Below are 144179 nucleotides of genomic sequence, written 5' to 3'. Positions count from 1 at the left end.
ACAAGCATAGCAAGCATCATCAAAAAGGGATATTTCAAAAGAATCAAAGGGATCATAACAGTCATCATAGCAATCATCCTTCGGTAAGCACGAAGGGGAATTAAACAATGTATGAGTTGAAGAGTTACTCTCATTAGAAGGTGGGCACGGGTGATCAATCCGCTCTTCCTCCTTTTGTTCTTCGCTCTCCTCCTCATCTTTTTCATCCAATGAGCTCACAGTTTCATCAACTTCTTCTTCCATAGATTCCTGCAAAATATTAGTCTCTTCTTGGACAACGGAGACTTTCTCAATAAGTGCATTAATATCAGAATTGTATTCATAATTCTCATAGCAATATTTGAGGATAGCTAAATTTTCAGGTCTATAAACAGCATCATCAAAATCTTCAAACTCTTTAAACATAGATTCAATTTCATAAGCACCCATAAAAGCAACAAATTCTTCTATTTGTTCCACATCATAGTAATCATATATACCCTTAGCATAAGAAGCTAAGTTTTATTATCATTAAATTTGCATGAAAAGGGAAGGTGTCGAGCCTTCATCCTAGAGCAACAAGTATAATCATATCTCAAGCATAGTTGCCTAGCATACCACTTCAATATATGAATTTGATCACATAATAGTTTCCCTTTTTGAGTCAAGCGATAATCCCTAAAGTATTGACGTTGATCCAACGTTACTCCCATTACATAGTTGAATGGGGTTTTCTCAGGATTATCAAAGTAGTACAAAATATCTTTCACATAACCAGCATCGAGGGTTTTAGGAGGTTCCCCATCTCCATGAGTAGCAAGTACACCAAATTTTTTTGGTATTTCGTGTTCCATATCCATAACTAAAGATAAAGAACAACTAAGAACAACAAATAAAAATTACTTAGTGATAAAGCAAACAAGCACACACGAGAATATTCACCCCACGCTATTGCTCCCCGGCAACGGCGCCAGAAAAAGGTCTTGATAACCCACAAGTATAGGGGATCAATTGTAGCCTCTTTCGATAAGTAAGAGTGTCGAACCCAACGAGGAGCTAAAGGTAGAACAAATATTCCCTCAAATTCTATCGACCACCGATACAACTCTACACACGCTTAACGTTCACTTTACCTAGAACAAGTATGAAACTAGAAGTACTTTGTAGGTGTTTTTGGATAGGTTTGCAAGAATATAAAGAGCACATAAATAAAAGCTAGGGGCTGTTAGATAAAGACACAACTAAATTAGTTTTAGTAAAGAGCTTTTTGTCACGAGAAAGTTATTTGTCCCTAGGCAATCGATAACTAGACCGGTAATCATTATTGCAATTTTATTTGAGGGAGAGGCATAAGCTAACATACTTTCTCTACTTGGATCATATGCACTTATGATTGGAACTCTAGCAAGCATCTGCAACTACTAAAGATCATTAAGGTAAAACCCAACCATAGCATTAAAGCATCAAGTCCCCTTTATCCCATACGCAAACAACCTACTTACTCGGGTCTGTGCTTCTGTTACTCACGCCGCCCACCATAAGCAAATCATGAACATATTGCAAACCCTACAGTGGGAATCCCTCATGCTTGCGCGACACGGAGAGCACCATAGGACAGCACCAATAATAAAACATGCAACTCAAACCAATCTTGATCATCAAATAACCCATAGGACAAAACGGATCTACTCAAACATCATAGGATAGCCATACATCATTGGGAAATAATATATAGCGTTGAGAACCATGTTTAAGTAGAGATTACAGCGGGTAAGAGAGAGGTTACACCGCTTCATAGAGGGGGGAAGAGTTGGTTATGATGGCGGTGAAGTTGTTGGTGAAGATTGTGGTGATGATGATGGCCCCAGCGGCGTTCCGGCGCCACCGGAAGCGAGGGGGAGAGAGGCCCCCCTTCTTCTTCTTCTTCGTTGACCTCCTCCCTAGATGGGAGAAGGGTTTCCCCTCTGGTCCATGGTCTCCATGGCGTGGGAGGGGCGAGAGCCCCTCCGAGATTGGATCTGTCTCTCTGTCTCTCTCTGTTTCTGCGTTCTTGTCTGCTGCCCTTTCACCGTTTCTTTTATATCCGGAGATCCGTAACTCCGATTGGGTTGAATCTTTCGCCCAGATCTTTCTCATAAAATTAGCTTTCTTGCGGCAAAAGAAGAGCGTCAACCGCCTTACGGGGTGCCCACGAGGGTCCAGGGCGCGCCTGCCCCCTGGGGCGCGCCCCCTGCCTCGTGGCCCCCTCGGGCACCGTCTCGCGTTGATTTTACTTCCCAAAAATCATAAATATTCCAAAATAATTCTTCGTCCGTTTTTATCCCGTTTGGATTCCGTTTGATATTGGGTTTCTGCGAAACATAAAACATGCAACAATCAGGAACTGGCACTGGGCACTGGATCAATATGTTAGTCCCAAAAATAATATAAAAAGTTGCCAAAAGTATATGAAAGTTGTATAATATTGGCATGGAACAATCAAAAATTATAGATACGACGGAGACGTATCAGGTATTAAGTTTACAACTCGATCCAATAAAGTCTTCAAAAGAACGAGAGTTGTAACTTATCAAAAAAATGCCCATATAGGTAGACCCGCTTGAAGACTATCTCAAATTTCTCCCCCTTTGTCATTGAATGACCAAAAGGATCCAAAATTGAGGACTAACGCCCCTGAAGAATATCATGATGATGAAGGAGCGCCAGCGTTGTTGGGTTCGGTTGTTGTAGTAGGGCCTGCCGTAGTGTCGTCCAAATCTTCATGCTCGTCCGTGTCGCGTGATGAAGAATATGAGCTGGCCACCAAGGAGGGAACTTTGACCTTCTTGAATTTCTTCACTGGTGGCTGAGACCAGTCAAAGTCCTGCTTGAGACCCATTTGTTTAGATCTTCTTCACCATACAGATGTGACAGAACAGCCCAGGTGCGACCGAAGACTTCATGGAGGTAGTAATGGTGTTTCTTCACGGCATTGTGTGTAGCAGTCATGTTGTGAAGAATAGAACCAAACTGACACTTAACCCATTTGTGGTTGTGATCGACCTTCTAGTGAAGACCGAGGAGAAGCTCACGATCAGTCATCACCCTTGGAGCTGTGCCTTGAGGATTTTGCTTTGAGGCATTGGCGGCAGAGTCATGAGTGGCAGAGTCATCATTGGTGGAGTAGGATGCAGCTTTGCGGAATTGACCATCCAATGGACGAATGCCTTCATCAATAACAGCAGTGGCCTTGCCCTTTTCATCAGCTGAGGAAAATGTCCGTTTGAGGACTTCAACGGGGGGCAAGTAGCTGAGATGATTCTGAAAGTCTGCCTTGTAGTTGAGTGAAGACCTTGTTTTGAGGAATCTCATAATCCAAGGAGCGTAAGGCTTCAACTCAAACGGAGAGAGTGCAACATTTGCCAGAGTCCTCATGAAGAAATCATGGTAGTTGAGAGGAATGCCATGCATGATATTGAAAAGCAGATTCTTCATGATGCCAACGACTTCTTCATCATTCGAGTCATGGCCTTTGATTGGACTCAATGTCTTCGTCAGAATGCGATAGACAGTCCGAGGCACATACAGCTATTCCTTCACGAGGAATTTGGTCCTTGGGGCTTGACGGGGCTTCAGCGGCTTCATCAACACTTGCATGTAGTGAGCGGTATGTTCAGGTTCATGGTATATGCAACGAGCACCTTGAAGGGGAGGACTGACAGGCAGCGCATGAAGCAATTCAGAGGCCGGTGCTTTGAAGTGAGTATTCTCTGTCATCCAGTCCAATACCCAAGAGTTCACATCAGAAGCATCTCATGTGATGCGCAGTGTTGCATAGAACTGAAGAATTAGCTCTTCATTCCAATCAACTATATTAGTGCAAAAGTTGAGCAGTCCTGCGTCATGAAGAACACTGAGGACTGGCGTGAAGCAAGGCAGTGATTCCATGTCCACGTGAGGAATATGCTCATGGTCGAAGACTTTGTCTTTGTTGAAAAGCAGTGAGGAATAGAAGTTGTCTTGGCTGGCAGTCCAGAAACGCTTCCTTCTAAGACGAGCAGAGTCATAGGGGTTGTAGTCCGTGAAGAATACGTGCTCGTGGAAGAAGTCATCAGCCTTGAATTTTTGCTTCTTTGAGAAAGGATCCTTTGGCTTGGGCTGAGGAGTGTCAGTAAATTGCATCACAACCTCAGGAATCGCAATCTCAGGATCCACATGTTGAGGAATTTCAGTTTCTTCTTCATTTGCAGCATGGGTCTTCAATTCTTCAGCAGCAATTTCATCAGCACTAGTGGCTGGAATCTCGTCATGAATAGACGGAGTGGGGTGAGGTTCTTCAGAGCCCATTTGAACTTCAGTATTCACGGGGGACTAAGGAATTTGTTGCAGAGGAGTGAACAAGGGAGAATTGGGGTGCTGACTTTCCCAAAAGTCATCATTCATTACTGGTGTTGTGCTCCCAATGTCCACATCCTCATCTTCTTCATTCAATTCTTCAATTCTGGCCTCTTCAGCAATGAACTGAGGCATGGGCGATGAGACAACCGGGGTTGAAGGGATTGCATCCACTTCAATTTCTTTATCCAACTGCTCTGAAGAAGCTGAGCAAAAGGAATATCTTCATCGGATCCGCTTGGGATCACATAGTCTTCATCAAAAGGAACGAGTTCCTTTGATGGCATGTTTGAGACTGGAACAACATCAATCGGATTCTCAAAAGAGCTTGTCAGTTTCTTCATCTTCTTCGGAGCTGAAGTTTCTGATGAAGTTGATGCTTTCCTTTTCTTCACTATTGCACGCTCTGCAGCCTTGGTCTTCTTTGCATCTGATGCAGAAGGAAGAATTGTACTGGATGTAGGTGCAGAGGAAATTGGTTCATTTTCTTCAGGCGCAACTGATGCAGTTGCCCTGGCATGGTCAGTCTCTTCAGGCACAGCGGTTGAAGCTTCAGTTGTCCTGACAGTTTCTTCAGGAGCAACACCAGTGGTTGCCCTGGCAGAGTCATCAGCGGCTGGAATGTAGTCATCAGCCCTGGTGCTAGAAGTTTAATCAGCGGCCTGATTTTCATCAGCGGTGCTGGCATATTCTTCTGTAGGCTGAGCAGATGCCTCAGCCTGAGGAATTTCTTCTTGCGTTGGGGCTGCAACATTGGTAGTGAATTTCTCAGATAACTTCACAAATCTGACTTTGGCTCCAAGCCAGTCAGCATAGTAGCGATCAAATTCATCACTCAGACTCTTGATCTCTGATTGCAGAGCTACAAGTTCTTCAGGTGAAAGCTTCAAGACGTTTTGCTTCAGAAAGCGCTCTTTCTTGTACTGTGCTTTCTTCACCTTCCTCCTCTGTTCATATTTCCATTTCTCTTCATCAATGAAGGCAGTCAATACATGACTTTGACCAGGAGTGAGGTTCATCTCAGGCAGAGTGTGTTGGGATCCTTGTGCCACAAGTCGATGAAGTCTAGGATCAACTTTGGATCCAGCATCGATGGCACATTACTGTCTTTGGCTCTAGCGGCCCTGTGTTGCCTGTCTCTGATGATTTCAGCAAGTTCTTCATCATCAGCTTCGTCGTCATCGGACGGCACTTGGAAGGCGACCTGCTTCTTGTGAGGACTTGGTCGAGAACCTCGTCCAGTAGTGGCCTTTGTCTTCAGCAGAGTGGGGCCAGTTGAGGAATGCGGAGGAACTGAAGAACTAGCACAGGATCCTGAGGCAATAGAGATACCAGTTGTCATTTGGCACAAGGCGATATGCGCAGGTGCTGAGGATTTTGACGGAGGAGCTGGTGCAGCTTGAGGAATTTTCCATGAGGGCTTTGCAGAACTTGGCCGTGAGGGCATTGCTGAGGAGCTTGGCCGTGAGGGCATTGCTGAGGAGCTTGGCCGTGAGGGCATAGAAGTTGACGCACTTGGCTTGTGAGCAGGCTTCTTGGGTATAGCCTTTTTAGGCTTGCTAGCAGAGGCCTCAGCAGTGGCAACAGCAGAATCTTAGTTAAATTTCTTCACTGCTTCTTTTGCCATTTTGGCCAGTTTAGCTTGACGCTTGGCCCATTCCTTGGGAAATTCTTCACCTCTTCTGATGCTAGAGGGATCAGCTTCTTGGCCAGGTGCCAATGGAGGTCTTGGGCATGGAGCGTGTACAGCGAATTTCTTCATGTACTTGGGTGTAACATATCGATATTCTCTCCATTCTCGTGCCCATCTCCTCTCTATCTTTTTTATGCGCACCTTGCGCTCATTCTTTGTTTCCTCAGGGGGTGTGCAGTACCCTGCATAAATATCATCAGGAATTTCAAACGCAGTGTTGACTTCAGGTTTCTTTCCTCCCTTCTGAGGTTTCTTGCCGTCAGCCATTTTCTTCAGCTGAGGATTTTGAACGATTGAGTTCTCTGAAGAGGTATGCAACTTTTCTTCGAGGAACGCTGCAAATGAGTTAAGTTGATGAGAACCTAGAGATTCAACAGTGGACATGTGTACCTGTGAACAGAATATAGTTGTGAAGAATTTGGAGAGGTCATATGCGTTCTCAGAAGTTTTTTGCAAAAAGAACAAGTTTGAGGAATTTGACCAGATGATTCTTGAGGAATTTCACTAAGCGTTCTTTGTCTTAGGTTCCAGAGTTGTACAGATTGAAAATCCACACAATTGAGGAATCTTGAAGAAAAATATTGCTTAGGGAAACAGATCAAGAACAGATGTTATGTGAGGTGTTTAGTGTGTGAATATTTGAAGAATAAACACCTTTTGAAGATTTTGTTGAAAACATCAGAATCAACAAGGGCAGTAAAAGTAACTTTTATTTACCCTTGACGAAGAACACGACAAACTGTGAGGTGTAGATTTAGAAGCTCGTCAGTTCAGATCTTCCACGCCCTAACTTGGTAGAGGAAGACAGTTACGGCGGCGGCGGAGTGAAGAAATCCACAGCCGACGCGAATACGACGGGGACGAGGTCGAGGCAGTGAAGCTCTTCCTCACCGGCGATGATGGAAGTAGCGGCGGCGCTAGGGTTTGAGAGATCGAGCGAGGGAGTGAGGTCGAGCAGAGTAAAAATGAAGTGAGGAAGGGAGGGGGTATTTATAGCCAAAGTGAAAAACTGCTCGCCCGAGGAAATTGGACGAACGTGCCCCTGACCCTTCTCATTCGCGTGACATGTGTCACCCACGTACTGAGAGGTGGCGATCATGCGAGATCGTGGGTGAATAGGATAATATATCGTGGAAAGTGGAAACGGTTTGAGCGGCAATAGCCGAAAATTCATATAAGATAAGTTTTAAAGTTTCGTTCGCAACTTCTTCAGCTAACAAGGACACAGTGAAGATTTTGAACGAGTTTCAAATAGAACGCACATGAAGAATTTGCGAATAGACTAGGTTGAATTTAGCATAGAGGGGAAAGGGTCCGATCACATTCACTTAGCAGGAAAAAAAAACAACTTGAAGAAATAGCAATAAGTGAATGATGTAGAGGACATAAACTCATATATATATATATATATATATATATATATATCTGTGTGTGTGTGTGTGTGTGTGTGTGTGTGGCCAATGAAGAACAATAGTGGAAAGAGTGAAGACTTCAAAAAGATGAAGAAAATGAACAACTGAGGAATTTCAAAGATGAGGAAAAACTCAAATTGAAGATTTTTCAACTTTTGTTGGCGGCGTGACCCACCGTATAAGAATGATGATTTCAGACACCGCGTATGATATGTCTCCAACATATCTATAATTTATGAAGTATTCATGCTATTATATTATCCATCTTAGATGTTTTATATGCATTTATATGCTATTTTATATAATTTTTGGGACTAACCTATTAACCTAGAGCCAAGTGCCAGTTTCTGTTTTTTCCTTGTTTTTGAGTTTTACAGAAAAGGAATACCAAACGGAGTCCAATTGACGTGCCAATTTTTGATATTTTTTATGGACCAAAAGAAGCCCCTGGAGTAAAAGAGTTGGGCCAGAAGAGTCCCGGGCTGTCCACGAGGGTGGGGGGGGCGCCCACCCCCCCGGGCGTGGGCCCCTGCCTCGTGGACGACTCGGAGACCCCCTGACGTGAAACCAACGCCAAAAATTCCTATAAATACAGAAACCTCCAGAAAATAACCTAGATCGGAAGTTCCGCCGCCGCAAGCCTCTGTAGCCACGAGAAATCAATCTAGGCCCTCTCTGGCACCCTGCCGGAGGGGGCCATCATCACCCGAGGCCATGGAGGAGGATCTCGGAGGGGCCATCATCGCCATGAAGGCCAAGGACTAGAGGGAGAACCTCTCCCCATCTAGGGGGGAGGCCATGGAGGAGGAAGCACAAGGGGGAGAACCTCTCCTCCTCTCTCCCGGTGGCACCGGAGTGCCATCGGGCGGGGAATCATCGCCGCGGTGATCTTCTTCATCAACATCACCATCATCATCACCATCCTCATCTCTTTTACGCGGTTCACTCTCACACACCCCGCTGTAATCCCTACTTGAACATGGTGCTTTATGCCACATATTATGATCCAATGATGTGTTGCCATACTATGATGTTTTGAGTAGATATCCTTTGTCTTTGGGTTGATTGATGATCTAGATTGGTATGAGTTGTGTGTTTTATTATTGGTGCTCTCCGTGTCGCGCAAGCGTGAGGGATTCCCGCTGTAGGGTGTTGGAATACGTTCATGATTCGCTTATAGTGGGTTGGTGAGTGACTGAAACACAAACCCGAGTAAGGGGGTTGTTGCGTATGGGAATAAAGAGGACTTGATGCTTTAATGCTATGGTTGGGTTTTACCTTAATGATCTTTAGTAGTTGCAGATGCTTGCTAGAGTTCCAATCATAAGTGCATATGATCCAAGAAGAGAAAGTATGTTAGCTTATGTCTCTCCCTCATATGAAATTGCAATAGTGATTACCGGTCTTGTTAACAATTGCTTATGACAATTCCGCACGCCGACCCATCATTATTCCACACTCGCTATTTATAATATTTAGTAATATATTCTAACTTTATGATAACAGCACCTACTTTTATATTTTAGCTCTCCGATATCATACAAAGTTATCCTCTTCATACCCACAACGTAGTTTTATTTCTCGTTTTTAGTTGGAAGCAAACGTTCGGTGTACGTAGAGTCGTATCAGTGGCAGATAGGGCTTGAGAGAATATTGATCTTACCTTTAGCTCCTTGTGGGTCGACACTCCATACTTATAACTTCCACCTTTGTAAATTGCTACGATGATTCCCAGCACTTGGGGATTATCAAGCTCTTTTCTGACGCCGTTGCCGGGGAGCAATAGCGTGGGGTTGATATTCTCGTGTGTGCTTGTTTGCTTTCTTCACTAAGTAGATTTTTTTTTTCCTTTTTGTTTCTGTTTAGTTGTGGGTGAAACATATAAAAAATTAAAGAATGAAAATACAAAAAAATTTACTTGCCTCTCATGCCTAAAAAGTTTTTCAATAAGAGAAGTGATTGGAAGATTATGCATTGAAGAAGTGAGGGTCGACCTTGAACACTTGTGTTCATGGTCATGGAAACAATGTAAAAAACTTTCATGGAAGATTCTCTGAAAATAATTATCCCCTTGTGTATATCCATTGTATTATAAAAATAATGTGCCAAGCTTTGGTTTTAGGATGATTAGATTGCTTGTTTACTATGTGCAGAACAAAAACAGAAACTTTGGCTGTAGTGCGTGAATTTACATTTTTTACTGGAAAGTCAAATGGGTCTGAAACTATTTGCACATTACTTCTGTACAAATTGTTCAAATTTTCAAATTTATTTCATAATTTTTGGAGTTACAGAAGTTTACTAAACCTCCAGATTACTACACACTGTCCTGTTTTTGACAGATTCTGTTTTTCGCGTGTTGTTTGCTTATTTTGATGAATCTATGGCTAGTATCGGGGGGTATGAACCATAGAGAAGTTGGAATACAGTAGGTTTAACAGCAATATAAATAAATAATGAGTTCATTACAGTACCTTAAAGTGGTAGTTTGCTTTATTACACTAACAGATCTCACAAAGTTTTTGTTAAAGTCTTGTATGGATGAAGTGTTCGAAGATCGAGGAGCTATCAATATGAGAAAAATAAAGAGAGGAAAGAGTTCAAGCTTGGGGATGCCCAAGGCACCCCAAGTAAATATTTCAAGGATACTCAAGCATCTAATCTTGGGGATTCCCCGGTTGGCATCCCAGCTTTCTTCTTCAACAATTATCGGTATACCTCGGTTTTTGTTTTGTTCACATGATTTGTGTCCTTTGTGTTTTTTTATTTTCTTTAAGAACCATGATAGTATGAGATGTCCCTTCATCAATTTATAGAATGATTCATGTGCTTCACTTATATCTTTTGAGTATGACCTTATAGAATGCTCTTTGTGCTTCACTTAAATCTTTTGAGTATGGTTTTATAGAATGCTTCGTGTGCTTCACTTATATATTTTGAGCTTGGATATTGGTTAGTCAATATTAATTGTAGAATGCTCCATGAAATTAACTTATATCTTTTGGAGTAGGAATAATACTATCATCTAAAGCGGGTTTGGAAGAGTGTCAACATTAGGAATTGTGATCCCACTATTCCGAATGAGAAGAATTTTCCTTATGTGGAGAGTAGAAAAATTTCTATGCTTGTAGATCATGAAAATAATGCTTTATGTGATGGTTATATTTTTGAATTCACTCATGATGCTACTGAAAATTATTATGAGGAGGAATATATGCTTGTAGGAGTAGCAATAATACCAAGTTTCCTCTCTATGTGCTTAAAGTTTTGAAGTTATACTTGTTTTGCCTTCCTATGCTAGTTGATTCTTGTTCCTATAAATTATGTGCTCACAAAATCCCTAGGCATAGGAAGTGGGTTAAATTTAAATATGCTAGTCATATTCTTCATGATGTTCTCTTTATGTTTTAATTCTTATATTTTATGTGAGCATCATTGAAATCATCATGCCTAGCTAAAAGGCATTAAAGAAAAGCGCTTGTTGGGAGACAACCCAAAATTTACCCTTACTGTTTTTGTGTGTTTGCATGATTAAGCTACTGTAGTAATCATCTTTCCTAGATTTGTTTCAATAAAGTGCCAAGTAAGACCTTTGGGAAGACTTGGATGAGAGTTATTGTGATCTTGCTGTAAAAAAACAGAAACTTTGCGCTCACGGGTTTAGCTACCATTTTTTACAGAAGAGTGATTTTGAGTTGATTCTTTTTGCAGAAGATTAATAGACAAATTCCTCACGTCCACCAATTTATCTCCTGATTTTTGGAGTAGCATAAGTATGGTTGCTGTTCAGATCATTACAGACTGTTCTGTTTCTGACAGATTCTGTTTTCATTGCATAGTTTGCTTGTTTTCTAGTTTCTATGGCTTATATTTTTCAATATAAATTTTACAAATGATATGGTACAGTAGGAATTGTGTGAGAATTTTGAACCTTGTCTTTGACAGTACCAAAGTGAATGGTTTACTCTTTATCATACTAACCTATCTCACGAAGTTCCGTTAAGTTATGTGTTTGAAGTTTTCAAGCTTTGGGTGAGATATCGATATGAGGAGAATAAGGAGTGGAAAGACTCTAAGCTTGGGGATTCCCAAGGCACCCGAAGTTAATATTCAAGGAAGACTCAAGCGCCTAAGCTTGGGGATGCCCCGGAAGGCATCCCCTCTTTCTTCTTCAAAACTATCGGTATACCTTACTCGGAGCTATATTTTTATTCATCACATGATATGTGTTTTGCTTGGAGAGTATTTTAAATTTTACTTGTTGTTTGAATAAAATCATTGGATCTGAAATCTTGAGAAAAAGAATCCTGTAACACCCCAAAAATTTAACCATGATTTATCAATTAAAATTTTGCCAGGAAATTAAATTTTTATTTTTCTGGATTTATCTTTTGATTTCAGAACCTCTCTTTTCTTTGATATTGTGGAGTTTTTACCCCAAGTGAAAACTTTCCAAAAATATTATTAGACTTGTATACCCTCTCAAGAAAACATTTCTTTTATCAGTGGATTTATTTGCATAATTGTTTTTCCTGAGCTTTATTCTTTTAAAAATGATTTTTATAAGCTTTAGAGCCTCTTTTGCACTACAACCATTTGATAAATGCATTTAAAATTTTCACCAAAATTTGGGGATGTCATGTGATGTTCCTAGATCACTTTTGTGCAAAAATACCCTTTAGTCATTTGGAGATTTTGAGCTTTTCCCCAAGTTTTCAAAACTGGTCTAGTTTGCACTTTTGCACTACAACCTATTTAAATATTTCTTTAAAACTTCCACAAAAAATAGGGGATGTTAGTAGGACTATATTATTCATCCTTGTGCAAAAACCCACTAATGTTCTTTGAAAAATTTGAGCAAAACATCCTCTTTTGCTCTCTGGTCCAGTTTGGCTTTTTCTACAGCAACTCTAATTTTTGTTGCTCTAATGCCCATAATCTTTCTCCTGCTTATCAACCACCCTGCAAAACCCTTGAGTCCAGGAGAATGGACCTATTGGAGTATTTTTGGTCCATGAAACTATGCCTTTTACTTTCTGTCCAGAAATGGTTTTCCCAAAAACTTGCACTATCAAGTATCTAGTCCTGACCAACTGACCTTGCCACGATCACCTACACCTAAAGAGACACTGGTCTAGAGCTTTTGGCCACCCCAAGAGCTTCCTAGATGCACCTGGCATTCTGTCAAACACTTTGAGTGCATGCACGGATTTGGCATGATCTTTTGTTTGCATTGTAAACTTGATCTTCTGACCCAACAAGCTTGTCCACTAAGCTCGTAGCTAACCCTAACCCAGGCCTGCTAATCCCCAGCCTCATCCTAATCCTCTAGCATGCCCTGGCATTGCGTCGAGCACGTAGCGTGCGTGCGCTCGGCGTGCCCAGAGCACGCGTTTTGCACGTGCGTGCGCACGAGTCGCCGCGTCCCACTGCCGCCCCTCCGCGCCCGTCCTGGCCCCTCCCCACTCACCGCCAGCACGCCCCGACCCCTCCCTTGCCGCAGGGCCGCTCCTGGCACCCTACAGCGCCGCCATCAGGTCGGCCATGGCAGCCAGCAGCCGGCCACAGCAGCTCCTGCCATGGACGGCGCCGCCCGAGCCACAGCCGCTCGCCAGCTCGCATCTGGAGCAGTCCAAGCTTATCCGCAAGCTCGTCCACTAGAGCCCGTCACCGCCATGTCGCCCTGCTGCAACAGAACGGTGGTTCGCCGGCGTTCTTATCCTCGGCCGCAGAACCGACCTAGCTACACTATAAATGGAGGCCCCCCGAGCTCGTCCGGCCCTTAAGCAACCTCGTGCCATCCCCCTAGGGCCCCCACAGCCAGCAATCGACGGCGGGAGGCCATCTCCCCCATCTCCGGCCAGTACAGCCGCCGCTGCCCTCCGGTCCATTCAGTCGCAACCAGAACCCCTCCCGTCCATCCAGTGCTCCCATTCTCTTCCCCTCGGTCTCGCGGAGCCACCCAGCACCTCAAACTCGACGGGGAGCCATCGTAGCCCAAAGCCCCAAATCTCCGAAGCCACCGTCCGCCGCGAAGCTCGCCGCCGGCGACTCCCTCCATCCCCGCCACCTCCTCGACCACCGGGAGGACCGCCCTAGACTAGCGAATCCATCCGCGCCATCAAAACCCCGCGAGGAGCCTCCGTTCGCCGATGACGATCGCCGGAGCCCCGCCTCTATTCGGCCAGAGGAGGAAGGAGGCGGGGGCGACCGGTCAAACCTGTCCTGTGGGCCCTCTGGACCCACTGTCAGTGACCACGGTCCGGTCCACGCTGGCATAAGTGGAGGCGTAAACGCAAAGATTTTTGAAGAAGGAAGCAACTTTCAAAAAGTGCACCCCCTTGCATACTCTTGAAGGCAAGCATTCTGAACCCTGGCATAATATTATGTGTGTTGTTTGATACGGTTACAACACCACCTTAACACAAAGTATTCATTATTTTATGTGATGATATGATCATACTCATGAGTGCATAAGGAATGTTCCTTACTATTGGAATTTGATATGCTTGTGATAGTAATCACCCTTGTATGCCTTTCATGCCTACCGGAAGGAATCCGGGAAAGTCTCTGTCTTGGGTAGACACGAGCTTGTCTCCAGTCTTCGTCGAGATGGTTGTGTCTGGTACGGCATAGTGAGGTATGATGAGTGGTGATTTTGTCTGTTGGTTGAAACATATTTGTTATGCTAACCATGCAGGGAATACTTAAACCTCCTGAGTCGACCGTAGATCGAGTCTTGTTCCAATAACCCCCATACTTGTTTCGTACTACCACTTGTCCCTGCCACAGGTAGGGTACGGTTCAGTAAGTTGTCAACCCCTTCCTAGCACACACCGTACAGAGAGGCCATGGTGGAAGATACCGGAGGCCTCCGGTAGGCATGCCACCTGGTCCGGGGGCATGGGTGTTTTCGGTTGGAGCCGAAGGGGTAGCTCCCCTAGTTTGCGCGCGGTATAAATTTTGTGATCCCATGCTAATCGAGGTTGTAGCCTCCCCACTTGGAGTTTCACTTAACGGGTGTCGTGGGTGATTACAGACACCGGTAAGTTAGGCGGGTGTGTGCGGTTGGGTGTGTTTTCAATTAAAAGACCGTAGACGGAATTAGTCCCGATGGACTAAAGAAATCCGTTACTCGTGGGTAAAGAGTACACCCTCTGCAGAGGTTAAATCTATTCGAATAGTCGTGTCCATGGGTAAGGACTGCAGTCTGAGATGGGTCATGTGTCGGTCTTAGAGTCGGTCTTCGGGGGAGAACTACTAAACTGAAACATGGATCATGACTTGTGACTTATGATGATTATGATTATTATTATATTGGACTAACCCTTTTTATTACTTGAATTATTGAGTATCCCTGGGACGGTTCTACCTCCTGGATATTCATTGTGATTATTTTCTTATAAGCCCTTTATGTGGTGTCGCCCAGACGCCCGACTGTGGCATGCTTCTTATTTTGTTTACTTTATAAGCCCTTTATGTGGTGTCGCTCAGACGCCCGACTGTGGCATGCTTGTTATTTGTTTACTTTATAAGCCCTTTATGTGGTGTCGCTCAGACGCCCGACTGTGGCATGCTTGTTATTTGTTTACTTTATAAGCCCTTTATGTGGTGTCGCTCGGACGCCCGACTGTGGCATGCTTGTTATTTGTTTACTTTATAAGCCCTTTATGTGGTGTCGCTCAGACGCCCGACTGTGGCATGCTTGTTATTTGGTTACTTTATAAGCCCTTTATGTGGTGTCGCTCAGACGCCCGACTATGGCATGCTTGTTATTTGTTTACCTTATAAGCCCTTTATGTGGTGTCGCACAGACGCCCGACTATGGCATGCTTGTTACCTATTTTACTTTATAAGCCCTTTATGTGGTGTCACTCAGACGCCCGACTGAGGCACGCTTTCTGTTGTCGTCCTTTCGAGGCGTCGCTTCAGACACCCGATCGGTGCATTTTTATTTCTATTCTCGGATTGCATATTCATGTTTTATATGAACAACCTGCTTGCGTGCAACATGGGTTTTGATTTCATGACTGACGTTGTGATCATAGAATATTTCAGAGCATGATTATCGTTTGTTATATTATACCCGTGTTCATAATGTTTGCGAGTACATTCAAAGTACTCACTGGCTTGTCCCTGGCTATTGTCTTGGCCAGATTTCTTGCTTGGAGAGGAGCGTTGCGATGTCAGCCCCGGAACCCACGCAATGGTGACAACAGCCTCGCGAAGATAGGAGTTAACCTGGTCAGCTGTTCCTGTGGGAAATGGAGTCCCATGGCCACTGATGAACCACAAACCGCTTCCGCCATCAACCACTAGAAACCATTTGTTGTACTCATAGGCCACAATGGTCTTGTACTACATATTTTGTACTTTGCTTGGAATTTCTGTATCAAGTTGGTGCCTCATCAGCTAACAGTAATCCTGGGGCTGGTGAGCACAAGGGCCATTTTCTGGGAAATTAATATCCCGAAAACTGGTCCTGACAAACCTGGTATCAGAGCCAGGCTGACCATTGGCTAAACCTATCTTAGCCAGGTCGAAAAACCTAGGTTAACCAACCCACCAGACCTTAACCTAACCCCGGCCAAGCTTCTCGTGTAAGATAGCCACACAGTGACCCCGACACCTTTTGGCAGTCGGTGGCCAACCTATCAGCCTAGCCTATCGATCACGCGCCAGTGACCGACGCCTAAATTATCTCATTCGCAAGCGTGTGAAGGAAGACTCCATCCCCCTTTTTCTATAAAAAGGGCACGCTAACCTCAACACAGCACAGCACACCCTCTTTCCCAAACCGAGCTATAATGCCTTGCCCCGTCGTGCACAATGAAACCACGGCAAACAACCTTGGAGGTTTTGTGACCGTGCTAGCAAACCTCACCCGCCGTGCCTTTGCATTAGAAGAGCCCCCGGAGTATGTTGTGTATCAAGGACCCATGAGCGGTGAGAGCTGTCAATTCTGGGCCACAGTGCACATCTATGGTAGGGGTCTATCTCCAGAACGCCCCTACAGGTTCACCGGAAGGACAACTTCCTTTGAGCCACAAGCCATCCAACTAGCTGCCCGAGAGGCTATAGTTCAACTCCGGCACTTGTCGCCCAGAGTTAACTGTCGCTCGTTCTACTACTACCCCAGCCGTGACAGGTAAAAAATGGTAGGCCACCCCAGGTTGCCAACGGAGATCACGAGACGGATCCTGCACTATTGCATCTGGTGCGCTATGTAAGTGCACTAGAGGAACTGTTCGATCAAATCACCCTTGATCTGATCGCAGCTCGTGGAGAACTGGTTCGCCGAGCCCCGGCAAGAGGAGAAGATGAGCCCAACGCCGACAACCCAGTCGTTTTGTTCGGACAGCCGATCGAGTCCTTGAGGTCTGCCCCAGCCATCGACCAAAATGCTTTGGTGTCCCCAGAAGTGCTTCGTCGCCTTTTGGGAACACGCTCCAACGGGATTGTGGCCAACAACCCCCGTGATGGTCATCATCGCTACCCCGACTCTGCAGCCCCTCAAACCCCTCCAGCTAATCCCGACGGTGAAACCCGTGGGGAAGTCTCGACGTCCACAAGGCAGGCCCGCCTAGATATGAACGAAGTAGACTAAGTCGCTCGAGTAGTACCGAGTCTTAGTATGTCCACGCCCTGTAACTGTGTGATCCTGTATCGCCGTAATTTAATGCTATTTGCTTGTGCGCCCCTATTTTAAATAGTAGCCATGCATAAGTATGTTGGTGTATGATTGCATTTTTAATTCCGGGTGTAGCTACCAAAAACCAACCCCGGCGACACCCACAGTAATATTTTCAAACCGGCCCTTAGCAAATCTCGAGGACGAGATTTTTCTTAAGGGGGGTAGTGTTGTAACACCCCAAAAATTTAACCATGATTTATCAATTAAAATTTTGCCAGGAAATTAAATTTTTATTTTTCTGGATTTATCTTTTGATTTCAGAACCTCTCTTTTCTTTGATATTGTGGAGTTTTTACCCCAAGTGAAAACTTTCCAAAAATATTATTGGACTTGTATACCCTCTCAAGAAAACATTTCTTTTATCAGTGGATTTATTTGCATAATTGTTTTTCCTCAGCTTTATTCTTTTAAAAATGATTTTTATAAGCTTTAGAGCCTCTTTTGCACTACAACCATTTGATAAATGCATTTAAAATTTTCACCAAAATTTGGGGATGTCATGTGATGTTCCTAGATCACTTTTGTGCAAAAATACCCTTTAGTCATTTGGAGATTTTGAGCTTTTCCCCAAGTTTTCAAATCTGGTCCAGTTTGCACTTTTGCACTACAACCTATTTAAATATTTCTTTAAAACTTCCACCAAAATTAGGGGATGTTAGTAGGACTATATTATTTATCCTTGTGCAAAAACCCACTAATGTTCTTTGAAAAATTTGAGCAAAACATCCTCTTTTGCTCTCTGGTCCAGTTTGGCTTTTTCTACAACAACTCTAATTTTTGTTGCTCTAATGCCCATAATCTTTCTCCTGCTCATCAACCACCCTGCAAAACCCTTGAGTCCAGGAGAATGGACCTATTGGAGTATTTTTGGTCCATGAAACTATTCCTTTTACTTTCTGTCCAGAAATGGTTTTCCCAAAAACTTGCACTATCAAGTTTCTAGTCCTGACCAACTGACCTTGCCACCATCACCTACACCTAAAGAGACACTGGTCTGGAGCTTTTGGCCACCCCAAGAGCTACCTAGATGCACTAGGCATTCTGTCAAACACCTTGAGTGCATGCACAGATTTGGCATGATCTTTTGTTTGCATTGTAAACTTGATCTTCTGACCCAACAAGCTTGTCCACTAAGCTCATAGCTAACCCTAACCCAGGCCTGCTAATCCCCAGCCTTATCCTAATCCTCTAGCACGCCCTAGCATTGCGTCGAGCACGTAGCGTGCGTGCGCTGGGCGTGCCCAGAGCACGCGTTTTGCACGTGCGTGCGCACGAGTCGCCGCGTCCCACTGTCGCCCCTCTGCGCCCGTCCTGGCCCCTCCCCACTCACCGCCAGCACGCCCCGACCCCTCCCTTGCCGCAGGGCCGCTCCTGGCACCCTACAGCGCCGCCGTCAGGTCGGCCATGGCAGCCAGCGGCCGGCCACAGCAGCCCCTGCCATGGACGGCGCCGCCCGAGCCACAGCCGCTCGCCAGCTCGCCTCTGGAGCAGTCCTAGTTTATCCGCAAGCTCGTCCACTAGCGCCCGTCGCCGCCACGTCGCCCTGCTGCAACAGAACGGCGGTTCGCCGGCGTTCTTATCCTCGGCCGCGGAACCGACCTAGCTACACTATAAATGGAGGCCCCCCGAGCTCGTCCGGCCCTCAAGCAACCTCGTGCCATCCCCCTAGGGCCCCCACAGCCAGCAATCGACGGCGGGAGGCGATCTCCCCCCATCTCCGGCCAGTACAGCCGCCGCCGCCCTCCGGTCCATTCAGTCGCAACCAAAACCCCTCCCGTCCATCCAGTGCTCCCATTCTCTTCCCCTGGGTCTCACGGAGCCACCCAGCACCTCAAACTCGACAGGGAGCCACCGTAGCCCAAAGCCCCAAATCTCCCGAAGCCACCGTCCACCGCGAAGCTCGCCGCCGGCAACTCTCTCCATCCCCGCCACCTCCTCGACCACCGGGAGGACCGCCCTAGACTAGCGAATCCATCCCCGCCATTAGAACCCCGCGAGGAGCCTCCGTTCGCCGACGACGATCGCCGGAGCCCCGCCTCTGTTCGGCCAGAGGAGGAAGGAGGCGGGGGCGACCGGTCAAACCTGACCAGTGGGCCCCCTGGACCCACTGTCAGTGACCACGGTCCGGTCCACGCTGGCGTAAGTGGAGGCGTAAACGCAAAGATTTTTGAAGAAGGAAGCAACTTTCAAAAAGTGCACCCCCTTGCATACTCTTGAAGGCAAGCATTCTGAACCCTGGCATAATATTATGTGGGTTGTTTGATACGGTTACAACACCACCTTAACACAAAGTATTCATTATTTTATGTGATGATATGATCATACTCATGAGTGCATAAGGAATGTTCCTTGCTGTTGGAATTTGATATGCTTGTGATAGTAATCACCCTTGTATGCCTTTCATGCCTACCGAAATGAATCCGGGAAAGTCTCTGTCTTGGGTAGACACGAGCTTGTCTCCAGTCTTCGTCGAGACGGTTGTGTCTGGTATGGCATAGTGAGGTATGATGAGTGGTGATTTTGTCTGTTGGTTGAAACATATTTGTTATGCTAACCATGCAGGGAATACTTAAACCTCCTGAGTCGACCGTAGATCGAGTCTTGTTCCAGTAACCCCCATACTTGTTTCGTACTACCACTTGTCCCTGCCACAGGTAGGGTACGGTTCAGTAAGTTGTCAACCCCTTCCTAGGACACACCGTACAGAGAGGCCATGGTGGAAGATACCGGAGGCCTCCGGTAGGCATGCCACCTGGTCCGGGGCATGGGTGTTTTCGGTTGGAGCCGAAGGGGTAGCTCCCCTAGTTTGCGCGCGGTATAAATTTTGTGATCCCATGCTAATCGAGGTTGTAGCCTCCCCACTTAGAGTTTCGCCTAACGGGTGTCGTGGGTGATTCCAGACACCGGTAAGTTAGGCTGGTGTGTGCGGTTGGGTGTGTTTTCAATTAAAAGACCGTAGACGAAATTAGTCCCGATGGACTAAAGAAATCCGTTACTCGTGGGTAAAGAGTACACCCTCTGCAGAGGTTAAATCTATTCGAATAGCCGTGTCCATGGGTAAGGACTGCAGTCTGAGATGGGTCAAGTGTCGGTCTTCGGGGGAGAAACTACTAAACCGGAACATGGATCATGACTTGTGACTTATGATGATTATGATTATTATTATATTGGACTAACCCTTTTTATTACTTGAATTATTGAGTATCCCTGGGACGGTTCTACCTCCTGGATATTCATTGTGATTATTTTCTTATAAGCCCTTTATGTGGTGTCGCCCAGACGCCCGACTGTGGCATGCTTGTTATTTTGTTTACTTTATAAGCCCTTTATGTGGTGTCGCTCAGACGCCCGACTGTGGCATGCCTGTTATTTGTTTACTTTATAAGCCCTTTATGTGGTGTCGCTCAGACGCCCGACTGTGGCATGCTTGTTATTTGTTTACTTTATAAGCCCTTCATGTGGTGTCACTCAGACGCCCGACTGTGGCATGCTTGTTATTTGTTTACTTTATAAGCCCTTTATGTGGTGTCTCTCAGACGCCCGACTGTGGCATGCTTGTTATTTGTTTACCTTATAAGCCCTTTATGTGGTGTCGCACAGACGCCCGACTGTGGCATGCTTGTTACCTATTTTATTTTATAAGCCCTTTATGTGGTGTCACTCAGACGCCCGACTGAGGCACGCTTTCTGTTGTCGTCCTTTCGAGGCGTCGCTTCAGACACCCGATCGGTGCATTTTTATTTCTATTCTCGGATTGCATATTCATGTTTTATATGAACAACCTGCTTGCGTGCAACATGGGTTTTGATTTCACGACTGACGTTGTGATCATAGAATATCTCAGAGCATGATTATTGTTTGTTATATTATACCCGTGTTCATAATGTTTGCGAGTACATTCAAAGTACTCACTGGCTTGTCCCTGGCTATTGTCTTGGCCAGATTTCTTGCTTGGAGAGGAGCGTTGCGATGTCAGCCCTGGAACCCACGCAATGGTGACAACAGCCTCGCGAAGATAGGAGTTAACCTGGTCAGCTGTTCCTGTGGGAAATGGAGTCCCATGGCCACTGATGAACCACAAACCGCTTCGGCCATCAACCACTAGAAACCATTTGTTGTACTCATAGGCCACAATGGTCTTGTACTACATATTTTGTACTTTGCTTGGAATTTCAATATCAAGTTGGTGCCTCATCAGCTAACAGTAATCCTGGGGCTGGTGAGCACAAGGGCCATTTTCTGGGAAATTAATATCCCGAAAACCGGTCCTAACAAATCCTCCCATGGCTAGTTAATTATTTGACTACTCAGTGTTCTTCACTTATATCTTTTTGGAGTAGTTTGTCATTTACTCATGTGCTTCACATATATCCTGTGAGTAAATGGTTGAATGAATTGAATATCATAAACCTGAATTTATATATGTTTCTTATGCTTATACAATGGGGAGTAATAACTTCACACAGAATAAGCAGGGCCGGTCCTGAGATTTTAGGGGCCCGGGGCGAAACTACAGTCCGGGGCCCTTCGGGGCCCTTAGTATAATTGTCTAACTAGTAATCATTATACGTAGATATAATTATATCAAAGAAAACAGTTAAGTAAATTCAAAATCAGTTTGCATATCACATAATGTATTACATATTACCTTCAAAAATTTCTTCCAACATTCTGAGACGCAAAATCGGTAATGATTGTATCAATATCAATTTCCTCAAGCAATTTTTTCTCAATGCATCAAGTTGCCAAGCCATTTAACATCTCTTGCGACATTGTAGATCTCAGGTAGTTCTTCAATAATTTCAACTTTCTGAAACTGAAAGGAATAATTACCTTGCTGAAATTGAAAGAAACAATTAGCTTTTACAATTAGCACAAAGCTAATTAAAACATTAGATTAATTATAGAAGATTTTCATCTAATATTATCATGACAAAGATGATTCCTGAATCAACTGGTCAATAGGGAATTGTTGGCTGGGCGATCACTTCATTGAGGATTTAGCAGACATAGCCAGATTAGATTACAGAGATAAGGTACTATATTATGCCCTAGCAAATTTCGGGAATCAGCAATTCAGCGTAGGGTGCAAGGGAGAGGGCAGATGACAGAGCCGCATAGGGCGCAAGGACAGACGTACCTGTTGTCTGCTGCTGTCAGCGGCATTCGTCGTCTCGTTCGTGAGAGGCCGCAGAGACGCGGAGTTGAAGACGACGATTAGACGAACAGCGGCCAGCGGAAGAACGACCGAACGATCCGAAGGAAAAGGAAACCGTGAATCTAGCGATTGCTTTCCTATGCACGTCATGTGCCTGTAAGAAGTGGAAACATGGGCCAGGCCCACATCTCTCATTTTCTTTCATGTACGCTGAGGGCCTGAGGCGTCGTCGCTGAGTTTGCCTTCTCTTTTTTTCCCTCGAAGTATACCTACGTTACTACGTACAGGTACCTGGGAGGGGCCCCTGACATTTGGGGGGCCCAGGGCGGCCGCCCCGTTCGCCCCCCCCCCCCCCCCCCCCCCCAGGGCCGGCCCTGAGAATAAGTATAGGTAGTAAACTTATTGAAGGTTAGCAAACGCAGAATTGGTCACTTGAACAATTCATGAAAGAATATTGAAGGAAGAGATATTTCACATATAAATATACTATCTTGGACATCTTTTGTAATTGTGAGCACTCGTTAAAATATGACATGTTAAAAGGTTGATGTTGGACAAGGAAGGCAATGTAATGGGTTATGTTTTCTTATATCCGAAAAAAAGTATATTATCAGGGATCATCCAACATGCTGAGCTTGCCTTTCCCTCTCATGCTAGCCAAATTCTTTGCACCAAGTAGAAATACTACTTGTGCTTCCAAACATCCCTTAAACCAGTTCTGCCATGAGAGTCCGCCATACCTGCCTATGGATTGAGTAAGATCCTTCAAGTAAGTTGTCATCGGTGCATGCAATAAAAATTGCTCTCTACACTCCTTCGTAGACGTCAGGAGTCCATTGATGAAAAGGGGCACGGTCTGGTTCGGTATGGAATGAACTTATAATCTGATGATCGAGTCGATTCCATGATTATAAGTTCATAACCCTAGATCTATTAGTGCGAAGAAAATAAGCTTTATACGAACTTGTGATAGGGAATAAATAAAAGCGACGGACTGCATAATAAAGGTCTTTATCACAAGAGGCAATATAAATTGATGTTCTTTTGCATTAAGATTTTGTGCATCCAACCATAAAAGCGCATGACAACCTCTGCTTCCCTCTGCGAAGGGCCTATCTTTTACTTTTATCTTCTACCCTTATACAAGAGTCATGGTGATCATCACCTTTCCTTTTTACACTTTTTCCTTTGGCAAGCTCTTTGTGTTGGAGCAATCCGGATATATATATCCACTTGGATGTAGGTTTTCATAAATTATTATTGTTGACATTACCCTTGAGGTAAAAGGTTGGGAGGCGAAACTACAAGCCCCTATCTTTCTCTGTGTCCGATTAAAACTTTGAACCCATAAATATCACATGAGTGTTAGCAATTGTGAAAGATTAAATGACAGTTGAGTATGTGTAGTTTGCTGAATCAAAGCTCTTACATAGACCCTTCCCGAAAATAAGATGAATTGTAATTGTTTGATGACGAGCACTGTTTGTTAGTTTTCAAGAAAGTTTATGATCTATACTTTAACGTGTGAATAGCTTGTTACTTGATCATGAAAAGTTTTATGAGATGAGCTACTGTTATGACATATAATGATGCTAGAAAAGGTGATTGAAATTACCATTGATCAAACTTGTGCACCTGCTAGCATTCACACTTCATAAATTATTTCTTTTATCATTTACCTACTCGAGGACGAGCAGGAATTAAGCTTGGGGATGCTGATACGTCTCCAACGTATCTATAATTTATGAAGTATTCATGATATTATATTATCCATCTTAGATGTTTTATATGCATTTACATGCTAATTTATATGATATTTGGGACTAACCTATTAACCTAGAGCCCAGCGCCAGTTTCTGTTTTTTCCTTGTTTTTGAGTTTTACAGAAAAGGAATACCAAACGGAGTCCAATTGACGTGCCAATTTTTGATGATTTTTTATGGACCAAAAGAAGCCCCTGGAGTAAAAGAGTTGGGCCAGAAGAGTCCCGAGCTGTCCACGAGGGTAGGGGGCGTGCCCACCCCCCTGGGCGTGGGCCCCTGCCTCGTGGACGACTCGGAGACCCCCCTGACGTGAAACCAACGCCAAAAATTCCTATAAATACAGAAACCTCCAGAAAATAACCTAGATCGGAAGTTCCGCCGCCGCAAGCCTCTGTAGCCACGAGAAATCAATCTAGGACCTCTCTGGCACCCTGCCGGAGGGGGCCATCATCACCGGAGGCCATGGAGGAGGATCCCGGAGGGGCCATCATCGCCATGAAGGCCAAGGACCAGAGAGAGAACCTCTCCCCATCTAGGGGGGAGGCCATGGAGGAGGAAGCACAAGGGGGAGAACCTCTCCTCCTCTCTCCCGGTGGCACCGGAGTGCCATCGGGAGGGGAATCATCGTCGCGGTGATCGTCTTCATCAACATCACCATCATCATCACCATCCTCATCTCTTTTACGCGGTTCACTCTCCCGCACCCCGCTGTAATCCCTACTTGAACATGGTGCTTTATGCCACATATTATGATCCAATGATGTGTTGCCATCCTATGATGTTTTGAGTAGATATCCTTTGTCTTTGGGTTAATTGATGATCTGGATTGGTATGAGTTGTGTGTTTTATTATTGGTGATGTCCTATGGTGCTCTCCGTGTCGCGCAAGCGTGAGGGATTCCCGCTGTAGGGTGTTGCAATACGTTCATGATTCGCTTATAGTGGGTTGGTGAGTGACTGAAACACAAACCCGAGTAAGGGGGTTGTTGCGTATGGGAATAAAGAGGACTTGATACTTTAATGCTATGGTTGGGTTTTACCTTAATGATCTTTAGTAGTTGCGGATGCTTGCTAGAGTTCCAATCATAAGTGCATATGATCCAAGAAGAGAAAGTATGTTAGCTTATGCCTCTCCCTCATATGAAATTGCAATAGTGATTAGCGGTCTTGTTAACAATTGCTTAGGACAATTCCGCACACCGACCCATCATTATTCCACACTCTCTATTTATAATATTTAGTAATATATTCTAACTTTATGATAACATCACCTACTTTTATATTTTAGCTCTCCGATATCATACAAAGTTATCCTCTTCATACCCACAACGTAGTTTTATTTCTCGTTTTTAGTTGGAAGCAAACGTTCGGTGTACGTAGAGTCGTATCAGTGGCAGATAGGGCTTGAGAGAATATTGATCTTACCTTTAGCTCCTTTTGGGTTCGACACTCCATACTTATCACTTCCACCTTTGGAAATTGCTATGGTGATTCCCAGCACTTGGGGATTATCAGCGTACAATTGTCGTATGGGCTCTGAGAATCAAATTCTTCGTTAATTTCTTCACACTTAGACTGTTAGTCTTGATTGATTGAAGAAAAACGTTTCTTCGTGTGTTGCACATCTAAGTCATCAATTTTGCATAAGTGTTAGGATGTGTGTCCTTTTCAAAGGACATTCGAAGATTCTAGGATATTTAGCTCACACCTCAACTTGCTAAATCTCTTATCATCCAAGAGCTTTGTGAAGATATCGGCTAGCTGTTCTTCAGTCTTCACATGCTCAATAGAGATGTCGCCCTTCGACACATGATCATGAAGAAAATGATGACGAATCTGAATGTGCTTTGTCTTCGAGTGCTGAACTGGGTTATGAGCAATCTTGATGGCACTCTCATTGTCACAGTAGAGAGGCACATTCTTCATGTTGACGCCGTCGTCCTTGAGGGTTTGCTTCATCCACAGCAATTGAGCACAGCAAGTAGAACCAGCAGCAATGTACTCAGCTTTAGCAGTAGACAGTGATACACAGTTCTGTTTCTTCGAGGACCACCAGACCAAGGATCGTCCGAGGAAATGGCATGTGCCTAACGTTGACTTGCGGTCCACATGATCACCAGCATAGTCAGAGTCTGAATATCCAATGAGATCAAAAGCCGAGCCCTTGGGATACCATCATACAAGTGTTGGTGTGTGAGCTAGATATCGAAGAATATGCTTCACATCCTTATGGTGTGATTCCTTTGGTGTAGCTTGAAATTGGGCACACATGCAAACATTAAGCATAATATCTGGCCTAGATGCACATAAATACAATAAAGAACCAATCATGGAGCAGTATACCTTTTGATCAAAGTCAATACCATTTTCGTCAGTGCAGATGGCCATTTGTGGGCATAGGGATTTTGACGCCTTTGCAATCTTGCGTGCCGAATTTCCTCAATACATCCTTGAGGTATTTCTCCTGAGATATGAATATGCCATTGCGCTGTTGATGAATTTGAAGACCTAATTCCCATCATAGACATTTCATATTCCTCCCTCATCATATAACCAAATTCGTCAGTGTAACATTGGTCAGTACAGCCAAAAATGATATCATTAACATATATTTGGCACACAAATAATTCACCATCATAAGATTTAGTGAAAAGAGTTGGGTCAAGTGAACCGGGTATGAAGCCTTTCTTCATGAGGAATTCCTTCAAAGTAACATACCACGCCTGAGGGGCCTGCTTGAGGCCATAGAGAGCCTTATTGAGTCTAAAGACTTTGTCTGGATGCTTTGGATCTTCAAAACCTGGGGGTTGAGCAACATATACTTCTTCCTCAAGCTTACCATTGAGGAATGCACTTTTCACATCCATTTGATATAAGGTGATATTATGATGGTTAGCATAAGCAAGTAATATGCGAATAGCCTCAAGATCTAGCAACATGTGCAAAAGTTTCATCGAAATCAATTCCTTCAAGTCGTGCCTTATTCCTCACCACAAGGCCATATTATGATTTGGCTGTGTGTAGCCTTGAGCTACAAGTCGTGCCTTATTCCTCACCACAAGGCCATTTTCATCTTGCTTGTTGCGGTAGATCCACTTTGTGCCAATGATATTCTGCTTGCGAGGATCTGGACGTTTGACCAGTTCCCAGACGTTGTTGAGCTCGAATTGATGTAATTCCTCTTGCATAGCTTGAATCCACTCAGGCTCTAGAAATGCTTCATTTACCTTAGTGGGCTCTGTGATAGAGACGAAAGCAAAATGCCCACAAAATTTAGACAAATGTGAAGCTCTTGAGCGTGTGAGAGGACCTGGAATGTTGATGTCGCTGATGATTTCTCAATCTGCACTTCATTTGCGACGCGAGGATGAGCAGGTTGTCGTCGAGGAATTGGATCAGCATTTTCTTCAGCACCGTTTTCCTCGGGTGCATCAGCATGACGTTCTTCACGTTCTGGAATGACTTCTTCGGCAGATTCTTCGGTAGGAATGACATCCTCAGTAGCCTTGAACTTGATGGATTCCTCAGGTGATTTTTCATCTAGCACAGGAGGTAGGTGCTCTCTTTGCGAGCCATTAGTTTCATCGAACCGCACATCTATAGTTTCAACAACCTTTTGATGAACGTTGTTGAAGACTCTGTAGGTGGGGAGTCCTTTCCGTAACCAAGCATAAAACCTTCATGTGCTTTCGGTGCAAATTTAGAATTGTGAAGAGGATCTCTATCCAACATTTAGCACCGAAGACTTTGAAATAACTCACATTGGGTTTCTTGCCAGTGAGGAGTTCGTATGCAGTCTTCTTGAAGAATTTGTGAAGATATACTCTGTTGATGATGTGGCACGTAGTATCAATTGCCTCAATCCAGAAATGACGAGGCATCTTGTATTCGTCAAGCATAGTGCGAGCCATCTCAACAAGAGTCCTGTTCTTGCGCTCCACGATGCCATTTTGCTGAGGAGTATAAGGAGCAGATAACTCATGAGTAATACCAAGTTCATCAAGATAGTCATCAAGACCAGTATTCTTGAACTCAGTTCCATTGTCACTTCTGATGTGCTTGATCTTCACACCAAAGTTGGTTGAAGCCCTCGAGGAAAATCGTTTGAAGACTTCCTGCACTTCACTTTTGCAAGTGACAATATGCACCCGTGTGTAACGAGAATAATCATCAACAATAACAAAGCCATATAGAGATGCTTCATTAGTGAATGCAGAGTAATGGTTAGGACCAAAGAGATCCATGTGATGCAATTCAAATGGTCGAGTGGTAGTCACGATAGTCTTCGCTGGATGCTTGGCCTTGGTCATCTTTCTGGCTTCACAGGCTTCGCATAAGTGATCCTTGAGGAATTTGACATTTTCAATGCCAATGACATGCTTCTTCTTCGCGAGCGTGTGCAAGTTCCTCATGCCAGCATGACCTAGTCGTCGATGCCATAGCCAGCCTTCTGAAGCTTTTGCAAGTAGACATATAGCTGGTTGTGGTCCTATAGAGACAATATACATATCTCCTCTCCTAAAGCCTTCGAAGACTTTGGAATTGTCAGCTTCCATGATCACAACACAACGATACTTGCCAAAGATAACAACCATATTAAGATCACAAAGCATTGTGACTGACATGAGGTTGTATCCTAAGGACTCGACAAGCATGACTTTGTCCATATGTCGATCCTTTGAGATCGCAACCTTACCTAGACCCAATACCTTGCTTTTGCCTTTGTCAGCGAAGATGATATGCTTCAGATGCGATGGAGATAAGGGAACGTCCATCAATAGATTCTTGTCGCCATTCATGTGATTAGTACATCCACTATCGAGGACCCACCCAGTGGCTTTGGGTAGATCATCCTGCAGATGAATTAGTGCAACTTACGAACTCATATACTTCATCAGTGAAGAATATGACATCAATTCATCAGATCAATTTCATCAAGCAATAAAACAGATAAAGCAGTATGAGGACGTGAGAAATGAGGATTCATTTCTTCATGATTAGCCTGCGTCCTTTCAGGCGTTTTTCAGGTCTCCAGCAAATTCTTCAGACGTTTAAGTACGTCTGGAGACCTGACCCTGCATAAGAGATTAGTTCCTTTTCTTCACCACCCACATCTGAATGGGTGGCAAAGAGTTCATCATTCTGTGAGCTCCATAAGAGAACGGTGGCATTGAAGCCAGTCCACTTCGTTTCACATAAGAGGAGTTAGGGTAAGCATATGAATAAGCAGAGAAATTCTTCGAGGATTTATGAACATAATGGTTAGAAGAATAGTGCTCATATTCATAGCCCTTAAATCTTCCCTGCGAAATAGAAGTGTTAGCACCATGATGTTCATATGAGGACTTTGATCTTTTGAGGAATTTGATCCTCGTGAGGAATTTGGTCCGTATGAGGACTTGGATCCATATGAAGAATTTGATCTGGGGTTCCTATTCTTCACAGGTGGTTTCATGATGACATTCACCTGAAGATTTTCAAGGCACCTTTTGGGAACCCAGATTTTCTTCATAGGGGAACCGTTCCTGCAGTTAGTGCCAACATATCTAGAAAATACTTCACCATTCTGATTTTTGAACATTTTATAGTTAGAGTCAAATGACTCATCAGAAGAATGAGGAAATTCACATATAAAGCCAGATAGAGTAGATGGATCTACTGGAGGTCCCTTTGCAGCAACCCATGAGGTTTTGGGATACTGCTCAGGCTTCCAGTATGTCCCATCAGCATTGAGTTTCCTCTCAAAGGCAATACCCTCTTTCCAAGGGTTCCTGTTGAGGATCTGCTTTTTAAGCACATCACAAAGAGCCTGATGCCCTTTGAGGCTTTTGTACATGCCTGTCATTTACAATTCCTTCAGCCATGCATCATCAGTGATACTAGCAATGTCCTCAGATGAGGAATTAGTGATAGCAGAGACAGGTGAAGAATTTGTAACATTAGAAGCATTTGAACATTCAGGTGAAGAATTAGCAGACTCACGTTCAATGCACTTCAAACATGAAGGAACAAATTCTTCCTGGGCAGCGCTGATTTGTTGAGCAAGTAATGAATCGCGCTCCTTTTGAAGATCTTCATAACTCACCCTTAACTTTTCAAGATCTTGCTTTCTTTGAAGAAATTCATAAGAAAGCTTCTCATGATCAGATAAGAGAGTGTTATGATGACTTTAAAGGTTGTCAAACTTAGACTGAAGTCTCTGAAGATTTCCAGTCAAGGTTTTAGTGCGATCCATTTCTTCACCCAACATATCATCACTTTTGTCTAGCATGTTTTGAACCTTTTCAAAAGCCTTTTGTTGTTTCACAGCAATCTTAGCAAGTTTAGAGTAGCTAGGCTTGAGGTTTTCATCATATTCATCCTCACTTGATTCAGAGGAGGGATATTTGAGTACCTTGGGACCCTTTGCCATGAAGCAATAGGTGGGAGCGTACTCATCATCATCGTCATCAGCCTTGCTGTAGAAGCCATTTTATTCAGTGTTGAAGATGGACTTGCTGACGAACGCAGTAGCGAGGGCTAGGCTCACCACACCAGATTCTGACTCCTCGGATGCCTCCTCTTCTTCATGTTTCTCAGATTCAGCTTCAAGTCCATTTCCTTGCCAATGAATGCCCGAGCCTTCTTGGAGCTGCTCTTCTTGTGAGATGAAGACTTCGAGGATTTTGATGATGAAGACTTTGAAGATTTCTTCTTCTTCTTTGAGTCATCAGAACTGTAATCCTTGTATTTCTTCTTCTTTGATTCCTTTTCCCACTAAGGACAATCTTGAATGTAGTGACTGGGTTTCTTGCATTTGTGGCATAGCCTCTTCTTGTAGTCACTGGATGAGGAATCATTACTCCTTGAGGATTTTTCAAAACGACCACGTCTCGAGAACTTCTGAAATTTCTTCACGAGCAATGCTAGCTCCGGCTCAGTTCTTCGGGATCACCAAGGCTACTGCCAGAATCTTCACCTTCAGATTTAGAGACAGCCTTGGCCTTCAGGGCACGTGATCTTCCATAGCTTGAACCATAGAGATTTCTCTTCTCAGCAAGCTGGAACTCATGAGTGTTTAGCCTCTCGAGGATATCAGCGGGATCAAGTGACTTGTAGTCTCCACGTTCTTGTATCATCAGTGCCAGAGTGTCAAATGAGGAATCAAGCAATCTCAGCAATTTCTTCACCACCTCATGGTCGGTGATGTTAGTGGCACCAAGTGCTTGAAGCTCATTTGAGATGTCGGTGAGACGATCGAAGGTTTGTTGGACATCCTCATTGTCGAGTCTTTTGAAGCGGTTGAAGAGATTGCGAAGAACATCAACACGAGAGTCACGTTGTGTTGAGACTCCTTCATTTACTTTGGACAACCTATCCCAGATAAGCTTAGCAGTTTCCAAAGCACTCACTCTGCCATACTGCCCTTTACTCAGATGGCCACATATGATGTTCTTCGCTTGAGAATCGAGTTGCTTGAATCTCTTCACATCAGCAGCATTCACAGAAGGTGTGACTGAGGGAACACCATTTTCCACAACATACGAGAGATAGTTGTCAATTGCCTCAAGATGCATTCGCATCTTATTTTTCCAGTAGGGGTAGTCCGTCCCATCGAAGGTAGGACACCCAGCAGAGACCTTGATCATACCTGCGGTCGACATAACTAAAACTCCAGGCGGTTAAACCAAAATCACACAGAACAAGGGAGTACCTTGCTCTGATACCAATTGAAAGTGCGTTAAGTCGACTAGAAGGGGGTGAATAGGCGATTTTTATGAATTCTTCACTGATGAAATTCAGGGTGAGGAAATTCCTAAGCGAAGAACTACTTGCAGCGGAATAAGTACTCAGATGCATACATGACATAACATAAACATGGACATCATGATGAAATGAAAACAGATACAGAGTACAGGAAGCATAAGCATAGGATAAAACAAGATGAAGACAAAACAGACTGAAGAAATTGAACTGAGGAATTTTAGAAAGTCTTCAGTCAAAGTCTTCAAACAGATATGAACAAGCACACAACACATTAATGAGGAAATGAAAGAGTTGAGGAAATAGAACAAGTAGGCTTGGTGAAGACAATGATTTGGTAGACCAGTTCCAACTGCTGTGACAGTCATACGTCTGGTTGGAGCGGCTAGGTATTTAAACTTGAGGACACACAGTCCCGGACACACAGTCCTCACCGTATTCTCCTTGAGCTAAGGTCACACAGACCTCGCCCAATCACTCGTGGTAAGTCTTCAGGTGACTTCCAAACCTTCACAAACTCGGTCACTCGGCGATCCACAATTTCCTCTTGGATGCTCTAGACCAGGACGCCTAACCGTCTGGAAGATGCACAGTCTTCAAAGGTAACAAGCGTTGGATCCACGCAAGATCAATCTCTTCAGTGATGCTCAATCACTTTGGGCTTGTAGGTGTTTGGGTTTGGGTTTTCCTCACTTGATGATTTTCGCTCAAAGTCCTCGGAGGATGGGATGCTCTCAAATGACAAGTGTCAGTTTCTCTCGGCGCAGCCAACCAGCTAGTGGTTGTAGGGGGCGGCTATTTATAGCCTAGGGAGCAGCCTGACATGATAAGACATAAATGCCCTTCAATGATATGACCGTTAGGTGGGTAGATATTTTGGACAGCTGGCGCGTAGCACAGCAACGGTCGGAAATTTGACTATCAAATTCCTCAGGGCTATCATGTTCCTCACTTGTAGGCAATCCGCACTGGCGAATTCCTTACTCCTCAGTCAGAACAAATTCCTCGGAGACCAGAAGAACTTCGTCTCTGTCACTGAAGAAGTTGACTGAACTGTACGAGATTTCCAATGGCTTCACTCGAAGGGATTGGTAGGTGTAGGATTTTGAGATGAGCATCACTTGGAAATTTTTCCTTAGTATTTCCTCGACCCTCTTTAACAGTATGGTGTTTCCTATGACACAAGAAAGAGAAAATGAAACTACGAAAACAAGAGTCTTCACGCTTCATGTTCCTCGAATGAATACCAAGTCTTCAAGGTCACACCAATTTCTTCACTTTTAAAGTCTTCAGAAATACAAAGTATTCAATTGAAGAACTTCATTTTTAGGGGTTGACTTTCTCTGTAAATATCAAACTCTTCATAGACTTATAGACCTGTGTACACTTACAAACTCATCAATCCCTTAACCTATAAGTCTTCAATACGCCAAAATCACTAAGGGGCACTAGATGCACTTACACCTCTCATGAAAGCAAAAAAAAGATTTGTTTTCTCCCTTTTTGAGAGGCACATCACAAGAAGCAAATATGTGTCTCTCGTGAAAGAAAGAAAAAAGTTTTTTCCCTTTCCGACAGGCACATGTATGCCTCTCACGGAAGCAAATCTGTGTCTCTCATGGAACCAACATATTTTTTACACGCAAAAAAATCAAATATTTTTCTCCAGAATCTAGGGAAAGCTGGGCGAAAACCGAAATGCCAAAAAAAGCCCAAAAAACATCTATACCCAAAAACGCGTCTAAAAATAAAAATAAAAATCCTGATGGAGTGCCCAGCACGCGACTCATGTTGGCGGCTAAGAGTGGCGTGCTCTCACTAGTAGAAAAAGGGCCTTTAGTCCCGGTTCATAAGGGCCTTTAGTCCCGGTTCTGAAACCGGGACTAAAGGGTCGTTACTAAAGCCTCCCCCTTTAGTCCCGGTTCTTACACGAACTGGGACTAAAGGCCGTCCACGTGGCCGCAGCCTGGAGCTCCACCTTTAGTCCCGGTTGGTAACACCTTTAGTCCCGGTTGGTAACACCAACCGGGACTAAAGGAAATTTTATGATTATTTTTTCAAAAAAAAATTGAAATTTTTTTGATTTTCAAATTTCTGAATTATTTTAACCTCTAATCTCTAATCACCCCTCATCACTGCTCAATTTAACCTCTAATCTCTAATCACCCCTCATCATTCCAAATCATCTAACTTCCCGGACGGTCACCCATCCTCTCACTACTCCAGTCTAAGCACGCTTAACTTCCGGGTTCTATTCTCCCTCGTTTTCAAGTTTGCACTTGTTGTTTTCCTGACAATAGTAAGATGTCAATTCTATTAACCCTCAGGAATTTAGCTTGAGCATGAAGTCACACATTTCACTGTTTGAGTTTGAAACTATTGTTCTAAAAAACAATAATTATTTAGTAACACTAATATTTCTTGAATAAGTAGTTTGACCATAGTTTGACCACAGTTTGACCAGATTTGAACAAAATTCGAAAAACTGAAATAATTATTTACTAACACTAATATTTCTTGAATAATTAGTTTGACCATTGTTTGACCACAGTTTGACCAGATTTGACCAAAATTCAAAAAAACTGAAATAATTATTTAGTAACACTAATATTCTTGAATAATTATTTAGTAACACTGATACTTCTTGAATAAGTAGTTTGACCATAGTTTGACCAGATTTAACAAAAATTCAAAAAAAATAGAAATTTGAGCATAACTTTTTTTCCTTTTAGAATTTGAGGGTTCTAAAAATTTGCAAACAGGTCATAGGCTGTCAAAATTGGATGCGGGTTTTCGTGCTGAACATTTTGATATATTATACGTTTTTTTCTGACATCGTATGCAAAAGTTATAGCCGTTTTACATTTTCCCTACACTTTTTGCAAAACATGTCTAAATTTAAGTTTTTAAATTTTCCTAACTAGTAGATGTAGTAACATAACTACATCTCGAAGGATTTTAATTTTTGAAGTTTTTATCATTTTCTTTTGCTTTTTACAAAACCGAAAAGGCGATCCACCGGGGGGCGGGGGTAGAGTTTGAAAATGAGCCCTTTAGTCCCGGTTTGAGACACGAACCGGGACTAAAGGGTGCGCCCTTTAGTCCCGGTTCGTGTCTCAAACCGGGACTAAAGGTCTAATCTTTAGTCCCGGTTTGAGACATGAACCGGGACTAAAGAGCATCGCACCCTTTAGTCCCGGTTCGTGTCTCAAACCGGGACTAAAGGGCTCAGGTGAACCGGGACTAATGCCTTAGCCGCACGAACCGGGACCAATGCTCACATTAGTCCCGGTTCGTGACTGAACCAGGATTAATGTTAATATTGCCCTGTGACCAAAGCCCTGTTTTCTACTAGTGTCTCACCCGCCAAAAATAACCTGCATGGGGCTCCCGCAAGGGGTACCCCAAGAAAAGCTCCAGCAGTGTGGCATTAGCATTGGCTGGTCTTGCGTACACTTCTATTTACTCGAGAAGTCGGGAGGAACGAACGAGCTTGGTTCGTACGCCTCCCTGTCTCATGGCCAACTGTAGGCAGCCCGTCAACAACGTACCGAGCCACAAGTCAGAGAGAAACTTTCCAAGCCCTCTCCCTTTTATATAGGTAGAGTGTGAGATCATCGATGATTAACTTGAGCATACAGTTTTATTTTACTTTTTAGAAAAGAGGTTGAAGCCCTCGGCCTCGGGAGCTCCTATACAGCGCTGCAGGCACCCGTTAACAATCCGGCGCCTGCAGCACTGCTAGCATGGGCCGGCCCACTAGCATGCTGCCCCAAGTTTTTTTAAATTTTTTTACGAAAATAAAAATAAGAAATGAAGAAAGGTTTACAGATTTCAAGAAAAAAGTTCATCCATTTGAAAAAATACATTCACATCTTTAAAAAAGGTTCATAAATTTTGAAAAAGTTCATTTAAATTGAAAAAAATCATCCAATTTATCAAAAGTTCATTAAATTTGAAAAAAGTTCATAGAAATTGAAAAAAAGTTCATGTATTTTTAGAAAAAGTTCATGGAACTGAAAAAAGTTCATAAATAAAAAAAAGTTCATCCATTTTCAAGACAAATGTTCATTAAATTTAGAAAAAAGTTCATCAATTTCAAAAAAGTTCACATAATTTAAAAAAAAAATCATCAACTGGCGCCTGGATGGGCCGGCCGATTTACGGACGCCACAGGCACCAGTTAACAAAATGCACGTTAACTGGCGCCTGTGGCGCCAAACAGGAAATGCCCTCGGCCTCTGCATTTGAGCGTACATGTGATGCGGTGGTGGTCCATCCTACGGATAGCCATTTCCCAAACCTTCCAAAAGTCGAGTCTGGTGGGCCAAAATCATGGTATATTCTAGCCAGGGGCAATCGGTCGCAAATAATATTTAGCGAATATATCATAGCGCTGGCTGCTATGTACCATAAGTGGGCAGCCCATCCAAAAGCGTTCCTTGAAACCGTGAAGCGTCCGTTTTGTGTTGGAACGGTGTTGGGACCTTCCACGTTAGTTTTGGAAAGCTTCCATCTGTTTTTCTACACTGGTTATTTAGTTTTCCTCAGTTTTTGTTTTCCCTTTGTATTCTCACTGGTTTTTCTTTCTATTTTTGTGTTTCTTTGTGTTTTATACTAGTTTACCGTGTTTTTTTCTGTTTTTTTCTTTCTGTTTCACTTGTATTCGGCTCTTCTTCCTTTTTTTGTTTTCTGTTGTGTTTCCCACTAGCTTTTTATTCGTTTTTCTTCTATTTTCCAAATCTTTTATTTTGACAAAAAAATTTTAATTCGTCAAGAATATTTGAATTTCGCAAACAATTATTGGAAGTGGTGAACAACTTTTCATATTCTTGAACAATTTTTGTATCGCGAACATTTTTATCAATCACGGTTTTTTAGATTTGTTAACAAATTTATAAATACGTGAACATTTTAAATTTTGTCAGTGTTTGCAAACTTATGAACTTTTTTGAATTCATGAACAGTTTTAAGTTCGCAAATAGTTTAACCAAAATTGTGAACAGTTTTTAAATTCGTAAAAAATTGAATTCAAGGCATTTTATTGATTTGCATGAATGTTTGTGAATTCACAAACAATTTTAAACTCTTGAACATTTTACAACTTCGCGAAATAAAAATTATCCATGAACCTTTTTTATTTATGGGATTTTTTTAATTCGTGAACATATTTTTATTCAAGAACTTTTTATTGATTTCCCTGAACTTTTTCAATTCACAAACATTTTTCCAATTTCGAATATATTTGAATTAACAAAAAAATTGAATTCTATTTGATTTAAAAATATTTATAGTGTAGAAAACTACTCCCTCCGTTCCAAAATATTTGTCTTTTTAGAGAATTCAAATGGACTACCACATGCGGATGTATATAGACATATTTTAGTGTGTAGCTTACTTATTTTGCTCCGTACGTAGTCACTTGTTGAAATCTCTAGAAAGACAAATATTTAGGAACGTAGGGAGTATAAAGAAAGAAAAGGTGTAAAAAATAAAAGAGAACTAAAATAAAATCCATACCTGGAAGAGAAAAAAGAAAATAAAACAGAAGAAAAAAAAACCCATATGTGAATGGGGGGAGCACCTATTTAAACGTGTTTTGTGTCCAATAGGCGGGGTGGGATGCCGTCACATGGAATTGAGAAGGAGACCGACTACTGGCGAAGGTGTCAAACTTGCACAATTTTTTGTGAATTCACAAACATTTTTTAAACTTGTGACCAGTTTACAAATTTGCGAAAAAAAATTATCCATGGACCTTTTTTTACTTATGCGAACTTTTTTTTAAAATTCATGATCGATTTTTGAATTCATGACTTTTTATTTATTTCCTCAAACTTTTTCAATTCACAAAAAATTTCAAATTTGTAAATATTTTTTGAATTCACGAATTTTTCTTGAATTCATGAATTATATTTGATTTACAAAATTATAGTGTATGAAACTATAAAGAAGGAAAAAGTAAAAAAAAACAGAAGAGAACCCAAAGAAATTCCATACCTAGAAGAGAAAAAAGGAGAAGAAAAAGAAGACAGGGAAAACCCATATGTGAATGAGGGGAGCACCTATTTGACGTGTTTTGCGTCCAATGGGCTGGGTGGGGTGCTGTCGCATGGAATTGAAACCGAGACCAACTGTTGACGAAGGTGTGTTTCCAACTAGTAGAGCTAACGATTATAAGTGACCAATGACCAAGTCGAAGTTTAAGAACTAATAGTAGCGGCAGATCTGAACATTTTTTAAAATTTTCGGACATTTCTTGGAAATTGTGAACAATTTTTAAAAGGAAAGTAATGTTTGAGAATCTGAATATTTTTCAAAAAGCTCGAACAAATGTAGATATTTGAATATTTTAAAAACAAGAACAAAATAAAATACGAACAGTTTTTTAAATAGTGAAATAACAATTCCAAAAAATTGCAGTTGTGAAGAAATTAACAATTTCCAACCATTTTTTAAACAACGCAAACAAATGTTTAAATTTCACAGTTTCCAAGTAAATAAGTGATAAAATTTCCGAAAGCTTGCCATTGGGGCATTACAGAAAAGACCTAAAAATTGCCATGTGTTGGAAGACAAAAAATGTCATGGTTTAAAAATTGCCATGTCTTGGAAGGCAAAAAATAGGGATTTTTGTTTTTTCAAAAATGAGAAAAAAGGGGTTTTTGTTTTTAAATGAATAACAAATTTAAAAGAATTTAGCTTCAAATACATAAAGCCATTTAACCATATATGTTCACAAAACTGCTTCAGTCCAAGTGGCAAGGGTGTCACCACTCCTGTGGGAGGTTGTGAGTTTGAGACCCCCACGTTGCTCTTTTTTTGTGAAGAGAAAAAAAAAAGATAGGGCGTTCGATAGGATGTTGTCTATAGTGGACGAGTCTGGAAAGCTGACGTGGTACAAGTCTTGTGCAATGATTCGCGCTACATAATTGAACGACAACTAGCCTGTTCGCTGGGAAAACATCTTGAACAAAACGTTCGTCAGATATTATTTTCATTAATTAATTGCATTAATGAGTCGATTTTTAAATTTATTTTGCGTAAAAAAATCCCTATTTAAATAGACATAATTAATTGTATTAATGGCTTGATTTTTCAAATTAATGTTCATTTTCTAAAAAAAATCTTATTAATGTCTGTGCGCGAACAACAATGTACGTATTCTTGTTTAATACTCACTCCGTTCCTAAATATAAATCTTTGTAGAGGTTTCACTATGAACTACATACAGAGCAAAATGAGTGAATCTACTTCTAAAATGCATCTATATACATCCGTATGTGGTTTATAGTGAAATCTCTACAAAGACTTATGTATTTAGGAACAGAGGAAGTAATAAAGATACAACCTCCACTCAGAAAAATAAAATGAAATAAAGATACAACCCTATACTCCCTCAATTCCAAAAATGTAGTGGGCATAGGACTTTCTGAAAGTCAAACCTACGTCCCACCACCACAGTATATATCCAGCATCACACGGCCTCCTGCGTGCGTCCTGTGGTCCACAACGAGACGACTCCTTGACCTTGTCACACCACAGCTCACGGCGACAGCCACAACCACAATGGCGGCGGCGAAGGTGCTCCTGCCGTCCTCCGCCGCTCTCGTCATCCTCTTCCTCGTCCTGCCCTCCAGCGCCGCCTCCGGCACCGCCGATGGGTCGGAGGAGTGGGGATATGTGGAAGTCCGACCGAGTAAGAAAATTCTTTCCCAATCGATCAGCACTACTGGCCATGGTTACTCATGGTGGCGTGGTTAACAATTGGACTGCAGAGGCGCACATGTTCTGGTGCCTGTACCGCAGCCCCCAACGCGTGGAAAACGGCACGGCGCCATGGCCGACCGTGCTGTGGCTGCAGGGCGGCCCGGTGAGTAACTAGCTAGCATGCACCAATTAACCAAGCAATCCATGGAGTATCCTCCATACTAATTCAATCTGGCATGCATGCATTGCAGGGCGCATCGGGGACGGGCTACGGCAACTTCATGGAGATCGGGCCGCTGGACGCGGACCTCAAGCCCCGCGCCACCACCTGGCTCAGCAAGGCCGACCTCCTCTTCGTCGTAAGTACTCTCTTCTTCTTCCTCCTCCTCCTCGCGTGCGTCCGGGCAGGCGGGCAATGGCGATGGCCGGCCGGTTGATTTCTGATCCTGAGATGGGCCGTGCAGGACAACCCCGTGGGCACGGGGTTCAGCTTCGTGGAGGGCCGCAACAGAAGCCTGATGGCGCGCACGGACGCCCAGGCGGGCGGCGACCTGACGGCGCTACTCATCGAGCTCTACCGCCACAAGACGTGGCTGCAGGGGAGCCCGCTCTACATCGTGCACTACCAGAATAACTGGCGATGCCGACGGCCCCGTCGGCATAGATCGGCCTATCCCGACGGCCCAGCCCAAGCCGTCAACATAGAAAAGCCGTCGGCGTATATCCATCTATGCCGACGGCCCCCGTCGGCAAAACTCAGCCATCGGCGTCGCGAGAAATATGCCTACGGCGGCCGTCGGCATAGAGGAGCCCGTCGGCATAGAACGTGGGCCCGGCTACCCGGGCGGAAACGGCCTTTTGACGGCGTCAGTCTACGCCGACGGGCTAACGGCGGCCGTCGGCATAGCCCCCACGTCATCGATCCGCGTCGCCCGCCACGTCATCGATCCGCGTCGCTCGCCGGTCCGTGGGGTGGCAAATCTATGCCGACGGCCTGGCTGTCGGCATACGCCTGGCCCATGGATGTTGCCACATCATCGATCCCCGCCCTTTGCCACGTCATCGATCCGTGGCCGTGTGCGCAGGTATGCCGACGGCCTTGCCGTCGGCATACCTCTATTTTTCTTTTTTTTCTTTTTTTTCTTTTTTTATTTATATTATTTACTTTTTCCTGTTTTTTGCACAATATAAATGTGCCTTATCTAACAAAAAAACATACCCCGATGGTATATCGATTGCCCCCCTCACGGACGTTGCTACCGCCGTGCCCCACAGCGACGCCGGTGAGGGGGGCACACCCCGGAGCTGCGTGCCGGGTGCCTGCGCCAGCCACCACGCTTCCACAACCGTAGGAGGGCCCAAAGCAACACCTAGCGGCATTGCTACCCCCAGGTACACCGTCCCGTCTAACCGGGCCCTCATACATGCGGGGCGGTGTGGTGCCATGTCTGAAGAGGCGGGACGGGGCCCTGGGGGATAGCAATACCACCGGAGCGTCGCACCGGGCCCTCATACATGCGGGGTGGTGTGGTGCCATGTCCAAAGAGGCGGCACGCATCTCCGGGGTGTGCCCCCCACTACTAGAAAAAGGCTTACTAGTGGCGCACCAGTTTTGCCTACTAATGGCGCACTACTGGTGCGCCACTAGCATCACGCCACTAGTAATTTTTACTAATGGCGCACCGCCGGTGCGCCATTAGTATCTGGTACTCTAATGGCGCACCTGGAAGTGCGCCATTAGTATAGGCCAGGGTGCGCCATTAGTATGCCTCCCAGGGGGCCATATATACCCATGTGCTTTGCCATACTAATGGCGCACTGCGGTGTGATGCGCCATTAGTATCCTTCGGCATACTAATGGCACACTGCTTGGTGATGCGCCATTAGTACCCTCTGGCATACTAATGGCGCACTGCTCTGAGATGCGCCATTTGTATCCTTTGGCATACTAATGGCGCACGTTTGCGGGATGCGCCATTAGTATGTATATTAGGGATTTTTTTTTCTTTTCTGATTTTTGCACAGATTACAAAATATATTATTGGACAGAAAATAAGCAGCAGGACACAGCAACAGCAGATTCATCGAATAAAATAGAAGATTAGTCTCCGAATACAATTCATCATATTAGTCTCCGAATTCAAATGACCGAACGAAGATAGAACATTACAAGTCTCGAGACCGCGAGTAGCGAGTTTGTCTTCACATTACAAGTCGATATCGATCATCTAAACTACCATCACATAGAAGAGAGCTGCGGTCATCACGATGAGCATCATCGCGATGAAACTGGTCTTCATCCGGTTCCTCCAACGCTCCCTCCTATCTCCCGCTAGATAGCACGCGTATCTAGATTCCGCCTCCGCCCTAGTGGTGTACCCTTTGTAACTGTTACCGCTGAAACGATGAACCTGTCTCCGACACTCCTCCCAGTCGTCGTAGACTCCGGGAACCTTACCCTTGTACACGACATACGACGGCATCTCTGTGCACTAGCCAAACAACAGACAATACATAAGCAATATATAAGTATGCAACAAAAGGATCGGAAGAGAAAAGCAAGACATTAATAGCACGATTCATGGTCCTACTAACAAATAGCATCGATTACATCTAAGTTGAACGGCTGTCCAAACCAAAGAGACATACAAGTTCACTAAAGTTTAATTACAACATGAGCTAATGAATGTTTCAGAACTACACATAGCATCACAACTTTTGACTCGACTCATGGGACCGGAGCGTGGATGAAGCCGCCGTCTGTCGTGATGGTCATGAAGTCGCGGGCGTTGTCAGCCTGCATTTGTAGCGTTGTGTCTATCTCGCTGTTGGACGGTTGAAATTTGAGGTAGAACTGCCCCGAGGTACGAAGGACATCTTGATGGATGATTTCTGCAAACTCCGACTGGATGCAAAAGAATTCTTGTCGGATGTCCGCGTCCTGGATTGACGCCAAGCTTGCAGCCCAATCTTTGAGATTATTTGGTAGCAGAAGGTGATTATGGTCCCGCACGATCGCCCGCATGTGATGGAGGGCGTAGTAGGCATCCTTCTGACTGCCAGGCGGCTGCTTGACGCAGGGGAACGTCGTATTGTGGGTGAACACGTGCCTGCCGTACCTACGAACTGGCCTCTTAAAGGTGCCTCCAGATGCGGCGTAGCCGGGGAGAGCATCATCAAGAACTTTCTTGATATTTGTGTAGTCTATCTTGGAGTCACGGTCCGGGTCGAGATACGTGGCCATGGAATATTTCGGGCTTAAGAGGATGAGTGTGCAATGTGTGTCACTGCACAGAACGCGGAATGTTAGAAAAAAAAAGAACGATCGAAATCTAAGAAATCATATGTTACGGGGCGGTTAGGAGATGACTTACTCGGGAAAGTAAGGCACGAGGAAGTTATCCTTATCTGGGTTTGCCAGAATGACGCCTTCGAGGTGTGAACTCGCGACTTGCCGGTCCCCAGCGCTGCCCAAGATCTTGGCACGCATGTAGAAGGGGTCGACTATCACAATGTCCGGGGTCTTGTCTCTAATGATCCGCATCTCCATACTCAGCGAAAACAGCCGAACGAAGGTGTAGTGCAGCGGATGAAGGTTAAGCATAGCAAAGATGTCATCAAATCGCAGGACGATCGTACCCCCGACGGCGCTATCCACAAAGCCCTTGCCCTCTGGCACCTTGGCCACGAAAACCGGGTATGCCACATCATTCTCTCTGAGACGCCGCTTCTCCAAAGAAAGAACACTGTCATGCAGACTCCGCATAGCACCGGTTGCAGCATTGAGCATATTTGCCGGTAGCATCGGCCTACCCACCACATGCACCCTCCTCGAGATATCCTTAGGTGAAGGTGGCCCGTCCTGAGCACGGATCGTACTCGGTGCCGGCTGGCTCGCACTGGCGCCCTTGTTAGTCTTTCGTTTCCGTCCCTTCTTCTTGATCTGCTGTAATGGGATTGAGTTCTGCTCACGGACCGCCTTCTTGAGCGTGTTGGGGCTGATAATATTTGGCACCTCAGCTATCTGAGACTCGGTGAAGGCGGCAGCTGGAGGCGTCTCCTGAGAACTGAACGCCAGACGACGCCTGTTGCAATTGGGTTTCTCCGCCGTACCAGCTAGATCGCGATCGTCTTTTTGAGGGTTGGGTTCTTGAGAAGGAGGCCCGCAGAACTCATCACCGTACCCATGTTCGGCAAAGTACTTATCGACGTTGGTAAATGTACCGTCGTCGTTGTCGTCGTCGTCCGGATCCTGTGCCATATGCATGTTCGGATCCTGTGCCATAGGGATGTCCGGCATGTCCGGTAGCGTTGCGGCGTTCTTGCCATGGCTTGGCGCTGGCACGACTGGCGGTCTTGTCTGTGGGGTGGTGTCCCTCGCCCCCAAACGAATCTGGCTCTTCGGCCAAAACAGGGGCCAGCTTACACAGGCGCTGAGGGTCATCACATCATCTTCGTCGGCCCTAGCGGGTCGAATCGGAGGTAACAACTCGTCGCAGCCTGGCAGCACCCGAACCAGTTCAACCCTATACAAGGTGGGTGGCATCGGATTACCGTGGAACACGCGGTTGCCCGGTTGAACGATTCTGCCCTTGGCGACATCGACCAACTCGCCGCCCACGAAGTGCAGGAGAGTGCAAGGAACATCGGTGGCGCCCTGCGAAAACATGTAGGGCGTCAGGGATGCCCAGTCAAAGGCAAGGAGATGAAGTCATCGGCCGAGAGGCTTAGTTACCGTGATGCCGTCGAGCTCGGCTAATGTCGAGGCACCGCCAACGGCGGGCGTGCGCGTGCAACTGACGGAGGGGCCGCTTGCTGGCGAGGTGCCGGCCGGCGTACATCCAGGTGCATTAAGCTCCAATGCCCGTGCCGGCGCCGGAGACACGAATACCGCCTCCGCCGGAGACACCAATGGCGCCGCCTGCGCATTGTGCGAGTTGCTGGCCATGAAGCTGGGAACCGAGGGAGACCCCTGTTGGCCGCCCGCAATCCACGTCGTCAGCCCCTGAATCAAGGTAGGCGCAATGGCGGTGAGCGTCGTTCCCAGTTGTTGTTGCACTTGCTCTTGGACAATCTCCGGAATCCACGCCACTTGTGCCTTGAGTTCTTGAACCTCGCGCGACTGGCTTTCCGAGCTGGTCTTTTTCTCCTTTCGCCCACCAGCGGTATAGTATGACGACCATTTTGTGGACAAGCCTTTGCCGGCCACACGACCAGCTGACAACGGCTTACTGAGCTTATCCTTGTTTTTCATTACGTTCAACGCCCTATTTAAAGGGGTGTCAAAAGGGGAGCTCTGAGATGACCCCGCGCTACTGCTTTCAGCCTCCTGCGGAAGGAATGTGAACCATTTAGAAATTTGGCTTCATTAATTAGAATGCAACCATATGGAGCTAATTATGCGGGGGTGTATTCCTAACCAGAACAAGCTCAGCGCCCTGGTCTTCGGATCCGTGGTAAGCTCCTTTGTTACCGGGTCCTCCTTGTACCGGGCCCTGACAAAGTTACTGGTCTGCTTGTCAGGGAATTTCTCGAAGCGGGGCGGTAGGCCTTGCTCGGCGCGCTCCGCGTCCTCCTTGTCCCATATAGGCTCCGCCACTCTGTAACCGCCGGGACCGAGTTGGTGGACCCCTAAGTTCAACTGCCGCATTTCTTTCCCCCACTGACTTGATTCGGAGGTTGCGCTGCTCTCGCACTTGATCTTGAACTCCTTGTAGTCATCTTCGCTCATCAAAGGATATTTCGCCTTGATCTTCTCATAACTATCACCTTTTTCAAGCATTGCCTTCACCGTGCTTCTCCATGTAGACAGGGCCGTGCTCATCCTCGTGAGGGCGGCACTGTTCACTTTATTCCCTGAGAGGCGTGTGTTTGCAAACTCATCGGGGAACTTGTATCGTTCATGCAACTTCGTGAAGAGGAGGCAGCGCAAATTCCCTCGGTCCTTATGCCTTAGGTTCTCGGTGTTGATCGAGACGGTGCTCCGGAGAATGCACCCGAGCTGAACTGAGTACCCCTTGACTACATGTTTGGGCGCCGTTGGATGCCCGTCGGAGTTCACTTCAGTAAATTCCTCCTTGACGGTGCCGAGCACGTTCGGGCGCCGGTCCTTCCGTTGCCTCTTCGGTTGGCTGCCATCTGTGCGTGCGCCGCCATCATCAGTGGTGGCATCCTCGGCGGCACCATCAGTGGTGTCATCCCCGACGCCACTAGGGGTTGTGTAGTCAGGATCGGTGTCTTCCGTGGCGTCCTCATAGCGGTGAGGTTCTTCCTCCATCTCCTGGGACAGCTCCCAGAATTGCTTGCCGCCCGAACCGCCGGCCTCATCGTTGTGGGCCATGTTTCGCTCTAAATAGGAAAAAAGTTTGGTCAAAAAGTTGGTTATTGTCAAGGAATAAGATCATGGTCTCATCATTTAGGGTTTGTCGACACCGAGGCATCCTAAAAGCTAAGCTTTTATCATTTAGGGTTTGTCGACGCCGAGGCACCCTAAAAGCCTAAGCGTACATCATTTAGGTTCTCATCGACACCGAGGCACCCTATAGAAGCCAAGGTTTCATCATTTAGGGTTTGTCGACGCCGAGGCACCCTAAATGCTAAGTTAAGTTTTCATCATTTAGGGTTTATCGATGCCGAGGCACCCTAGGTTGGGGCTAATCACTTGGCACTAATCACTTGGCTCTATTGCCACCTATGTTGGGTTTATCATCTAGGGTTTATCGATGCTAAGGAGAATTCTAAGTTGGGCGTAATCACTTGGCTCTATTGCCACCTATGGTTTAATGCAGCAAGAATGGCGGGGCAGTTGAACCTACTTAACTAAGTACTAAGATACCCCGGCCCATGCATTAGTCGCAAGTACCCCATATGTCCTTTTTTTAGCAAAGTCATGCTAAATTTCACGGAAAATTTCAGCATGACCATTGCTGAAAATAGGACATATGGAGTACCCGAATTTGCCGGAACGGAAGTTAATCGACATTCCAGCAAACTCAAGGGCCTCTCGGGGTACCTGCAAATTCATCACGACACAATGGTCGGAGACAAAACATGATGGGCAGGCCAAATACTCATGTCACAAGTAATTCAGAGGCATCACAATAAAGCAACACCCTGCACTAGCCTAAAAACAAGTGAAGTTTCACCCATATAAGAACAACTTTATAAAATCAGAGAAGTTGCTAAATTTTTTGTATCCTTCATACACACTGGAGTACAATGCTTTATAATGTTCCATCATCATTATAGAAATCCAAGAACACATGGTCCTGAGGATATTCTTTATGACTGATTATTTCAGTTTTACATGCAGATTCTGACCAAAAAACACATGGTCTTTTTAACAGTTTTCAGTTTGGACAGAATACTGAAAACTACAGTTTGGACAGAATTCCTAACACTTTGGTCTTCTAGTTACAAAACAAAACTGACATAATTCTAGATGCCATAACTGAATTTTCCTTTGGCATCTAAAAACTGACATAATTTGGATAATTCTAGACCAACTGGCCTCTATGAATGTCTAGTTCGTTTTCCAACATATGAGATGAAGATCTAAGTGCTCAGCTACTTGATAGTGTTATAGGATATAATATAAATGAAAATTAATTTTAAGACAGAAAAATAATAATTTCGGTGACCCCTGCCAATACAACTAAAGAATATGACAAGAAAATAACTAGAGTATAAGTTGGCAGTAATTTTGCTAAAAAAATTGCATACAAATTTAGTAATCAATGTTTGGTGTAGTATTATCCATTTTAGTCGTTTAAGAGATAAGATAATTTTTCCTTACCATAAATTATGAAAATGAATAAAACAATATACACTTTTTGCTAAATTTGGAGTTACTTCCTATAACAGTGATGACAGAGTAGTGTAAAGTATATTCTCCTAGCAGTATGTTCCATCTTGTAAAAGAAAAGGAAAGAAAAATTGTTTTCTAGGCATAAAAAAAGAGACCTTTTACAGTACAACAAGTTATTTTGGACCGTTTATTTTTTTGATCTAGTGACCCAGATTTGCTAATACTACACCAACAATTGTTTTCTAGGCTAATACTACAGGCTCCCAAACTGACATAATTCTAGATGCCAAAGGACAAGAGAGGTTCGGCATGTATCGTACCTCCTCCTCTGCTTTGTTCAGGTTGGTCTTGAGTATCTCCTTGTCCCTCTGCAGCGCTTGCACTTGTTCAGTAAGCTGCGCGTGAGTAAGTAAGATGAATGTTGGAGGATCAGTCAGGTTGGTTAAACAGCAGCACTGCACTAGTAATTACAAAGCAGCCACCGCAGTAGCACATAGGAGTATCATGCAAGCAAGCAGAGTGTTGAATGATGGTGACAGAGCTCTGGAGTTCACATGACACTTCCAACAGAGCAAGCAAGCAAGCAGAGCAGTAGCACAGAGGAAGGAGGAAGGAGGAGAGGTACCTGGTCGCCGAAGGGGTCGGGGTCGGCGAAGGGGTCGCGGTCGGGGTCCGAGCTCGTCCGGGTCCTCGCTCGCCGCGGTCGAAGGAGAGCAGGGACCGGTGGCGGAGGACGGCAGGGGCAGGCGGGATGGGCGCGTCGGGGCCGCGCTCGCCGGCTGCTGCAGGGGCCGGAGGAGGCCCTCGCTCGTCGGAGGGAGGAGGAGAGGAGAGGAGCGGGCGGTGCGCGCTCGGCCGATCCCGTTCGGGGGGCGCGAGGGCGGCGGGGGTGGAGTCCCGCGAGGGTCGGGGCGGCGGCGTCGAGGCAGCGCAAGACCACAGCGGCGGACGGCGTGCAGGCGCGGCGGACGGAGGGGGCGGAGCAAGGGGGCGGCGGCGTACGGTTGGGGTCGAGTGGGGGATCTGGCTTGGGAGGGAGGGAGGCCACAGTGCGAGGGGAACAAGTACGTCGATTCTAATGGCGCACCTCCCCTTGGTGCGCCATAAGTACGTCAACTCTAATGGCGCACCTCCCCCTGGTGCGCCATTAGAATTTGGTTTTACTTACTAGCCCGACTGGTCAGGTTATATCCCACCTAACCCTATCTCCATCAGAACACGCCCACTAGCCCGACTGGTCAGCACGCAGCACACACACTAGGAGGTCTTGGGTTCGATTCCCAGGCTCCCCAATTTTTATTTTTATGCATTTAAAATGCTGTTTGATATTTATTTGTGTTTAAATATGTTCAAACTTGTTTAAATCATAACAGTAATTTTTTTTTATAAAAACAGTAATGATTTTTAAAAAAATATCATCAAATTTGTTATTTGAAAATATAATCAAATTTGTTTTTTTTGCAAATTTAGTTGCATTCATTTGTGACGGTGGAGCGGGCCGGGGAGGGTGCGGGGGGTCGTCGGCGACGGCCAGTGGAGCGGGGGAGGGTGCGGTGGGTCGTCGGCGATGGTGGAGTGGGGGAGGGTGCGGGCTGGGGGTCGGCGGCGGCGGCCGGTGGAGCGGGGGAGGGTGCGGTGGGTCGTCGGCGGCGGTGGAGTGGGGGAGGGTGCGGTGGGTCGGCTGCGGCGGCCGGTGGAGCAGGGGAGATGGTGCGAGATCGAGTGTCCATGAAATTTAAAAACATTCATGAGTTCAAAAAGTGCCCATGAAATACAATCGAGAAATGAAGGCTACAATTTAAATACAATCGATCTTAGCTAGCTATCTGTTCACAATCTTCTTGCCCTTATTTTTCGTAAATGGAGTTCTTCTCTTGAACGGACGTCCTTTAGGTAGGGTGGTCCTGCTTCTTCTTGTGGTGTATGCTGATACTTCATCGTCGTCGTCATGTTCCATCTTCGGGTCGCCGTACTTGTCGAAGTCTTGCTCATTGGCGACTCCATCCATTCCGATGATCTTCCTTTTGCCTCTCCTCACGACAACACGACTGGGCTTTGATGGGTCGGTAATGAAGAAGCATTGGTCCACTTGGGAAGCCAGTACCCATGGCTCATTTTTCGCGGTGACGTTCGCGCCTGCGGTCTTGGATTTGGCTTCGGGTATAACCATGGTGGTGAAATACCGGTCTTCTTTTATGACGCTCTTGGCCCATCTGACACGGAACATCGGGACCTTCTCTCTAGCGTAGCTCAGCTCCCAGATCTCCTCGATCCTTCCGTAGTATCTGTCCTTGTCGTTACCGGTGTAGGATTCCATCGTTACCCTGGAGTTCTGATAACCATCGCTCTTCATGTCCTTGTCCTCGGTGTAGAATGTGTAGCCGTTGATATCGTACGCCTCATACGTCATCAGGTTGTGCTCGGCGCCCTGTGACAAGGCGAATATGAGTTGTTCTTCCGCGGAAGAATCCTCATGTAAAGGGTACGACAGAAGATTCTGCTTGAACCAACGCGTGAAACATGAGTTGTGCTCTTTCATTATATCTCCGTCCGTCCTCTGTTGGCCTCGGTCATTGTACGTCTTCTCAATAAACGTTTTGTGCTCTACCACCCAAGGATCGACCACGTCTATGTGTTGTAGTGCGACTAGGTTTGCTCTTTCAAAGTCGGCGAGTCGACCATCGAAGTCGACATGCATTTCGCGGCGACCCTCACGGTGACCCCATCCAGCGAGCCTGCCGAGGTGCCTGTTGACGGGCAGACCAACGGGGTTCTCGATGCCTAGATAATTCGTGCAGTAGGAGATGCACTCTTCGGTCAGAAAGCCCCTGGCTATGCTTCCCTCTGGACGTGACATGTTGCGAACGTATCCTTTGATGACACCATTCATCCTTTCGAACGGCATCATGCTGTGCAGGAACGTCGGCCCGAGTTGGATGATATCCTCCACGATATGGACCAGCAGATGCACCATAACGTCGAAGAATGCGGGAGGGAAGTACATCTCAAGCTCGCATAGTATCACCACGATCTCTTCCTGTAGCCTTCTGAGTTGCCTCACGCCAACCGACTTCCGAGAGATGACGTCGAAAAAGTTGCATAGGCCAAATAGCGTTTCCCGGACGTGCGCGTCCATGATCCCACGGATTGCAACTGGAAGTATCTGCGTCATCAGCACGTGACAGTCGTGAGACTTCATCCCGCTGAACTTCTGCTTCACTGAGTCTAGGTATCTGCTTATCTTCCCCGCGTAACCGTAAGGAAGTTTTACTCCTACAAGGCAGGTGAAAAACTGATCGATCTCCTCCTGACTTAGAGTGAAGCACGCGGGAGGGAAGTCATTTCCGGTCTTCTTGGCCTTTTTGCCTTTGCGACGACTTTCCGTGTCCTGCTTCGTCTCATCATCATCATCATCATTAGCGTGAAGCTCCTCCCTGATGGCCATTGATTTCAAGTCTGCCCTTGCTTTCGGCCCATCTTTGGTCTTCTCTGGCATGTTGAGCAGGGTACCAAGCAGACTCTCGCACACGTTCTTCGTGATATGCATGACATCAAGGCTGTGAGGCACACGGTGGATCTTCCAGTACGGCAAGTCCCAGAAAACAGACCTCGTTTTCCATACCTTCAGCAGTGGCTCTGGCGCCTTTCGCTTCTTTCCCGGCTCTGGCGCCTTTTGCTTCTTTCCCGGCAGTGGGCAATCTTTCCATTTTTTCAACAGCTCGTCTATTTCCTCGCCGCTCCTCGTACGCAGACGTCTTCGGGGTTCGGTTTCACCATCGAACAATTCCTTGTGTTTCCTCCACGGGTCATCGTCGCGAAGCCACCTTCGATGTCCCATGAACACGGTTTTCGAAGACTCGGGATCTCTATCTAGCTGGTGATACGTTGTGTCATCCATGCACCTGACGCATCCAGAAAATCCATGGACCACCTGCCCCGCGATATATCCGAAACCGAGATAGTCGTGCACCGTCGTGAGCAGTGCGGCTCTCATAGGGAAATATTCTTTCTCTGCGGCGTCCCACGTATTGGCTGGCGTTTTCCACAGCGTGTCTAGCTCCTCTTCCAGCAGCCCCAGATATAGATTGATGTCGTTCCCTGGTTGTTTCAGCCCTTCAATTAGCATACTCATGTGAATGTACTTCCTCTTCATGCACAACCAGGGGGAAGGTTGTACATCCACACAAACACAGGCCAGGTGCTATGTGTGCTTCTCTGGCTGCCAAACGGATTGACTCCATCGGTGCTCGCGCCCAGCACGATGTTCCTTGGATCGTTCCCAAATTCTGGGTGTTCGAAGTTCAACGCTTGCCACTGGCTCCCATCCTTAGGGTGACTCAGCATCTTGTCTTTTTTATTTATCTCTGGATCATTTGCATCATCTTCTCGCTTCTTCTCCTCCCTATCCGCGTGCCAACGCAGAAGCTTTGCTACCTTAGGGTCCGCGAAATACCGCTGCAGACGAGGAGTGATCGGAAAGTACCACACCACTTTTCGAGGAGCTTTCTTCCTCTTCTTGTATCGAGTGACGCCGCACACCGGACATATGGTAGACTCCGTGTGCTCGTCCCGATAAATGATGCAATTGTTCATGCACACATGGTATTTCACGTGCGGTAAATCCAGAGGACACACGATTTTCTTCGCCTCCTCGAAACTGGTCGGGCACTTGTTCCCCTTGGGAAGACGTTCGTGCCAGAATGACATGTTCTCGTCGAAGCATGCGTCGGTCATTTTGTGCTTTACCTTCATCTCCAGAGTCATGAGCGTTACTTTCAGGCGGGTATCCTCGGGCCTGCATCCTTCATACAATGGAGTAACCGCGTCTATCTCCAGTTGATCCAGCTTGGCTTTCTCTCGGGCGGCAGCTCTTGCGTTATCCGTCTGCTTGAGAAGCAGCTCTTGAATATGAGGGTCCTGCACCCAGCCCATCGATGGTCCATCGTCGTCTGCTCCGCCGGCATCTTCATCTTCATGATCACGCCCTTCGTCTGCACCCGCATCTTCCTCATCATCATGTCCGGCATCTTCTACATGATGACTGTGTACAGCATCACCGTCGTGATCATGTCCTGGAGATTCTTCGTCTTCTCGCCCGCCCGAGCCGCGGTGGTTGTCTTGCTGCCCATCCTCATTTCTTGCCCGACCCCCATGGACGACTTCGTAGTCATCTTCATCACCTTGCCACCGATAGCCATCCATGAAACCACGGAAGAGCAGGTGGTCCCGCACCTGCCCGGAATCCGGGTCCGCAATAAGGCTCTTCAGCTTGCATCTTCGACACGGACATCTTATCTCCGTCTCGTTCTTTTCAAGCATCTCGGCCTTCGCGGAGCTCAAAAACCTATTCACGATGCCTTCGGTCATCGTGCGGACCATGGTCGCCTGCGGGGTAGAGCAAAACGATATTTTAGAACCAAGAAAAAATTTGGCATGACTTTCCCTAAAAATAGGACCAAAAAGAATGCATAGTGCCAAAATTCTCGCCGAAACGGAAATGAATCAACATTCCGGCAAAATATTGGCAACTATCGCATTTCAAATACCGGTACCTGCAAACACAAACATATATGCAACACCACAAACATATGCAACACCACAAACATACATAGATCTAGCTAGGACATAAAAAGTGCATGTGCACGTTGTTGGAGGGAGAACAACATAAAGATAGCTTCCCCCTTACTTACCTATCAAAAAAAGGGGGTTTAACCACGTAATTTGGATGAATTTATGATGCAAATGAGGTGAGGAGGAGGAGGCAGCCGAGACAAGCTTGGAGGAGGGAGGAGAGAATGAAGTGGGGAAAGTGAGTGGGTAGGTGTGGCTGTCCAAAATATCTAGCTCGTCCCAGGTTACTAATGGCGCACCACCACAAAATGCGCACCTGGGAGCAGTGCGCCATTACTAGCTTAAACTAGTAATGGCGCACTGCACCAGGTGCGCCATTAGTAGTTTTGCAAAAAAGTAAAAAGTAAAAAAAATATTGTACTGGTGCACTGTGTTGCTAGTGCGCCATTACTAGTTACAACTAGTAATGGCGCACTGTGTCATGGTGCGCCATTAGTATGTCTGGCAAAATAAAAAAAATTGTTACTAATGGCGCACCGTGTGTCCGGTGCGCCATTAGTGTATTTCACACTAATGGCGCACCAGCACATGGTGCGCCATTAGTGGCCATTCCATCTATAGCCCTTTTCCTAGTAGTGCCCCTCACGGACGGCGGCGCCGCCGGCACCTGGAGGGGGGAAACGGACGCGTCGGGTCTACACGGAGGGGATCTTGCTGTGGGTCTAGCCCGGATGTTGCTCCAAAGTGTTCCTATGGGCTGACCTAACACAACCGGGTGGAGAGTTCCACTGGTCAAAGCCCGTCCGTGTAAAGTCAAAGGGCTAGATCTCCTGGTCTAACGCTACAGGGTTAGGCGGGACGGGGCCCCTAGGGGGTAGCAATGCCACCGGAGCATCGCACCGGGCCCTCATACATGCAGGGTGGTGTCGTGGCATGTCCGAAGAGGCGGCACGCGTCTCCGGGGTGTGGCCCCCCTCACGGACGGCGCCGCCGCCGGCACCTGGAGGGGTGAAACTGACGCGTAGGGTCTCCACGGAGGGGATCTTGCTGTGGGTATGGCCCAGATGTTGCTCCAAAGTGTTCCTATGGGCTGACCTAACACAACCGGGGGGAGAGTTCCACTGGTCAAAGCCCGTCCGTGTAAAGTCAAAGGGCTAGATCTCGTGGTCTAACGCTACAGGGTTATGCGGGACGGGGGCCCTGGGGGTAGCAATGCTACCGGAGCGTCGCACCGGGCCCTCATACATGCGGGGTGGTGTGGTGTCATGTCCGAAGAGGCGACACGCGTCTCCGGGGTGTGGCCCCCCTCACGGACGGCGCCGCCGCCGGCACCTGGAGGGGTGAAACGGACGCGTAGGGTCTCCACGGAGGGGATCTTGCTGTGGGTATGGCCCGGATGTTGCTCCAAAGTGTTCCTATGGGCTGACCTAACACAACCTGGGGGAGAGTTCAACTGGTCAAAGCCCGTCCGTGTAAAGTCAAAGGGCTAGATCTCGTGGTCTAACGCTACAGGGTTAGGCGGGACGGGGGCCCTGGGGGTAGCAATGCTACCGGAGCGTCGCACCGGGCCCTCATACATGCGGGGTGGTGTGGTGGCATGTCCGAAGAGGCGGCACGCGTCTCCGGGGTGTGGCCACCCTCACGGACGGCGCCGCCGCCGGCACCTGGAGGGGTGAAACGGACGCGTCGGGTCTACACGGAGGGGATCTTGCTATGGGTTTGGCCCGGATGTTGCTCCAAAGTGTTCCTATGGGCTAACCTAACACAACCGGGGGGAGAGTTCCACTGGTCAAAGCCCGTCCGTGTAAAGTCAAAGGGCTAGATCTCGTGGTCTAATGCTACAGGGTTAGGCGGGACGAGGACCCTGGGGGTAGCAATGCCACAACCCATAGGAACACTTTGGAGCAACATACGGGCCAGTCCCACAGCAAGTTCCCCTTCATGTAGACCCGACGCGTCCGTTTCCCCCCTCCAGGTGCCGGCGGCGGCGCCGTCCATGAGGGGGGCACACCCCGGAGACGCGTGCCGCCTCTTCGGACATGCCACCACAACACCCCGCATGTATGAGGTCCCGGTGCGACGCTCCGGTGGCATTGCTACACCCCCAGGGCCCCCGTCCCGCCTAACCCTGTAGTGTTTGACCATGTGATCTAGCCCTTTGACTTTGCACGGACGGGCTTTGACCAGTGGAACTCTCCACCCGGTCGTGTTAGGTCAGCCCATAGGAACACTTTGGAGCAACATCCGGGCAAAAGCCACAGTAAGATCCCCTCTGTGTAGACCCGACGCGTCCGTTTCCCCCCTCCAGGTGCCGGCGGCGGTGCCGTCCGTGAGAGGGGGCACACCCCGGAGACGCGTGCCGCCTCTTCGGACATGCCAGCACACTGTACGGCATGTATGAGGTCCCGGTGCGACGCTCCAGTGGCATTGCTACCCCCCATGGCCTAACCCCCCAGGGTCCTGGTGTCACGGGCGTCGCACCGGGTACCGGGTCCCATACAGACGGTAAACTAATCATTGAATTGATTAAAAACTCCGGTATTCATCATTGAAAACGTACTATCACTGTGAAACCTTTAGTGCCCGGGCACCGGGCCGGCTGCCCGGGCACTGAAAGTTTCACAGTAATTGTCCACTTTCTTCATATAAGTCTAATGAATACCGGAGCTTATAACGAATGGATTAGTGAACAATTTAAACAGGTCAAATTGCTTTTCCCTCTGCGAGGTGGGACTATTTCTTAAAAAAATTATGGTTTGCATATATGCCGACGGCCTAGCCGTCGGCATAGGCCTCCCATCTATGCCGATGGCCGGGCCGTCGGCATATGTCCACGTTATCCACTCCCCCCGGGCTGCTGACATGTGGGCCGAGCCTATGCCGACGGCCATGCCGTCGGCATAGGGCCAACCTTATCCCCTCGGCTACCCTCCTCCTCCACTCATTTCTCTCCCTCACCGCACCCGACCCCGACCCCTACAGCCACCGCCCACCTCCTCCGCCGCCCGCCCTCCCCGCCCCGACCCCGGGCCGGCAGCCCCGCCCCGACTCCGGGCCGGCCGCCGCCTCCCCGCCCCGACTCCGAGCCCGCCGCCGCCCGCGCCTCCCCGCCCCGACCCCCCTCCGGCCTCCCTGCCCCGACCCCCTCCGGCCGCCCCGCCCCGACCCCCCTCCGGCCTCCCCGCTCCGACCACACGCCGGCCGCCCCGCCCCGACCCCCCGCCGGCCTCCTATAACACCCCAAAATTTTTTGACCTTGTTTTATTAATTAAAATTTTGCCAGGAAATTAAATTTTTCTGGATTTCTCTTTTGATTTCAGAACCTCTCTTTTCTTTAATATTGTGGAGTTTGACCTCAAGTGGAACTTTCCAAAAGTATTATTGGACCTGTATACTCTCTCAATAAAACAATTCTTTATCAGTGGATTTATTTGCATAATTGTTTTTCCTGAGTTTTATTCTTTTAAAATGATCTTTCAAAAATTTGGAGCCTCTTTTGCACTGCAACCATTTGATTAATGCATTTAAAATTTTCACCAAAATTTGGGGATGTCATGTGATGTTCCCACATCACTTTTATGCAAAAACATCTTTTGGTTATTGGAGATTTTGAGCTCTACATCAACTTTTCAAATCTGGTCCAGTAGGTATTTTTGCACTACAACCTATTTAAATATTTCCCTGAAAATTCTTCCAAGTGTTTGGAGATGTCAGTAGATGCTTATAACTCAGCTTCATGCAAAAACCCAGGGATGTTCTTTGAAAAATTTGAGTGAATCAACCTCATTTTCATTCTGCTCCAGTTTGGTGATATGTACTGCAACCCTAATTTATTTTGCTCTGGTGCCCATGAGCTTTTTCCTACTTATAGTCCTCCCTACCAAACCTTAAGTCCAGGAGATTGGACCCATTGGAGTATTTTTAGTGCATGCAATGATAGCTTTTAGTTTCTGCCCAAAACTGGTTTTCTCAGAAACTTGCACTAACAAATTTCTGTTTTTGCCAAACTAACCTTACCACCTTGTTTGGCTACTAAAGAGACTAGGATCTGGAGCTTTTGGCCACCCCAAGAGTTGCCTAGATGCCCATGGCATTCTGTCAAACACCCTGTGTGCAGGAGCAGTTTTGGCATGTTTTCTAGTTTGCACTGTGTACTTAATCCACTGACCCAGCAACCTTGTCCACTAAGATCCTAGCTACTCCTAACCTAGGTCTGCTAATTGCCAGCCTCACCCAAGCCCTATGGCACGCTTTGGCATTTGGCCGAACAGTTGGCGTGCGCGCTCTGGGTGCGCCTAGAGCGCACGTTTTGCACGCGCGCGCACCGAGCTGCCGCGTCGCACTGCCGCCCTCGCCGCGTCCCACCCCTGGCCCTTGCTCACCTGCAGAGCCACGCCCTGCCCTCGCCCTCTCGCCAGAACCCTCCAAGCCACCCCTGGCGCCCTACAGCGCCGCCGTCAGGGCTCTGCCATGGACGGCGCCGCCCAAGCCACCCGCGCGCGCCAGCTGCCCCTGGGAACAGCCCGAGCTCATCCACATACTCGTCGGCACGCGCTCCTCGCCGCCACGTCGCCCTGCAGCTACAGAGCGACGGTCGCCGGCGTTCTTATCCACGGCCGCCGCGGGATCAACCTCGAACGCCTATATAAGGGGACCCCGAGCTCGACCAAGCCCTCGGGCAACCTCGTTCTATCCCCCTAGTGCCCCCAACACCCAGCAATCGACGTCGGGAAGCTTTCTTCCCCGTCTCCGGCCAGTTCGGTCGCCGCCACAATCCAGTGCAATGCGTCGCAACCAGACCCTCCCCCATCCATCCAACACCACCACCCGTCTCCCCATGGTCTTGCGGAGCTGCCCAGCGCCTCAGCCTCGACCAAGGACCACTATAGCCCGAAGCCCCTTTTACTCCTGAACCACCGTCCGCCGCGGAGCTCGCCGCCGGTGACTTCCTCTGTCCCCACCTGCCTAGCGCCCACCGGGAGGACCGCCCTAGACTGGCGGATCCATCCCTGCCCTCGGGGCCCCATGGGGAGCTGCCGTTCGCCGACGGCGATCGCCGGAGTCCCGCCTCCGCTCGGGCAGAGAGAGAGGAGGGAGAGGGGGACTAGTCAAACCTGACCAGTGGGCCCCCTGGACCCAATGTCAGTGACCCACGCGCCACCCACGCTGGCTTTAGTGGAAGCGCAAAGTCCCGAGTACGTCTCCTCTGCTTCGAAAGCTTATTCTGTATCGAAACGTTTTCTTTTTCTGGTTTTATTAAAAACAGAACTTTGACTGGCTATATCTTTTAAAATAAAACTCCAAATGAGTTGATTATTTTTCCTACCTCTCTCAAATTTCATCTAGTTTATTTTAAGATTTATTTCAAAAATATTTGGGACAACTTTTTGTACTGTTTTTGAAATATATTTTATTTGCATATTTTTCAAAATAGGAAATGGAGAGAGAAGAAAACTTTCAAAAAGTTTTGGTATGCACACTTCCTCTCCACAACCTAAAGGCAAGCATTCTGAACTCTGGCATAATATTTTTGTGTGGTGTTTTGGTACGGTTACGACACCCCTTGACTTGGAGCATACGTTATTTTTTAAGTGACGATAAAGTCATACGCATGAGTGCATATTGGAGATGCTTTGCTGTTAGTAATGGATATGCTGGTGATGGTAATCATCCTCGTAAGCTTCTCATGCATACAGGAAGGAAGTCGGGAAAGTCGCGGTCTTGGGTAGACACGAGCTTCTCCCTAGTTCCTCGTTAAGACGAGTATGTCCGGTATGGTATGGTGAGGCTTGATGAGTGGTGAGTTTATCTGTTAATGGAAACATATTTGTCATGCTAAGAATACTTGGACCTCCTGAGTCGGCCGTAGGTCGAGTCTTGTTCAGTAACTCCCCCTACTTGTGTCGTATTACCACTTGTCCCTGCCGCAGGTAGGGTACGGTTCAGTAAGTTGTCAACCCCGTCCTAGCACACACCGTACAGAGAGGCCATGGTGGAAGATACCGGAGGCCTCCGGTAGGCATGCCACCTGGTCCGGGGGCATGGGTGTTTCCGGTTGGGACCGAGAGGGGGGCACCCCTTAGAGCGCGCGATATAAATTTGATCCCATGCTACGTCGAGGTTGTAGCCTCCCCACTTAGAGTTTTGCTTGACAGGTGTCGTGGGTGATTCCAGACACCGGTAAGTTAAGCTGGTGTGTGCAGGGCAGGCGTGTTTTCAATTAAAAGGCCGTAGGAGGAATTAGTCCCGATGGACTAAATAAATCCGTTACTCGTGGGTAAAGAGTACACCCTCTGCAGAGGTTAAATCTATTCGGATAGTCATGTCCATGGGTAAGGGCTACAGTTTGAGATGGGTCTAGTAACGGTCTTCGGATGGAGAAACGGCTAAACTAGAACATAGTAACGGTCTTCGGATGGAGAAACGGCTAAACTAGAACATAGTAACGGTCTTCGGATGGAGAAACGGCTATACTAGAACATTGGTTATGACCTATGACATATGAGGACTATGTTTATTATTATTATGGACTAACCATTTACATTATTTGAATTATTAAGTATCCCTGGGACGGTTCTACCTCCTGGATACTCACTGCGATTATTATTTATAAGCCCTTTATGTGGCGTCGCTCAGACGCCCGACTGCGGCATGCTTGTTATTTATTTATTCTTTATAAGCCCTTTTTGTGGTGTCGCTCAGACGCCCGACTGTGGCATGCTTGTTATTTATTTATTCTCTATAAGCCCTTTATGTGGTGTCGCTCAGATGCCCGACTGAGGCATGATTTACCTTATTATCCTTTCGAGGCGTCGCTTCAGACACTCGATCGGTGCATTCTAATTTTACTCCCGTATTGCATATTCATATTTTACCCGCATGCATACATCATGGACTTCGTTCTTTTCGTGACAGACGTTATGATCATAGAATATTTCGGAGCATGATTACCCCTTGTTATATTATACCCGTGTTCATAATGTTTGCGAGTACATTCAAAAGTACTTACTGGCTTGTCCCTGGCTATTGTCTTGGCCAGATTTCTCGCATGGTGATAAGCATTGCGATGACAGCCCCGGAACCTGTGCAATGATGATAGCAGCCTCGCGAAGATAGGAGTTATCCTGGTCAGCTGTTCCTGTGGGGAAATGGAGTCCCATAGACGCAGTTGAACCACAAACCGCTTCCGCCATCAACCACTAGAAACCAAGTGTTGTACTCATAGGCCACAATGGTCTTGTACTACATATTTTGTACTTTGCTTGGAATTCTTGTATCAAGTTGGTGCCTCATCAACTAATAGTAATCCTGGGGCTGGTGAGCACAAAGGCCATTTTCTGGGAATTTAATATCCCGAAAAACCCGGTCCTGACAAACTTGGTATCAGAGCCAGGCTGACCATTGGCTAATCCTATCTTAGCCAGGTCAATAAACCTAGGTTAACCAGCCCACCAGACCTTAACCTAACCCCGGCCAAGCTTCTCGCGTAAGATAGCCACACAGTGACCCCGACGCTTTTGGCAGTCGGTGCCCAACCTATCAGCCTAGCCTGTCGATCACGCGCCAGTGACCGACACCTAGCATGTCTCATTCGCAAGCGTGCGAAGGAAGACTCCATCTCCTTTTTCTATAAAAAGGGCATGCTAGCCTCAACCCACCACAGCACAGCCTCTTTCCCAAACCAAGCCACGATGCCTGGCCCCATTGTTCACAATGAGACCACAGCCACCAACCTTGGAGGTTTTGTGACCGTGCTCGCAAACCTCACCCACCGTGCCTATGCATTAGAAGAGCCCCCAGAATATGTTGTGTACCAAGGACTCATGAGCGGTGAGAGCCGTCAGTTCTGGGCCACTGTACACATCTATGGTAGGGGTCTATCACCAGAACGCCCCTACAGGTTCACTGGAAGGACAACTTCCTTTGAGCCACAAGCCATCCAACTGGCAGCTCGAGAAGCTATAGTTCAACTCCGGCACTTGTCGCCCAGAGTTAACTGTCGCTCGTTTTACTACTACCCTAACCGTAACGGGTATGGTAGGCCGCCCCAGGTTGCCAACGGAGATCACGAGACGGATCCTGCACTATTGCATCTGGTGCGCTATGTAAGTGCACTAGAGGAACTGTTCGATCAAATCACCCTTGATCTGATCGCAGCTCGTGGAGAACTGGTTCGCCGAGCCCCGGCGAGAGGAGAAGAGGAGCCCGACGCCGACAATCCAGTCGTGCTGTTCGGACACCCAATCGAGTCCTTGCGGTCTGCCCCAGACATCGGCCAAAATACCTTGGTGTCCCCAGAAGTGCTTCGTCGCCTTTTGGGAACACACTCCAACGGGGTTGTGGCCAACAATCCCCGCGATGGTCATCATCGCAACCCCGACCCTGCAGCCCCTCAACCTCATCCGGCTAATCCCGACGGTGAAACCCGTGGAGAAGCCTCGACGTCCTCAAGGCCAGCCCACTTAGACATTAACGAAGTTGACTAAGTCGCTCGAGTAGTAACGAGCCTTAATATTTCTGCGCCTTGTAATTGTGTGATCCTGTATCACCATTATTAAGTGATGTCTGTTTGTGCGCCCCTACTTTTAAATAGTAGCCAGGCATAAGTACGTCAGTGTACAGTTACATTTTTTTTATTCCGGGCGCAGCTACCAAAACCACCCCGACGACACCCACAATATGCGTCACATTTATGAGATATGAGTATCTGTGGCTTTGACCCCGACCCCAAACTAGTTAGCCTTCACCACGGTAAATAACCCAGCCACAATGCTATATAAAAGGCCACCTCGTGACCTTGCCAAGTGCCCCTCACCTTGTGCGCAACACTCACAGCCATTTCTTTGCCATGCCGACCCCCAGTATTTATCTAAGAACTCCAGACGCAACCCCGGGTAGTTTTGTTAAATTACTATGGGACTTTACCTGCAGTACCATGAGTGCCATCCATCCACCCCAGTACGAGTTGCTCAAATCGAGGATCACCCCTTCCACCTCGAAGTATTGGGCACTGGTGCACATCCCTTCCGCAAACCCAAACCAAGACCCAACGGAAGTTTCCTTCGTGGGGAAATCCATGCCGACTCCGCATATGGCCATAGAAGCTGCTGCGTACGAAGCGCTTGCTCGTCTTCGATTCGTGGTACCCTATGCCAGCGAACGAGGGTATTATTACTTTCCGAGTCGTGCAGCACCCGGAGAAGTAGCATCTTTTCTCGGTGGGCGAATTGAGAGAGATCCGGTACTGGCCAACCTTGCCCAGTATGTTATCGCTCAGGAACGTTTGACTCAGCGGGTAATGGGTTATCTCCAGAGCCTCGCTGATTTGAATCCTCAGATCGCCATCGGCAGACCACTGAGGCCCGACCAGGAGAGACGCATTCATCGGCTAGTCAACCCGCTTCCCCCGATAGAAGAGGAGTGTGCCCCTGTACCAGAGATGTTTTCTCAGGACCCTGTCCTTTTGTCGTTTTCCTTGTAAACGTCATAGCTATGTTTATTTGTGTGTTGCAGCTTATGATTGTACCCTCAGTTTGTGCAATGAGCAAACTCTTGGTTTCAACTAATGGGAGTATTATTTTTAAAACAACCCTTAGCAAATCTCGAGGACGAGATTTTTCTTAAGGGGGGTAGTGTTGTAACACCCCAAAAATTTTGACCTTGTTTTATTAATTAAAATTTTGCCAGGAAATTAAATTTTTCTGGATTTCTCTTTTGATTTCAGAACCTCTCTTTTCTTTAATATTGTGGAGTTTGACCTCAAGTGGAACTTTCCAAAAGTATTATTGGACCTGTATACTCTCTCAATAAAACAATTTTTTATCAGTGGATTTATTTGCATAATTGTTTTTCCTGAGTTTTATTCTTTTAAAATGATCTTTCAAAAATTTGCAGCCTCTTTTGCACTGCAACCATTTGATTAATGCATTTAAAATTTTCACCAAAATTTGGGGATGTCATGTGATGTTCCCACATCACTTTTATGCAAAAAACATCTTTTGGTTATTGGAGATTTTGAGCTCTACATCAACTTTTCAAATCTGGTCCAGTAGGTATTTTTGCACTACAACATATTTAAATATTTCCCTAAAAATTCTTCCAAGTGTTTGGAGATGTCAGTAGATGCTTATAACTCAGCTTCATGCAAAAACCCAGGGATGTTCTTTGAAAAATTTGAGTGAATCAACCTCATTTTCATTCTGCTCCAGTTTGGTGATTTGTACTGCAACCCTAATTTATTTTGCTCTGGTGCCCATGAGCTTTTTCCTACTTATAGTCCTCCCTACCAAACCCTTAAGTCCAGGAGATTGGACCCATTGGAGTATTTTTAGTGCATGCAATGATAGCTTTTAGTTTCTGCCCAAAACTGGTTTTCTCAGAAACTTGCACTAACATGTTTCTGTTTTTACCAAACTAACCTTACCACCTTCTTTGGCTACTAAAGAGACTAGGATCTGGAGTTTTTGGCCACCCCAAGACTTGCCTAGATGCCCATGGCATTCTGTCAAACACCCTGTGTGCAGGAGCAGTTTTGGCATGTTTTCTAGTTTGCACTGTGTACTTAATCCACTGACCCAGCAACCTTGTCCACTAAGATCCTAGCTACTCCTAACCTAGGTCTGCTAATTGCCAGCCTCACCCAAGCCCGATGGCATGCTTTGGCATTTGGCCGAACAGTTGGCGTGCGCGCTATGGGCGCGCCCAGAGCGCACGTTTTGCACGCGCGCGCACCGAGCCGCCTCGTCGCACTACCGCCCTCCACGCGTCCCGCCCCTGGCCCTTGCTCGCCTGCAGAGCCACGCCCTGCCCTCGCCCTCTCGCCAGAACCCTCCAAGCCACCCCTGGCGCCCTACAGCGCCGCCGTCAGGGCTCCCTTGGCGGCACGCCGGCGTCGGCAGCAGGCTCTGCCATGGACGGCGCCGCCCAAGCCACCCGCGCGCGCCAGCTGCCCCCTGGGAACTGCCCGAGCTCATCCACATACTCGTCGGCACGCGCTCATCGCCGCCACGTCGCCCTGCAGCTACAGAGCGACGGTCGCCGGCGTTCTTATCCACGGCCGCTGCGGGACCAACCTCGAACGCCTATATAAGGGGACCCCCGAGCTCAACCAAGCCCTCGGGCAACCTCGTTCTATCCCCCTAGTGCCCCCAACACCCAGCAATCAACGTCGGGAAGCTTTCTTCCCCGTCTCCGGCCAGTTCGGTCGCCGCCACAATCCAGTGCAATGCGTCGCAACCAGACCCTCCCCCGTCCATCCAACACCACCACCCGTCTCCCCATGGTCTTGCGGAGCTGCCCAGCGCCTCAGCCTCGACCAAGGACCACCATAGCCCGAAGCCCCTTTTACTCCCGAACCACCGTCCGCCGCGGAGCTCGCCGCCGGTGACTTCCTCCGTCCCCACCTTCCTAGTGCCCACTTGGAGGACCGCCCTAGCCTGGCGGATCCATCCCTGCCCTCGGGGCCCCGTGGGGAGCTGCCATTCGCCGACGGCGATCGCTGGAGTCCCGCCTCCGCTGGTGCAGAGAGAGAGGAGGGAGAGGGGGACTAGTCAAACCTGACCAGTGGGCCCCCTGGACCCACTGTCAGTGACCCACGCGCCAACCACGCTGGCTTTAGTGGAAGCGCAAAGTCCCGAGTATGTCTCCTCTGCTTCGAAAGCGTATTCTGTATCGAAACGTTTTCTTTTTCTGGTTTTATTAAAAACAGAACTTTGACTGGCTATATCTTTTAAAATAAAACTCCAAATGAGTTGATTCTTTTTCCTACCTCTCTCAAATTTCATCTAGTTTATTTTAAGATTTATTTCAAAAATATTTGGGACAACTTTTTGTACTGTTTTTGAAATATATGTTATTTGCATATTTTCAAAATAGGAAATGGAGAGAGAAGAAAACTTTCAAAAAGTTTTGGAATGCACACTTCCTCTCCACAACCTGAAGGCAAGCTTTTTGAACTCTGGCATAATATTTTTGTGTGGTGTTTTGATACGGTTACGACACCCCTTGACTTGGAGCATACGTTATTTTTTAAGTGACGATAAAGTCATACGCATGAGTGCATATTGGAGATGCTTTGCTGTTAGTAATGGATATGCCGGTGATGGTAATCATCCTCGTAAGCTTCTCATGCATACCGGAAGGAAGTCGGGAAAGTCGCGGTCTTGGGTAGACACGAGCTTGTCCCTAGTTCCTCGTTGAGACGAGTATGTCCGGTATGGTATGGTGAGGCTTGATGAGTGGTGAGTTTATCTGTTAATGGAAATATATTTGTCATGCTAAGAATACTTGGACCTCCTGAGTCGACCGTAGGTCGAGTCTTGTTCAGTAACTCCCCCTACTTGTGTCGTATTACCACTTGTCCCTGCCGCAGGTAGGGTACGGTTCAGTAAGTTGTCAACCCCGTCCTAGCACACACCGTACAGAGAGGCCATGGTGGAAGATACCGGAGGCCTCCGGTAGGCATGCCACCTGGTCCGGGGGCATGGGTGTTTCCGGTTGGGACCGAGAGGGGGGCAACCCTTAGAGCGCGCGATATAAATTTGATCCCATGCTACGTCGAGGTTGTAGCCTCCCCACTTAGAGTTTTGCTTGACAGGTGTCGTGGGTGATTCCAGACACCGGTAAGTTAAGCTGGTGTGTGCAGGGCAGGCGTGTTTTCAATTAAAAGGCCGTAGGCGGAATTAGTCCCGATGGACTAAATAAATCCATTACTCGTGGGTAAAGAGTACACCCTCTGCAGAGGTTAAATCTATTCGGATAGTCATGTCCATGGGTAAGGGCTACAGTCTGAGATGGGTCTAGTAACGGTCTTCGGATGGAGAAACGGCTAAACTAGAACATAGTAACGGTCTTCGGATGGTGAAACGGCTAAACTAGAACATAGTAACGGTCTTCGGATGGAGAAACGGCTATACTAGAACATTGGTTATGACCTATGACATATGAGGACTATGTTTATTATTATTATGGACTAACCAATTACATTATTTGAATTATTAAGTATCCCTGGGACGGTTCTACCTCCTGGATACTCACTGCGATTATTATTTATAAGCCCTTTATGTGGCGTCGCTCAGACGCCCGACTGCGGCATGCTTGTTATTTATTTATTCTTTATAAGCCTTTTTTGTGGTGTCGCTCAGACGCCCGACTGTGGCATGCTTGTTATTTATTTATTCTCTATAAGCCCTTTATGTGGTGTCGCTCAGACGCCCGACTGAGGCATGATTTACCTTATTATCCTTTCGAGGCGTCGCTTCAGACACTCGATCGGTGCATTCTAATTTTACTCCCGTATTGCATATTCATATTTTACCCGCATGCGTACATCATGGACTTCGTTCTTTTCGTGACAGACGTTATGATCATAGAATATTTCGGAGCATGATTACCCCTTGTTATATTATACCCGTGTTCATAATGTTTGCGAGTACATTCAAAAGTACTTACTGGCTTGTCCCTGGCTATTGTCTTGGCCAGATTTCTCGCATGGTGATAAGCATTGCGATGACAGCCCCGAAACCTGCGCAATGATGATAGCAGCCTCGCGAAGATAGGAGTTATCCTGGTCAGCTGTTCCTGTGGGGAAATGGAGTCCCATAGACGCAGTTGAACCACAAACCGCTTCCGCCATCAACCACTAGAAACCAAGTGTTGTACTCATAGGGCACAATGGTCTTGTACTACATATTTTGTACTTTGCTTGGAATTCTTGTATCAAGTTGGTGCCTCATCAGCTAACAGTAATCCTGGGGCTGGTGAGCACAAAGGCCATTTTTTGGGAATTTAATATCCTGAAAAACCCGGTCCTGACACCTCCCCGCCCCGACTCCGCGCCTCCCCGCCCCGACCCCGGGCCGGCCGCCCCGCCCCGACTCCGCGGCGCCCCGCGCCTGCCCCGCGCCGGCCGCCCCGCCCCGACTCTCTCGAAGGTGAAAATTTTATGTATTTTTTAGTGTTTTTAGTAATTTTGTAGCTAGTTAGATAGGTATTTAGATAGATATTTAGATAGTTAGATACATAGTTAGATAGATAGTTATATAGATAGTTAGATAGGTAGATAGTTAGATAGATAGTGAGATAGGTAGTTAAAAAAATTGGTTAGATGAGATGCTATATGTTGCATATCTTGCAAAAAAAATTGGTTCGATGAGATGAATCAATGATTATGACGAATAGGTGATAATGATGATGATGAATATGTGATGACGATGATGAATATATTGTTAATGTTGTTAGTTTTTTTGCCTACATGATGCAAAAATAAATGAATGCATGTTTAAATGTTTTAAATATGCTCTATTAGTTGTGATGTTCTAATTTTTTGTCGCGATGGAATTTGCAGGCTTTGTGGTGTCGCATTTCATCGGAGTGACCGTTGTCCGACGCGTTGGTCCCCCTGAGCATCCCTCTGCTGTTCAACTACTTCCTCTACAGCCGAGGGTGAGCTACAAGTCCATCTCCTCCCTTTTTTCATATCACTAGATTTCATTCTCAAGTCACCTGGCGTAACCTAGGCGTCTCCCGTCCGAAAGGGTTGCATCGATAAATATGCATTCAATTGCATATTTATCACCGCAGCTCTTTCGGATTGTCCATCGTTTTCCACGGACAGCCCGAGGATGTGTAGATTGGGTATGTTCTCCATGTTCTACCCTGTTCCGAGACAGGATTTCGGCGGCGCCTCCCCATTGTTCTCCGGAGCACATTCTCTCGGCTATTTGCCGAGATGTGTATCTGGAGAATAGCGGGGAGGTGCTGCCGAAATTTTATCTCGGAACGGGGTAGAATGGAGAACGTACTCAATCTACACATCCTCGGGTGGGATTAGGACCCATCTTTACCTATTAGAGATGTAGGTGGATTCAATGCGGTAGAAACTGAAAATTTGATGTGATTAATTTATGTGAATCCTTAATTATGTTGTGTGGCTTGCAAAAAAGCAGAGGATGGCAGATAATCAGTGGATGTACAGTGGTTTTATCCGTCGGAATCGAGTAACATCAGAGTGGATCGCGAAAACCGATGTGTATTTGAAGGAGATATTCCGTCGTCCAATGAGAATTATCCCACCATGCCCCTATGCGAGATGTGCCAGACGTCACCGTAGAAATCAGATGGACATGAGTGAGCACCTTCGCACGCACGGATATATGCCAAACTTTGACATGCCGCCGATAAACATAGCCGAGCAGGACCGTGGTAGAGAGGAGGTGATGCGACAACGCATCGATGGATATGAGGACGACGGGGTCAGGGACATGCTAGATGATGTCATTGTTGCAGAAACGACAAATGCGACACCTTCATAGAATGAACCGGAGGAGCCGGAGGCAACCGCAAAGGCCTTCTTGGAGGTCTTGGCCTCGTCGAAGAAACCTCTTTATGCGGGTGCGAAAATATCTCAGCTGGATGCCATCTCGCAACTGATTGCAGTCAAGGCTGAGTACGGCTGTAGCCAGAAATGCTTCGAAGCATTCTTGGGAGTATGGGCTAACAGCCTCCCTGAGGGTCATGAACTGCCGAAAAGCATGTACGATACAAAGAAAATCATGAAGGCACTCTCTATGGATTATGAGAAAATAGATGTTTGCCCGAAGAATTGCCTTTTGTTTAGGCACGAGTATGCGGATGACAAGTACTATAGGCAGTGCGGTTCGTCTCGGTACATTGAGGTGGTCGGTGAGGATGGTGAGAAAAAGCAGCTAACCATCCCCATTAAGGTTCTTCAGTATCTTGATTTTATAAAAAGACTGCAGCGCCTTTTCATCACGAAGGAGTCTGCCAAAATGATGAAGTGGCACAAGGAAGGTATAAGGTACTTATCTGGCTGAAACACATTTTGAAGTTCACCGATGGTTATGCATCGAATATAAGTAAGGGAGTCAATCTTTCAACGGGCAAAGTGACCGGCCTGAAGAGTCATGACTACCATGTATGGATTGAGCAGATAATGCAGGTGATGGTTTGAGGCTATGTCCCCGAGCATGTCTGGCGAGTGCTTGCCGAGCTAAGCCATTTCTTCCGCACGCTCTGTGCTAAAGAAGTAAGTAAAGACGTGATTGAAAAATTGCATAAGAAGGCACTGGATTTGATAGTCAAGCTAGAGAAGATCTTTCCGCCAGGCTTCTTTACACCGATGACACATCTCATTCTGCACCTCGCGAACGAGGTATTGTTGGGGGGTCCTGTGAAAAATCGCTGGCAGTACGGCCCTGAGAGACAGAACAAGCATCTCCAACAGAAATGTGGAAACAAAGCTAAGATTGAAGCTTCCATAGCTGAGGCAGTTATCCTAGAGGAGGTGTCAGACCTCAGGACATCATACTATCCAGACCACGTTCCCCATCTGCATAACCAGGTGCCTCGATACAATATAGAAGAGCCGAAGTATCAACCCAGGCTCCATCTATTCAACGCACAAGGTGGGAGGGCTGGGGCCTCGAAACCTTATAACATGCTATGACAAGAGTGGGAGGACCTCATGTTCTATATCTTGCACAACATCAGGGAAGTTGAGGAAGTGTGGATGAGGTAATACCACTACACCATTCCTTTATGTCTTCCACATCATCATGTTCTATGTTCACTTAGTCCCGGTCTAACACCGCTTTTCTTTTTTTAGTGATTTCGTTCAAGAGGAATGGACGGGAATGAATCCTCCTACTGAGGCGGAGGCACTTACTCTTCTCCGTCATGGAAACCCTGGACGTAAAAATTTTGTTGCTTGGTTCATGGAGAAAGTAATTTTCCACACTCCCCTATTAAATACCTAGTTCAACATTTATTAGTTAACTAATGCACGCAACAATTTCAATTATACTTGTAGGGAAAAGATCTGAACATATCTATGGATGATGAATTGAGATGGGTTTCCATGGGTTTTGACCCTGCCGTCATGCATGTAAAAAGTATGATGTGAATGGGTATCGCTTCCATACAGAGGAGCACCAGAACAGCCGGCCTGATCCCAAAACTATAAATACCGGAGTGTACACCCCCAGTCAAAATTCAGTAGACTACTACGAAAGGGTACAAAATATATACGAGATTAAATTCCACCAGGGGCGCGAGACCCTAAGTCTGCCTATGTTCAAATGTCGATGGTTCGATCCGCGGGAGGGGGTAAAACATACGCCTTCCATTGGTTTGGTCGAAGTTAAACCATCAACCGTCTATGCCGGAGCCGATCTCTTCATTGCGGCTACCCAAGCTACACAAGTATATTATCTGCCTTACCCATGCCAGAAAGAGTACCTAAAGGGTTGGGAAGTTGTGTTCAAGGTGTCGCCACATGGTAAGCTACCGAACCCGAATGAAGACGATTACTACAACATTAACCCCATGACATACGAGGGAGTATTCTATCAAGAGCAACCTGATGATGATGATGTGGTTAGAAACGATGACGCTAGACCATTGGGTGATGATGATGTGGATCCAAACGACGACGATGCACGGAATGATGGTGAGACCATTGTCAATGAAAATGACATACTTATGCTAGAAAAGTTAAACGAAGACGCTGACGACGAGGAAGAGCCTCCACCTCCGTCAGACAACGAAGCTGATATGATTGATAGTGACGATGAGACGGACCGAGAAAGAGGTTACAACAGTGATGATTCATATGGTTTCTAGCAGATGTACGTTTCAAGTCTTTTTTTCTATAGTTTAGGAATATGCCTTTTTATGCATTTTTATTAATGTGTTTATTATCATGCATTTTCCTTCATTTCATTAATTTACTAATTGCTTATTCTCTTTTCAATGCAGGTTCGTGGAACATGGGCTAGGGGAAGGCCGACGGCGTGGGTTTCCTATGCAAGGTCGTCGGCCTGCCTAGTCGGAGTGGTCGAGCACGTAATCCTCCCCCCCGGCTACTTGACGATGACTCCTCACAGGGAGGTCGAGGGAGAGGTGCCCCTAGAGGAGGAGGGGGCGGGGGGAGAGCCCCTAGAGGGCGAGGTGGTGGGGGGAGAGCCACTACAGGGGGTCGCGGCCAGAAAGAGCGCACCCTCACCGACTTAGGGGTGTTGTCTTCGAGGCCATCCTTTAGTGAGGTACCCTCCTCTAGTGAGGTACCCTCCTCTGGCGAGGAGGAGGAGGAGGACGAGGCAGGCGAGGAGGAGGAGGAGGTTCGGGATGGGGCCGAGGAGGTGGAGGAGGAGGAGGTTCGGGATGGGGCCGAGGAGGAGGTGGAGGAGGAGGACGAGGAGAAGGAGGATGAGGAGGAGGTTGGGGAGGGGGAGGCAGGCGAGGAGGAGGGTGGTGGCGGGGATGATGGTGGTGGCGGGGAGGGGGTTGACAACAAGGGGTGGCTGCGTGGTAACGCAAAGCTACCAAAGCAGGTTCCTGCTACTGAGGAGCAGAAGTGGCTCATTGAGCCCACAGGGAAAGAGTAAGTGCGACTTTATAATAATTTCATTATTTTGCTTGTCACATGCTCATTCCGGTTGTTATTTATTTTGCTTGTCACATGCTAATAGTTCATTCTTTTGCAGCAACTGGATATATTCTAAAGGGGTCCGTATTCCCAACGGCCTCATCACCGTCTTGCCGAAGTTACACTGGCTGGGGTTGTACTGTCCGGATCCAGTCAGGCACCCGGACCATCGGGTCTTGGCCACGAGCTGGGAGCACTGGGAAGGGGCCCTCCACGCGGACCATGGGACCCATGCCAAGGCCGTGATCACCACTTTCTGGGCGAGTTCTCTTTAGAAGCACAAGTCCATTCTAGTTTCATGAATGATTTAACTCATGGCTTCTTCCATTCTTGTTTCATGCATGATTGTAGAAATTCTATCGAGTTCTTCCGGAGCACATGGCCAGAGCGGACCAGATCGTGCTGCGCCAATGCAAGAAGAAGGCCCGCCAGATGCAGTACGAGGTGCGCTATGTGGCCATCTCGACATACCATCACGACTATCTTGGTGTGAAGATGACCAAGGAAGACGCGCGGAGGATGGGCATTACCTTGGAGAGGGACGAGTTCTTGAAGGTAAGTATAAAAGATTTTTCATTATGCTTTCATTATGCTTTCATTACCTTGTGGTACATTTCACCATTTCGTGTTGATATGCCATTATGCTTTCATTATGTAGGTGTTACCAAATTGGTGTTATGGAAAAGACCAGTCCTGGGCGGCATTGGTGGATCTTTGGTGTGATGAGGCTGGAGCCTGGGCGGCTATGAGAGTCAAAAACAAGGCTAACCAAGGGAAGGAGGGAGTACATGCTCAGGGAAACCGAAACCACTGTCTCCACAAGGCAGTTAATGTATGACTAACCCCATTAAACATTCTTCTTCTTCTATTTACCATCACTTTCTTATGTATGACTAACCTCTGTTTGGTGGTGCAGGAGGAGAAACTGAAGCGGCCGCTCTCACACATGCAGGCATGGGAGATCGCCCATACGTGGAAGGACCCCAAGCCTGGCGAGCCCAAGTACTACGTCAAGAAGACCGCGCATAGGAAGAAGGCCTACTCCGATGGGTATCTGGCGTTACATCCTGACACACCTGACCCCATTGCGGCGGATCTGGACGAAAGGGTGGTGGTGGGCATGGGGCCGAAGGAGCACGGTCGGGAGGCGGTTCTCGATGCTGTGATCACTCCTACTATCTCCTACACACAGCTCCGTCGGATCGACCCGACCCTGAGCCAGCGCACGAGCACGCCCATGAGCAGTGCACCGTCACAGTCCCTCTTTCAGGAGCAGCAAATTGTAAGTATTTTCCCTTTTATCTTCATTGCTCACTTTATTTTCTGCATTTAGTAGTTTTATGAGTTTCATCATGTCATACTGTAGGCCTACATGGAGTACACACGCCAGGAGACCATGGCGTGGCACGACCGCCTTCATGCATACCATCAGCAGAGGGATCGCCAGATGCAGCACGCTTTTAGGAAATGGCGGCCGGCAGGTGTCCTCAATGGCCATCAGCAGAGGGTCCTCCAGCACAACCAACGTTGCTGACCTTTGAGGAGTTTGTGGCACAGAACGCTGGCCCCTCGCCGGTTAGTTCATCCCCAATCTATTCACTCAAAGCATATCATGCCTTTCAACACAGTCATATATCCCGTTAATATGTCTTTTCAACATCCAGGGAACCGGTGGATCAACCGTTGGCGGTGGTCTTCGCAGCACTCCCGAGTCACGGAGCCCGACCACTCCGATCCACGCAGGCGGAGGCGGAGGTGGAGGTGGTCTTGGCGGTTCCGCTGCCGCTAGCAGTGACGACCTGGGCTTCGGCGGTCTTGGCGGTGACGACCTCCGCGGTGCTCGACGTCCTGGCGCTTAAGCCTTTGGGTCACATTGTGGCGGTTCTCGATGCTAGGATACTTATATGCTTGTGATGTTTCTTATCTTATTGTTGTTTCTGAGATTCTTATATGCTTGGTGGTGATGATACTTATATGTTTATGCTTTGCGATGCTTCTTATGATGTGTGATGATGAATTTGTTGTATGATGCTGCTCCTTATTGTTACGTGATGCTGCTTCTTATATATGTTGTGTATATTCAAATGAATTGAGCTGAAAAGAAACAGAAAAAGGAAAAAAAACTGGACAGAAACTATGCCGACGGCCTGGCCGTCGGCATAGGCCTGGCGTGAGCTCCCAGTGGCCGACACGTGGCAGGTCTATGCCGACGGCCTTGCCGTCGGCTTAGTTTGAAACTATGCCCCAGGAGCGCCCAGTTTCTGACACGTGGCATGTCTATGCCGACGGCCTAGCCGTTGGCATACTGACTTGCCCCAGGAGCAACGGCTTCTCGCAACGTGGCGAGAAGCCATTGGTCAACACTTGACGGCGGCCGCCGTTAGGCGACGACGTTGCCGACGGCCAGGGCCGTCGGCATGGATGTACGGCCACCGTCGGGATAGGGGCTATGCCGACGGTCATCCTGGCTACGCCGACGGATATGTTGCCGACGGCCCTATGCCGACGGGGACCGTCAGCATAGGCCTATCCCGACGGCTAGTCAGGGCTATGCCGACGGCCCTGGCCGTCGGCATAGGGTGCGATTCCTGTAGTGGTGGCCGAGTCCTACGGCGGCAAGTTCGCCGTCACCACCGCCCTCGCCGCGCTCAAGGCCATCCGCCAAGGACGCCTCCACGCCAAGCTTGGCGGTACAGCCAATATCTTAGCAAATCCATTAATTGATGATTAATGAGCTAGCAGCATGCTGCATGCATCTAATAATAATAATATCCATTAATAGATTTTCGGTGTATACTAATAATTGTACGTACTAACCATTCGTGCAGGTGTGGCCCTCGGGGATAGCTGGATTTCACCCGAGGACTCCGTGGTAAGTCTAAGTAATGAGATAGCTGTGGTTGCAAAAATCAATCGAGTAACTAATTAACAGAGTTACTCCCATATATTTACTGGATTCTTGTGGATTGGTTTACTGGATGCAGTTGTCGTGGGGGCCGTTACTGTACCAGCTGTCCCGGATCGACGAGAAGGGGCTGCAGCAATGCAACAGGTTAAAACATTCCAATTCTGCAACGCGATCTGCATGTTTTTTCGAAAGTACGCCAATAGCGTATCATATTTGCCATCATGCATGTTCAAAACCTTACGTACTTTTGACCTCTAGTACTTACCTACGCAGCCTGGCGCAGCAGATCAAGGCGCAGCTCAAGGCGAAGCAGTACGCGGCGGCCGAGAAGTCATGGGAGAAGCTCGAGTCTGCCGTCCACCAGCACAGCAACAACGTCGTGCGCATCTTCTTCCTCCCTCCTTCGCCTCTACTGCATCTGCTTTGTGTTCAAACTTCAAATTAGAGACATCGTGATCGTGGGGCTCGATCGTGTGGTGGCAGAACTTCTACAACATCCTCAAGGACAACTCAGCGACGGACGCGGCGGCTGTGAGAAAGGTGGGGTACACGAGCTACCTGAGCTCCAAGGCGACGAGGGAAGGCGGCCTGGACGGCCTCATGAACGCCGAGGTGAAGGCCAAGCTCGGCGTCGTCCCCCAAAACTTCACCTGGGGAGAGCAGGCGGGCGACGTGTTCGAGGCCCTCAGAGGCGACTTCATGAATCCTAGAATCCACGAGGTGATTGATCGATTCATTCATTGTTTATATTCTCCCCCTAACTAGTAGTAATTTCATTGCAGCTAATTGCAACCAATGGCTCGATTAATTAACCTACTGTGAGTGATGGTGGATATATGCAGGTTGACGAGCTCCTGAAACTTGGCGTGGAGGTGACCATCTACAGCGGAGGGACGCGGATTTTTACAGCTCAGGTTTCTGGACACCCCTTATCCTTACCCTCCAACATTGCTTTAAGATCTGTGCTAGACAACTAACTTTGTATATCAGATTTTCTCTTTTTTGTTTCTTCAAAATAAAACAACATATGAACTTCAAACTTTGCAAGACACCAAAACGTTCTAACTAGAATGTGAGAAAAAACTTTCAGATTTTTTTGTTAAACATAAATATACGAAATTAGATTTTTTGTATTAAAAAATGTACTTAGTATTTATATTGCACGAAAAATTCTAAAAGTTTTTTCCCACATTCTAGTAAGAATGTTTTGTTGAGCTGCCAAGTTTGAAGTTCATATGTTGTTATATATGGGAGAAACAAAAAAGACAAATATACTCGCACGAATTGCGATGCAAAAATGAGTGGCCAGATAAGGGGGTGTAGGAAAACCTATGCTTTCTCAAATGTTAACCTACAGCGGACAGGTATATATGGGTGAAAGACCCAAGCTCACGCGCATTTGTAATGAGATCCAACTAATCAACGTTGGTTCTGGCAGCTCGATCTCATCTGCGCAACCAAGGGAACACTGGACTGGGTCCAGAAGCTCAAGTAACTGCTGCAACTCACCTCTGCAGAATCCACTTCTCTCTTTCTCTGTGTTTGTAAGGACAATTGAGTTTATCCGTTGATGCATGTGTACATGTTGTCGTCAGGTGGGAAGGCCTGAAGAAGTTCACGGACGCGCCCAGAAAGCCGGTCTACTGCAAGGTGGGTGAGGCGGCCGGCACCCAGGCCTTCGTCAAGTCGTACAAGAACCTGAAATTCTATTGGATACTCGGATCCGGGCACATGGTAATCCATCACAGCACTTGCACTTGCGCTTTCATCAAATACCTAGGCACCTTATGGGGCCAGGCAGGTGTGCTGCTATATATGCTGCCTGTTGAATGTCCATGGTGGCTGAAATCTAATGCTCGACCGACCTTTTCCTCCGACAGGTACCGATCGACAACCCTTGTCCTGCACTCGAGATGCTGGGTGACATTACACATTCTCCTGCTGGGTAGAAAGAAGAAGTAAAAGAAGAAGACAACGACGACACACCACCCAGCCTTACACCAATAGAAGAAAGGATTTCTGTTTTCTTTTCACAGTTCAATGAATAGAGTCATAGAGAGACATCTGTTTGACCTTTATAGCAAACAGTACTGGTGTTGTGGTGCAGCTGTGTTACTTTTCGGTGAGAGGGTATAATCAAAAATCAAGATTTATTGCATACAGTCCGCGCAGTGGCGACCCGCGGCCAAAATCACTACTTCTCTAACAGATTACCACGGTCGATTGTTTCATTTTGGTTTGATCTACGTTGCTTTGGGTATTAAATTATGTTATGATTGTGTCTTTTTGGTTCGTATATCTTGTTGGGTGCTGATAGAGACGGTATTTGTTCTGAGAGGAGAGAAGGTTTGTTCGGTGTGTGATTGTGGTGTCCTTACAAATTTTGGAGTCGGTGTCAGACAGTGGTCATTGTGTGAGCCACTTGGAAGCTCCTATTCGACATTGGAACCTTGAAATTCCTACTATAACATTCACATGAGCTGCCCCACAAAATTCCTGCAAGCTCAACTCGGCTCCCTGGTCCACTCGCTCGCTTAGTATAATTTTTTCACTTGCTCCATCTTATAAAAAGCCATGGAAGTGAGAGAGGGGCTCACTGATTTTTAAAAATATTGCAAATTAAAAACCATGAGTTTAAAAATATGTTCATTTCTTTAAAAAAATCTTGGATTTCAAAAATATTCACAAATTTGAAATATTTTTTCTAAAATTAAGAAATGTTAAAAAAATGTTTGTGAACTTACAAAGTATTCATGAATTTTAAAAAAATGTTCAGGGATTGTTAAGAAAATGTTTACTATTATTTTTAATGTTGACAAATTGTAATAATAAATGTTCATGACTTAAAATGTGAAAATAATAAATGTTCGGCGGCTGTCGATCCCTGTTTCATGGCTCTTGTAGGTGCGTGTGTGGAACGGCCGCGGTCGACTTAAATAAAAATCAGAATCTAGAAATGGTGATTCTTTTTGTACGCTTCTAAAACAAAACAACATCCTCCAAGATAACCGCTGCTGGAGACCATTTGTCTGGTTAGAAACAAGCATAGGAAGTGTTCAAGAAAAGAAACAATCATAGCGAAAGAAGAAGAAAACAAACATAGGTGCGTAGCATTGCCCGGCTATCTTTTCTTTTAAGTTCATTAAATCAAAATATGCTCACTGATGATTTTTCAAATATTGCAAATGAAAAACCATGAATTTCAAAAATATGTTCAATTTTTTTTAAATCTGGGATTTCAAAAAATATTCGAAAATTTGAAATAAAGTTTGAAAATTTTAATGCTAAAAGATGTTGTAAAACTTAAAATTATTAATGAATTTTAAAAAAATGTTCAAGGATTGTACAAATGTTTACAGTTTTTTTAATGTTCATAAATTGTAATAAATGTTCATGAATTAAAATATGAAAATAAAATAAATGTTCAGCTGCTGTCGATCCCGTTTCTTGGCCCTTCTAGGTCCTTGTGTAGAACCGGCTGCGGTTGACTTAAATAAAAATAAAAATCTAGAAAAGGTGATTTTGGGGGGGGGGGGGTACGCTTCTTCTAGTCTAGAACAAAACAAAACAGTGTCCTCCAAGATAACCGCTGCTGGAGACCATTCTCTGGTTAGAAACAAGCATAGGGAATTGTTAAAAAAAACAAGCATGTGAAAGAAGAGGAAAACGAAAGGAAAAAAAAAGCGTGGTCGGCAGGATTCGAACCTGCGCGGGCAAAGCCCACATGATTTCTAGTCATGCCCGATAACCACTCCGGCACGACCACTTGCTTGTTTAACCATTGGCAGTAGGTTAGATAATGTAGTTCCCTTTCCTCATACAGTTATGTAGTACATAAACCGCATTGAACCAGAATGCTAGCAATTAAGCCATCTACACAGCGATCAATCAACCACAATATATACTCGCAGTCTCAAATGTACAGTGGCCGAACAACATCAACTCCTAATTTCACCGTTAGACACTCATCACTCACAAGCTCAGCATCTAGTTTCCTAGCCCATGTGGAGAACGATCGCCGGTCGTCTTCATAGAGACGAATTTTAGATTTCTATTTATTCTTGAGGACCAGCCTTTCCTGATACTCATGCAGTTTATCTAGAGGACTGGGCTTGATTATTAACCAAGGTACTCATGCTTTTAATGGTTGTATGCATCTTTAGTTGGTGTAGAGGTTGAGAAAGTGAAATTCTCCCTCATTTTTAAGAACAAGAACCGAATAGGGAGACCCCCCCCCCCCCCCCCCCCCCCCCCCCCCCCGCGCTAGGGCGGCTCGGGTGGAAAACCTAAACCGCGCCGCCGGGCGCCTCCATCCCCATCCTCCCCTCCATCTCCGCTGGAGGAAGCCGCCGGGCGGCTGACGGCGGCGGCAGAGGACCTCTTCCCTCTATGTAATGACTTTGTTAGGCTTCTCTATGGCCCCAATCGGTAATCAAGGGCTTCTTCTTCGACCTAGAGATATAGAGAGATATCAATTTCTTCTGCTTCACTTTGTTTCTTGGCACCCTGTACTGTAATGTACACTATGTGATGACTTTTGCCAGGCTTCAAGATTCAGTTCTTGGGAGCAATTCTTAATATTTGTCAGGCTTCAAGATTCACTTCACAAGCACCATGAGATTATTGTCTTACTTATGGCCCCCATCGGTAATCAAGGGCTTCGTCTTCGACCTAGAGCTATAGGGATGTCAATTTCTCCTGATTCACTTTGTTTCTGGGCACCCTGTACTGTATTGTACACTATGTGATGACTTTGCCAGGCTTCAAGATTCAGTTCTTGGGAGCAATTCTTAATTTTTGTCAGGATTCAAGATTCACTTCACAAGCACTCGTGAGATTGTTGTCTTACTTGTGAGAGTTAAATTCACAGTACAACATGTATCACGACAACCCCTTTTGTTGATACAGCTACTGGTATATTCTTTTCACTTAGAACTTGGTAGGTTTCTCACGTCTGAACAAAATCTCTCCCCTGCATCTTCCTTGAGGCTTATGCAGCAGCTGCGGAGATATCACCCACATCTCATCTCACATGGAGTGTGCTTTCTTTCCCCGTTGCCATTGCCCACTCCATCCTTCCAAACTGAGTTTCAGAGACAGCAAAGCCAGCTTTGGCCCCCAACCTGCTCAGCTTACTAGATTGTATTATTTATTATTATGTGTTGTCAGTGTGATTTTATTCTTCTTAACTTGTGAGCATTCTTTTCTTTTTGGGTCATGCTTCATGTAAGTTGGAAGGGTTTGGACTTGCAGGCCTCAATCCATATGCCTTACTAAGGCGTCTTACTTCTAAAAGTTAAAATGACAGTACAATATGTTACGTAGATGCTAACCTAACCAGCATTATATCTCTGGAATCACTTAAATTTTTCCACAAGAGCGAACATATATAATGATGACTTTTTAGCCGCGCAGAATGCCTACAACCTCATCTGCGCTGGCTGGCCATCCATACACTGGTCACTAATCAGGAGGAACTACTCGTATTAGGAGGAGAGCAGTGAGTCCCGAACTCCCGATCGGTCTCGCAGGAAGGGTACTTGTTGAGCATGAAACTCTCCGACTCGTCCCACGCCACGGCATGCATCTCGCCCAAGTCGAGCCGTTCTCTTCCATCGCCGCCACCAGAGTTCCCGAAGGGCGGGGGCGTTTATTGGCGTGGCCTTGGAGTATTCTTGGACGCGGCGGCGATGGTGCGGGAGATGGCCTGGAGCTTGGCATCAACGGCAGCGTTGAGGGGGGGCCGCGACGAGGCGCCGGCCTTGTCCGGAAAGTTGAGCCGCGCGGCGTCCCCGTGGAGGCGGCAGGCGGCCTGGTCGTAAGCATGAGCAGCCTCCTCGGCGGTGTCGAAGGTGCCGAGCCAGAGCCTGGTCCGGTTGCGCGGCAGCCGGATCTCCGCCACCCACTTGCACCCGTGCCGCCGCCGCACGCCGCGGTACAGCTTCCGCGGCCGCACCGCGGTCTTCATTGGCTGGGCACGAGGAGCCAGCCCGGCCTGCGGGTGAAGAAGACGCGGGCGCGCCTGGACATGCTGAGTATGGGCCGGTCCCATGCGGGCTCCGGCGGGGAAAGGCGGGGGCAAGAACAAGGGGCGAAAGGCCGGCGTCCGGGGCGACGGAGCATCTCCCTTAAAAGGCTCGAGCGCTCCCGCCATGAAATCTACGTACTTGGAAATTGTTTTCGGGATTTTTTCCGGAGATAAAAAGAAAGAGAGGAGAAGAACCTAAAAGATGAGAAATCTAGTCCAGTGAGAATCAAAGAAGATTTTTGTATGGTTGGTGTTCATGGTGGTGCGGAGTCTTGGCCTTGGCCTAGGGAGCTTCTCGTATTTTATAAAGCGTCAAAAGGCTGTTGCTTCCTAATCGCCTCTTCTCTCCAAGTGGTCCATTGGCGTGGCGGCACGTAAGCCCGTGTGGGCTGCGGATGAGCTCAGGGGGTTGGCAGTTAATTGCGTGACGCGCTGGTTGGCTCGGAGGAGCTCCAGGTGGCTTGGGCGGTGCCGTCCCGAGTTTGACTTGGGCGGCGGGACGGTGCCGGTCGGCGCCGGGGGACGGGGACGGGGACGGGCTCCGGAGCGGAGAGGGCTGCAGCCGGTGCGGGTGGGTGGCTCAGGCACGCAAGGGAGCCAGGGGAGGCGGCGGGTGCGGTCGGTGTCCTGTCCTGGCGTGCAACACGCGTGCTCTGGGCATGCACACGAGGCGTTCGATGGAATGCTGGGGGGGGGGGGGGGGGGGCTAAGAAGCTCTCCTCACGAGTTTTGGAAAGATGGCTATTCTTGTTCTGGTAGAGATGATGGACATGTTTGTTTGGCCGAATAACCAAGTGTCGAACGCAAGTTCATGAGCTTGCAGGTTTCTGCCATACACATGATGTGCTCGATGAAATGAAAAAGTGGCCTAGGGAATTTTGTTGATCATGAAGCTTGGCAGAATGATGTCTCCTTAGATGATAGCGATGATGGCAGGGTTGTTAAGCAGAATAAGAAAATTTCTAGTACAAGTTTTGGTCGAATTCAGTTCTGACCCAGAACTTCAGGGAATTATTTGGTGAACTTCCAAGATGCAAATGGAGTTGATCTTCAGGACTTAAGGGTTTCTTTGGAAGGACTACAAGATGGAAAATTTTCAGAATTGTTTGAGCGAAAGAACATAGGGCTGTAGTAATATGCTCAAAATTGGTCCAGAACTGGAAAGTAGATGTTGTGATCAAAAAATTTAAATGGCCAAGACGGGGTTTTTGGACAAAAATGATCTATATGCATCGGAGGATCTCACATAATATTGTGGCATTTCTAGAAAATTTATTTGAAATAGTTTTAGTGCAACAGGAGCAATTTAGGGTTTTGAAAATGCCATTAAAGAATTATTTTTTGGGAATTTTTATGTTGAAAATATTCCCTACTGAATTTCACAAGTAATGAAGGAATATTATGAATACCAATAATATTTTCAAAAAGTTTTCTGTGTGGAGGAGAGGAATTTGGAGAATAGGAAACAAAAATGACTCTGGAATTTATTAAAAGACCTATTATAAAGATTTTTTTTGTAAAAACTTGGGTTAAATATTTGGGGTGTTACAGTAGTGCACTTGGATCTGGAGATAGATGTACTATACTACCAGACTGTAGCTGGAATTGGCAACTGGATCTGGAGCTAATTCTTCAAAAATATGAAATGAAGCTTCTCCACAAAATGTTTCTACCGCATGAGGGTTCATTTTAGCACCAAATAGACATTTGTTTAAGGATAGCCCCACTTATCACCTGTGTAGAACGGATTTTTTCACTTGAGCTGCTTCTGTTACTCAAGATTCTGCTACTAGTTGGAGGAGTCAGCTGATTTCTCTCATTTTGAGATCTTGAATTCCATTGTAACTCACGGTGTGTGCCTAAAATTGGTTGCATAATCAAGTAGCCTTTAGAAATGAACTGAATAAATAAAAGATAACTAGTAGTGGTACCAATGTTTATACATGTAAGCAGTCACCATCTTTTTTAAAAAAAATTGACCCAAAGTTAGTTGTAAAATTTTAGTTGAACTAATAAAAAAGGGAGAGCTAGTAAAATGATGACAAACGGAGTAACTTATACCTTTTGTGATACCAATGTCTCCAATATACTTGTACTCCTGATCATTGTGATTTGAAGTGATGCTTGCATCTGGTAGTTCTATCCTTTTAGGACCTAGAAGCTGGTACAATGTTTCAGTTGCTCGTTGAAAGAATACAATGTCATCCTCACTTTCGGTGAATTTGATCACCATATGCCTTATGAGTTCTTAAAAGAGAGTTTGAAGTATTTGTGGATCAACAATTGCCTGTATTGGTATTTCTAAGAAGAAATTCTTAAATATGGAGGAAAGATCTAATGGAGAAGAAACTAATATCCTTTTGGGTGGGGCAATGATTGCCAAATGTTCGTCAGGGCTTTGTTGCGGCAAAGTACTTGCAAGATGTCATATACATATGTTCTCATAGTTAGGATTGAATCTTCAATCATTCTTGGAGGAAATTTTGAGACAATACTTGAAGGTTCAGGTTGGCCTATTATTAAAAGAAGAAGAAAAGGAACATACATTACAAGATGAAGCACTGCTAAATACTGTGTTCCAGTATCGTGTATATAGAAAAAGATACCTCAATACTGCGCTCAATTTTCATTTTATCATGAATATAATTTTGAGTGCTCCTTGGAATTGGTCGGACCCTACGCAAGCGGGAGCTACGTGCACCGGGCTGCCTTTGTTTTTGGAATTTTGTAAATATCACCATCCTGCAAGTGATACCTTGATGTGGGGTAGAACCCTAGATGCCCGATCTTTCATGAAATGGAGGGGATCCCGCGAAGAACACGAAGAACACGAGGGGAAACACGAGGGAAAACGAGAGAAACACTCAAGAACAAGTCCAATCACACATCCACTAGACAATCAAACACACAAGATCCACAAGGTACATGAACAACAAAGGGAAAGATACAAGGTAAAGTTCATCTCCATGAGGAGGTCTTGAGGTCTTCTCCGTGAGGAGATCTTGAATCCAAGGTGGATCTTCTCCGTAGAGGCACGCAGTCTCTCTCTCGGTGGAGTAGATCTGGAATGGATGAGCAAAGCTCTATCTCAAATGAGCTACTACTTTGCTAACCCTAGAAAGGACGTGGAGGAGGTCTATCTATAGCCCAAGGGGCGAAGGGGTAAGTGAGGGGGTGAATGGGTACACGGGCCTCGGCCCAAGTCATGCACGCAGGCAAGGCCGGATGATCCGGACGGGGTCCCGGATGATCCAGGCGTCGGGGGTCCGGATGATCCGGCTTCGGTGGAAGCCTTCGGGTGTCTTTGCCGCAGTTAGCCGAACGATCTGGGGAAGGGTCCGGATGATCCGGACGGTGGTCCGGATGTCCGGCCTGGCTCCAGCAGCCGCTCCATCTTCTTCTTCTCCTCTCTTCCGTCTTCTCTTCCACGCTTCCCTCGCGGACGGTGTAGTCCTTCCTTGGCGCTTGCACTCCTCCTCGACATCCATGAAGCTCCGACAATACCTATGCATGCACACGGGAGAAGTGTCAAGTAGTATACCATCCTCGAAGGGGTCAAGTGAACACGTGTAAAGGAGATGATTCACCTTTATGTGTGTGAAGTAGATGTCGCACGTGTCACTTGCCAAACGAACTCTTGACATGGTGATGTCTGTAGGATGCTCCGCATCATCCCCCCCCCCCCTTGGGAAAGATCCAACCTCGGATCAAAAACCAAATCACCATGGGAAAGAGATGGCGCCGCCATGTAGGAGTGGTCGATCACCAAGTTCTCGTCATCTTGAAGCTCAAAATGGGCACTCTCCCATGTCGCACCGTCTCGTGATTCCTTCGAAAGGAGCAAGGACAACAAACACTTGGAAAAACAAATTTGATTAGCGTTAGTGCAAAACCAAGCATTCAAGCGGTGATTCACCCAACAAGTGTCGTCATCAAGCATAGCATATGGTGTGACAAAGGATTGTGACATGGCATGTAAGTATATGAATTGAGCACAATCAAGGACATCATGGAAACACATATGCAAATGGGAGGTAGAGATGCAAATATGTTTGACAATTGAACAAGCATCTACCTCAAGGTCATAGCAAGCATGCATAAAGCGCTCAACAAACGGTTTATGGTAGGCATAGGAAGCATTCACCACACAAATAAAATGAAGTGTCTAAACACATGAGTCAAGTGCAAGACAATCCAAGCATAATGTGCATAGGGTGTAGTGAAAATAGTGTGGCACTCAACAGAATAGAAAGATCAATGGTTCAACATGTGTGAGGCAATCAAGGCAAGCATGTAGCAATCAATGGGACATGGTATATGTGAAGTGATGACATTGTTGCAACCAAACATGTGAGAGGAACAAGTAATCCAAGAATTAGGTGCAACACACAAGGCATATATATCATGAGGCATGGAAATGTGGAAATGGCAAGTCGAAGCAAGATCTCTAACATGTGCGCAATCAAGTGGTCCAAGATGACCAAGAAGTCTAATGGAGCAAGCAACACAAGTAGTATGATCCATAATATCCAAGCTCATGGTTTGGGGGTTCTCAAAAGAGAAGGATGTCACCTTGAAAGCATGTCCTTGTGCGTCCTTCACAATGCCGAAGCATAAGCAAGTGCGATGTAGAAGTGTCGTGGTAGAAGGTGGTTCGCTCTCGAGAGCTCGAATTGTCAACTCACGTGACGTGGAAGTCGACACAAAGTCCAAGTATTCTACACATGCACACAATAAAGCAAAGAATGTATGCGCATGGTAGATAAACACATCATCCATCATGATGGTTCTCTTCTCTTGCACATAACCATTAGAAGCACAAGTGCATGAATAATATGATGCAACAATGGCAATATTAATGGCACTAGGTATATGGTTCAAAGAGGTAAGGCAAGCATGCTTCACAAGAAATATGTCAAAATCTCCAAATATATGTGAGAATGCTATGGGGGCAAACTCATTATCAAGACTAAAGGCATAGTTGCACTCAATACATAGAAAATCATCTAGCATGAGGGAGGCAACATATGGAGAGATATGACAAGAAGCAATAACAATCATGTGCAAAGCATGTAGATGGTTCTCATCAACGGCATGAAATAAGCAAGTATGAATTATTGGTGATTCAACAAGACAAGCAATCATAGTAATTAAGTCGTGCAAGCTAGTAGTGCGAAGATGCAACATACTAGAGGAAATCATGGCAATCATGTCATGTGAGCAAATAATAGGCATAGGCAATGCACATGACATATCGTAAGCACGAACACAAAGCAAGATCATAGTATCATCATAGGCATGGGGCACAAAGCAAACATGGCAATAACAAGTGATATCTTCACCAAGCTTGCAAATACACATACAAGTAGTAGAATCAATCATCATATGTAATGCAAAGCATGGGTCACAAATGCATGGCAAAGGCATAGTAATGAGCATATCATGCAAAATGAACAGGGCAAGATGGGCATATAATATGTAATGGACAACAACCCACAACCATGTGAGGGCCATGTAGAAGAAATGCGCGAAGTCTTTGCGCGAAGAGAGTGGTGGGAAAGACAATCCATGGGATCCCAAGTCATCATTGCTCTCTAGAGCTCGTTTTTTCAACTCATGGGATTGTGAGGTTGACAAGTAAGCACGGGTACCTACACAAAAAATACACAAACGAAAGAAATTGTGTGTGTGGTAAAGGTACACATCATCCATCATGATGTGTATGTGCATGTGAGTGTTAGCACAAGATAAGCATCGCTCAAAGAAATTTGATGCATGGTATAAGAACATGTCATCCGTCATGAAAGAATAGTTATTGTGTATAACACGATGGGGACACAAATTGAGAATGCAATTATATGGCACATCAATAGCATGTTTATTCATGGGGAGCATATTGTGCACACAAGTATTGGGATCATGCAATGGATGGGATGGATCAAAATCTCCTAAAATGTATGAGGAAACTATGGGGGTCTCCTCATGAGCAATAATGGAAACATCATATGGAGAAAATGGACAACATCCAAAACAATGCATATCCGAAGCTAGGTGGCCATGGCATGGCATATGAGATAAATGATGCAAAGGGAGCATATCAATATCATCACAAGAAAAACAAATGCCAATAACCATGGGCTTATCATCTATGCCATATGTGCAAATTGGGTTAATTTTAATGGCATATGCATAGTCACTACGATGAGATTGCAAATAAGAAGTATGGTTGATCTCATTCATAGCATATGACAAGTCAAGCGGATTGTCAAACATGATGTGACCTAAAGAACTGTCACAAGAAATCCTATGTAACATGGCATCACAACTAATAGACTCCACACGGCAATCATCGTACTCATCATAAATGGGCAAGAAAGCATCACATGAGGAAGTCGCACTAGCATGAAGCATGGAAATAGGTGGATCAATATCATGCAAGCAATCAATGTCAAGAATGTCCACTAGTGGGACAAGATCATCACCTTCACCTATGTTACCTTGTTCATTCCACTCAAGTGGTGTAGGTGAGGTGGGAAAGACCAAATGGTGGTCATCTTCATCTTGATGGAACCATGTGGGGGGTGCATCATATTCCACCATGGCCATTGTCTTGTCCAAAGGTAGGACGAAATCGTCGAGGGTCGGCGCGTCATCATATATGGGACCTAGCACCAAATGAGAAGACACAATAGAGGTAGAGGTTAAGTCGTTAGAAATCATAGTGGCCTCACATGCCCTATCATCTATCACACTCTCTCTATGTGGTGGCTCACTCACTCCCTCAAAGTAGGTGTACTCAATCTCACGTATGGTGGAGTCACTCATCTCACTCAAGTGGTGGGGGTTGGGGCTCTCCTCACATGGGAATTGGGGTAACACATCATATATGGGGCTAGTGGTGAAGTCACTCTCACTCTCAATATGGTGGCACAAGTCACTCAAGTCATCATACGTCGCCGTGGTCGAAGGGAAAATCCCATGCTCAACCATCTCGTCACCATCGCCGTGGATGAAGGCCGAAGATGGCACATCATCACTCTCGCCTCCTAAGATGGAAGCATCATCCTTGCTCGTCACCATGTCGTTCGCCTCCAAAGCTTGGTCCTCGAATGGCTCCGTAGTCGTAGTCGTCGCCGCACCGGCTTGAAAAAGCGTCGAAGTAGACTCGGCATCATCAATGCCACAAAGAGGAATGGCGGTGAAGTAGAACTTGGGAGCATCGTCTTGGAGCTCGTCGGGCTTGGACATCGTCCTGGTACTATCCTCATGCTCGCCTTCTTGGGGCTTGGTCTTCGAGAAGTGTGCTTGGGGTGGAGAAGCCTTGGCCTTCATGAGTTCTTATTCCGCCTTGAGAGCACCAATGTAGTAGTCGTCGAGGGACTTGTAGTTCTTGAGGAAGATAGTCTTGGAGATGTCGTTGTGTGATACGTCTCCGTCGTATCTACTTTTCCAAACACTTTTGCCCTTGTTTTGGACTCTAACTTGCATGATTTGAATGGAACTAACCCAGACTAACGCTGTTTTAAGCAGAATTGCCATGGTGTTATTTATGTGTAGAAACAAACGTTCTCGGAATGACCTGAAACTCCACGGAACTTATTTTTGGAAAATATTAAAAATATTGGCAAAAGAATCAAGGCCAGGGGGCCCACCACCTGTCCACGAGGGTGGGGGGCGCGCCCCTGCCTCGTGGGCCCCCTGTTGCTCCACCGACCTCAACTCCAACTCCATATATTCGTGTTTAGGGAGAAAAAAATCAGAGAGAAGGATTCATCGCGTTTTACGTTACGGAGCTGCCGCCAAGCCCTAAAACCTCTCGGGAGGGCTGATCCGGAGTCCGTTAGGGGCTCCAGAGAGGGGAATCCGTCGCCATCGTCATCATCAACCATCCTCCATCACCAATTTCATGATGCTCACCGCCGTGCGTGAGTAATTCCATCGTAGGCTTGCTGGATGGTGATGGGTTGGATGAGATTTATCATGTATCGAGTTAGTTTTGTTAGGGTTTGATCCCTAGTATCCACTATGTTCTGAGATTGATGTTGCTATGACTTTGCTATGCTTAATGCTTGTCACTAGGGCCCGAGTGCCATGATTTCAGATCTGAACCTATTATGTTTTCATGAATATATGTGAGTTCTTGATCCTATCTTGCAAGTCTATAGTCACCTACTATGTGTTATAATCCGGCAACCCCGAAGTGACAATAATCGGGACCACTCCCGGTGATGACCGTAGTTTGAGGAGTTCATGTATTCACTATGTGTTAATGTTTTGGTCCGGTACTCTATTAAAAGGAGGCCTTAATATCCCTTAGTTTTCGCTAGGACCCTGCTGCCACGGGAGGGTAGGACAAAAGATTTCATGCAAGTTATTTTCCATAAGCACGTATGACTATATTCGGAATACATGCCTACATTACATTGATGAATTGGAGCTAGTTCTGTGTCACCCTATGTTATGACTGTTACATGATGAACTGCATCCTGCATAATCTCCATCACCGATCCAATGCCTACGAGCTTTTCACATATTGTTCTTCGCTTATTTACTTTTCCGTTGCTACTGTTACAATCACTACAAAACCCAAAAATATTACTTTTGCTACCGTTACCGTTACTATCATACTACTTTGCTACTAAACACTTTGCTGCAGATACTAAGTTATCCAGGTGCGGTTGAATTGACAACTCAACTGCTAATACTTGAGAATATTCTTTGGCTCCCCTTGTGTTGAATCAATAAATTTGGGTTGAATACTCTACCCTCGAAAACTGTTGCGATCCCCTATACTTGTGGGTTATCATTGTGCAATCCCATCATGGAGTGGAACTTCATTGAAATGGGGACGTCCACACCGGCTCGTCGCAAGGCATACTTCATCTCCTTGAAGTACGCGTCGGTGGACCTGGATCCTTGGATGGTGTTCTCCAATTGGCGTAGAAGTTGTTCCGTGTAGGTTGGAGGCACGAACTCTCGCTGCATAGCTCTCTTCATCTTGGGCCAACTCATGTCGTAGGTCTTCGAAGGTGTGTGAAGCCACCATGTTGACGCGTAGTCGTGGAAGTTTCTTGTGGCGCACTTCACTTGATCTTCGGGAGGGACTTGATGTAGCTTGAGGTAGTCGTCCATTAGGTGCTCCCACTCGAGATACTCCTCGGGTTCTTGTGTCCCATAGAAAGGAATCTCGTGGTCGGTGTCGAGGTCGTAGTAGCTCGTGGAAGTCGCGGACTTGAGCTTGGGGAGCTTCTCTTGAGCATAGTCTTGAGGTGCTTGTGGGTGAAGATGCCGCATGTCCAAAGGCGAAGATGCCTTGAAGTCACTTGGCGAAGATGCCAAGGGAGATGGTGAAGTCGTTGAGCGGTTGTTGGTGTTGAGTTCTTGACCTTCACGTTCTTATCGGTGGTGGTGTCGATGCCGATGTGATCTTGCCGGAGATGGTAGCTCGAAAGCAGGTGCACTAGAGCGTCTTCTCGAAGATGAGGAAGACTGCTTGTAGGCCTTGATGAGGGCTTTGATCTCCTCCATTTGATCATCCATATTGGTGTTCAAGTTGTTCGTGGCATCGAACTTGTCGTTGTTGTTGTAGACCGAAGGTGAAATGCCTTGCCTATCCATCACAAGACTCGAGTAGTGGTGAGTAGGAAATGAGATAAACAATACCAAGTTACCTTTTCCCAAAGTTGAGGATGTATCCCGTTTCACTCAATGTGAAATGAAAGAATAGTGGAATTGGTACCGAACTTGTTCACTCACACCTATCAAGTAAAGCTTATGGAGTAGCTTGGTGAGGATAGTGGCACAAAAATTTGATGTAAAATGTTATCAAGAGTCAATAATGTTGAAAGAGATTCACAAATTCGCAAGTGAAACAAGTAGACCAATAGCAATGAATGTCACACGGAAACACACACGCGGATAGATAAATGGGGTCATGCAACCAAGGAATGAGCACAAAATGTGGAATCCACGAAAAACGCTCGTGTTGCACAACTCAAGAGAGACGCTAGCACGATTTCTCAATAGGCGGATACAACACTTGTGCACAACCTATAAGATGCAAAATGTATCATCTTTCCATCCCAAGTATGCTATATATGTATGGTTCCCGGTGTTTCTCAAGATGATCCAAGATGATCGGATATGACAATCTTATGTGCAATGTGGTATGATGCTATGGCTATTGCTTACAAGCTTCTTTGCTCTTTCTCTTTTGCTTAAAAGCTTATTCTTTTTTTTGATATGACCACAATGCGAAATGCACAAACCAAGATAGGAATTTTGTATATGCGGGAACAATCTTGTGACACAATGGATGATGATACCAATATGATATGGTATGCATGCAATGGGAGGTGTAGATCGATGATCACTAATGTGCACAAGTAACGTTGCCGGCAATACTCAAATGGCTAGTCTCGATAGGCAAGTGATGCAAAATGGGCTAGGGGTTAACAATGCAATGGCAAGGAGAATGTACAATGATGTCGTCGAGATTACCGTCCTTACTTACGGTAGGGGTGTCAAAATGATGAAGTGGCCAATGTCGATGACGACCTCGTGGCGAAGATGAGTGGCGGTGTTCTCAATGTCGAACCGTTCCTAATTAGCCGAAACACCTTAGGAAACGGAAAAACCGCGAACTCAAAATCTCCAAAGTCAAATGTCAAATGGTGGTAGCGGAAATGCAATGATGGGTTTTGCGAGTAGGCAATGCGGGGGTGGAGGGTTATTGGGTTATGTGAGTCGGAGTTGAAGGTCACCGTCCCTAAGTAGCCGAAACACTTAGGAGACACAACTCGCAACTCAAACAAAATTGGGTTAAGTTGGGGTGGCGGAAGTGTATGGTGGGAAAGCCTATGCGGAAGTGGTGGTTGATGAAGAAGCCACCGTCCCTAAGTTGCCGAAACACCTTAGGATACTCAAGTCACAACTCAAACAACCACATATGTAATGGGGATCAAAATGGGTTAGGTTGCGGAAGTCGGTGGTGGTAATGTTGGGGAACGTAGTAATTTCAAAAAAAAATCCTACGCACACGCAAGATCATGGTGATGCATAGCAACGAGAGGGGAGAGTGTTGTCTATGTACCCTCGTAGACCGTAAGTGGAAGCGTTATGACAACGCGGTTGATGTAGTCGTACGTCTTCACGATTGACCGATCCTAGTACCGAAAGTACGTCACCTCCGCGATCTGCATACGTTTGGCTCGGTGACGTCCCATGAACTCACGATCCAGCAGAGTGTCGAGGGAGAGCTTCGTCAGCACGACGGCGTGATGATGGTGATGATGAAGCTACCGGCGCAGGGCTTTGCCTAAGTACTGCAACGATATGACCGAGGTGGATTATGGTGGAGGGGGGCACCGCACACGGCTAACAGATCAATGATCAACTTGTGTGTCTATGGGGTGCCCCCTCCCCCGTATATAATGGAGTGGAGGAGGGGGAGGGGCCGGCCTCCTAGGCGCGCCCCAAGGGGAGTCCTACTCCCACCGGGAGTAGGATCCCCCCTTCCCTAGTTGGATTAGGAGAGAAGGAAGGGGGAGGAAGGAAAGGGGGGGCGGCCCCCCTCCCAATTCGGATTGGGCTTGGGGGGGGCACCCCCTCCTTTTCTCCCTTCTCCTCTCTCCAACTATGGCCCAATAAGGCCCATATACCTCCCAGGGGGTTCCGGTAACCTCCCGGTACACCAGTAAATGCCCGATCTCACCCGGAACCATTTCGATGTCCAAATATAGTTGTCCAATATATCGATCTTTATGTCTCGACCATTTCGAGACTCCTCGTCATGTCCGTGATCATATCCGGGACTCCGAACTACCTTCGGTACATCAAAACACATAAACTCATAATACGATCGTCACCGAACGTTAAGCGTGCGGACCCTACGGGTTCGAGAACTATGTAGACATGACCGAGGCACGTCTCCGGTCAATAACCAATAGCGAAACCTGGATGCTCATATTGGCTCCTACATATTCTACGAAGATCTTTATCGGTCAAACCGCATAACAACATACGTTGTTCCCTTTGTCATCGGTATGTTACTTGCCCGAGATTCGATCGTCGGTATCTCAATACCGAAGGAAATATGCCCTAGAGGCAATAATAAAGTTATTATTTATTTCCTTATATCATGATAAATGTTTATTATTCATGCTAGAATTGTATTAACCGGAAACATGATACATGTGTGAATACATAGACAAACAGAGTATCACTAGTATGCCTCTACTTGACTAGCTCGTTGATCAAAGATGGTTATGTTTCCTAGCCATAGACAAAGAGTTGTCATTTGATTAACGGGATCACATCATTAGGAGAATGATGTGATTGACTTGACCCATTCCGTTAGCTTAGCACTTGATCGTTTAGTATGTTGCTATTGCTTTCTTCATGACTTATACATGTTCCTATGACTATGAGATTATGCAACTCCCGTTTACCAGAGGAACACTTTGTGTGCTACCAAATGTCACAAATTAACTGGGTGATTATAAAGGTGCTCTACAGGTGTCTCCGAAGGTACTTGTTGGGTTGGCGTATTTCGAGATTAGGATTTGTCACTCCGATTGCGGAGAGGTATCTCTGGGCCCACTCGGTAATGCACATCACTATAAGCCTTGCAAGCATTGCAACTAATGAGTTAGTTGCGGGATGATGTATTACGGAACGAGTAAAGAGACTTGCCGGTAACGAGATTGAACTAGGTATTGAGATACCTACGATCGAATCTCGGGAAAGTAACATACCGATGACAAAGGGAACAACGTATGTTGTTATGCGGTCTGACCGATAAAGATCTTCTTAGAATATGTAGGAGCCAATATGGGCATCCAGGTCCCGCTATTGGTTATTGACAAGAGATGTGTCGCGGTCATGTCTACATAGTTCTCGAACCCGTAGGGTCCGCATGCTTAACGTTCGTTGACGATATAGTACTATGAGTTATGTATGTTGGTGACCGAATGTTGTTCGGAGTTTCGGATGAGACCACGGATATGACGAGGAACTCCGGAATGGTCCGGAAGTAGAGATTAATATGTGGAGAGTAGTGTTTGATCTCCGGAAAGGTTCCGGAATCCATCGGAAGGGGTTCCGGATGTTTCCCGAAATGTTTGGGCACGAGAACACTTTATCTGGGCCAAAGGGGAAAGCCCAGAAGGTTTTTGGAAAGCGTAAAAGGAAGTTTTGCGGAGTCCAGGGGACAGACGCCAGGGTCCCTGGCGTCTGGGTCCAGACGCCGGGAACCCTGGCGTCTGGCCCTGGAGTCCGAGAAGGACTCTTGCCTTCCGGGTGAAACCGACTTTGTGGAGGCTTTTACTCCAAGTTTCGACCCCAAGGCTCAACATATAAATAGAGGGGTAGGGCTAGCACCCAGGACAGATCAAGAAACACCAAGCCGTGTGCCGGCAACCCTGTCTCCTCTAGTTTATCCTCCGTCATAGTTTTCGTAGTGCTTAGGCGAAGCCCTGCGAAGATTGTTCTTCACCAACACCGTCACCACGCCGTCATGCTGCCGGAACTCATCTACTACTTCACCCCTCTTGCTTGATCGAGAAGGTGAGGACGTCACCGAGCCGAACATGTGCAAAACTCTGAGGTGCCGTGCTTTCGGTACTTGGATCTGTCAGATCGTGAAGACGTACGACATAACGCTTCCGCTTACGGTCTACGAGGGTACGTAGACAACACTCTCCCCTCTCGTTGCTATGCATCACCATGATCTTGCGTGTGCGTAGGAATTTTTTGAAATTACTACGTTCCCCAACAGTGGCATCCGAGCTAGGTTTTATGCGTAGATGTCATATGCACGAGTAGAACACAAGTGAGTTGTGGGCGATATAAGTCATACTGCTTACCAGCATGTCATACTTTGGTTCAGCGGTATTGTTGAATGAAGCGGCCCGGACCGACATTACGCGTACGCTTACGCGAGACTGGTTCTACCGACGTGCTTTGCACACAGGTGGCTGGCGGGTGTCAGTTTCTCCAACTTTAGTTGAACCGAGTGTGGCTACGCCCGGTCCTTGAGAAGGTTAAAACAGCACTAACTTGACGAACTATCGTTGTGGTTTTGATGCGTAGGTAAGAACGGTTCTTGCTAAGCCCGTAGCAGCCACGTAAAACTTGCAACAACAAAGTAGAGGACGTCTAACTTGTTTTTGCAGGGCATGTTGTGATGTGATATGGTCAAGGCATGATGCTATATTTATTGTATGAGATGATCATGTTTTGTAACCGAGTTATCGGCAACTGGCAGGAGCCATATGGTTGTCGCTTTATTGTATGCAATGCAATCGCCCTGTAATTGCTTTACTTTATCACTAAGCGGTAGTGATAGTTGTAGAAGCAATAGTTGGCGAGACGACAACGATGCTACGATGGAGATCAAGGTGTCGCGCCGGTGACGATGGTGATCATGACGGTGCTTCGGAGATGAAGATCACAAGCACAAGATGATGATGGCCATATCATATCACTTATATTGATTGCATGTGATGTTTATCTTTTATGCATCTTATCTTGCTTTGATTGACGGTAGCATTATAAGATGATCTCTCACTAAATTTCAAGATAAACGTGTTCTCCCCGAGTATGCACCGTTGCCAAAGTTCGTCGTGCCCAGACACCACGTGATGATCGGGTGTGATAAGCTCTACATCCATCGACAACTGGTGCAAGCTAGTTTTGCACACGCAGAATACTCAGGTTAAACTTGATGAGCCTAGCATATGCAGATATGGCCTCGGAACATTGAAACCGAAAGGTCGAGCGTGAATCATATAGTAGATATGATCAACATAGAGATGTTCACCATTGAAAACTACTCCATTTCACGTGATGATCGGTTATGGTTTAGTTGATTTGGATCACGTGATCACTTAGATGATTAGAGGGATGTCTATCTAAGTGGGAGTTTGTGACACCCAAAAAATTTATTTGACTTTTTCAAACTTTTATTTGATTTGAGGGAGGTTATTTAATTTTTTTTTCTTCTAAAGAACTCTCCCTCTCAAATTTTTTCCTTTATGACAAGTATTTTGTTTGGATTCACCCAAAACTTGATCTTTGGTCTTGGAGGTTTTTCCATCTTATGTTGACTCATCACAAATGTTTTTCATTTGGGAAATTTTTTTGAAAATCTTTTTGAATAGCCCTATGGCATTTGGAGTGATCTTTTCCCCTTTCAAAAAAATCCCCTCTTGCCATGACATGAGTGGAAATCCCCTCCCAAAAGCTATCTCCCATCTTTGTGTCAAGATATACTTCAAATCCAGCAAGTTGAACTTCCCCATGATTTTCCTTCCATTTATTTCTTATCAAAAATATTTTCTGCCTTCTACTTTGGCTCTTGGAGATTTACAAAGGAACTACCTTTTCTCCTTTGAGTTTTGCCTCCAAACCATTTTCCCTGGCTAGTCCTTAGAGCCCTCAACCAAGATCCATGATGATCTACTGGTCTCCAGTTCAAATATTTCAAATTGTGCTTGCTGCAAGTTTGGGCCACATTTGTCAAATTTGATGAAATTCATTTGTTTCCTCCTCCTAAAAATCTGAGAAAATTCAGGCAGCCTCTGGATGCATTGAGAGATCACCTCACCAAGTCCCAGCTCAAGAAATTTTTTTCTTCATGCCAAATCATTTCGTCGAACACCTGAAGGGCACTGTTACTATCAAGTTCAGAAGTTCAGAGATACAGTTTCAGTGAGCCACAGTCGTTTTCTTCAGAACCCCTTCTCGATCTCGCCAGTAGCCGCGGTGGCGCCGTGCGCCCTATGCCTCCTTCTTATCCCTGCGCCGCACGATCGCCTAGAAGCTTGCGGGCGTCGGCGACGAGCAGGTGGAGGTGCGCCACCCCGTGAGCGACGGCAACAGCGCCCTTTGTGGCTGCCAGAGAGGCGCAGCGTTGGACGGCGCCGTCCAGCGCCGCCCAAGCCACCAGAGGCCACCGCGTGGCCATCCACTCACCCGTGCATGCCGCAGGTCCGTCGTCGTGAACTGGTAGGCGCGGAGCGCGCTCCTGCCGCTGCCGTGCCCGTACGGCCGTTCCATCGAGGGCCAGTGCATTACGCAAGCCCGACCGAGGTTTGAGCAGAGAAACGGCGCCAGTGATCCTCCCTGATGGTGCCTAGCCTCCTAAATCCCCTGCCCAACCTCTGCCTCGCCGTAATTGCTCGCCGGAGCTATCTCGTTCACGGCCACCCCCTCGGATCGCCTATAAAAGGAGGCCCCGAGCTCGAACTCGAACCCGCACCACCTCTACACACCACCAGTACCGCGCCAAGCCACTGGGAGAGCCCCGAGGGAGTCTTCTTCCCCAACTCCGGCCGCCTCGACCCGCTTCGGGATCCAGCGCGATTCACTCCCGTGCGTGCACCCCTACCCCTCAGCTCTTGCCAGTAGCCTCCTAGTACATCCACATCTCTGACCCGCACATCAATTTGGAGTTTGCAGCACCCACTGGAGCATTCCAACATCGCCCGAACCACCGTCCGCCGGAGATAGTGTCGCCGTCGACGTGGTGCTCTCCGACGGCCAAGTCCACCACCCACCGACGCGGAAGAACACCCTGAACCTGTTGGTACCCTCCGATCTCTCTACCTCGCCGTGGTTCAACGCCGGCGACCACCGCAGCCTTCGGGCGCCGGCGAGCTCCGTTGGGAGTTTTGAACCTGACGGGTGGGACCCCCCGTCAGCCTCTCTTCTTTTCCCCTTCGAACCGTTTTCTAAAAGCGCCTTCGGGCAAAACGTGTTTTCCTTCTGGGCTGACGTATTCCTTACCGAACCGTTCTCTGGTTTTTCAAACAAGTCCCTGGTTCTTTTCTGTTTCATCACAGATCAGTCCTTGGACTAAAACCCTTATATCTTTTTAACAAAAGATGCTTTTTGATTGATTCTTTTTCTGTCAGTCTTATATTTTTGTCTAGTTTTTTATAGTATTTATTTTGAAAAAATTTGAAACAATTTTTATGCACGCAACGATTTTCACGTTAGTGTACGGTTTCGTTATACCGTAGGTTCCGAAGGAGGTGACGGAGCCGCGAACTTCGCCGAGCTAGACTCCGACTTCTCCGAACCAGGCAAGCATGTTTGAACCTTTGATATGATAGGTGTTCTGCATGTTTGCTTGAATGGTTTGTGCATGGCATGTGAGCATCGGTGCGTATTTTCGTTGCATGCAAGGCAACTAACCGTGTGTTTCGAAGTTACTGTGATCTTTGATGAGAGATGACCTGATCATGTGGTGACATGAAAGTAAGATGGTATTGTTGTAGCATGCCAATCTTACGTCAGCCGGTAAACTCCGACGTTAACATGGGCTGAGCCACGTTACCGTTCTTCCCCTTTCGTGCTGCCACATGTTTTCTGCAAAGAATACGGTTTAGTAAGTTGCTAACCTCTTTCCTTGTACACACCAAATAGAGGGGCCGGGATGAGGGTTCCATGGCCCTAGATTAAAGCCAGTCATCCGGTCAGGGGGCATGGGTGTTTCCGGTTGGGACCGAGAGGGGGGCACCCCTTAGAGCGCGCGGTATAAATTTGATCCCATGCTACGCGAGGTTGTAGCCTCCCCGTCTCAAAGTTTTTCCTGAACGTTGCCGAGGGTGATTCCTGGCATCGGAATGTTGAATGGGTGTGTACTGGTTAGATGTGTTTCTCCTAAAACACCGTAAACGGAACTAGTCCCTTGTGACTACTGAAATCCGTTGGCTTTGGTTAAATAGTACAAACTCTGCAGAGTCAAATCCTTCCGAGTCATCGTGTCCATGGTCAAGGACCATGGCCAGTATATCCATATCCATGTCAGTCCCCATGTCAGTCCCCGTGGTAAATCCCCGGTGGACAAGCTTGAGTGGTAAACCCGGTTGAACGTTATTCCTGTGGATGGACTAACCTTTTATTTATCTCGTACCTAAATATTCCCTTGAAATGATTTAAATTCATGAGCTACTGAAATATTAAGTTATGAAATATAAGCCCTTTATGTGATGTCGCTCAGACGTCCGACTGTGGCACTCTTGTCATTTGCTTTAAATATAAGCCCTTTATGTGATGTCGCTCAGACGTCCGACTGTGGCACTCTTGTCATTTGCTTTCAATATAAGCCCCTATGTGATGTCGCTCAGACGTCCGACTGTGGCACTCTTGTCATTTGCTTTCAATATAAGCCCTTTATGTGATGTCGCTCAGACGTCCGACTGTGGCACGCTCATTATTTACTGTTGATATAAGCCCTTTTTGTGATGTCGCTCAGACGTCCGACTGTGGCACGCTCGTTATTTACTTTTGATATAAGCCCTTTACGTGATGTCGCTCAGACGTCCGACTGTGGCACGTACTGTCATTTATTTTCCATTATCAGCCCTTTATGTGGTGCCGCCTTGACGCCCGACTGCGGCATTGTTATTTCATTTGTATCCTTTCGAGGAGTCATTCAGACACTCGATTGGCCTTCAGCTTTACATTGGGATTTCGGGAGGACTAACGCCCGACTTCCCTTTTATTTCCCATGCATTGCTATCTCATTGTTTGGGTGCGCTCTATTAATCCGTTCATTTGCATCATGTTTACATCTGTTATATCTTATGTCCGAACTGTCTTGCGAGTACTTTCATAGTACTCACCTGGCTTGTTGATTTGGCCAGATGTTGACGAAGGTGATCTCATGGATGAAGAGTTTGATAGTGAGTCCGACGCCTAGAGGAGCCCAGTCAGTCCCGAGCGATCCTGGATATTGGTCACTTGTATTATATACGCTTCCGCCACCCGCAATAGGAATCCTTGAGCCTCACTCCGACGCTCGATGAGCTGTTAGATGCAGGAGTCATGTCACCCACTTCACTGTGACATATCCACCACCGCTTTTATTGTGAGCCAGTAGTTATGCCACCTTATCTGCCTTTATGTGTAATATCGGCGTGCTTGTAATAAATTGTTGAGCAGCCTCCGCTCAACCTTGTATTATATTTAGTACTCCTGGTTTTTCTTTTGTGATCAAGAAATTGTCTACCAGTGAGAAGGATTCTTCTCTACTGGTCCGTAAAAGGGATCGGTTTCTCAATAAATATTTTTATTGGAAAACCGGTCGTGACAAGCTTGGTATCAGAGCCAGGCTGACTGTAGGAAGCCACTAGGTGCGATCGCTAATCGGTTATTAGCGTCTTTAGTGTTTTTTTTTCAGCATTTTGCAATTGTAGCAATTTTCTGTTGGTCATCATAAATTTATGACATGACTACTCAGAATTTTTGCCTACTTTTGTAGATGGCTAGCAGCGACTGCGAGACTCGGGTGTTCACTAATGTGCCTGAGGGGTTTGTCAAACTCCTCATCTCCATCACCAAGCTCACGATCGGGCCAGCGACTCGTCCGGAGTTCACGCTTTACCAGCACAAGCTCAGCGACGACGTGTCTATGCACCAGGCCGTGGTGCAATCCAAGGGAGGACGTTCTGCGTCTCGCCACTTCCGTTTTGTGGGAAGGGCCATGCCTACGGAGAGGCATGCCATGCAGATGGCTGCCCGTGAGGCGATAGCTCGCCTTCGGGACATTCTTCCTATGATGAAGACTCGTCGCTAGCGCTACGTCCCATGCCATGTGCCATATACTTGTCACTATGCATTCGCCTGCCATAGGGGAGAGCGAGATGAAGCCATTGAGATGGTTGTTGAGTACCTCAAAGCTCTGGAGGAATCTTTCGACAACCTCGTGGACGATCTTGTGGCTGCCCGCATGGACTTAGTTCGGGGCGGTCCTGCCAGCAGGAAGGAGCTTCTCCACATGGTACCGCCTCTGACATTTGTCTCGTCCTCAGCATCTTATGCACCGGCCATTTTGGCCACTGCTCGCCGTCTGCCTACTACTGAGGAGTTCGACCGAGTCATCGCTCCTACTCCAGTCAGAGCTGCACCGCCTGCCGCACCCGCACTGCCGCCTGTCGCACCCGCGCCATCACCTCAGCGCAGTGCTACGCGCCTGGAGCCTGCTAGGGAGGATGTGGAGGTTGAATCTCCTGCACCGCTGAGTCTTTCCCTCGGCAAGGGAAAGGACATCGTCACCATCTCCGACTGAGAGCGCCGAGTAGCCGCGCGTTGTGTCTGCATGTATGATATGTTTTATCTATACGTTAGTTTGTAGTAGTTGTGTGCGCTGCATTCCGGAGGAGTATGCTAGTCTAAATAACATGTCAGGAATGTGTACGCACATCCTGAGTGATGTATCGTAGGTTTGCGTTTCGCGTGTAAGATATGTGCTAAGCAGTCCTTCTCCGTGCGTAATCGTTTATGTTTTCTTGAAAAATCTTGAGGTCGTTTAAATTTTGCCTTTGCAAGATTTTCCTTGTGCCACACAGTTCTTCTCATGAATTTTGCAAAATAATACCCCAGACTGGAAAAATGTCTCGTCCGTGGACTCGTTCCATGCCCAATCAGCCAGAAGAAGTTTATGGGACACAGACAAGCAACAACTTCACTCAGGGACAGTCCAGTCAACAGGACAGCGAAGCAGCCTTATCTCAAGTATGTCGTCTCTTCGAACAAAGCCAGCAACAGCACCAAGAGATGATGAACCACGTCATCAATATGGGAAACCACCGTGAGCCGTATCAACCACACTCCAAGTTGTCTGAACTACAGAAGACACGCCCTTCAACGTTTGCTCACACTGATAGGCCGCTTGAAGCCGATGATTGGCTTCGAGACATCGAAAGAAAGCTGATTATTGCTTAGTGTTCAGATCATGAGAAGGTGCTTTATGCACCCCACTACCTTGCTGGAGCAGCTGCAGCATGGTGGGAAAACTTCCTACACATGCATCCCAGTGAGCACAACATCACCTGGGAAGAGTTTAAAGAAGGCTTTCGTGGGGCACACATCCCCAGGAGCATCATAAAAATCAAGAAAAGAGAATTTGATGACCTCAAGCAAAGAGGCATGTCAGTGACAGAATACAACGGTCAGTTTACCCAGCTATCTCGTTATGCCTACGATGAGCATATGACTGAGAACAAAAGGATGGAAAAGTTTTTGGACGGCCTGGCACCAGCACTAAGATGCCAACTGGTCGTACACACTTTCCCGGATTCCAAAACTCTGGTTGACAAGGCCATTACCTTGGAGAATGAACGCCGCAGTCTAGAAGATATTCGTAAGCGAAAGAGGGACAAGATGACTCTTACTCGCAACAACCGAAGCAAGACTGATGTTCAGAGGGTCGAAGCAAGAAAATCCACGACTACTGATCTAATGCCAACCAGACAGTTTCATTCCAGGGACAAGGACTTCACATACCGTCCAGGGTTCACTTGCTATGCTTGTGGCGAAGTAGGGCACTATGCCAAACAGTGCCCAAAACCAAGGAACTCGGCCCCCAAACCGAACAATGGTGGGAACAACCCAGCCCCCAAGCGCAACAATTTCAATCCCAACAACAACCACAGGAAGGGTCACCTGAATCACGTGACCAGGGAAGAAGCGCAGAATGCCCCAGACATCGTGCTCGGTACGTTCCCTGTCAACACAGTACCTGCCACGGTTTTGTTTGATTCTGGAGCTTCTCACTTGTTCGTTTCGAAGAGTTTTGTTTTGCAACATGGTTTTCCGATACTTCCCTTGGAAAATTCTATGATCATCAAATCCCCCGGAAATAAGCAGATCGCTCAGAGTTACTACCAAGGAGTGATCATTGAGTTCGAAGGACTGAAGTTTCAAGCTAATCTCATCGTGTTGGAAAATAAAGGACTGGATGTCATCCTAGGGATGGACTGGTTGACCACCAACAAGGGTTCATTGATTGTTTCAATCGGACTGTGATTCTCACTCACCATCACGGCAAGACAATAAAAGTTACCGCTCAAGAGAGACCACGGTCACGGCAACCAAATTTGAACAAAGTGGACATTTCAGAATTTAGAAAAGTTCCCGTGGTGTGCGAGTTTCCTGACGTATTTCCTGAAGAACTACCAGGCATGCCACCAGACCGAGAGATAGAGTTCAGCATTGAACTAGCACCTGGCACCTGGCACCACTCCCATCTATAAGAAACCCTATAGAATGGCACCCTCAGAATTGGTAGAATTGAAGAAGCAGATAAAGGAATTGCTGGACAAAGGGTTCATTCGAGCCAGCTCCTCACCTTGGGGTTCGCCAGTATTATTCGCCAAGAAAAAGGATGGGACACTAAGATTGTGTATAGACTATCGAGCTCTCAATATGGTCACCATCAAAAACAAATATCCGATGCCACAGATAAATGATTTGTTTGACCAGCTCGCGCAAGCCAAGGTGTTCTCAAAAATTGATTTGAGGTCGGGATATCATCAATTAAAAGTACGGACAGAAGTTATCCCTAAAACAACATTCACCTCCAGATACGGATTATATGAGTTCACAGTGATGCCTTTTGGACTAACGAACGCCCCCGCATATTTCGTCCACCTCATGAACAAAGTGTTTATGAAATTCATGGACAAATTTGTCATGGTATTCATTGATGATATTCTGGTATACTCAAGGACACCAGAAGAGCATGCTGAGCATCTCAGAACTGTTTTGGGAGAATTAAGGAAACATCAATTGTACACCAAATTTAGCAAGTGTGAATTTTGGCTAAGGCAAGTTGGTTTCCTAGGCCATATATTAACCCAAGAAGGCGTGGCCGTAGACCCAGAAAAGGTCAAAGCCATACTTGACTGGAAACCACCAGCCAACGTGACAGATGTGCGGAGTTTCCTAGGAATGGCCGGATACTACAGAAGATTTATTGAAGGATTCTCCACTGTGGCAAAACCAATGACACAGTTGCTCAAGAAAGACAGGAAGTTTGTATGGACGGAAGCATGCGAGAAAAGCTTCCAAGAACTCAAGAAGGAACTAACAACCGCACCGGTCTTAACTGTGCCAGACATACACAAGAGTTTTGAAGTGTATTGTGACGCATCTCGGAAAGGCCTCGGATGTGTGCTGATGCAGGATGGCAAAGTTGTCGCGTATGCTTCCAGGCAACTACGGAAGCATGAGGAAAATTATCCAACTCATGACTTAGAGCTAGCAGCGGTCATCCATGCACTCAAGGAGTGGAGGCATTTTCTGTTGGGAAATCGTTGTGAAATATATACGGACCAAAAGAGCCTTAAATATATTTTCACACAACCAGAGCTAAATGTAGTGGCAGATGCGCTTAGTCGGAACCCCAGCCCGAGCAACGACAGTCCACAGAACTTGAGGCCTGAGTCTCAGCAAGAGTTCGCTAGACTCAACATGGTGTTAGTCTCTGAGGGCACCGTGTCAAATCTGGAGATACGACCCACCCTAGTGGAACAAATTTAGAAGGCTCAGCAGGGACATCCCAGCATCGAGGGTATAAAGAGGAAAATGAACCTTGGCAAGGCTTCAGAGTTCGTCACAGACAGTGAAGGAATATTATGGTACGGGGACAGACTTTGCGTACCTAACATTGAGGAACTCAAACAACAAATCCTAACCGAAAGCCACACCGCTCCATATTCGATCCACCCTGGAGGAACCAAAATGTACAAAGATATTCAGGAAAGATTTTGGTGGCACAGTATGAAAAGGGATATAGCCGCATTCATTGCTTGTTGCGATTCTTGTCAACGCATAAAAGCCGAGCATCAAAAGCCAGCAGGGCTACTCCAGCCAGACAGGATACCGGAGTGGAAATGGGATGAAATAGGGATGGACTTCATCGTTGGACTACCTCGATCGCAACGCGGAAATGATGCCATATGGGTTATCACAGATAGGCTGACCAAGGTAGCACATTTCATTCCCGTGAAGACGACCTACTCCACTCAAAGACTCGCCAAGCTTTATCTCTCCCATATAGTTTGTCTGCATGGAGTCCCGAAGACTATAATATCCGACCGAGGCACCCAATTTGTCTCTAAATTCTGGGATCACCTACAACAAGCTCTGGGCACTCAACTAGCATTCAGTACAGCGTACCACCCTCAGACTGATGGACAAACGGAACGCGTGAATCAAATCCTAGAGGACATGCTGAGAGCCTGTGTGCTCACCTATGGATCCAGTTGGGAAGAAAGTTTGCCATATGCCGAGTTTGCTTACAACAACAGTTACCAAGCCAGCTTACAAATGGCACCCTTTGAAGCATTGTACGGACGGAGGTGTCGTAGCCCACTAAACTGGTCAGAGACAGGTGACAGTCGTATCTTCGGCCCAGACATGCTCAAGGAGGCCGAGGAGAAGGTTAAGCAGATCAGGGACAGACTCAAGACAGCCCAAAGCCGACAAAAGAGCTATTACGATCAAAAACATCGTGATGTCAGCTTTGAACCCGGTGATTTCGTATACCTACGAGTGTCTCCTATGAGGGGCCTGCAACGGTTCAAAATTAAGGGGAAGCTAGCCCCGAGATTTATTGGACCATTCTGTATGGTTGCACGAAGAGGCACAGTGGCCTACAAGCTAGAACTACCCAAGGAACTGTCAGACGTCCATGACGTGTTCAACGTCTCACAATTGAGGAAATGTGTAAGTAACCCGGAGAAGCATGTATCTCATGAAAGCATTGATGTGCAACCAGACCTCACCTACAGAGAGCGGCCAGTAAAGATTTTGGAAGAGTCTGAAAGGAGGACCCGTCAGAAAACAACAAAAATTTTCAAGGTTCAGTGGAGCAACCACACCGAGGATGAAGCTACATGGGAAAGGGAAGATTTTCTCCAGGCAGAGTATCCCTATCTATTTGAGGATCAGTTGAAATCTCGAGGACGAGATTTTTCCTAAGGGGGTTAGTGTTGTGACACCCAAAATTTTTATTTGGCTTTTTCAAACTTTTATTTGATTTGAGGGAGCTGATTTAAATTTTTTTTCTTCTAAAGAACTCTCCCTCTCAAAATATTTTCTTTTATGACAAGTGTTTTGTTTTGGATTCACCCAAGACTTGATTTTGGTCTTGGAGGTTTTTCCCTTCTTATTTGGACTCAAAACCAAATGCTTTTCACTTGGGAAAATTTCTTTTGAAAAATCTTTTAAATAGCCCTATGGCATTTGGAGTGATCTTCTCCCCTTTTCAAAAATCCCTCTTGCCATGACATGAGTGGAAACCACCTCCCAAAAGCCTTTCCTCATCTTTGAATCATGATATACTTCAAATCCAGCAAGTTGAACCTCTCCATATATTTATTTCCATTTAATTCTTATCAAAAATTATTTCTGCCTTCTATTCTAGCTCTTGGAGATTTACAAAGGAGCTACCCTTTCTGCTTTGAGTTTTGTCTCCAAACCAATTTCCCTAGCTAGTCCTTTGAACCCTCAACCAAGATCCATGAAGATCCACTGGTCTCCAGTTCAAATATTTCAAATTATTCTTGCTACAAGTTTGGACCTTATTTGCCAAATTTGATGAAATTCATTCAAACCCTTCTTCTAAAAATCTGAGAAAATTCAGGCAGCCTCTGGGTGCATTGAGAGGTCACCTCACCAAGTCCTAGCTCCAGAAAAAAATTTCTTCATGCCAAATCATTTCATCGAACACCTGCTGGACACTGTTGCTAACATGTTCAGAAAATTCAGACAAAACAGTTTCAGAAACACTGTCGTTTTCTTCACAGCCCGACGTCGATCTCGCCAGTGCCGCGGTGGCGCCTTGCTCCCCATCCCTTCCTCCTTGTCCTCTGCACCGCACGATCGCCTGGAGGCTTGCGGACGTCGGCGACGAGCAGGAGAAGGTGCGCCACCCCGTGAGAGACGGCAGCGGCGGCTTTGCGGCCGCCACAGAGAGGCGCAGCATAGACAGCGCCATCCAGCGCCGCCCAAGCCACCGGAGGCCGCCGCGTGGCCATCCACTCCCCCGTGCGCGCTGCAACCCTCGTCGTGAACCGCTAGGCGCGGAGCGCGCTCTCTGCCGCCGCCGTGCCCGTACGGCCACCCCGTCGAAGACCGGCGCCATTACGCCAAGCCCGACCAAGTTTAGCAGTGGAACGGGACCAGTGACTCTCACTGATGGTGCCTAGCCTCCTAAACCCACTGCCAAGCCACTGCCTCGCCGTAATTGCTCGCCGGAGCGATCCCGTTCACGGCCACCCCCTCGAATCGCCTATAAATAGAGGCCCCGAGGTCCAACTCGAACCCACACCAGCTCTGCACACCTCCATCACCACGCCAAGCCTCTGGAAGAGCCCCGAGGAAGCCTTCTTCCTCAACTCCGGCCGCCGCGACCCGCCACGGGACCCAGCTCGATTCGCTCCCGTGTGTGCACCCCTAACCCCCAGCTCTTGCCAGTAGCTCTCTAGTGCATCCACCCTTCTGACCCGCGCTTCAATTTGAAGTTTGCAGCACCCATCGGAGTTCTCCACGATCGCCCGAGCCACCGTCCGCCGGAGAAAGTGTCGCCGTCGATGTGGTGCTCCCTAACGACCAAGTCCACCACCCACCGATGCGGAAGGACACGCTGAACCTCTTGGTACCCTCCGATCTCCCTGTCTCGCAGTGGTTCAACGCCGGCGACCACCGCAGTCTTCGGGCGCCGGCGAGGTTTTTTTTAAACCTGAAATGTGGGACCTCCCCGTCAGCCTCTCTTCTTTCTCTCCCTCGAAACGTTTTCTGTTGGCTCCTTCGGGCAAATACGTTTTCTCCTTTGGGCTGGCGCTTTTCTTTCCGAACCGTTTTCTGTTTTCTCAGTTAAGTCCCTGGATCTTTTCTGTTTCATCACAGATTAGTCCCTGGACTAAAACCCTTATAACTTTTTGATAAAAGATGATTTTTGAGTGATTCTTTTTCTGGCAGTCTTATATTTTTGTCTAGTTTTTTATAGTATTCATTCGAAAAATTTTTGGAACAACTTTTATGCACACGTTGATTTTCACGTTAGTATACATTTTCGCTATACCGTAGGTTCCGGAAGAGGTGACGGAGCCGCGAACTTCGCCGAGCTAGACTCCAACTTCTCCGAACCAGGCAAGCATGTTTGAACCTTTGATATGATAGGTGTTTGCATGTTTGCTTGAATGGTTTGTGCATGGCATATGAGCATCGGTGAGTATCTCGTTGCATGTGAGGCAACTATCCGTGGTATCCAAAGTTACTGTGATCTCTGATGAGAGATGGCCTAGTCATGTGGTGACATGAAAGGCAGTAAGGAGGTATTGTTGTAGCATGCCAGCCTTACGACATCCGCTAAACTCCGACGTTAACGTGGACTGAGTCACGTTACCGTTCTTTCCCTTTTCGTGCTACCACATGTTTTCTGCCAAGAATACGGTTTAGTAAGTTGCTAACCTCTTTCCGTGTACACACCAAATAGAGGGGCCGGGATGAGGGTTCCATGGCCCTGGATTAAAGCCAGTCATCTGGTCAGGGGGCATGGGTGTTTCCGGTTGGGACCGAGAGGGGGGCACCCCTTAGAGCGCGCGTATATAAATTTGATCCCATGCTACGCGAGGTTGTAGCCTCCCCGTCTCAAGGTTTTTCTTGAACGTTGCCGAGGGTGATTCCTGGCTTCGGAATGTTGAATGGGTGTGTACTGGTTAGATGAGTTTCTTCCAAAACACCGTAAACGGAACTAGTCCCCGTGACTACTGAAATCCGTTGGCTGTGGTTAAAGTACAAACTCTGCAGAGTCAAATCCTTCCGAGTCATCGTATCCATGGTCAAGGACCGTGATCAGTGAACCCATATCCATGCCAAGTCCTCGTGGTATTTTTCCCCGGTGAACAAGCTTGAGTGGTAAACTTGGTTGAACGTTATTCCGTGGATGGACTAACCCTGTTGTTTATTTCATACCTGATTATGCCCTTGAAATGATTTAAATTCTTGAGCTACTGAGATATCAAGTTATGATATATAAGCCCTTTATGTGATGTCGCTCAGACGTCCGACTGTGGCCCTCTTGTTATTTACTTTGATATAAGCCCTTTATGTGATGTCGCTCAGACGTCCGACTGTGGCACTCTTGTTATTTATTTTTGATATAAGCCCTTTATGTGATGCCGCTCAGACGTCCGACTGTGGCACTATTGTTGTTTACTTTTGATATAAGCCCTTTATGTGATGTCGCTCAGACGTCCGACTGTGGCACGCACTGTCATTTATATTCTATTATAAGCCCTTTATGTGGTGTCGCCTTGACGCCCGACTGCGGCATTGTTAATTCTTTTGTTCCCTCTCGAGGAGTCATTCAGACACTCGTTTGGCCCTCAGTATTTACTTTGGGATTTCGGGAGGACTACCGCCCGACTTCTCTTTTATTTCCCATGCAATGTTATCTCTATGTCTGAGTGCGCTTGTTAATCTGTTCATATGCATCATGTTTACATTTGTTATATCTTATGTCCGAACTGTCTTGCGAGTACTTTCATAGTACTCACCTGGCTTGTTGATTTGGCCAGATGTTGACGAAGGCGATCTCATGGATGAAGAGTTTGATAGTGAGTCCGACGCCTAGAGGAGTCCCAGTCAGTCCCGTGCGATCCTGGATATTGGTCACTTGTATTATATACGCTTCCGCCACCCACAATAAGTCTCCTCGAGCCTCACTCCGATGCTCGAAGAGTTGTTAGAAGTCCTGTCACCCACTCCTCTATGATATTTCCGCCACCGCTTTTATCGTGAGTTAGTAGTTATGCCACCCTATCCGCCGTTATGTTTTATCGGCGTGCTTGTAATAAATTGTTGAGCGGTCTCCGCTCAACCTTGTATTATATTCAGTACTCCTGGTATTTTCTTCTGTGACCAAGATATTGTCTACCAGTGAGAAGGAATTCTTCTTTACTGGTCCGTAAAAGGGATCGGTCTCTCAATAAATATTTTTATTGGAAAACCGGTCGTGACAAGTTTGGTATCAGACCTAGGCTGACTGTAGGAAGCCACTAGGTGCGATCGCTAATCGGTTATTAGCGTCTTTAGTGTTTTTTTTCAGCATTTTGCAATTGTTGCTATTTTCTGTTGGTCATCATAAATTTATGACATGACTACTCAGAATTTTTGCCTACTTTTGTAGATGGCTAGCAGCAACTGCGAGACTCGGGTGTTCACTAATGTGCCCGAGGGGTTTGTCAAACTCCTCGTCTCCATCACCAAGCTCGCGATCGGGCCAGCGACTCGTCCGGAGTTCACGCTTTACCAGCACAAGCTCAGCGATGACGTGTCTATGCACCAGGCCGTGGTGCAATTCAAGGGAGGACGTTCTGCGTCTCGCCACTTCCATTTTGTGGGAAGGGCCATGCCTACGGAGAGGCATGCCATGCAGATGGCTGCCCATGAGGCGATAGCTCGCCTTCGGGACATTCTTCCTATGATGAAGACTCGTCGCTACCGCTACGTCCCATGCCATGTGCCATATACTTGTCACTATGCATTCGCCTGCCATAGGGGAGAGCGAGATGAAGCCATTGAGATGGTTGTTGAGTACCTCAAAGCTCTGGAGGAATCTTTCGACAACCTCATGGACGATCTTGTGGCTGCCCGCATGGACTTAGTTCGGGGCGGTCCTGCCAGCAGGAAGGAGCTTCTCCACATGGTACCGCCTCTGACATTTGTCTCGTCCTCAGCATCTTATGCACCGGCCATTTTGGCCGCTGCTCGCCGTCTGCCTACTACTGAGGAGTTCGACCGAGTCATCGCTCCTACTCTAGTCAGAGCTGCACCGCCTGCCGCACCCGCACTGCCGCCTGTCGCACCCGCGCCATCACCTCAGCGCAGTGCTACGCGCCTGGAGCCTGCTAGGGAGGATGTGGAGGTTGAATCTCCTGCACCGCTGAGTCTTGCCCTCGGCAAGGGAAAGGACATCGTCACCATCTCCGACTGAGAGCGCCGAGTAGCCGCGCGTTGTGTCTGCATGTATGATATGTTTTATCTATACGTTAGTTTGTAGTAGTTGTGTGCGCTGCATTCCGGAGGAGTATGCTAGTCTAAATAACATGTCAGGAATGTGTACGCACATCCTGAGTGATGTATCGTAGGTTTGCGTTTCGCGTGTAAGATATGTGCTAAGCAGTCCTTCTCCGTGCGTAATCGTTTATGTTTTCTTGAAAAATCTTGAGGTCGTTTAAATTTTGCCTTTGCAAGATTTTCCTTGTGCCACACAGTTCTTCTCATGAATTTTGCAAAATAATACCCCAGACTGGAAAAATGTCTCGTCCGTGGACTCGTTCCATGCCCAATCAGCCAGAAGAAGTTTATGGGACACAGACAAGCAACAACTTCACTCAGGGACAATCCAGTCAACAGGACAGCGAAGCAGCCTTATCTCAAGTATGTCGTCTCTTCGAACAAAGCCAGCAACAGCACCAAGAGATGATGAACCACGTCATCAATATGGGAAACCACTGTGAGCCGTATCAACCACACTCCAAGTTGTCTGAACTACAGAAGACACGCCCTTCAACGTTTGCTCACACTGATAGGCCGCTTGAAGCCGATGATTGGCTTCGAGACATCGAAAGAAAGCTGATTATTGCTTAGTGTTCAGATCATGAGAAGGTGCTTTATGCACCCCACTACCTTACTGGAGCAGCTGCAGCATGGTGGGAAAACATCCTACATGCATCCCAGTGAGCACAACATCACCTGGGAAGAGTTTAAGGAAGGCTTTCGTGGAGCACACATCCCCAGGAGCATCATAAAAATCAAGAAAAGAGAATTTGATGACCTCAAGCAAAGAGGCATGTCAGTGACAGAATACAATGGTCAGTTTACCCAGCTATCTCGTTATGCCTACGATGAGCATATGACTGAGAACAAAAGGATGGAAAAGTTTTTGGACGGCCTGGCACTGGCACTAAGATGCCAACTGGTCGTACACACTTTCCCGGATTTCAAAACTCTGGTTGACAAGGCCATTACCTTGGAGAATGAACGCCGCAGTCTAGAAGATATTCGTAAGCGAAAGAGGGACAAGATGACTCTTACTCGCAACAACCGAAGCAAGACTGATGTTCAGAGGGTCGAAGCAAGAAAATCCACGACTACTGATCTAAGGCCAACTAGACAGTTTCATTCCAGGGACAAGGACTTCACATACCGTCCAGGGGTCACTTGCTATGCTTGTGGCGAAGTAGGGCACTATGCCAAACAGTGCCCAAAACCAAGGAACTCGGCCCCCAAACCGAACAATGGTGGGAACAACCCAGCCCCCAAGCGCAACAATTTCAATCCCAACAACAACCACAGGAAGGGTCACCTGAATCACGTGACCAGGGAAGAAGCGCAGAATGCCCCAGACATCGTGCTTGGTACGTTCCCTGTCAACACAGTACCTGCCACGGTTTTGTTTGATTCTGGAGCTTCTCACTTGTTCGTTTCGAAGAGTTTTGTTTTGCAACATGGTTTTCCGATACTTCCCTTGGAAAATTCTATGATCATCAAGTTCCCCAGAAACAAGCAGATCGCTCAGAGTTACTGCCAAGGAGTGATCATTGAGTTCGAAGGACTGAAGTTTCAAGCTAATCTCATCGTGTTGGAAAATAAAGGACTGGATGTCATCCTAGGGATGGACTGGTTGACCACCAACAAGGGATTCATTGATTGTTTCAATCGGACTGTGATTCTCACTCACCATCACGGCAAGACAATAAAAGTTACCGCTCAAGAGAGACCACGGTCACGGCAACCAAATTTGAACAAAGTGGACATTTCAGAATTTAGAAAAGTTCCCGTGGTGTGCGAGTTTCCTGACGTATTTCCTGAAGAACTACCAGGCATGCCACCAGACCGAGAGATAGAGTTCAGCATTGAACTAGCACCTGGCACCACTCCCATCTATAAGAAACCCTATAGAATGGCACCCTCAGAATTGGTAGAATTGAAGAAGCAGATAAAGGAATTGCTGGACAAAGGGTTCATTCGAGCCAGCTCCTCACCTTGGGGTTCGCCAGTATTATTCGCCAAGAAAAAGGATGGGACACTAAGATTGTGTATAGACTATCGAGCTCTCAATATGGTCACCATCAAAAACAAATATCCGATGCCACAGATAAATGATTTGTTTGACCAGCTCGCGCAAGCCAAGGTGTTCTCAAAAATTGATTTGAGGTCGGGATATCATCAATTAAAAGTACGGACAGAAGATATCCGTAAAACAGCATTCACCTCCAGATACGGATTATATGAGTTCACAGTGATGCCTTTTGGACTAACGAACGCCCCCGCATATTTCGTCCACCTCATGAACAAAGTGTTTATGAAATTCATGGACAAATTTGTCATGGTATTCATTGATGATATTCTGGTATACTCAAGGACACCAGAAGAGCATGCTGAGCATCTCAGAATTGTTTTGGGAGAATTAAGGAAACATCAATTGTACACCAAATTTAGCAAGTGTGAATTTTGGCTAAGGCAAGTTGGTTTCCTAGGCCATATATTAACCCAAGAAGGCGTGGCCGTAGACCCAGAAAAGGTCAAAGCCATACTTGACTGGAAACCACCAGCCAACGTGACAGATGTGCGGAGTTTCCTAGGAATGGCCGGATACTACAGAAGATTTATTGAAGGATTCTCCACTGTGGCAAAACCAATGACACAGTTGCTCAAGAAAGACAGGAAGTTTGTATGGACGGAAGCATGCGAGAAAAGCTTCCAAGAACTCAAGAAGGAACTAACAACCGCACCGGTCTTAACTGTGCCAGACATACACAAGAGTTTTGAAGTGTATCGTGACGCATCTCGGAAAGGCCTCGGATGTGTGCTGATGCAGGATGGCAAAGTTGTCGCGTATGCTTCCAGGCAACTACGGAATCATGAGGAAAATTATCCAACTCATGACTTAGAGCTAGCAGCGGTCAACCATGCACTCATGGAGTGGAGGCATTTTCTGTTGGGAAATCGTTGTGAAATATATACGGACCATAGGAGCCTTAAATATATTTTCACACAACCAGAGCTAAATTTACGCCAACGACGCTGGCTGGAATTGGTCAAAGACTATGATGTCGGCATTCACTACCATCCAGGGAAAGCAAATGTAGTGGCAGATGCGCTTAGTCGGAACCCCAGCCCGAGCAACGACAGTCCACAGAACTTGAGGCCTGAGTCTCAGCAAGAGTTCGCTAGACTCAACATGGTGTTAGTCCCTGAGGGCAACGTATCAAATCTGGAGATACATCCCACCCTAATGGAACAAATTAAGGAGGCTCAGCAGGGACATCCCAGCATCGAAGGTATAAAGAGAAAAATGAACCTTGGCAAGGCTTCAGAGTTCGTCACAGACAGTGAAGGAATATTATGGTACGGGGACAGACTTTGCGTACCTAACATTGAGGAACTCAAACAACAAATCCTAACCGAAAGCCACACCCTCCATATTCGATCCACCCTGGAGGAACCAAAATGTACAAAGACATTCAGGAAAGATTTTGGTGGCACGGTATGAAAAGGGATATAGCCGCATTCATTGCTTGTTGCGATTCTTGTCAACGCATAAAAGCCGAGCATCAAAAGCCAGCAGGGCTACTCCAGCCAAACAGGATACCGGAGTGGAAATGGGATGAAATAGGGATGGACTTCATCGTTGGACTACCTCGATCGCAACGCGGAAATGATGCCATATGGGTTATCACAGATAGGCTGACCAAGGTAGCACATTTCATTCCCGTGAAGACGACCTACTCCACTCAAAGACTCGCCAAGCTTTATCTCTCCCATATAGTTTGTCTGCATGGAGTCCCGAAGAATATAATATCCGACCGAGGCACCCAATTTGTCTCTAAATTCTGGGATCACTTACAACAAGCTCTGGGCACTCAACTAGCATTCAGTACAGCGTACCACCCTCAGACTGATGGACAAACGGAACGCGTGAATCAAATCCTAGAGGACAAGAACCTGTGTGCTCACCTATGGATCTAGTTGGGAAGAAAGTTTGCCATATGCCGAGTTTGCTTACAACAACAGTTACCAAGCCAGCTTACAAATGGCACCCTTTGAAGCATTGTACGGACGGAGGTGTCGTACCCCACTAAACTGGTCAGAGACAGGTGACAGTCGTATCTTCGGCCCAGACATGCTCAAGGAGGCCGAGGAGAAGGTTAAGTAGATCAGGGACAGACTCAAGACAGCCCAAAGCCGACAAAAGAGCTATTACGATCAAAAACATCGTGAGGTCAGCTTTGAACCCGGTGATTTCGTATACCTACGAGTGTCTCCTATGAGGGGCCTGCAACGGTTCAAAATTAAGGGGAAGCTAGCCCCGAGATTTATTGGACCATTCTGTATGGTTGCACGAAGAGGCACAGTGGCCTACAAGCTAGAACTACCCAAGGAACTGTCAGATGTCCATGACGTGTTCAACGTCTCACAATTGAGGAAATGTGTAAGTAACCCGGAGAAGCATGTATCTCATGAAAGCATTGATGTGCAACCAGACCTCACCTACAGAGAGCGGCCAGTAAAGATTTTGGAAGAGTCTGAAAGGAGGACCCGTCAGAAAACAACAAAATTTTTCAAGGTCCAGTGGAGCAACCACACTGAGGATGAAGCTACATGGGAAAGGGAAGATTTTCTCCAGGCAGAGTATCCCTATCTATTTGAGGATCAGCTGAAATCTCGAGGACAAGATTTTTCCTAAGGGGGTAGGTGTTGTGACACCCAAAATTTTTATTTGGCTTTTTCAAACTTTTATTTGATATGAGGGAGCTGATTTAAATTTTTTTCTTCTAAAGAACTCTCCCTCTCAAAATATTTTCTTTTATGACAAGTGTTTTGTTTTGGATTCACCCAAGACTTGATTTTGGTCTTGGAGGGTTTTCCCTTCTTATTTGTACTCAAAACCAAATGCTTTTCACTTGGGAAAATTTCTTTTGAAAAATCTTTTAAATAGCCCTATGGCATTTGGAGTGATCTTCTCCCCTTTTCAAAAATCCCTCTTGCCATGACATAAGTGGAAACCACCTCCCAAAAGCCTTTCCTCATCTTTGAATCATGATATACTTCAAATCCAGCAAGTTGAACCTCTCCATATATTTATTTCCATTTAATTCTTATCAAAAATTATTTCTGCCTTCTATTCTAGCTCTTGGAGATTTACAAAGGAGCTACCCTTTCTGCTTTGAGTTTTGTCTCCAAACCAATTTACCTAGCTAGTCCTTTGAACCCTCAACCAAGATCCATGAAGATCCACTGGTCTCCAGTTCAAATATTTCAAATTATTCTTGCTGCAAGTTTGGACCTTATTTGCCAAATTTGATGAAATTCATTCAAACCCTTCTTCTAAAAATCTGAGAAAATTCAGGCAGCCTCTGGGTGCATTGAGAGGTCACCTCACCAAGTCCCAGCTCCAGAAAAAAATTTCTTCATGCCAAATCATTTCATCGAACACCTGCTGGACACTGTTGCTAACATGTTCAGAAAATTCAGACAAAACAGTTTCAGAAACACTGTCGTTTTCTTCAGAGCCCGACGTCGATCTCGCCAGTGCCGCGGTGGCGCCTTGCTCCCCATCCCTTCCTCCTTGTCCTCTGCACCGCACGATCGCCTGGAGGCTTGCGGACGTCGGTGACGAGCAGGAGAAGGTGCGCCACCCCGTGAGCGACGGCAGCGGCGGCTTTGCGGCCGCCACAGAGAGGCGCAGCATAGACGGCGCCATCCAGCGCCGCCAAGCCACCGGAGGCCGCCGCGTGGCCATCCACTCCCCCGTGCGCACTGCCACCCTCGTCGTGAACCGCTAGGCGCGGAGCGCGCTCTCTGCCGCCGCCGTGCCCGTACGGCCACCCCGTCGAAGACCGGCGCCATTACGCCAAGCCCGACCAAGTTTAGCAGTGGAACGGGACCAGTGACTCTCACTGATGGTGCCTAGCCTCCTAAACCCACTGCCAAGCCACTACCTCGCCGTAATTGCTCGCCGGAGCGATCCCGTTCACGGCCACCCCCTCGAATCGCCTATAAATAGAGGCCCCGAGCTCCAACTCGAACCCACACCAGCTTTGCACACCTCCATCACCACGCCAAGCCTCTGGAAGAGCCCCGAGGAAGCCTTCTTCCTCAACTCCGGCCGCCGCGACCTGCCACGGGACCCAGCTCGATTCGCTCCCGTGTGTGCACCCCTAACCCCCAGCTCTTGCCAGTAGCTCTCTAGTGCATCCACCCTTCTGACCCGCGCTTCAATTTGAAATTTGCAGCACCCACCGGAATTCTCCACGATCGCCCGAGCCACCGTCCGCCGGAGAAAGTGTCGCCGTCGATGTGGTGCTCCCTAACGACCAAGTCCACCACCCACCGATGCGGAAGGACACGCTGAACCTCTTGGTACCCTCCGATCTCCCTGTCTCGCAGTGGTTCAACGCCGGCGACCACCGCAGTCTTCGGGCGCCGGCGAGGTTTTTTGAAACCTGACATGTGGGACCTCCCCGTCAGCCTCTCTTCTTTCTCTCCCTCGAAACGTTTTCTGTTGGCGCCTTCGGGCAAATACGTTTTCTCCTTTGGGCTGGCGCTTTTCTTTCCGAACCGTTTTCTGTTTTCTCAGTTAAGTCCCTGGATCTTTTCTGTTTCATCACAGATTAGTCCCTGGACTAAAACCCTTATAACTTTTTGATAAAAGATGATTTTTGAGTGATTCTTTTTCTGGCAGTCTTATATTTTTGTCTAGTTTTTTATAGTATTTATTTGAAAAAAAATTGGAACAACTTTTATGCACGCGTTGATTTTCACGTTAGTATACATTTTCGCTATACCGTAGGTTCCGGAAGAGGTGACGGAGCCGCGAACTTCGCTGAGCTAGACTCCGACTTCTCCGAACCAGGCAAGCATGTTTGAACCTTTGATATGATAGGTGTTTGCATGTTTGCTTGAATGGTTTGTGCATGGCATATGAGCATCGGTGAGTATCTCGTTGCATGTGAGGCAACTATCCGTGTGTTCCAAAGTTACTGTGATCTCTGATGAGAGATGGCCTAGTCATGTGGTGACATGAAAGGCAGTAAGGAGGTATTGTTGTAGCATGCCAGCCTTACGACATCCGCTAAACTCCGACGTTAACGTGGACTGAGTCACGTTACCGTTCTTTCCCTTTTCGTGCTACCACATGTTTTCTGCCAAGAATACGGTTTAGTAAGTTGCTAACCTCTTTCCGTGTACACACCAAATAGAGGGGCCGGGATGAGGGTTCCATGGCCCTGGATTAAAGCCAGTCATCCAGTCAGGGGGCATGGGTGTTTCCGGTTGGGACCGAGAGGGGGGCACCCCTTAGAGCGCGCGTATATAAATTTGATCCCATGCTACGCGAGGTTGTAGCCTCCCCGTCTCAAGGTTTTTCTTGAACGTTGCCGAGGGTGATTCCTAGCTTCGGAATGTTGAATGGGTGTGTACTGGTTAGATGAGTTTCTTCCAAAACACCGTAAACGGAACTAGTCCCCGTGACTACTGAAATCCGTTGGCTGTGGTTAAAGTACAAACTCTGCAGAGTCAAATCCTTCCGAGTCATCGTATCCATGGTCAAGGACCGTGATCAGTGAACCCATATCCATGCCAAGTCCTCGTGGTATTTTTCCCCGGTGAACAAGCTTGAGTGGTAAACTTGGTTGAACGTTATTCCGTGGATGGACTAACCCTGTTGTTTATTTCATACCTGATTATGCCCTTGAAATGATTTAAATTCTTGAGCTACTGAGATATCAAGTTATGATATATAAGCCCTTTATGTGATGTCGCTCAGACGTCCGACTGTGGCCCTCTTGTTGTTTACTTTGATATAAGCCCTTTATGTGATGTCGCTCAGACGTCCGACTGTGGCACTCTTGTTATTTAATTTTGATATAAGCCCTTTATGTGATCTCACTCAGACGTCCGACTGTGGCACTATTGTTGTTTACTTTTGATATAAGCCCTTTATGTGATATCGCTCAGACGTCCGACTATGGCACGCACTGTCATTTATATTCTATTATAAGCCCTTTATGTGGTGTCGCCTTGACGCCCGACTGCGGCATTGTTAATTCTTTTGTTCCCTCTCGAGGAGTCATTCAGACACTCGTTTGGCCCTCAGTATTTACTTTGGGATTTCGGGAGGACTACCGCCCGACTTCTCTTTTATTTCCCATGCAATGTTATCTCTATGTCTGAGTGCGCTTGTTAATCTGTTCATATGCATCATGTTTACATTTGTTATATCTTATGTCCGAACTGTCTTGCGAGTACTTTCATAGTACTCACCTGGCTTGTTGATTTGGCCAGATGTTGACGAAGGCGATCTCATGGATGAAGAGTTTGATAGTGAGTCCGACGCCTAGAGGAGTCCCAGTCAGTCCCGTGCGATCCTGGATATTGGTCACTTGTATTATATACGCTTCCGCCACCCACAATAAGTCTCCTCGAGCCTCACTCCGACGCTCGAAGAGTTGTTAGGAGTCCTGTCACCCACTCCGCTATGATATTTCCGCCACCGCTTTTATCGTGAGTTAGTAGTTATGCCACCCTATCCGCCGTTATGTTTTATCGGCGTGCTTGTAATAAATTGTTGAGCGGTCTCCGCTCAACCTTGTATTATATTCAGTACTCCTGGTATTTTCTTCTGTGACCAAGATATTGTCTACTAGTGAGAAGGAATTCTTCTTTACTGGTCCGTAAAAGGGATCGGTCTCTCAATAAATATTTTTATTGGAAAACCGGTCGTGACAATCCCGGAGGAGTGTGCTAGCCTTAATAACATGTCAGGAGTGTGTACGCACATCCTGAGTGATGTATCGTGTGTTTGCGTATCGCGTGTAAGATATGTATTGAGCAGTCCTCCTCCGTGCACAATCAATTATTTTTCTTGAAAAATCTTGAGGTCTTTTAAATTTTCGTCTTTGCAAAATTTTCCTTGTGCCACACAGTTCTTCTCATAAGTTTTGCAAAATAATACCCCAGAGTGGAAAATGTCTCGTCCGTGGACTCGTTCCATGCCAAATCCAGCCGAAGAAGTTTATGGAACACAGACAAGCAACAACTTCACACAGGGGCAGTCTAGTCAGGAGGACAGCGAGGCAGCCTTATCTCAAGTATGCCGCCTTTTCGAACAAAGCCAACAGCAACACCAAGAAATGATGAATCACGTCATCAATATGGGAAATCACCATGAGCCATACCAACCACACTCCAAGTTGTCTGAACTACAGAAGACACGCCCTCCAACGTTTGCTCACACTGATAGGCCGCTTGAAGCCGATGATTGGCTTCGAGACATCGAAAGAAAGTTGATTATTGCTCAATGTTCTGATCATGAGAAGGTGCTTTATGCACCTCACTACCTCACTGGAGCAGCTGCAGCATGGTGGGAGAACTTCCTACACATGCATCCCAGTGAACATAACATCACCTGGGAAGAATTTAAGGAAGGCTTTCGTGGGGCGCACATCCCCAGGAGCATCATAAAAATCAAGAAAAGAGAATTTGATGACCTCAAGCAGAGAGGCATGATAGTGACGGAATACAACAGTCAGTTTACCGAGCAATCTCGCTATGCCTACGATGAACATATGACTGAGAACAAAAGGATGGAAAAAAAATTGGACGGCCTGGCGCCGGCACTAAGATGCCAACTGGTCGTACACACTTTCCCAGATTTCAAAACTCTGGTCGACAAGGCCATTACGTTGGAGAATGAGCGCCGCAGTCTGGAGGATATTCGTAAGCAAAAAAGGGACAAGACGACTCTTGCTCGCAACAACCGAAGCAAGACTGATGTTCAGAGGAATGAAGCGAGAAAATCCACGACTACTGCTCTAAGGCCAACCAGACAGTTTCATTCAAGGGACAAGGACTTTACATACCGTCCAGGGGTCACTTGCTATGCTTGTGGAGAGGAAGGGCACTATGCCAAACAGTGCCCAAAACCGAGGAACTCGGCCCCCAAGCCGAACAATGGTGGGAACAATCCAGCCCCCAAGCGTAACAATTTCAATCCCAACAACAATCACAGGAAGGGTCACCTGAACCATGTGACCAAGGAAGAAGCACAGAATGCCCCAGACATCGTACTCGGTACGTTCCCTGTAACACAGTACCTGCCACGGTTTTGTTTGATTCTGGAGCTTCTCACTCGTTCATTTCGAAGAGTTTTGTTTTGCAACATGGTTTTCCGATACTTCCTTTGGAAAAATCTATGATTATCAAGTCCCCCGGGAATAAGCAGATCACTCAGAGTTACTGCCAAGGAGTGATTATTGAATTCGAAGGACTAAAGTTTCAGGCTAATCTCATCGTGTTGGAAAATAAAGGACTGGATGTTATCCTAGGGATGGACTGGTTGACCACCAATAAGGGATTTATTGACTGTTTCAATCGGACTGTGATTCTCACTCATCATCACGGCAAGACAATAAAAGTTACAGCTCAAGAGAGACCACGGTCACGGCAACCAAAGTTGAACAAAGTGGACATTTCAGAACTGAGAAAAGTTCCAGTGGTTTGTGAGTTTCCCGACGTATTTCCAGAAGAACTACCAGGCATGCCACCAGACCGAGAGATAGAGTTCAGCATCGAACTAGCACCTGGCACCACCCCCATCTACAAGAAACCTTATAGAATGGCACCCTCAGAGTTGGTAGAATTGAAGAAGCAAATAAAGGAATTACTGGACAAAGGATTTATTCGAGCCAGCTCCTCACCATGGGGTTCGCCAGTATTATTTGCCAAGAAAAAGGATGGGACACTGAGATTGTGTATAGACTATCGAGCTCTCAATATGGTCACCATCAAAAACAAATATCCGATGCCACGGATAAATGACCTATTTGACCAGCTCGCGCAAGCCAAGGTGTTCTCAAAGATTGATTTAAGATCGGGATATCATCAATTAAATGTACGGACAGAAGATATCCCTAAGACAGCGTTCACCTCCAGATACAGATTATATGAGTTCACAGTAATGCCGTTTGGACTGACGAACGCCCCCGCATATTTCGTCCACCTCATGAACAAAGTGTTTATGAAATTTATGGACAAATTTGTCGTAGTGTTCATTGATGATATTCTGGTATACTCAAGGACACCAGAGGAACATGCTGAACATCTCAGAATTGTATTGGGAGAATTAAGGAAACATCAATTATACGCCAAATTTAGCAAGTGTGAATTTTGGCTAAGACAAGTTGGTTTTCTAGGCCATATATTGACCCAAGAAGGCGTGGCCGTAGACCCAGAAAAAGTCAAAGCCATACTTGACTGGAAACCACCATCCAACGTAACTGATGTACGGAGTTTCCTTGGAATGGCTGGATATTACCGAAGATTTATTGAAGGATTCTCCACTGTGGCAAAACCAATGACACAGTTGCTCAAGAAAGACAAGAAATTTGTATGGACTGAAGCGTGCGAGAAAAGCTTCCAAGGGCTCAAGAAGAAACTAACAACAGCACTGGTTTTGATTGTGCCAGACATACACAAGAGTTTTGAAGTGTATTGTGACGCATCCCGGAAGGGCCTCGGGTGCGTATTGATGCAGGACGGCAAAGTTGTCGCGTATGCTTCCAGGCAACTACGGAAGCATGAGGAAAATTATCCTGCTCATGACTTGGAGCTAGCAGCAGTCATCCATGCACTCAAAGAGTGGAGGCACTTTCTGTTGGGAAATCGTTGTGAAATATATACGGATCATAAGAGCCTTAAATATATTTTCACACAACCAGAGCTAAATTTACGACAACGACGCTGGTTGGAATTGGTCAAGGACTATGATGTCGGCATTCACTACCATCCAGGGAAAGCAAATGTAGTGGCAGATGCTCTTAGTCGGAACCCCAGCCCGGGCAACGACAGTCCATAGAACATGAGGCCTGAGTTTCAGCACGAGTTCGCTAGACTCAACATGGTGTTAGTCCCTGAGGGCAACGTATCAAATCTGGAGATACATCCCACCCTAATGGAACAAATTAAGGAGGCTCAGCAGGGACATCCCAGCATCGAAGGTATAAAGAGAAAAATGAGCCTTGGCAAGGCTTCAGAGTTCGTCATAGACAATGAGGGAATATTATGGTACGGGGATAGACTTTGCGTACCAAACATTGAGGAACTCAAGCAACAAATCCTAACCGAAAGCCACACCGCCCCATATTCGATCCACCCTGGAGGAACCAAAATGTACAAAGATATTCAGGAAAGATTTTGGTGGCACGGTATGAAAAGGGATATAGCCGCATTCATTGCTTGTTGCGATTCATGTCAGCGCATAAAAGCCGAGCATCAAAAGCCAGCAGGGCTACTACAGCCAAACAGGATACCTGAGTGGAAATGGGATGAAATTGGAATGGACTTCATCGTCGGACTACCTCGATCACAACGCGGAAATGATGCCATATGGGTCATCACAGATAGGCTAACCAAGGTAGCACATTTCATTCCCGTGAAGACGATCTACTCCACTCAAAGGCTAGCTAAGCTTTATCTCTCCCGTATAGTTTGTCTGCATGGAGTCCCATAGACTATAATATCCGACCGAGGCACTCAATTTGTCTCTAAATTCTGGGATCACTTACAACAAGCTCTGGGCACGCAACTAGCATTCAGTACAGCGTACCACCCTCAGACTGATGGACAAACGGAACGCGTGAACCAAATCCTAGAGGACATGCTGAGAGCCTGTGTGCTCACCTATGGATCCAGTTGGGAAGAAAGTTTGCCGTATGCCGAGTTTGCTTACAACAACAGTTACCAAGCCAGCCTACAAATGGCACCTTTTGAAGCATTGTACGGGCGGAGATGTCGTACCCCACTAAATTGGTCAGAAACAGGTGACAGTCGTATCTTCGGCCCAGACATGCTCAAGGAAGCCGAGGAGAAAGTTAAACAGATCAGGGACAGACTCAAGACAGCTCAAAGCCGACAAAAGAGCTATTATGATCGAAAACATCGTGAGGTCAGCTTTGAAACCGGTGATTACGTAGACCTACGAGTGTCTCCTATGTGAGGCCTGCAACGGTTCAAAATTAAAGGGAAGCTAGCCCCGAGATTTATTGGACCCTTCTGTATAGTTGCACGAAGAGGCACAGTAGCCTACCAGCTAGACCTACCCAAAGAGCTGCCAGACGTCCATGACATGTTCCAGGTCTCACAATTGAGGAAATGTGTGAGCAACCCGGAAAAGCATGTATCTCATGAGAGCATTGATGTGCAACCAAACCTCACCTACAGAGAGCGGCCAGTAAAGATATTGGAAGAGTCTGAAAGGAGGACCCGTCAGAAAACAACTAAATTTTTCAAGGTTCAGTGGAGCAATCACACCGAGGATGAAGCAACATGGGAAAGAGAAGATTTTCTTCAGGCAGAGTACCCACATCTATTTGAGGATCAGCTGAAATCTCGGGGACGAGATTTTTCCTAAGGGGGTAGGTGTTGTGACACCCAAAAAATTTATTTGACTTTTTCAAACTTTTATTTGATTTGAGGGAGGTTATTTAAATTTTTTTTCTTCTAAAGAACTTTCCCTCTCAAATTTTTTCCTTTATGACAAGTATTTTGTTTGTATTCACCCAAAACTTGATCTTTGGTCTTGGAGGTTTTTCCATCTTATGTTGACTCATCACAATGTTTTTCATTTGGGAAATTTTTTTGAAAATCATTTTAAATAGCCCTATGGCATTTGGAGTGGTCTTTTCCCCTTTCAAAAAAATCCCCTCTTGCCATGACATGAGTGGAAATCCCCTCCCAAAAGCCATCTCCCATCTTTGTGTCAAGATATACTTCAAATCCAGCAAGTTGAACTTCCCCATGATTTTCCTTCCATTTATTTCTTATCAAAAATATTTTCTGCCTTCTACTTTGGCTCTTGGAGATTTACAAAGGAACTACCTTTTCTCCTTTGACTTTTGCCTCCAAACCATTTTCCCTGGCTAGTCCTTAGAGCCCTCAACCAAGATCCATGATGATCTACTGGTCTCCAGTTCAAATATTTCAAATTGTGCTTGCTGCAAGTTTGGGCCACATTTGTCAAATTTGATGAAATTCATTTGTTTCCTCCTCCTAAAAATCTGAGAAAATTCAGGCAGCCTCTGGATGCATTGAGAGGTCACCTCACCAAGTCCCAGCTCCAGAAAAAAATTTCTTCATGCCAAATCATTTCATCGAACACCTGAAGGGCACTGTTACTATCAAGTTCAGAAGTTCAGAGATACAGTTTCAGTGAGCCACTGTCGTTTTCTTCAGAACCCCTTCTCGATCTCGCCAGTAGCCGCGGTGGCGTCGTGCGCCATGTGCCTCCTTCTTATCCCTACGCCGCACGATCGCCTGGAAGCTTGCGGGCATCGGCGACGAGCAGGTGGAGGTGCGCCACCCCGTGAGCGACGGCAGCAGCGCCCTTTGCGGCTGCCAGAGAGGCGCAGCGTTGGACGGCGCCGTCCAGCGCCGCCCAAGCCACCAGAGGCCACCGCGTGGCCATCCACTCACCCGTGCACGCCGCAGGTCCATCGTCGTGAACTGGTAGGCGCGGAGCGCACTCCCTGCCGCCGCCGTGCCCGTACGGCCGTTCCGTCGAGGGCCAGTGCATTACGTAAGCCCGACCGAGGTTTGAGCAGAGAAACGGCGCCAGTGATCCTCCCTGATGGTGCCTAGCCTCCTAAATCCCCTGCCCAACCTCTGCCTCGCCGTAATTGCTCGCCGGAGCTATCCCGTTCACGTCCACCCCCTCGGATCGCCTCTAAAAGGAGGTCCCGTGCTCGAACTCGAACCCGCACCACCTTTACACACCACCAGTACCGCGCCAGGCCACTGGGAGAACCCCGAGGGAGTCTTCTTCCCCAACTCCGGCCGCCTCGACCCGCTTCGGGATCCAGCGCGATTCACTCCCGTGCGTGCACCCCTACCCCTCAGCTCTTGCCAGTAGCCTCCTAGTACATCCACATCTCTGACCCGCACATCAATTTGGAGTTTGCAGCACCCACCGGAGCATTCCAACATCGCCCGAACCACCGTCCGCCGGAGATAGTGTCGCCGTCGACGTGGTGCTCTCCGACGGCCAAGTCCACCACCCACCAACGCGGAAGAACACCATGAACCTGTTGGTACCCTCCGATCTCTCTGCCTCGCCGTGGTTCAACGCCGGCGACCACTGCAGCCTTCGGGCGCCGGCGAGCTCCGTTGGGAGTTTTGAACCTGACGGGTGGGACCCCCCCCCCCCCTCGTCAGCTCTCTTCTTTTCCCCTTCGAACCGTTTTCTGAAAGCGCCTTCGGGGAAAACGTGTTTTCCTTCTGGGCTGACGTATTCCTTACCGAACCGTTCTCTGGTTTTTCAAACAAGTCCCTGGTTCTTTTCTGTTTCATCACAGATCAGTCCTTGGACTAAAACCCTTATATCTTTTTAACAAAAGATGCTTTTTGATTGATTCTTTTTCTATCAGTCTTATATTTTTGTCTAGTTTTTTATAGTATTCATTTGGAAAAATTTTGGAACAATTTTTATGCACGCAACGATTTTCACGTTAGTGTACGGTTTCGTTATACCGTAGGTTCCGGAGGAGGTGACGGAGCCGCGAACTTCGCCGAGCTAGACTCCGACTTCTCCGAACCAGGCAAGCATGTTTGATCCTTTGATATGATAGGTGTTTTGCATGTTTGCTTGAATGGTTTGTGCATGGCATTGCATCGGTGCGTATTTTCGTTGCATGCAAGGCAACTAACCGTGTGTTTCGAAGTTACTGTGATCTTTGATGAGAGATGACCTGATCATGTGGTGACATGAAAGGTAGTAAGATGGTACTGTTGTAGCATGCCAGTCTTACATCATCCGGTAAACTCCGACGTCAACATGGGCTGAGCCACGTTACCGTTCTTTCCCTTTCGTGCTGCCACATGTTTTCTGCAAAGAATACGGTTTAGTAAGTTGCTAACCTCTTTCCTTGTACACACCAAATAGAGGGGCCGGGATGAGGGTTCCATGGCCCTGGATTAAAGCCAGTCATCCGGTCAGGGGGCATGGGTGTTTCCGGTTGGGATCGAGAGGGGGGCACCCCTTAGAGCGCGCGGTATAAATTTGATCCCATGCTACGCGAGGTTGTAGCCTCCCCGTCTCAAAGTTTTTCTTGAACGTTGCCGAGGGTGATTCCTGGCATCGGAATGTTGAATGGGTGTGTACTGGTTAGATGTGTTTCTCCTAAAACACCGTAAACGGAACTAGTCCCTTGTGACTACTGAAATCCGTTGGCTGTGGTTAAATAGTACAAACTCTGCAGAGTCAAATCCTTCCGAGTCATCGTGTCCATGGTCAAGGACCATGGCCAGTATATCCATATCCATGTCAGTCCCTATGTCAGTCCCCGTGGTAAATCCCCGGTGGACACGCTTGAGTGGTAAACCCGGTTGAACGTTATTCCTGTGGATGGACTAACCTTTTATTTATCTCGTACCTAAATATTCCCTTTGAAATGATTTAAATTCATGAGCTACTGAAATATTAAGTTATGAAATATAAGCCCTTTATGTGATGTCGCTCAAACGTCCGACTGTGGCACTCTTGTCATTTGCTTTCAATATAAGCCCTTTATGTGATGTCGCTTAGACGTCCGACTGTGGCACTCTTGTCATTTGCTTTCAATATAAGCCCTTTATGTGATGTCGCTCAGACGTCCGACTGTGGCACTCTTGTCATTTGCTTTCAATATAAGCCCTTTATGTGATGTCGCTCAGACGTCCGACTGTGGCACGCTCGTTATTTACTGTTGATATAAGCCCTTTTTGTGATGTCGCTCAGACGTCCGACTGTGGCACGCTCGTTATTTACTTTTGATATAAGCCCTTTACGTGATGTCGCGCAGACGTCCGACTGTGGCACGTACTGTCGTTTATTTTCCATTATCAGCCCTTTATGTGGTGCCGCCTTGACGCCCGACTGCGGCATTGTTATTTCATTTGTATCCTTTCGAGGAGTCATTCAGACACTCGATTGGCCTTCAGCTTTACATTGGGATTTCGGGAGGACTACCGCCCGACTTCCCTTTTATTTCCCATGCATTGCTATCTCATTGTTTGGGTGCGCTCTATTAATCTGTTCATTTGCATCATGTTTACATCTGTTATATCTTATGTCCGAACTGTCTTGCGAGTACTTTCATAGTACTCACCTGGCTTGTTGATTTGGCCAGATGTTGACGACGGCGATCTCATGGATGAAGAGTTTGATAGTGAGTCCGACGCCTAGAGGAGTCCCAGTCAGTCCCGAGCGATCCTGGATATTGGTCACTTGTATTATATACGCTTCCGCCACCCGCAATAGGAATCCTCGAGCCTCACTCCGACGCTCGATGAGCTGTTAGATGCAGGAGTCATGTCACCCACTTCACTGTGACATATCCACCACCGCTTTTATTGTGAGCCAGTAGTTATGCCACCTTATCCGCCTTTATGTGTAATATCGGCGTGCTTGTAATAAATTGTTGAGCAGCCTCCGCTCAACCTTGTATTATATTTAGTACTCCTGGTTTTTCTTCTGTGATCAAGAAATTGTCTACCAGTGAGAAGGATTCTTCTCTACTGGTCCGTAAAAGGGATCGGTTTCTCAATAAATATTTTTATTGGAAAACCGGTCGTGACAGAGTTCTTAAGTAATATGACTAATTGAACTTTAATTTATCATGAACTTAGTCTTGGTAGTATTTGCATATCTATGTTATAGATCAATTGCTCGCGTTTAGCTCCCCTGTTTTATTTTTGATATGATCCTAGAGAAAACTAAGTTGAAAGATGTTAGTAGCAATGATACGGATTGGATCCGTGATCTGAGGATTTTCCTCATTGCTGCACAGAAGTATAATGTCCTTGATGCACCGCTAGGTGACAAACCTATTGCAGGAGCAGATGCAGACGTTATGAATGTTTGACAAAAGCTCAGTATGATGACTACTTGATAGTTTAGTGCACCATGCTTTACGGCTTAGAACCGGGACTTCAAAAATGTTTTGAACGCCACAGAGCATATAAAATGTTCTAAGAGTTGAAATTGGTATTTCATACTCATGCCCGTGTCGAGAGGTATGAGACCTCTGACAGTACTTTGCCTACAAGATGGTGGAGAATTGTTCAGCTAGTGAGCATATGCTCAGAATGTCTGAGTACTACAATCACTTGAATCAAGTGGGAGTTAATCTTCCAGATAAGATAGTGATTGACAGAGTTCTCTAGTCACTATCACCAAGTTACTAGAACTTTGTGATGAACTATAATATGCAAGGGATAACGGAAATGATTCCCAAGCTCTTCGTGATGCTAAAATCGACGAAGGTAGAAATCAAGAAAAACATCAAGTGTTGATGGTTGACAAGACCACTAGTTTCAAGAAAAGGGCAAAGGGAAGAAGGGGAACTTCAAGAAGAACGGCAAGCGAGTTGCTGCTCAAGTTAAGAAGCCCAAGTCTGGACCTAAGCCTGAGACTGAGTGCTTCTACTGCAAAGGAACTGGTCACTGGAAGCGGAACTGCCCCAAGTATTTGGCGGATAATAAGGATGGCAAAGTGAACAAAGGTATATTTGATATACATGTTATTGATGTGTACTTTAATAGTGTTTATAGCAACCCCTCAGTATTTGATACTAGTTCAGTTGCTAAGATTAGTAACTCGAAACGGGAGTTGCAGAATGAACAGAGACTAGTTAAGGGTGAGGTGACGATGTGTGTTGGAAGTGGTTCCAAGATTGATATGATCATCATCGCACACTCCCTATACTTTCAGGATTAGTGTTGAACCTAAATAAGTGTTATTTGGTGTTTGCGTTGAGCATGAATATGAGTTGATCATGTTTATTGCAAAACGGTTATTCATTTAAGATAGAGAATAACTGTTGTTCTATTTACATGAATAAAACCTTATATGGTTACACACCCAATGAAAATGGTTCGTTGAATCTCGATCATAGTGATACACATATTCATAATAGTGCAAAGTTAATTATGATAGTGCAACTTATTTGTGGGACTGCCGTTTAAGTCATATTGGTGTAAAGCGCACGAAGAAACTCCATGCTGATGGGCTTTTGGAATCACTTGATTATGAATCACTTGATGCTTGCGAACCATGCTTTATGGGCAAGATGACTAAGACTCCATTCTCCGGAACAATGGAGCGAGCAAAAAACTTATTGGAAATAATACATACTGATGTATGTGATCCGATGAGTGTTGAGGCTCGCGGCAGGTATCGTTATTTTCTGACCTTCACAGATGATTTGAGCAGATATGGATATATCTACTTGATGAAACATAAGTCTGAAACATTTGCAAAGTTCAAAGAATTTTAGAGTGAAATGGAAAATCATCGTGACAATAAAATAAGGTTTCTACGATCTGATCGCGGAGACAAATATTTGAGTTACGAGTTTGGTCTTCAAATTAAAACAATGTGGAATAGTTTCAAAAATTCGTGCCACCTGGAACACCACAACATAATGGTGTGTTCGAACGTCATAACCGTACTTTATTGGATATAGTGCAATCTATGATGTTTCTTACCGATTTACCACTATAGTTTTGGGGTTATGCATTAGAGACAACTGCATTCATGTTAAAAAAGGGCACCACCTGAATCCGTTGAGACGACACCATATGAAATGTGGTTTAGCAAGAAACCTAAGCTGTCGTTTCTTAAAGTTTGGGGCGGCGATGCTTATGTGAAAAAGTTTCAAACTGATAAGCTCGGACCCAAATCGGAGAAGTGCATCTTCATAGGATACCCAAATGAAATTGTTGGGTACACCTTCTATCACAGATCCGAAGGAAAATTCGTTGCGAAGAATGGATCCTTTCTAGAGAAGGAGCTTCTCGTGAAAGAAGTGAGTGGGAGGAAAGTAGAACTTGATGAGGTAACTGTACCTGCTCCCTTATTGGAAAGTAGTTCATCACAGAAATCTGTTCCTGTGACTCCTACACCAATTAGTGAGGAAGCTAATGATGATGATCATGTAACTTCAGATCAAGTTACTACCGAACCTCGTAGGTTAACCAGAGTGAGATCCGCACTAGAGTGGTATGGTAATCCTATTCTGGAGGTTATGTTACTAGACCATGACAAACCTACGAACTATGAAGAAGCGATGGTGAGCCCAGATTCCGCAAAATGGCTTGAGGCCATGAAATCTGAGATGGGATCCATGTATGAGAACAAAGTGTGGACTTTGGTTGACTTGCCCGATGATCGGCAAGCCATTGAGAATAAATGGATCTTCAAGAGGAAGATGGACGCTGATAGTAGTGTTACTATCTACAAAGCTAGAATTGTCGCAAAAGGTTTTCGACAAGTTCAAGGTATTGACTACGATGAGAGTTTCTCACTCGTATCTATGCTTAAGTCTGTCCGAATCATGTTAGCAATTGCCGCATTTTATGAAATCTGGCAAATGGATAAACAAAACTGCATTCCTTAATAGATTTATTAAAGAAGAGTTGTATATGATGCAACCAGAAGGTTTTGTCGATCCTAAAGGTGTTAACAAAATGTGCAAGCTCCAGCGATCCATCTATGGACTGGTGCAAGCATCTCGGAGTTGGAATATACGCTTTGATGAGTTGATCAAAGCATATAGTTTTATACAGACTTGCGGTGAAGCCTGTATTTACAAGAAAGTGAGTGGGAGCACTACAACATTTCTGATTATATGTGAATGACATATTGTTGATCGGAAATAATGTAGAATTATTCTGCAAATCATAAAGGAGTGTTTGAAAGGAGTTTTTCAAAGAAAGACCTCGGTGAAGCTGCTTACATATTGGGCATCAAGATCTATAGAGATAGATCAAAACGCTTGATAAGTTTTTTCAATGAGTACATACCTTGACAAGATTTTGAAGTAGTTCAAAATGGAACAGTCAAAGAAAGAGTTCTTGCCTGTGTTACAAGGTGTGAAATTGAGTAAGACTCAAAGCCCGACCACGGCAGAAGATAGAAAGAGAATGAAAGTCATTCCCTATGCCTCAGCCATATGTTCTATAAAGTGTGCCATGCTATGTACCAGATCTATTGTATACCCTACACTGATTTTCGCAAGGGAGTACAATAGTGATCTAGAAGTAGATCACTGGACAGCGGTCAAAATTATCCTTAGTGGAATAAGGATATGTTTCTCGATTATGGAGGTGACAAAAGGTTCATCGTAAAAGGGTTACGTCGATACAAGTTTTAGCACTGATCCAGATGACTCTAAGTCTTCATCTGGATACATATTGAAAGTGGGAGCAATTAGCTAAAGTAGCTCCGTGCAGAGCATTGTAGACATAGAAATTTGCAAAATACATACGGATCTGAATATGGTAGACCCGTTGACTAAACTTCTCTCACAAGCAAAACATGATCACACCTTAGTACTCTTTGGGTGTTAATCACATAGCGATGTGAACTAGATTATTGACTCTAGTAAACCCTTTGGGTGTTGGTCACATGACGATGTGAACTATGGGTGTTAATCACATGGTGATGTGAACTATTGATGTTAAATCACATGGCGATGTGATCTAGATTATTGACTCTAGTGCAAGTGGGAGACTGAAGGAAATATGCCCTAGAGGCAATAATAAAGTTATTATTTATTTCCTTATATCATGATAAATGTTTATTATTCATGCTAGAATTGTATTAACCGGAAACATGATACATGTGTGAATACATAGACAAACAGAGTGTCACTAGTATGCCTCTACTTGACTAGCTCGTTGATCAAAGATGGTTATGTTTCCTAGCCATAGACAAAGAGTTGTCATTTGATTAACGGGATCACATCATTAGGAGAATGATGTGATTGACTTGACCCATTCCGTTAGCTTAGCACTTGATCGTTTAGTATGTTGCTATTGCTTTCTTCATGACTTATACATGTTCCTATGACTATGAGATTATGCAACTCCCGTTTACCGGAGGAACACTTTGTGTGCTACCAAACGTCACAATGTAACTGGGTGATTATAAAGGTTCTCTATAGGTGTCTCCGAAGGTACTTGTTGGGTTGGCGTATTTCGAGATTAGGATTTGTCACTCCGATTGTCGGAGAGGTATCTCTGGGCCCACTCGGTAATGCACATCACTATAAGCCTTGCAAGCATTGCAACTAATGAGTTAGTTGTGGGATGATGTATTACGGAATGAGTAAAGAGACTTGCCGGTAACGAGATTGAACTAGGTATTGAGATACCTACGATCGAATCTCGGGCAAGTAACACACTACAAAAAAATACACTTCCGTGATGATACGTGTTTGTCACAGTAGGTCACGTTTTTTGTCATGCATGTACATCCATGAAAAATTTATGACAGAATCAAGATAGTCATACCTGTGCTGTCGTAGAAGTGTTCCATGACATTACCAAAATTATCATCATGGAAGTGTCCACTTCCATGACGATAAATCGCGCGTCACAGAAGTGCTTTCGTCAAGGGTGACCGACACGTGGCATCCACCGTAACGGAACACCGTTAAGCTATCGGGTTGGGTTTTGGATCCGATAACCCGTTAACAGCCCCGACCAATGGGGATTTTCCACGTGTAAAATCATCATTGGCTAGAGGAAACATGTGTCGGCTCATCGTTGGGACAGATGTCATCCACTCACTGGACAGAAGGCGCCTATGATACGTCGACACGTGGCACGGCCCAATAGTGGCCCATTCCTGTGAAAAGGCCGGCCCGTTCGACTTGGTCAAAAGCTGGCGGGCCGGCCCATAGAAAGCCTGTTAACGGCCTGTTCGCATATAGCCCATTTACAGCCCGCTAACCCAAGGCCCGTTACGCCCTATCCGAATTAGGCCTAGTAGCGTCATCTGGGCCATCCAATATGATTCCAGCCCGTTTTCACTTCTGGCCCATGTATAGCCCATGACGTCTTTCGTCCCATATGAGGCCCTTTGTAACTCTTGGCCCATTAGCGGCCCGTGCTAAAACTGGCCCGTAATGAACAGTGTATTACTTTACACCCATTAACGGCCCGTGGTGAAACTGGCCCGTAATGAACAGTGTATCACTTTATACCCCTTAACGGCCCGTTATTCCGTTGGGCTGTTTCCAGTGCAAGTTAAGTTTCGGCCTTCTGAGGGCCCATTTATTCTTGGGCTCATTTGCAGCATTCGGTTACTTATGACCCGTTACTGTCATTTTCTGCTTGTGGGCCAAATTCAGCCCGTCGTTACAATCGGCCCGTTTGTGGACCGTTAGTCTGTTGGGCTATTTTCATAGCATCACCAAATACGGCCTATTAACGGCCCGTTATGGTCAGCCCATAAAACGTACGATTTCCATTAAAGGCCCGTCTACGGCCCATTAAAGGCCCGTACAAGACCCATAAATGAGTCGGCGGCCCATGGATCCTACGAGACGTAGAAGGCCCATGGATCCTACGAGACGTAGAAGGCCCATGGATCCTACGAGACATACAAGGCCCATGGATCCTACGAGACGTAGAAGGCCCATGGATCCTACGAGACGTTGAAGGCCCATGGATCCTACGAGACGTAGAAGGCCCATGGATCCGACGGCCCATGAAGGGCCATGGTCGGGCGAGTTGGCCCCCATTTGAACGATATAGCATATTCAAAGAATTATCCTACTCAATACTATACAACAAAGAGATCAAGGCATAGAAAGGTGGAATAATCCTACACTATACAATAAAGAAATTACAGCCGATTATACCCACAGGGCATTATGGTTCGGCACAGGTGATAATAAAGCATACACAAACAGCAAATTACATACACTGGGCAAATACAGGTCATACATCATGGACGCGCATCAACTTAACTCCATTTGAACTATAATCTCTTCAGAAAATAGGATTGGCCGGATTCAGATAGCACAAATTTCAGTCTGCAAAATCTCCAATTCCTTCATGGTTACCTCAGTGTCTTGTTTCATTTTTTTGACTCCTGCATCTAATACCTTCATGTCCAGTCTCAACTTGTTGATTATACGTTGACAATCATGTACACGTTGTCTTGCCACCTCTAGTTGATGCTCGAGAACATCAGCACATTCCAATTCCAATCCATAATCATTCGGTAACGGCCATGCCGCACTGCTCGCAGATCTTTGTGTTGATGTCACTTCATCCTAAAATGTTTCTGTAAGTACACATGACTAGGGCAAAAATATAGTTACAACAGTGAAGCGAACAAGACACTATTTTGTACTACATGGCAAAACATGACTAACAATAATGTTACACGTCACTTTCAAAAAAAATGTTACACATCATGAAGCATAAGCAGGTGATATTTTAAAAATTATAAAAAAGATAGTCTGTGCAGCCTGCATACGGAAATCCCTCTTAGCTCACCAGACGAGCATGATGTTGGGGCCCAATCGAAAACACAGACAAGTTACAAATTTAGACAGCACGTTGCGTATAAGTAAGCAAGCAGTTGGCCATTCTGTACCTCAATTAAAGTCTTAGGGAGCATAATGAACAGCAGAGGATTTCATACAAACATACTACAGCAGGCAAAACTATGCAATCATTAGCGTAGTATAAACTAGATTGTGAGCCTCATGCAATAATAGTTGGTTAATAGACTTCAAACCTTCAGGCACACTTCGGCAGAGTAATTAATTGGTAAGGCCTTTAATTATGTCAACTAATAGTGATACAAGTACCGAACATCAGGCATGATTATTTGGGCATCTCATTAACTGAGGACAAATAAAGCAATTGAAAAGAGAAAATTAACTATGCCTGAAACAAACAAGGAATTGAACTGTTGAGTTGCATACAGTGACTTACCTTAGCAGGTTGAAGAGGCTCAGCGCAGCTCCTACTTCTCTTGCAAGGCTCCTTCCTAACATCTTGTACTTCGAAATCCTCAATCTTATCTTCATTGCACCCCCTCTGCAAGGTGACACAAACTAGTTACTCGTTTCCTTGGAAGATAAATATGCATACTTTCCAGTCTGTGAACACAAAAGGATGAGATTATAACAAAACAACACCACATAATGAAACATGCCGCATATCTTGCACTTGCACACAATGAAATGAGCATTTACTATGTCTGCACTATGTAAAAACTAGGCATACCTTTGAACTGGATCTCCAGGTACTCTTGGAGAGCCTACTGTAGTGTACAGCCAAACCTTTATGTCACCTATGAGTTAGACAAGGCCCCACTACAGTAGCCCTTAGTGTTTAAATCATTGACAAGCTCTGTTAGAGTGTTAGGTCAAGAATAGCAGGTAATCAAAGCAAACAGTCCTAGTATGGCTGGCTGATGCAAACAAGCAATTGAACAGATGTGTGAGCAAATCTTACATCTCAAGAAAAGAAGCAAAGAAGGAGGCTTAAAGACCATCACTTGACTGACCAGATTTAAGGGGCATTTAAACATCATGTGCAACATATGAACTAACATAAACATTGCATATTCCAGATTCTACAATGGAATGCACATGTATTAGGTTATGCCATGTATGATGATGCCTAAATGTACAGATAGCAGGCAGGAGTGATTCATCATTGCACGCACAATTGAATTGCAGGTTAAGGGCCAGTTCGATTCCGCCTTTTCAGCGCATATTGTCAAAATAAGCCATAAAAGATGTAAAGAAGTCATTTTTGAGTTATGGGCTTGGGCTTAACTAATATCACTTTGGAGGGGGGTGTTTCGGGTAGAACCTCACTAAAAATTGAAGGGAAGGGGAATAGTGAAATGACTCTGTTGTCTGCCTATATTACACTCAAAATGCAACTCCTGACGCCCGTGTCACACCTGACCCTCAAATAAAAACAAACACACAAGCATTCATTGCCCTGCCCGCTTGCATCTCCTCTCCCCTTTCCCTCTACCTCGATCCCCTACCTGCAGCACTAGGGTTCCTCCAGCGAGCCGTCGCCACTGGTCCCATCTGGCCTGGTCATCGACGATGCTATGTCCAGCTAGGCTACATGGCCGGCGGGTAGGGGCAAATCTCCCTGGCTGCTCCTCCCTCTGGCGCCGCCCCTCATTCTCATGGTCTCCAGCAGCTGCTCCACTGTGGTTCGTCCAACGCACTACTCCGGCGGGCGCTGCAGAACTACGGCTGATGCCACACTGCGACAGAAGGCACCTTATTCCCCCTCCCCTCCTCCCAGGCCATGGCCTTGAGGTGCTGTTGAAGGATGAGCTCATCCAACAAGGTGAGGATCTCCTCTGATTTTTTGCCAAATTTTCATTTTGATCCACTATACGATGAATTGCTATGAGCTGCTGCTGCTGTATGATGAGTTGCTATGAGGTGCTGCTGCTGCTATATGATGAATTGCTATGAGCTGCTGCTGCTGCTATATGATGAGTTGCTACAAGCTGCTCCTGCTGCTGCTATATGATGAATTGCTATGAGCTGCTCCTGCTGCTGCTATATGATGAATTGCTATGAGCTGCTCCTGCTGCTGCTATATGATGAATTGCTATGAGCTGCTGCTGGTATATGATGAATTGCAGACTGCTGCTGCTGTATGATGAGTTGCTATGAGCTGCTGCTGCTATATGATGCTTTCAGGTGGTGCTGCTATACGATAATAACCAGCCACTTGGACCATCGAATTTCAATAAATAATTGTCCTTCATTTAAATGTGGGTCATGCGTTCTTCGTTTAAATTAGGCAATGGGATCTCTATGGAAAACATTGACCAAAGTAGATTGTGCCAAGTAGATGGTATATTTGTATTTGCATTTTGAGCAAATAGTGATGGTCTGTTTTCCTATCATATTAATTACTGCACTGGGTTCAATTTGTGATGTTTGCAAGTCAAATTAATTTCCATATGGGCAGCAAAATGAAAAAAATATAATGCAATCTAGACTTTCCACTAATCATACCAAAGACAAGCTGAAAACGCAATGAAAAGAACTGGTTGGCTTATTACATGGAGCTTATATTCACAGGTGCTTATTTTCTTAGGATAACTCGTAATAACTGTCCCTAAGAAACTTGGCTAATAGAACTGGCATACAAATAACATGTCACGATGATTGCAATGGAGGAGTGACGTACCATAGCACACTGTATAGGCTCACCGCTGCCTCTCCTTTTTTGCGATGTTCCATGAAATTGCCACATACATCTTGTACTTTTTCATTGTGTAACCCTATCTGCAAGTTGACACGGCTAATTTCAGACATCTCTACATGATACTACATTACATATCCCTTGCGCATATTTAAACCACCAATTAACGATTGTGTGCGTACCATAAACTAGCCATGACTCTGTATGCTGGACTAGCAGGCACTCTAAGGGAGCCTAATGTAGTGCACCGGAATTCCTACATGCCACCTACGATTTTGTGTAATGTACTGCCCCTGTTCCTAAATATATGTCTTTGTAGAGATTCCAGTATGGACCACATACAGATGTATATAGATGCATTTTCAAGTGTAGATTCACTCATTTTTCTCCGTATGTAGCCTATAGTGGAATCTCTAGAAAGACTTATATTTAGGAACGGAGGTACGAGGTAGTATCATGTATGACATCTACATATCTAATTTAGCAGCCAGTAGTAGAAATCATTGTCTGCACAACGGGATTACTGGTCGAAAATCCTAGCAAAGCACGTTGGCAGGCACAGAACAATACAAGAGAGAGAGAGACGCGCTTACAAGATCATAGCAATGCCTCAGTCCAGGATCTTGGTTGGCCAAGCTGTTAGATCCAGAAGAAACATCGTCCTTGCCAGCTGCATAACAGGTAACAGCGACCAGTTAGTATATTTGAAGTACATCAGGCAGGTGATGCTGGACGGGTTTAAAGGTGACAAGTACCTAGGCCGTGGCGGGTGCTTGGCATCTCTCCAGACGGTGGGAATCAGGTTAGAAACATCGAGGGTGATGACGCTGCGCTGGCTGTCGGGGTCCGGTAAGGAGATCTAGAACCGTCGAGTAGGGTGTTTGTGGAGCGACTCCGGTAGGGTGGACTACGGAATGGGCGAAGCGGATCTGTGGCCGTGGACGAGGGCGTAGGTGAAGCTGCTTCGATGGTTGGGTTAAGGCTGGTTTCGACGACGGGATCTGCGGCCGTGGACGGGGCGTCAGAAGCTGCTCCGGTGGTTGGGTTAAGGATGGTGTCGACAATGCGGATCTGCGGCCGTGGACGGGGCGTCAGAAGCTGCTCCGGTGGTTGGGTTAAGGATGGTATCGACGATGCGGATCTGCGGCCGTGGACGGGGCGTCAGAAGCTGCTCCGGTGGTTGGGTTAAGGGTGGTGTCGACGATGCGGATCTGCGGCCGTGGACGGGGCTTCAGAAGCTGCTCCGGTAGGTTGGATGAGGGTGCGAGGAAGTGGATCTGAGGCCATGGACTTGTGAGTTGGCAAAGCGGCCCCGGTAGGGTTGAGAATGGTATAGGCGAAGCTACTCCGGTAGGGTTGACGATGGTGTCGGCGAAGCGGCTCCGCTAGGGTTGAGGAAGGTGTCGGCGAAGCGGCTTCGGTAGGGTTGAGGAAGGTGTCGGCGAAGAGGATCAGAGGCCGTCGACGGGGGCGTCGGTGGGGCGGCTCCGGGGGGTGTGGACGAAGCGTCTCCGGTGGGGAGTACGAATGAGCTGCTGCAGATGCGCGGCGGTTGACGAGAGTACCGGCGAAGCAGATCCGGCGCCGTGGACAAGGCCGGCACTGAATGGGCTGTGGTACAGTGGTGGATGAGCAGTCTACTTGTTTCTAGGGGAGGTGGGAGGGGTAGATGCGGCCGCAGAAGCAGATCCGGCAAGGTGGACGCCGCTGGCAGTGAATGGGCTATGGTACGCCGGTGGATGAGCAGTCTAGGGTTTCGAGAGGGGAGGGGAGAAAGGGCGATGAAGTACGGACGGCGTGATGCAAGATGCTCTGGTGCTGTGGAGTTAGTCGTTTTTGCGGGAGGGGGAGAGGAAATGGGGGTGCCGTGTAGTGGGGGAACCGGAAGTTACCAAAGCAGCCCCGACCTATCATGTAGATGAGGGCGGTATTGTAACTGTTGGTCTCCGTGCACCAAGGACAAAAGGGGGATTTCACATGCTAAAGACTAAGGTGGCGGAAATTTTAGAAGGAGGCGGGAGATTTTGTCGCCCGCGGGATCGTTCGTATCCAGTTTCAACTAATTTTGGACCGTGCTAGTGGGAAGGTCATGCTAGACTGTGTACACGGGGCACGCGTCAGCAGTTAATAACTGGTGTGAAGTCCACCCCAGAAAAAAAGAGAATAACTCGGGATGATGCGCCGATAACTTGGACGTTCACACGGGCGCGGCCAATCGTACGGGTGTAGTGGCACGTTCACAAAAAAGGGATCAAACGCTCAGCCTACGTATTTCTCATGTAAGTAGATAATTTAGTGCCATTGGTTATTTACTTTAAACATAATGCATTGACGTGTTAGTGTAGAGGCGCACAAGAAATGGATATTGTAGTCAGCTACTTAAAAGTCTTACCTCATATGATTACATAGCCTCCATTTCATAAATTGCGTACCCGTTGAATTCATATATGAATATTACATATATTACTTCAAAATAGAAACTTAAATCATCCAAGACTAATGAATTTGAATGCAAGAGTAACAATGGTGCATATACATGATAGCTACATTGGTTGTTTGAAGAAACATCATTGTAACTTTGGCATGCACAACTGAAAAGGTTTATTTAAATAGAAAAAAATGTGATATGTGAGTGTCCAATCTTTATAACGTTGAATCGATATTGTACCTTTGGCCATGATACGAAGTAGATATTGACTTATGTTCAAGCGATGCACATCCACGATCGCTAGATAGTGATACGTGAATGAATTGTGCAATCTCTCTCACACGCATACATATCTCATTTCCCTGTGGGCATCGGAATCACACACGCGCACTTCGTGTATTTCTCTCCCTCCGTCAGGGTTAAATTCGTCTTTCTACCCCGTCCTACAAGTCTCTCACACAGAAACACACACGCTCTCTATGTCTAACACGCCCACCCCTTTAATTCCGCACACCCACAGCCACTAATGTCTCAAAGTATAATAATGTCTCTCACACATATGCTATCTACCTACTAGCAAGATGCCCATGCATTGCACGGAACATCAAGATGCATTTGTATGAGAAGTTTATCTTGTGGGAGAAAAGGATGAACGAGGGAATGCCTTATTTGCAAATGCGGAGAGGGGTGTGGGTATCTTTTTGCAAAATTGCCATAGTTTCCTTCCTGTCCGTCGGATATAAATTAGATGGCCTATATTGCAGGATGGCAGGAACACCATCATCACCAACTCTGTTTTTTATAAGAGTAGAGATATGTGAGTGTCACTGCCCCCCCCCCCCACACACACCCACACTTCCCAACACCGAAGGAGTAGGGTGACACCTCGATCTTGATACTAATCTATCGACTGGCTTCTCTCTCAAACATACACACACACACTACCTGGCACCGAAGGAGTAGGGTGGCACATCGATCTTGTTAATAATCTATCTACTCCTCTTTCAAACACACACACACACAAACACACTCGCTAGTTGTGCCTCTGTGCCTACTGCGCACACTCTCAATACGTCTTTCTCTCCCTTCCCCCAACAATGACAGCAGAAGGGTGACAACTCGATCTGATCATAATCTGTCAATTGGTTTCTCTCTCAAACATTGTGTCTCGGTGCCTCGCTCGGTAGCCCCCTCGATATGTAGACTTCTCGCGCGCGCACAGCTCTAGTGACGATGACGCTGAACCCAGTGTGCCTTGTTTTTACCGGCCTCATGTGATAGTTTTCACCCTGTTTTCTATTAATTAACAAGGCAACCTTTTCTTTGTTACTACTAGTGAATCTGAAATCATTCGGGGCAGACATAAGATATATCACTTCAACCCAATTATCGCAGCAACTATTTTAAAAGAAATTAGCTAGCTGCCCATGCGTTGCACGGAACATCAAGATGCATTTGTATGAGTAGTTTATCTTGTGAGAGAAAAGGTTGAACGAGGGAAGGCCTTATTTGCGAACGTGGAGAGACGTGTGGGTATATTTTTGCAAAATTGCCATAGTTTCTTTCCTATCCGTTAGATATAAATTCGACGGCCTATATTGCAGGATGGCACACACACCATCATCACCAACTCTGTTTTCTACTCCCTCCGTCCGAAAATACTTGTCATCAAAATGGATAAAAAGAGATGTATCTAAAACTAAAATACGTCTAGATACATTTCCTTTTATCCATTTTGATGACAAGTATTTCCGGACGGAGGGAGTATTTGTCTTTTTAGAGATTTCAACAAGTGACTATGACCGGACCTTACCAACATACTCAAAAAAGTAGTCCATAATTTTGATGTTACCCTCATTTCTTGGCGGTGCAGTGCCATCTGGATACCTCATAAATAAATCAAGGACAAATCTGACCCCTTCCTGAAAAGGCATACGGAGCAAAATGAGTGAATCTACACTCTAAAATATGTCTACACACACATCCGTATGTGGTAGTCCATTTGAAATCTGAAAAAGACAAATATTTAGGAACGAATGGAGTATATATAAGAGTAGACATGGAGATATATCTCCAGCATGGTCTACAACAAAAATGTGCTGGGCTGGTTAGCGCCGGATGCTCGCAACGCGATGACATGAGTTCGAATTCTGTATTTTAACTTTATATTTTTATATTATATATTACTCTACTTACTTAATATATACTTCTTTCGCTACTGTACTGACAGTGGAACCCATAGAGTACTTAGAATACAAGATTAAGGATGGACTTGTTTTTTTTAACTTTCTGTACGAAGCTGTAGCCACCCTGCAAGTCACGTGTACACTGTACATGCAATTAACTTTTTATAGAGGGACAATCATACAGGCAATTAACTCAAATGGATTGGATGTCACTCTATTATTTCCAGCATAAAGAGCATCTCCAACGGCAGCCGGCAAATTTCCTCCCGCTTCCTTAAGCGGAGGACGACATCAAACGCCAGCAGCATACATTTTTACAACTCTAACCAACCAGATGAAATTCGTGCAAACACGGACTGATTTCATATAACCATGAAGGATTTCGTATAAAAAAGCCGGATTTCATATAAACATGATGGATTTGATTACATTTACATGAACTAAGAGGTGCCAATCCAGCTCTCTTGCATAATTAATACTCCCTCCGTCCGGAAATACTTGTCCTAGAAATGGATGTATCTAGAATTATTTTAGTTCTAAATGGCCGCCCGCGGATCCCTTTGTCTTCCTCATGTCCGTCAGACACTTGCGGGGTCGACGAAGGTCCTCGGAAGAGACGAAGCAGCAAAGAAACCACCTGAATCCGCGGTCGTCGCCTCGGCGGTGGCCTTCATGGGTCCCAAGTGGCGGCGGCCTCCCGTGTTCTACTTCTCCTCAATGATGGCGGCGGACACGGAGAAGCTGGCCACCGACTCGTCGCTCTCCATGCACCCGGCTTCTGTCTCTTCCTGCATGGCGCTGCCGCAGACATGGGAGGCGCGCCCACAGACACGGGAGGCGCGACCACCGCAGACACTGGTGGCGCGGTACGACGCGGCAGCGACGGCGCCCGTACCAGCGTGCTAGCCGCCGTGCCGGCGTGGAGCAACTCGCCACTCCTCATCGAGCTGAACTGGAGCGGCGAGTTGCTGAACCACGTGCCTGCTTGGGGCGGCAACTGGCTCCGTCGGGCCAAGCGAGGTTGGTGAAGCACCGAGCGGCCTCGCCCGTATCCGGAGGGCTCGGCGGGCCACCCAGCCGGGTAATATGCCGTAGAACGGCTTATCGGAAGCCATCGGAAGAGTGGAGAAAATGGTGAAGGAGGAGATGGTGGAGCGGTGGAGGGGTGCGATTCTTGCCCGCTGTCTGTCTGGCCTTGTGTAAATAGAGGGCGGACGGTAGGAGCTTGGCCGGCGTCTGGCCTCGTTTAAACTGAGGGCGGACGGGAGGAGCTCGGCCGGTGTTGCGTTTAATTCCGACCCGCTCATGAACGGACGTGTGGCAGGAGTAGGATTCTCGGTTTGCATGCGGGTTTAACGGAGGGGTTTAATGGAGGCGCCGGGTGTGCAGTGGGCGGCGCAGTACTATTCGATTTGACAGCAGTAATGAGCCGTCAAATCACGAAGGCCTCGCCTCTCGTGAAACCGACTGAGCTAGACTGCCCCGCCCTCTAGCCTTTTAAAAAATGTATATACTCCACTTTTGTACAGTAGTAGTATCAATGGATTGCGCCATGGAGCAAAACTTGAAATTAAAAAAAGGTGGTACATATAGAGAGCGCTCGTCGCCAAATTATGCATATAGTACTATTAAAAAGGCTTGTCACAATAATGGTGTCCAGCACAAGTGCACAACCCACCCCTCAAATAAAACTAAGCACCCTGGAATTCTTTGACAAAACTAAGCACCCTGAAATTCTTTGACAACTAAACTGCTGGCTATATGATGTTGGCCATATATATTGTACGTATATAATGTGAAGAAACGAGTGGTAGTACTATACCAACTAAAAGATGAAATGTAAGAAATACTAGTATGTATGTACTAAAGAGTTAAAGTAACAAGAAGAAACATAACATAGTTCTGCTGGGGGCTCAGCACAACACACCCCTCAAATTAAATTAAGCACACCTGAAATTAAACTTTGCAACTATTTCGGTAGACACTGCATTAGAACCACCATGAGCAACGACACTGCCACCTTACTCGGAGTCCTCGTCCACGTCCTCGACTTCGTCCTTGTCCCTCTTCCTCTTGGCCGATACTTCTTGCTTGAACCGCACACTTGGCTGTTTCTCTTCATCCAACCCTTGTAGATATTGAAGCAAAGGTAGCCATCCATTGCAGCGTAGTGGATGTGGTCTATATCTAGTACATTCCGCTGCCATGCATGACGATGAAACGTGTATGGAGGTTTCTCCAGTTTACCGTACGAAGGATGAACCATGGCTCCTGCCGGGGTCAGCATTGAAGGTTGACGAGAGGACACCAGCCGATTCTTCTGGAGGTCGAAGGTGTTTCCCACAACGAGGCCTATCCGACGCAGGACTTCTTTTTCGTTACC

General features: G+C 46.4%; 2 protein-coding genes and 1 non-coding gene across 3 annotated transcripts; 1 reads left to right on the top strand and 2 right to left on the bottom strand.

Moving 5' to 3' along the window:
• The first annotated feature begins 39384 nt into the window (after positions 1-39384).
• On the top strand, positions 39385-76205 carry LOC109765428 (serine carboxypeptidase-like 51). Its single transcript, XM_020324214.3, has 13 exons — positions 39385-39514; positions 39594-39688; positions 39777-39884; positions 39990-40142; positions 73927-74038; positions 74177-74220; positions 74333-74400; positions 74530-74635; positions 74740-74976; positions 75099-75170; positions 75695-75747; positions 75852-75990; positions 76137-76205. The coding sequence occupies exons 1-13, from the start codon at positions 39385-39387 to the stop codon at positions 76203-76205; spliced, it is 1386 nt and encodes a 461-aa protein (XP_020179803.1).
• Positions 76206-77940: 1735 nt separating this feature from the next.
• Positions 77941-78022, bottom strand: TRNAS-AGA (transfer RNA serine (anticodon AGA)). Its single transcript has one exon. It is a non-coding gene; the product is annotated as a tRNA-Ser (tRNA).
• A 1478-nt stretch (positions 78023-79500) lies between these two features.
• LOC109765424 (ethylene-responsive transcription factor RAP2-13) lies at positions 79501-80571 on the bottom strand. Its single transcript, XM_020324213.4, has one exon. It carries the CDS (start codon positions 80408-80410, stop codon positions 79907-79909), a length of 504 nt encoding a protein of 167 aa, XP_020179802.1. The 5' UTR covers positions 80411-80571; the 3' UTR covers positions 79501-79906.
• Between the last annotated feature and the right edge of the window lie 63608 nt (positions 80572-144179).

This window comes from Aegilops tauschii, chromosome 7, assembly GCF_002575655.3.
Source record: "Aegilops tauschii subsp. strangulata cultivar AL8/78 chromosome 7, Aet v6.0, whole genome shotgun sequence".
Classification (NCBI taxonomy): domain Eukaryota; kingdom Viridiplantae; phylum Streptophyta; class Magnoliopsida; order Poales; family Poaceae; genus Aegilops; species Aegilops tauschii.
The sequence above is the reverse complement of the archived record's forward strand: the minus strand, read 5'-3'. Positions and strand labels throughout refer to the sequence as shown.

What these genes read in the sequence shown, in the direction of transcription:
- LOC109765428 (XM_020324214.3), top strand. Translation starts at nt 39,385, where the DNA reads ATGGCGGCGGCGAAGGTGCTCCTGCCGTCCTCCGCCGCTCTCGTCATC. An exon ending in TGTGGCTGCAGGGCGGCCCG is followed by an intron (nt 39,689 to 39,776) that starts GTGAGTAACTAG and finishes CATGCATTGCAG; the next exon opens with GGCGCATCGGGGACGGGCTA. An exon ending in GACTGGGTCCAGAAGCTCAA is followed by an intron (nt 75,748 to 75,851) that starts GTAACTGCTGCA and finishes TGTTGTCGTCAG; the next exon opens with GTGGGAAGGCCTGAAGAAGT.
- LOC109765424 (XM_020324213.4), bottom strand. Translation starts at nt 80,410, where the DNA reads ATGGCGGGAGCGCTCGAGCCTTTTAAGGGAGATGCTCCGTCGCCCCGG.